We start from the raw sequence: 136,342 nt of genomic DNA on the forward strand, positions 1-136,342 counted from the left end.
ATATTTTAGTTTTTGATTTTTAATTATAAAAGTATCGTGATGAATTACTAACATCACATATTTTATGCATATTATTGTGTAATATTATTACGTTTAGCAAATAAAAATAGTGAAATTTTTGATACAATAAAGGTAAGTTTCCTATAAAATTTAATTCACTCATAACATATTTGCATAGGACTCCGTATTTTTTGTCCGGTAGATTCAATCTAATTTGTTTTGGTCAGAGATTCAATATTACAAAGATACTAAAAATTCGAAGATGGACAATTGTCATGTCCACGAAACGTATAATTAGGGTTGTAAAATCAATTAATAGTTTGTGGGAATACAGAGGCTCTCTAAGTCTGTAACTTCTAAAGTTCTAATTAACTTGAGTTTTCTAAAAATCATATAAATAAACTTCTTTATTGAAAAAACGACACAAGAAGGATGTAACATATTTTTCCCTATCGTAGAAGGATGTAACATGTTCTTCCCTATCGTATGAAAATAAGCAAGATGCTCCTATCAATCTATCATGCATTTATTGTGAAGCGATCCTATGTAGTTATATATACACTCCTGATTCTTTCGATATCTATTATTTAAAATATTACTAATCGAAAGACAGTTGATCATATAAAAAAACTAGAAAGATGTAAAATACTCGCCGACAAAATGAAATATAACATTTCAAGCGACGAACGTGTATGCACCCAAATTAAAATCTTATAAAGCTTGAACATAAACCAAATATAATCTTATTTTTCTTCTAATAAACGTGAAAATAAAACGTAATACTGACATGAAAACGTGTTCACCCTCCATAATCCGAAGCAAGATCGGTTAATACCACATGAACTAGACTATACAGACCGGTTCAGGTCAAGACTCAAGCACCAGGGGCCGCATCTTTAGCCCTACCATGGAAATATCCACCATACTCTCTAGCGTAATCTTTGACGTGAGAGGCCGTGTCATAGATCCGACTACGTGCATAATCCATCTGATCCGATCCAACCGGATGCATGCCCCGGTAATAACGGTACGTCCACGACCCCAAGGCCAACGTTCCAACAAGAAATCCAGCTACCGATAAGAACACACCAACAACGACAAAAACAGGAAGCCAGATCGGGCTCGAGATGATGATTAACGGAAAAAACACTATGAAGCCTATGGCTGATGCGGTGACGGCTATGCCGAGAAGGAAAAGGAGGGTTCCAACAGAGACGAAGAGACCGATGTAACTAAAGAGCTCTGAGGAGGTTGGTGAATGAGATCGGAGAAGGTAGAGAAGCGAAGCGTATGGGCTGTTGCTATCGGTGGTGCCACCCCCACCGTAAATGGGGAGATATTGAGCATCGCCGCTTGAAAATGTTTCCGCCATTTGTAGAGAGTGATTATTGCTTTTGTGTGGGTGACAAGAGAACAAAAAGAGGAAAAGGTAAAACATATGGAGGACAAATTTAGCTTTGAGGTGGCATTCATGCAAGGTTTGCAAACACGTGGAGATTGTGTCTTTGTTTTTAGTTGTCGTAGATCAAAATTTTGGTTTAGATGTGGCTTAGTATTGGTTTGTTTGGCTCGGTTTATTTGCCACAACAAGAACAACAATGTAAAAGACATATAGGATAAAGAGACATATTTTCATTTAATTTTTATTATATGTAAACATAATTATATTTTTGTAGTAGTATTATTTGTAAAAGTAATTTACCGTTGTTTATGAAATTTTTTATTGATAAATATATTTAGTAAGTGTATTGTTACATAATAATTTTGTTTTAAACGTGAAATTTTGTATTAACAAATAATTTTATTAGAATTATATATGATTGACTAAAAGCAAATATATGATAATATTGATTAACATTTTTATACAAATAAGTTTTTGAAGTTATCTTTACTAATCATTGATGGAGTTGAATTAGTTTATGATATTTAAATGTAATTTTCTTATACTATAAATATATTTATAATATTAAAGTATAATAAAAGACATGTTAAATATTTGGAAGGATTTAAAAATGTTAGTAATGGATCCGGATCTATTCGAATGGTTATTGCCTGACTCCAAACTTTTAGAATAAATGTTTTGGACCATGTATATCCATAGAATTTCAAATATGTTTCGGGTTGGATAAAATGCCAAAGACTAGAGCAAACCATGCGTACGAATCCCACAAAATCTGATATTCCCCAACAACTTCACGTCGTGTTGTTTTCACATATTATCTTATTGATTCAAACAAAAGTAAAATACCAAGTCAAACATATACCCGTTAAGTATCCCTCAAGATGTGGACAAGACTAACCAGACGTCGAAGTCTCTCACTCTTTTTAAACTCAAAACCTCACAGCATTCACAAGCAATAACAACAGAGCTCCCTTGATATCAATCCAAAAAATAAAAACAAATGAGTTCCTCAAAGAAGATCACTCTCGTTGTCATTCTTGTTTCGATTTATATGTTTTCATGTGTTTCAAGCACTGAGTTTGAAGTCGGAGGAGAAGATGGTTGGATGGTACCACAATCTAAGACTCACGGAGATATGTTTAACCATTGGGCTTCACACAACCGGTTTAAAGTTGGCGACACTGTCCGTAAGTGTTTTCTTTCTCTATATGCAGTTTTCATCTTTACATGTATATATGAACTTTTTTTTTGTTGGGATTCTTGATTTTTTGTGAAGGTTTCAACTACACGAAAGACTCAGTGTTAGTGGTGTCAGAAGAAGAGTATAAGAAATGCAAGGCGACTAAACCTCAACTCTATTCGAACAACGAAGACACGGTTTTTAAACTAGACCGTCCTGGTTTGTTTTACTTCATTAGTGGTATCTCCGGCCACTGTGAAAAGGGTCAGAAGATGATCATTAAAGTCATGGAGACTGAGTCTTCACCAGACTCTCCTCCTCCTTCCTCTTCTTCCTCGTCTTCATCTCCATCTCTCCCGACTTCAACTCACAAGAAGAGCAGTGCGTTTAAAACCTCAATCCAGTGCAGCAGTTCTGGCTTTCTTGCCATTGCAGTTCTTGTTGTTTCGATTTTTGGTTTGGCTTAGTCACGGTTGAGCATTTGTTTCATTCATCATTAGGCTGCATCGTTCTTACTTCTTGAGTTGTGACTTTCCAAATAAATACATTGACCGGTCTTGGTTTCAATCAACATGTTTCATTTCTTGTAGCCTTAATTATTTTGTTCTTTTACATTTTCTTATATTTCAACTTCTTATTTTTTGGGCAAATCCCCTATCATTTCTAAGTTTTTATTGACATTTAAAAAAATTCTCAAAATAGTATATACTCCCTCTGTTCCTTATAGATCAATTTTTTAGAAAAAAAATTTGATTTAAAAAAGATACATTTTTTACATTTTCAAGACATTAATTAATGAAAAATTATACTTTTCAAAAAATACAATTGTGTTTAATAAAATTTCATTGGTTAAAAGTTATTGGGAATAATTAATTAAGAAAAACAATGTATTGGAAAATACAATTTTAAATGTTTTTTTAATAAAAGTAAAAAAACTATAACATGAATCTTTTAGGCAAAAAAAAAGAAAATTAATCAATAAAAATGTTAAATCACTCTACATCCTAAACTCTAAGGAGGGCTTATTGAACTGATAATTTGGGAGGATTTCGTCAAATACAAAATTCAAAGGATTTTTATAAAAACTCGGGATTTAAACAAAATTTTAGGAGGTGGTTAAAATGGATTTAGGAGTTTCAGATATGAATAACTTTAAATTTCTTTTATAAATTAACCACAGAAAATCTGGAAACAAACATTTCTATCACGAGTAAACAAAAACTTTAAATATCTTAAGAGACTCATCATCACACTGAATAATACTGCAACATATGAATCATCATCAGATCAAGTAAACAAAATTTTGTTAAAAGAACATAACTGAACCATGTTAAGTGTATATCTAGTAGTGGGTCCAGGAACCGACATGGTGAAAACGTCTGCGACTAGCGTTTATTGACAGTGGTCGGGAATGATGATAGTCAGTGGTGATAGCACAGCTTTATGGGATCACATAGGGTAATAGAACTACATCTAGTCGCATTCGTAATTTTTGACGGATGATAAGATGAAGAGGATGAAATCCCTTTTTTATTTTTGTGAAATACCATCTCATTAGGTGGTATTTGCTCTAACTGAATTTTGACTACAAAATTTTTTTCAGATAATCCAAAATAATTCTTGATAAATATTATTTATGAAATTTCAATTTTCCAATAAGGGGTGATTTAATGGGATTTATACAAATGATAAGTTCAATAACTATGGATTTGTAAAAGGTTTTATAAATACTAAATCCAATAAGGTAAGATTTGCCAAAAACCAGAATTCTTCCAAATACCTAATTCAATAAACCCCTCTAAATCCTAATATACCCTAAATTTTGATTACTCAACTCAAATCTATAAATATAAATTTTTCTTTTTATCCTTCAATAAATATTATTTTAGAAAATTTCGTCAGTGTACTAATTTTTGAACAAAAACTTGGTGATTTTAAGAGTATTTCTTAGTTTTTTTCTTATATAATAAAAAAAAAGAGCTGCCATAGATTAACCAAATAATTCTTATAACAACCCAAAGATCTGAAGTATTACAAGAAACGCAGTAACGTTACTCTTTAGACAAAACTTGGTGGTAACTAGTAAAACAAAAAGGCAGGTCGAGAACACATCATGCCTCTTTAGGTGTGGACTTGCCTTTGCCATAGGGACTGTAAGGAGAGAAGCCATTGCGGCCTTGCTGATTCCTCGCCTTCCTCACCTTACCAGCTCCGCTTTCTATGTTCAGATGCACTTTTGGCGGCGAAGAGAAGCAGAACGATAGAGCAACCGCCTGTGAACATCCCATTACAAAAAAATATGAAAACCCTTATCATCTTCTAACCTTGCAAGAACCATATAGTTTATTTGTGTGTGAACATTACCTGAAGATCAAGTCGGTGAACATTGAAGATGTCTTTCAAAGAATGCGAGTTGTATGCTGCGATGTAAGCCCGGTACGCTTCCTTGGCTATCTTGTTCAGATTATAGTCGTTGGCAACATACTTCTCCTGCAGGACAAGAGCAATAAACGATGCTCTTATCACAACGCATCCAATTTACAAATGGGAAGTTATTCACACACAAAAAAGACTGAATCAGAACTATTACCAGAGCAGACCGAACATTCAAAAGCTTCTTCTCATTGAACTCAAGCTCTTTCACAGGTACTTTTGCAGCCTGCATGTTAAGAGTACCAACCATTAAAACAAGTTCAAGAACAGTTCAAGAAAAAAAATCCAGAAACTATTCAAACCTTGAGGTAACGAATAAACTGAAGCTCTTCAGGGATCAAGACAAGCAATGCCTTTCCCTTTGCTCCTTCTCCACGGGCTGTTCGACCAACCCTATGGATATACTCCTGAAAAACAGCATCACCAACCAACAATCTAAGGACTAAGATGCACACAAAACAGACATAATGGGATATAGAGAAACCAAACCAAAGTACTTCTCATACCGTTGGCTTGTCTGGAGGATCATACTGTATAATCCAATCCTACATTTAACAAGATCCAGCACAATCTTATTTCATTAAACTATTTGAGTATATAAGAGCGTTAATAATCAATGCTAGAAGAATACGTACCACGGAAGGAATGTCGAGACCACGAGCAGCAACATCAGTACACAGCAAGATACCTTTCTCTGCTTTCATAAAGTCGAAAAAGGTTTTAGTTCTTCGGTTCTGATCCAGCCCTCCATGGATGTCACAGCTCTCGACGTTGATGAGTTTCATGATCTCGGCGTGGAACTGAACCGACTTGCACGTCGAGAAGAAGACCATTATTTTCTTGTTTAGGTTCTTTTTCAAGAAAGAGATTAGAAGGAGAAGCCTTTTCTCGCTCGGAACAACACAGTAGCCTTGCTCCAATCCTTCATTCGTCACCTAAGAGTTTTGGAAACTTAATTAAGTAAAATCTCCATGGCATGCTTCTTAAGATTTTCATTATAAGTGTGTTTCTTTTGATTCATACCTTGCGTCTACCATCATCGACATCAACAAGAACAGGAGACGTCAATGACACCCGGGCAAGATCTTGAACCTGCAATGATTCACCAATCAGTAAGCATAATTAAATAACAGCAAGTAAACTAATAGTGACAATATAGCAGCTAAAGAATAGTACCTTGGAGGTTTGGGTGGCAGAGAATAGTGCGGTTTGCCTAGTCTGCAGAAACATAGTAAGAGCTTTAATCAGAACAAAATCTAAACCATAGTAAAGCCAAACGCTCTGGCACATGATTTGCAATGCTATTTCTCCAGATGGTTTCAGCTGAAGGGAATAGCAATACCATAGCATGTTGCTTTAAAAGGAATCTTTCATACTGGAAGGTTTGAAGGCACAAAGAGATAATTTACCTTCGGTAAAATCTTTAGAATCTTGTTCATATCTTCCTCAAAATTTTCTTCCAGTATCCTATCAGCTTCATCGATCACAAGGCACTGCAATTTGATGGAACAAATATAAAGATTAAATATCCAGTATTAGTCATATAACTATAAGTACAGGTACAACCCAAGCTAAAAATATATATAATTATAAACCAAAGATTCTGTCGTTTTCCCTCTTTTATCCTATCACAAAGGCCGCGGAATGAAGACAGCAATAAGCTTCTGTCTATAGTTCACCTACGGCTCTTCAACTATAATTGTTTGTCCATGTGGATCAACAGTAATAGTATTCTAACTTCTACTTATCAAAAAGAAGACTTGCCAATTAGAAGAATGAAAAGGAGAGTACCTTGAGGTGTTTATATATGAAACCCTTTGTATGTTGAAGATGGTCAAGAAGACGCCCAGGAGTTGCAATCAGCAAATTAGAACCATTCGCAATACGTTGTGCTTCTGTCCTTCTGTTATTGCCACCAATAACCATGCTGACCGTCAGCGAATGGTGCTTCAGTAGCTCCTCCGCCACATTTTTTGTCTGAAAATATCAAAAACAGTACAATGAGTCATCTACATCAAAGATGAGAACAAGACAGGTTTGTTCTACACGGCGCACTGCAACAATTACAAGACTCATCTACTCACGATGACAGTATGGTAGATAAAGAAGGCATTTTACCTGGATAGCAAGTTCTCTAGTGGGGCAAATAACGATGACACCAGTCCCATTACGAGGAGAGAAACGCTCTTTAAAGAGCAGCTCCACAGACGGTATGAGGAAAGCAAGGGTTTTACCGGAACCAGTCCTGGCAGCACCAAGAACATCTTTCCCTTCCAAAAGGGGAGGAATAGACCCAGCTTGAATCTAAATGATAGCAAATGATTAAGACATTGTTTTGCAAATCATGTCTAAACATCAAAAACAAGGTTCAAGATGTTTACGTACTTGAGTCATGTGCTCAAAGCCCATCGTCTTGATAGCTTCAAAAGTCTGCTCAGATAACTCCAAGGATTCAAAAGTCTCATTAGTCATTATCCCTTTCCCAACAACAACCATCTTCTTCTCTTCATCTAGTTCTTCTTCTTCCTTTGCTTCCACCTCTTCCTCGGTTTTGTCTTCTTCCTGAGACTTCACTTTCTTAACCTTCTTTTCTTTCTTGTTTGGGATTTCATCTGCGTTCTCCTCTACCAAGTGTGTTTCTTCTTCTTTCGTCTTCTGAAGTTCACTCTTTTTCCCACGGTTACGCTTTCTTATCCTCTTCTTCATCTCATCACTGGACTTCTTCTCCAGCTCAACCATGTCTGAGCTCCAAATCCCAATCAACCAACTCTCTGCAGCAAATTTAGATTCTAAAAAAACCGTGAATTTAGATTCTAAAAATCGAAGCCTTAGGATTGTAAACCAAACCAAGGTGGGTGAAGATTGTAATAGCTCGTGTATTACAATAGAACAGGAAAAGTTTGTACTTACATGTAGAAACGAAAGCACTCCAAGGATTCGCCAGCTAAGAGAAACTTTAGAGAGATATCAGAGTGACAAGGCGGCGCAGAGACAAGACAAGGTTTAGGGTTTAAACGAGTCTTGTAATAACTTGTAACAAGTTCTGTTTTGGGCTGTATTAGAATAATGATTTTTAATCCGGTATAATATTATAAAGAATTCATAATATAAGGACTAAAAAAGAAACTAAAATATTGGGAGGGCCTTTAAATGCAAAAGTAAATTTCATTTTCTTCGCCGCTGTGATCATCAGACGTCTTCTCCTTCTCCCTTTGATTCCGATCAAAATTTCACGGTGGGTGTCTGCCGTCGCTAACGGTGCCATTCGTTAACGGTAGATTGCTCTATAGAGTTATATAGAGAGAAGGAATTTGAGTTTCTCATTTTCATCGGTGGATGTAAAGATGGTCAACCCTAAACGCATGTGAAGAATCTGATGCCTTGTATCGATCTTCAAGCAATCTCGGATTGATAAAACTGAGATCTCAGTGGAAAGGCCGTAGCTTTAAGGGAGGAGGAGCTGATGGTTCTGATCTGCGAATCAACAACGTTGAACCTAGCCTATGATTAGAGATTTCGAATATTCTCTTGCGCCTTGGGTTTCTTCTATAAAGAGCAGATTTTGAGTTTGTGATTCTCAGCTTTTGCTAATCTTCTGATCGATCTCTGAGGAAGCCATGGAAGAATCTTCCCAGGTTAGTGCATTCTCTTCAAGATCTCAACTTCTGATGCCTGAGGGTGTGGATACATTCTTGAAACTAGTTTTACTACCCGTTTAGGAGATCAAGATGCTCATAGTTTTGCTTTGGAATTAGCTTATGAATGTCAGGAGAATCTTGTAAACTAGTTTCAGAGTATATATAATTGGAAAATATAGGACAAAGAGTTCAGACTTCATCCAAAATGGCATTATATATGTGATGCAAATCCTTCATATCTGAGCTAAGGGACTAGCTTCAATAATGGGATCAATATTTAGTAGAGATATGTTCAGGTAACATTATAGAGTTTAGGCAATCATGGAGCTGGGATGTCTTGGTAGTAGTTCTAGTGTTTGTGTGTGTTTACACGTTTGATACGCTAGTTACTGCATCTGCTACTGATGTTTAGGTGACCATTGCATAGTGGGACTGTTCTCTTGCGTAGGTTTTAAAGAGCGAAGTGAGAAATAGCGTTAGGCACTGAAAATATAACTGTTTCTTTGTTTTTTTCTCCAGGGTAGTTTTGTTACGACCATAAACGAAGAGTATGAAACAATTTGCTGGGGCTGTGGACTAAACCTTGTTCTTCCCTCATACGCACCTGTTTTTAAGTGTGGCTGGTGTGGTGCAATCACCAATCAGAATCCAGTCAGACTTGAAACCAGAAACTTCGGGTTGAGACGTTTCCGCGACCGGTGTTTTGTTGTTATTCTTGCTGTCTTTATGCTCTTTGTCATATGTAAGTTCCTCCTCTAAGTAGTCCAAAAGGACAACATAAGTTTTAGAAATGATATACTCATTTTGGAAAGGAACTGCAGGTGGTGGGATTTGGGCAGCCTTTCCGGTCGTGTTTTCGATCAGCTTGGCTTGTGGGATTTTCCATTCCGTTGCAGCAGTGTCTCTGGCGATATCAACACTATCAACATTCATCCTTGTTGCTTTTAAGTGCGCCGGGAAACCAATAGATATTGTTTATGGAACCCACCCTGGAGTAGGGAGCGGCGCACTTAACAACTACACCTTTTGTCACCACTGCTCCAAACCAAAGTCGCCTAGAACCCATCACTGTCGCACCTGTGGCATGTGTGTCCTCGACATGGATCATCACTGCCCCTTTGTAAGTCTCCTTGCTTCACATAGAGTACTTGGTTACTAAACTTGTTTACCTATACCTTAAGATGTGCTCTAAGGCTAATGACTCTCTCATTATTTGCAGATTGGTAACTGTGTTGGTGCGGGCAATCACAAAAACTTCATCGCCTTCCTTATCTCAGCGGTCATAAGCACAATCTACGCTGCGGTTATGTGTGTATACACCTTGATTCATATCCTGCCACCTCTGGAAAACCAAGCAGCGTATGCATCCGACATGGCACATGCTAATAGTTTGTCTGTTCTGAGAGTGGTGAAGAACATCACGCTTGCTTACATAGCCAACGCTATCTTCGTCTCTGTACGAGGCCTTGTTCTAGTATACCTCTTTGTGGCGAGTTTTTCAGTGGCGATTGGGCTGAGTGTTTTGCTGTGGCAACAGCTTAGCTATATCTATGAAGGCAAGACTTACTTGAGCCATTTGAGTTCTCAGGGAAGCGAGGAAGATGGTGAAAAGAGCTGTGGGAATCTTTTAAAGTTTTTTGGATGTCCGCCTTTGATTGAAAGGTACTTGCCGACTATAAGGAACTTGAGGAAGAGACATAAGACATGAGAAGAGAATGGTGAGCGCAAGATGTTCCCCCTCCTGCAACATTTGGAGCTTGTTTTTGGTCATTATACATTAATCAGACTTGGAGCTAACAGGTAATGAAGATGAGCAAAGTTTGTATCTCGTTTGTGAAAACTCATGTTCATAGAAGATGGTTGGTACATTTTGTTTCAAGATTGTAAAATTTTGCTTCCCTGACATGCCTTGAATTCAATAATAACAGTATCCGTGGAGTCTTTGGGAAAAGTGTTTTCTTTCATCTATTTAGTTTTATTGATCCAAAGAAGTATGAACAAAGGGGATAACAAACAAATCAACATTGTCACAACTAGATTAGATCTCTGAGATTTGATCTAACTTTCCATATCACTATGTCGAGAAAGAGAAGTGGAAGATTCTGAATGCAAGGGCATCTGCAATGCTTGTGTAAGATGTAGTATGGCCTGTCCATTTCCAAGAAACTTTGCTATAGTTGCTGAGATGTTGCTGATCTGATCGATTTAAGAAATATTATTTTTGGAGTGGAAAATGGAATAATACATTGGAGTAAAACCTTACTCCATTTTGGTGTTGCACCATTTTGGAGTAAAAAATGAGATAATACATTGGAGATGCTCTAAGTTGGGAACTTGAGAATGATGTATATATTGTTCAGTTTATGTTTTCAATTATATTATAAGTCTACATATATATAATCTATATTTTATGTATAAATACTTTGATTTTTGCTAATACTTTTAATATTTTGTATACAATTTGTGGAATCTGAAAAGTGTATGTTTAAATGAAAATATTTTACTATTCTTACTACATATGTTTAAAACTAAAACCATACATATCAAAATTTCATCTATCAAAATTTTATACATAATAAAATTTGTATTAAATAATAAAAATATAACATTAAATATGGTGAATTCTTTGTTTTTAGACAATTCTCTTAAATATCTATTTTTAAGTTTTTGTCACCAAAATAATCTAATAAAAAAAGACTAAAATAACCTTTTTAATTTTGAAATTTTTAGTTTTTATTTTCTAAAATTTGAAACTTCATCCTCAAAACCTAACTCATTTTTTAATTGAAAGCTAATTTTGTAAAAGTAAACTAAAAAGACAAGGAAATTTTCTTGTTTTTTTTCTTAATTATTTTATTATATAGAAAACAAAATCAAAATATGTTCAACTGAGAGAACACGACAAGTTTGATTAGTTAATTACATTCGAACCAGACCTTATCTTCGCAAACTCAAACCTCTCCTCCTTGCCGGCGACGCTTCTCTACTGATAAATCATCAGCATCATCTCAATTCTCTTTATCTTTGCCCTCTCCGTCAATGTCGATTCCCTTGCCCCTCACTTCTTACTCGCCAATCTCAACTTCTTCTTCTTCTATTTCCCGAACCTCTTTCGTCCCTCTCACCCTTCGCCATCGTAATCTCTTCTCCGATCAAAATGCCAGCAGGCGTGTATTTATCACCTGCTCTTCTTCTTTGTCCTCCAACAATGGCTCAACTCCAGAGCCCATGAATGGGAGGTAGTATTAGTCTTAAGCTGTTAACCTTTATGCTCACCAGGTGTTTGTGGAAATTCCTCAATGATGACACTTTTGGCTATAGGGTTTAGGATTTGGCTAAAACATATTGCAAACTTCTATTTTGTTGCTGGGTTGAAGTAAATCTTAACACTTTTGGCTGCTCTTGTTAAATTGTTGTGCCATCATCTGTAATTTTCAGTGGGTTAAACGGCCAGTCATCGTTTCCTGGAATGCCTTCGTTCGATGGAGCATCTAACCCACCACTTAAATGGAGAAGGGTTTTGCTTAAAGTCAGTGGTGAAGCTCTTGCTGGAGACGAGCAACAGAATATTGACCCAAAGGTTTTTGTGGTTGCAATAAACCTCCTTGTTTATGCTTTCTTTTCCAGAAGCCTGATCCAGTTTCTCACTGATTTAACTAGGTTACTATGTCCATTGCGAGAGAAGTTGCAGCAGTGACTCGGCTTGGCATTGAGGTTATTCTCCAACATTTTTTATTCTTCTTGTGATGGGTTTCTGTAACCATGGATTTAGCGTTTCTTTGTGGTTAGGTATTAAGCTTTGAGCTCTTTCCTAGACAAGTTGATTGACAAAATGCAATTTTAGTAGGTGAAGAAGTTACAAACTGTGTTGAAATCTAAATAGTTTCACTTCAAATTTACAAGAGTTATGAGCTTAAAGTCATAAGACAGAGAGATCTATGCTTTAAACATACGTTAAGGATGATGATGAGTCCCCTAAGCTCTGTATTGATCTTCTTACGATTTTACAACAGGTTGCGATTGTTGTTGGAGGAGGAAACATCTTTCGTGGATCCACCTGGGCTGGCTGCAGTGGCCTTGATCGCTCCTCTGCTGATTACATCGGGTATCAAATCCATTCTTGACTTCTTGTGCCACACGAGCTTCTCTATCACAATCTTCTTGTTCCTCTTACTATCTGTCTTTTTTGGTCTCATTGGTTCATCTATAATCTGACAGGATGATGGCAACTGTGATGAATGCAATATTTCTCCAAGCGACAATGGAGAGCATCGGCATCCCAACACGTGTTCAAACCGCTTTCCGAATGTCTGAAGTCGCAGAGCCTTACATTAGAAGACGAGCAATTAGACATCTAGAGAAAGGCAGGGTTGTGATATTCGCAGCCGGAACAGGCAACCCGTTCTTCACAACTGATACTGCAGCAGCTCTTCGCTGTGCTGAGAGTAAGTTTAAAAAAAAAAAGATAGCTTCTGTGTTAAAGTTTCCTCCAATTATTTTATTAAACGCTTTTTTCCCACAGTTAACGCAGAAGTAGTACTAAAAGCAACGAACGTTGATGGAGTCTTTGACGATGATCCTAAAAGAAACCCAAACGCTCGCCTCCACGAATCACTAACGTACCAAGAAGTAACCTCAAAGGATCTCTCTGTGATGGATATGACTGCTATCACTTTATGCCAAGAAAACAACATCCCAGGTTTGCTTTTTCAAAACACACTCTCTCAAAACTTACATATGATCATCTAAAATGCCAACAAGAATGTTTCTTTTGGTCACAGTTGTGGTTTTCAATCTGTCTGAGCCTGGAAACATTGCGAAAGCAATCAAAGGAGAAAGAGTTGGCACATTGATTGGAGGAACTTGGAACTCTATTGTTACTGCCACATGAAGAATCTTCTTCCTTAATATGGTAACTTAGGTCAGGAGAATCTTACAACTCCTATATATATATAGCTTGCAGAAACCTCTTTACTTCCTAGGAACGTTATCTGTCTGAAAAGTTTTGGAAGTTAAATGAGATGTTATATAATATATAGTTTACATTACAAATACACAAAACTCATTTAAAACCCCTGGACTAATTTTTGGATAATGTCAAGTTAATAAAATTACATAAAATGTAAAAAAAAAAAACTAATAATCTATTCTCTAAGGATCCCAAATGTGACTGAAGAAATCAGCAAAAGTTGGTGACGCAGACGCTGCCAAACTAGCATAACCAGGGCTCATTAATCCTGCCGGCGAAAATAATCCCGGCGGTAACGCCGGCGAGAACAACCCACCTAGGTGAAACATCGGAGAGAAAATTCCGGCAGGAACGGTCGGTAACATAGCCGGAGACGGCGAGAGTATTCCCGGCGCATAGCCACTTAACTCAGCTGCTTCTTCCATAGCCGTCGAGATTTCCACCGGTTCCTTTCCTCCTCTCGGGCTAGCATTCTCCGTCGCGGCCAGTCTCGCCGCCGGTGACACATCTCCGTCGTTTCTTGATTCGAGGAAGACCTCGGAGGAGATCCCGGTGAGACGCTGGACGACGTTCATGAAATCGGAGGTTGTGGTGTGCACGACTTTCGGCGAGACGGCGTAGATAACCACCGGCTCTCGAGGAGCGTACGGTTGAGCTTGGTCGCGGTGATGCTGAGGAGGTGGAGCAGGGTGCCTGGGAGGTTTCTTGATTTTGTGAGAGTCTTTGTTGACGCTTAGAGGTGAAGGACGAGGGCCACAGATCTGAAGCTGACGTTTTGGAGTCTGTTGATCGGAAGGATTACCGCCGGCGAAGTGCTCCCACGGATCCATTAAAAGCTTGGGGAGAGCTTCTCTCGTTCACTACTTTTTGTTGCAAGGATCCAACTTGTTTCTTCTCTGTGTTTGGTCTGAGAAATTGAATGGATGTTTTGACGACGAGTATATTGACCAAAACATCAACACACAAAGTTATTTTTGTTTTCTGAGACCGATTAGTTTGACTTTCAAAATGTTGACTTTTTGTTTCCATCGTCTGGACGTTTATAAGCACATGCTCAATTTAGGAAATTTAAAATTTGTCAAAAATATGTTATAGCTAAAAATGTGTGATTCTCTACTTAGATTCTTAGAATATGCAAAATAATCATAATGTTCAATCATTAATTTATTTTCAGGAATACAATGAAAGAAAATAATTTGTGTATTGTATTGTATAGACACCATTCTTATCTCAAATGAATAAAAGTCTGTGTATAAAGTATAAACTATAAACACATACTTTTAACCTGTCGGAAATTTCTTACCATGTTTGATTGGGTTATTTTGTAAACACGTAATTGTTGTGATTGGTCAATTTTGGTGACTTTTTGTTGTTTCTTCTCAAACGAAAAATCCGGTTATTGTTGATCCAAAAATTAGTAAATCCGGTTCTTCGATTCAACTTGGAAGCCATTTAGAAATGGGTCTAAAGCCCGAATATTGCATCCAGTTAAGCCCAACCGAATAGTTAATTGTTAATCCAGATCAATCCATGATTTAGTTGGGCTTTATCCTCCTTCTAACAAAAAAAAAACTTTGCCAATCGAATGTTGAAGGAAGTACCATTTCAAGCATACGATATCTATTAACCATTTTACTGTTAGATATCTGAACACATACGATACACATTAGCAAAACTGATCACACTAGCAAAAACAATTCTCATGATTTACAATATTTACGTTCAAAATAGTGTATAACATTTATAAAAATCAAAACGGCGTAATATGAGTGGTGTTCGTCTCGTAAGCAGACAAAACAGAAGCAGATGTATTCACCTTCAAAACCTTTATCAAATCCTTCGCCATCTGTCTCACCACCGGCGAGCAGCTGCTCTGAATCACCACTAAAAGCTTCGTCACGCCGTTACATCTCACCACCGTCTCCTTCGCCCTCTTATCCTCCCTGAACACGTAGCACAAACACCACAAAATCGTCACGGCGTGCTCCGTCGCAGTCGCCGAAACTTTCAACAGCTTCCTCACCACTCCTTCCAGGCACCTCCATCCGTCTCCGCCGCAAATCTCCGACCTACCTTCTCGGTTTGACGACAGTGTCTCCAACAGTTTCAGCGACTTCTCCGTCACGGCGACGCTCGTTGTCTCCGTGAGGAGAATGTCTTTGATCTTCGTGATCGTTTTCTCAGCTACTAGCTTCGATCTCACTCGTTTCGAGGCTGAGATCGTGATTAAAAATGATAAACTCGCTTCCATCAAGGAAGGATCCGTCTCGGAGCTGATTGATTTGATCAGCTCCGGTACGATCCCCTCACGTTCTGAGATGATCTCTTTCGACTTCTGGTCAAACGAGATCATCTCCAAGACCCTAACGGACTCGATTTTCGTCTCCAGATTCCCGCGCCGAATCGCTAGGAGAAGCGCCGTTAAGCAACCGCCAACGTCCGTTAACATCAGCTTCGATAAACGTTCACGATCTCTCTCCTTCCCTCCCTTGATGATAGTATCCAAAATCATAATAGCCAGAAGGCCTAGCTTGATCTTCGCCGTGGCGCGCGTGCCGCCGTCCACGGCGGCGATGATGTGGACCAGCATTGGCGCGAAATCCTTTCTCTTCCAGAGAAACTCTCTGTTCGCCTCAGAGTCTTTCGCGAACCGAACGATTCTCGAGAGATTCTCCAGACGTATCTCGTCGTCTTTCTCGAGAGACAGCCTCCTCAACGACTCAGTCACTTCCTCCACCGTTAAAATCCCTCGAGGCGGAGAGACACCGGCGCGGCGGCCGACGGAATCGGACCAGGCTTTGATAAGCCGTTGAAGAGTGAGGTTAGGGACGAAATCTTTTGTCCGGAGAATCTGCATAGTGGCGGGACACGTGTTGTTGCCACCGTCGAGCCACCTCTGGATACTTGCACGGTCGTAGGTAACGCCCGTGCAGAGACTAACGGGAGATCTCATCACGTCGAGAGATATAGGACACCGGAACAAGCTAGGCACCGTAATGTACGTCTCTGTTTCATCTCTCCCCATTGGTTTAGAGACAAAGGATGATGATGGTATTGGTAAGTGAAAGGTGTGGAAGGAAGTGAGGAGAGGTGGTTTTAAAGACAGAGTCAAACGCACGCTTGCGTCACCGTTTTGAACTTAAAAACATACTCTTTCGTAATATTCAAAGACATGACAGTTTCATATATATAAATCTTGATATACTATAGTAGAGTGTATATAAAACGTTAACGAGGTGGAAAATTCAACTGACAAGTAAGCCATCTATAGTATTTTATTTAATACGAAATAATTGAGATGTTCAGCTAATTTCTTTGGTATTGGGTCAAAAACTCAAAGTTTGTCTTGCTCGGTCAAATGTTGTTGTAACCGGTGGTAGATCAGCGTTTTGATGGGAGCATTGACCAACGGTGCGACTTTTACACACGTGTGAGTTAGGAGGCCAGAAGTGTGTGGATGGATAATAGTGGGTCCTATATTTGTGCATGAGGGCCTGGTCTGGTCTGAACTTGTCAAGAGAACGATGCACATGGACTTGGTCCATATCTGTCTTCTTCTTATTACATCCATTTTTATGAAATTAAAAGAGTATTTATCAGACACCAAACAATCATTACAAAGCATTGTGTTAACGAAGAGCAGAGCAATGTGAAAGATGACACTGGTGGCCATGGCGAATAATATACTTAATTTGTGTTAATGATATCAATTAACAAATTGTGTTGTGGCTTCCACTGCGGATAATAGAAAAATATGGTTTTATTATTCGAGCGAAAGTGTTTGATGCCGGGAGAAAAGCAAAAGCGTATTTTTTTTGTGGGTTGTGTCATCTTCTGGTCAATATAATGTTTGTTAGATCATTTAACGTGAGCAACAACGTATATAAATTAGAAAAGTATTCGAATATCCATAACACTATAGTTGTCTAGTATAGTATATGGTTAGACTGTCTAATGAAGCTGTATAATTGACTAGCAAATTAGAAGATATATAACTATTGATTACTCTTTTTATATTTGTAAGATTGATTATTTTTTAAAGAATTTTATACATAATAAAAAACAATCAATAATTGTCAAGTAAGTTTAGGTCCTTTTGTTTAGGGTGCATTTTTCTTTAATGTTTGTTTATTAGCTCTCCCTTAATCTTGATCCACTTTTTTTTTTATCAAAATCTTGATCGACATTTGTTTTTTTTGGCATGGATAACTAATCGATGATCTATATAATTTCTTACTTTCAAAGAAGGGTGACCGAAAATTGCCTAAGGGTATCTTCAATCTCACTCTATTTTTCACTGTAAAATAGAGTTTAGAGTAAAAATACTCCAATGGTACTCTATTTTCTATTCTATAATAGAGTAAAAAATGGGTTTACTCTATCTATAGAGTAAGTTGTTTTTTTGTTTGTTCATCACTCTATTTTCCACTATAAAATAGAGTACCATTGGAGTATATCACAACTCTATTATAAAGTTTCTCTATTTTAAAGTAAAAAATAGAGTGAACCATTGGAGATGGTTTAATAGAGAAATCTAAGTTAGGTGCTGCTTACGAAGGTGCTGCTTACGAGTCATTTACTTTTAGTAATTTGTGTGAATAAGTTTCCCGTAGCTAGGTCAAATTTTGATTAAACTTAATTAGCATAAATAAACAGAGAATATCACGAGTAATAGTCGTTTAAAAGAGCGTAAGATTTACCAAACTTTTACTAGAACTCGACAGAGTACCGGTACCCTTTGAAAGTATAGCATGTCCGTGTTTTTATAATTATGAATGGTAGTCAAGTACAGTATCATTTGATTTAGAAAAAAAATTATCGGTTTAATTATTCTAGAATCGTTATAGTACCAGACGAATGAATTGAGTATATTCTAACTCGTGAGCATATAATTAAACTTGATAATTTGCGTATTTAGGGTAAAGTTGTACCGAATGAAAGTTAAAATATAATGATGCGAATGTGCATCATTGTCTACAATTAGCAATTATGGCAGATCGGTAAAAATCTGCGCCAATTTCTATGATCTCAGCTTTAATAAATTAACTTAGTAATCATCTCCTTCATTTCATGATTTTCATCCATTATTGTTCTTGGTAGACAATGATTTTCGTTTGCCCTTATATGCAAGGAACCTTCATTTTTTTTTTCTCTTTGCAAAATTTGCAAATAAATGTACTCGGGGAATGGGTTTCTCGTTAATTAAATTGTATTGCTATAGAAATCTACAATGGCGAAATGGGTAAAAAAGCAATCACTTCATTCCTCAAAAATAATACTCCTTCCATTTTAAATATTTGACGTTTGAGAATTTTTTTTGGTTACACGACTTTTCAATTTTTTTATGGAAAGTTTATTAATAGTTAAATATTAATGTTCTATGAATATTGAATAATGATATTATATTTTATTTTGGTCAAAGAACAATGATATTATATATTCTGTTTTATTATTTGATTGAACTGTGGTTATATTTTTAAAACGACATATATTAAAAATTAAGTAAATAGTATTTTTTACTCGTATTAAAAGTTACATTAACTATGTATAATAAATGCATTATTTTGTTATCAAAGTTCAAAAGTAATATAATAAACTTAATTAATCTTCTTAAAGATTAAAATTTATTACGATTAAGTAATTTAAAAATTAGTTTAAAATAAAAATTCTATTTTTGTTAAACAAAATTTTCCAAAACTTGGTTCTTTGTGTAACAGAGATAATATATTTTGCGGAAATCACAACATATTGCAAAGATGAACACATATTGATCTCCGTAATTCTGAATGTATATGTGATTTGATCTGCTTTATCCAGATCAATGATTTTAATATTTGATTTGCTTCGTCACTATATCATATATCGTAGCATATGAAATTTTAACCACATATTTTCTCCATAAAAAAAATTATATTTCATAAATTCAAAAATTTCAAAAAGGTAAAATACATAAACTAAGAAAGAAAGTGTAAAACAATAACATTGATTCAGAAAAATAAATGTGATTGTTTAAATAAAATCTAGTAACTAAACAATTAATTTCGGGGGATAAATTTTTTTAAAACTTGGAAATATAAAATCATTACATAATATATATATATAATTATTTATATATGCATATATAGATTAGATCGAGTGGATATCCACTTTTTAACTTTTTGACAGTTTTTGTGAGTGATTCATTTTTAAATATATTAATTATTAGTATTTACTTTATTACTTAGTATAATTATAGATATTCACCTTTTGTTGCTAATATCTAGCATATGTAACCAACTCGTCAAATGCAAAACACAATTCTGCATGAAACGTATTCAAAACTAGTTCTCCATAAATTGATTGTCCAAATAGTTCAAAATAAATACTGGGTCCAAGACAGAGGGATGCAGAAGAATCGAGTTCCAAAAGTGTGCGGTTGAGTTTCATTATTCAAAGGGGTAGAGGCAACTATTTTGCATCACATGCAAAATATAATCATATGCATTGTCATGTACGTGTTCGAAGTCAACCTCAGATCAAATTTCTAGAATTTTGTAGCAAACTTTGTCAGATCTGACCAGGTTTTTTTTTCACTCATATTCGGCACTAGGCTGTATTGTTATGTTACACACTTTACTAAGTATATAGATTAGCCATGTATAAAATTGTGCTAATGTTGTAGGACATTCATATCATTCAGAGGCTGCCAGGAGTATGGGCAACTAGTTTCCATCACATGAAAAGAAAAACATCAGATCCCAATTCTTAGTGAGTTCTGTGACAGAATTTTTGTAGCGAAACAATATATCAGATCTGACGACCAGCTTTTCTTCTTCAACTCACGTTCGGCACTAGGCAGAATTTTTATGTTACACATTCTACTAAGTATATAGATTAGTCATGGATAAAATTTGGCTAACATTGTAGGACACTAATATTATAAATTTTAATAGAATGAAGGTAATAAATTTCTAATGATGAGTATATTCACACGCTACGGGTAATTAAGGAAGATGATGAGGATGAGATGAGGAACCGTAAAGTAACATATATAATGTATAATGATAACTCATTCGCGTGCGATTACATATAATTCCATAACAAGTTATTTTTGCTTATGTTATGGAATAAAGATCATCCTTTTGTTCCTTAATATACGGGAAATCTTTTGATCACAGTTATATGTAATCAAGAGAAGTAAAATCTATGATTGAAAATGTCGCACGTACATACACATTTTCTTTAGTATACACATTTTCTTTGAGTAACGTGTCGCTATACATATGTAATGCAGTATTATTGGTAAATATTTACTGGATACTATTAACATTGTAACATTTTTGGTTGATATATAACCAAAATTATGATCTTATACTTTGGGTCTATATCCAATTTTTTTTTTTTTTTTGAAACAGGGTCTATATCCAATTTGACTAATCTTTTCTAAACATAAAAACAAATCTCCGAGTTTCATAATTTGTTTGGATGGGATACTCTTTCTTTACATCATCAGATCAGTACACGGGTTTGAACTATATTAATTATATTGTTTATTTGACGTTTTAGTTGGAAAACCAACGTTAGTTATCGATAACTATAGAGTAAAAAGCATCACTGTATATGCGTTAAGTTCATCCCACATAGTCTGATTTGTGCTTACTAAAACAAAACATGTCAAACCACTGTATTGATAAGTTCAATTTTCTTAAAATTTTATCAATACGCATGAAAAGAATAAGAACTCTAGTAGGCAGTTATGTGTCTTAAATGTTAAGTTTATATTAGAGACAAAATCGCCACATCGGATGTTAGAAGATATCCTAAATAATATGTAAGATAAATTATACTCTATATTTATCACTAATTAGTTTTAAGTTTGGAATTCATCTAATTTAACTGTTTATACGTGTATATATATATATATATATACATACAAGTTTTTGTGTTACTGAATCACAAACTCATGTTTATTCTTCAGGAAACTTTTTTAGTAAAGTGATATAAGTATCCATAATGGGTACTTGAAAAGTTACATTTGATGACTGAAAAACATGGCAATTATGTTTTTTCTTATCAAAGCAGGCAATTATGTCATAATTCCCACCGTTTTATCTTTTTGTAATAAATAATCTGATATCGAATCAGCATGAAATTTGGCAATAGATGTGGAACTATATACTCCAGTTAAATGGATAACCGATATGTTTGTGTAAGATTCGAGTCTGTAGAGAGATCGATCTATGCTCTAGCAATATCTCAATAAAACACTCTATTCGAATGCTGCTGCTGTTGAAAAAATCGAAGTCCACCAAAAGAAAAACTTGTCACCATGTTGAAATCTTTTATCATATTTCTACTGGAAACGAGATTTGATATACTATGAGCATTGATCCGGTTTGAGTTGGTATTCATCTATGCCCATAAAGAGATCTATTATAGTGTGCTGCCAAATAACTTGCTATATTATAAATGGTTGGCTCATTTGTACAAAGCGTTGGCTCATCAGACTCTACAAGTGGCACTAACCATATAAAATAACATTAATTAATTAAATATAAAATCTAAAGACAGAACAAATTCTGAGAATATAATAAAAAGGACAGAAGAACTTGTTTCCACTTTGTATCTTCTTAACCTTAACTTTGGGGACTAGGGACCCAAAAACCTTTCTTTATTGACCATCCATATTGCTATTATACACTTTTAATTCTCTGTCCATTTATATGTTTCAATGCATAAACACTTGTCTGCAAAACTATTGTGTGATCATATAAGTACGCATTGGATAGGCATAGGAGTGTAGGACAGTACGTCTGTTGTATATAATTAATTTCTGATACATTTTTCACGTAACATTAAATTTACAAAATCCGAGAGACAAATGACATCATGAAGTTGGTGAGAAGAAGTACGTATACTAATTTTAGTATGTTAACATACGGTGATACGGTTTTCAAAATACTGGATGGAAGCAAATCATTTTACCTTTTTTCTCTGTGGAGATATTAGAAGTGGTAAATTTGTAACAAATACACTAGCAGAGATTGTGGGAAAAATATTTGTAATGAATTCTTAAGTAACATAAAAAAATAAAAAATTGTTTCATAGTGAAATTTAATGAAATACAAAGTAAACACATGCCTACAAAAATACTAATATTCTCGTCTTTTCGTTTTAATACTACCTGTTTCCTTATAGTCTGTTTCTCATGCCCCCCGGGCCACCTGACACTGCATGTATATAAAAGAATAAATTCCAAATCTATGATTTTCTATTATATAAAAAGGGATTCATTTTCCACGCAAAAGAGAAACATTTTTTTTATAAAAAAAAAATGTATTTACACAAGTGATTGTTCAGTTCATGATTAAATAAATAAAATGCAATAAATTAATGTTCAGTTCCCTTTACCTTTATTTAGTTTGTTGGCCATTATAATTGTTTCCAGCCAAAGAGAGACCTATTCAAAAGGGGTTGCTTTCAAAAGCTCATCTCTCTCTGAATCTACTGACCTCATTACTACTTGCCATCTTTTACTTCATCGAAAATCCTCAACGAAAACCCACTTCCCCAAAACTGAAACAAACAAAAAACACACCTATTGATCTCTTCCTCTGATTCAGACTTGAAACCTAGAAATGGTTCCTACATATCCACATTATTGGAGAAAAAGATCATCAGTAAACCCGCAAGCTCTTCTTCCTCTGATGATCATCTGCTTCTTCTTCATTCTCCACTGCGACGCTTCGAGAGCCTCGTCGCCATCAAGCGTTTTCTATAGAAATCCCAATAATGATCACAACAAACACACTATGAAAAGAGGCCATTTCTTAGGGTTCTTGCCAAGACACTTCCCTGTTCCAGCTTCTGGTCCTTCACGAAAACACAACGACATTGGTCTACAAGCCTTGTTGTCTCCATGATCTCTCTTCTCTGTCTCTCTAGAGTACTTTATATAATATAATGTAATGCATGCACTCATACACAAGATAACAGTAGAAGACCATTCATCGATCTCTGATGTTTGCTTTGACATGTACGTAGGGTTTCAGATGTTTGACCTCTTCTAATTGTTCCTCAGATCTTTTTTGTTATTTTTTGGTTTATGTAAACCTCTTTGGTTGAGTGTAGAAGTGAAAGATAATGTGAGTTACTATTTTTCTTTTGTATTTGTAATTAAAAGTTTACTAGATGAGATATTAGATGCAACAATCTCGTTACTTCATTGCGTAATTGACATCGTTAGTATTTTTTACCTAATTAATTGATTTATGAATTTCTGATAAAATCAAAGATGCGTTTCGTAAATTTTAATTGGTAAAAAATGGGAAATCATGGTATTTTGAAAAAAGAAAGGCCAACAACTTCATTACCATCTAGAGAACACCGTGGGTCATCTCTTTTACTCGTTCAACCAATGAGCTATGAAAAGGAGAAAACATATTTTTTGAAAAAAGCAAAAGAAGAAGAAGAAAAATAATATTTCTTAATTCTTATTTTTATTGGATGAAGAATATACTATATTATAATTATATAGTGAGACAATAGGCAGTTCATGAATAGGATAGTCCAAGAAATCACGCAAAGGTTGGTTTATCAGCGTAAATCGTAAAAATAATAATAGCCTTCGTCAAGTAGAGTGTCCAGTAACCCAACCCGCCACGCCCGGACTGATTTGACACTCGTTTACGTTTTCTTTATTGATCGATTTTTTTTTAAATACTAGTTTTGTCTTTTTTTTTTGAATGAAAAATACTAGTTTTTGTCAACTTTAAAATACTATCAGTAGTTGCTCAAAAAATACAATCAGTTTAACCAAAATTCATAAAAAGAATCATAATTCATTTGCTTGACAAGCATATATTAAAAAAAGAAAAATTATATTTGCTTAAGAGAATATGAGATTTTTTTGGTCAAAAGAAAATACGAGATTTAAAGAAAGATTAAGTACGTATAAACAACTAATTTTTATAACGATTATTCTAATTAAAAAGTCATATAAATTTTCACATATATAAATGCATGTACATTCCACTTTGAGTTGTTTATTACTGTTCAATGGAAAAGATGATTAAATAGAATATATCAGAATTGAAAAAGACCAACCTACACTAGACAGAGAAGCCGAAAGATGTGCCACCAAAAGACATAGAAAGAGCTAGCTCACCAAAACTATATAAGTTAATCTAGATAACGAGTTTTTATTGTTTTCCTTTTGAATACTTTACGATCTTCATATCTAATATCTTCCCTAGACATTTACATATATCAATATTTAAGTAAGTTCGAAATTATGTAAAATGATGACTCGTCAAATCTCCTATATATTAATTGAGAAGCATTTGAAAAGATGTAACCTCAATTTTGTATTAATTAAAAAAGACTCTTTGCTTATGTGGCACATCTAAATGCCTTCTAAATCTATTTTCTAAGAATTCTAGAGCACCTAATATAAAGTATAGTTCAATCTAAAATTGTCCCGTTTTTCCATAATTATATAACACTATAGAACATTATATTAACATAAAATATAAGAAGTATATATTCTTTCCTTAAATAAAAGCTACGGAATTACCTAATATGATTTACATATATAATGCAATTAATGATTATGAATAATAAAGATTTGATAACAATTTTTGCATCCTTCTTCATTTTTGTTTAATTTTATATTATTTAAAAAATTAAACAATCACATTAACCATATAATAAAAATAAATAGATTTTTTCTTATATCTTATATTTTGAGGAAACATTATATGTTATATTTTTTTTAAACGGCTTTAAAGTACAAAAATGGGGACACCTTATATGTTATATTTTTCTTATATGTTAGATTCTTTCTTATATGTTATATTTTGAATTTTTTAAAACGACTTTAAATTACAAAAATGTAAGTTTTTCTTAAGTATATGATTAAAAACATTAAAATGACTTGTATCAATTCGATGGTTAGTCTGAAAGCTTTTAAAACCATATGGAAGATAAAAGTCAAAATAATTCAACTGTGGAAACAATACTGTTCACTTTTTTCAAGAATGTGTTCGATGAAAAAAATAAGGTTTTTATGTCATAATTTGTTTAATGTCCACTAAAGAACATTATATTAACCTAAAATATAAGAAGTGTGTATTCTTTGCTTAAATAAAAGCTACGAAAACCTAATATGATTTACATATATATGATAATTAATTATTATGAATAATAAAGATTTGATAACAATTTTTGCATTCTTCTTCACTTTTGTTTTATTTTATATTATTAAAAAAATAATCACATTAACCATATAATAAAAAATAAATTTTTTCTTATATGTTATATTTTTGATTTTTTAAAATGACTTTAAATTACAAAAATGAGGAAACTTTATATGTTATATATATTTTTTAAAAACAACTTTTAAAATGCAAAAATGATGACACCTTATATGTTATATTTTTCTTATATGTTAGACTTTTTCTTATATGTTATATTTTGAATTTTTTAAAATGACTTTAAATTACAAAAATGTAAATTTCCTTAAGTATATGACTAAAAATATAAAAATGACATGTATCAATTCGATGGTTGATATGAAAGCTTTCAAAACCATATAGAAGATAAAAGTCAAAATAATTCAACTGTGGAAACAATACTGTTCATTTTTTTCAAGAATGTGTTCGATGAAAAAAATAAGGTTTTTATGTCATAATTTGTTTAATGTCCAATCCGATCAGCCCTTGATAAATTAATTATAATTTTGTTCCATAATTTTTAATAAAAATTGATCCGATAATAAATTATATAATAACAACAAAAAATATTGTATATGTATAAATAAAATGATCAAATATATAAATTATCGATAATATCTATATATATAAAGAAATGTTCGCCTCTCTCCCGTGAAGCCACGTCATCAATTCGTGCGTTCTGGGAGTGACACGTGTCCCATTTTATATTTAGGGCCAAAATAAATAAATGCAGTTAAAGGTAATTGAACTCAGCACCTCTAGCACTGGTAATTTCTCTTAGAACCACTAGGCTAAAGTCACTTTTTATAAATATGTGGCCGCGAAAATACTTATTATCGTGTCAGCTGGAAACCCATGCTTCTTCTGTTTGTGGCCAGGGCCGACACTGAACTGACGTCAAAATGAAGATCGTGAAGTTAAAAACTTTGCTCCAAACAGTTTTGCAATATTTCCAACCTTTATAACTTGATGCATATAATATATATCAAAATACATTTGTTGTACACGCTTTTATTAGTTTTGCTTTTAAAAGAAGGATTTACACTTATAAATGTTTTGTGCCAGTGAAGTAATGGTTGAAAAATCTCTATACATATGTCATTTTAAAATAACACTCAACTTCTATATATAGTCAATACATATGTACATGTTATATTCTAGACTAAATATTTTCTCTTTTAAAAATATAGAAAACAATTTTTTTAGTCTACAAGCAAATGTTGTACAACAAGTATGCATTATACAAAATAATATATATTTAAAATCCATACACAAAAAAAATAAAAGTTGTTATAGGCCTCTTTCTGACACATGCACACTCCACTATGAATAAAAATTAAAAAAAACAGTATTGTCATCAAACTTTATCACAAATCCACATTTGTACATCTATAATTATGAGTTAGACAATTAGTTAATTTGATACAATACCAAAGCAAGAATAATCGAAAAACAACTATAGCACCGCATACTAATAAGTAAGACATAACAGATAACCAAATTCTTGAATCTTAAAATAAATTTCAACTCGAACATTTAGTGAATATCAAATTAACTAATATCCCGCCCGTAGGGCGGGCCGACCCTAGTATACAAATAAACTTGCGCAGATCTTATCCTAGTTGGAAGAGTAATGGCGAACATGCATGATTCGTACGATATGATGGTACGTATAATGGCCGTAAAGAATGATTTAATTAATATCCGTTAATTCCGCGATCGATTCTTAAATTACAAATACACGTATGTAATGTACCTTCTTAATTGTTCATTATTATATCACTTTAGTACTTTTTCCGTTCATTAGTTGATGTTTTACTTCAATGCACATATATTAAAAAAATTATTTTTTAATCAAAAATATGATTGAATTACAATTTAAAAATAATTAATTTAATTATAAATATAAATAATAAAAATTTAATTGGTTATGCAATTTTTAATAAAATTAAAATTACATAGATTTGTACAAACATCATATATTATAAAACAACAAAACTTCTCTAAAACATCAAGTATACTGAAACATAAAGAGTATTTACTAAGCAATATTCACCGCATGTTACTTAACTTTACTATATTTAATCAAATAACACATATTTAATCTGCTTTCTAATTTATCAAAAGTTATACACTCATGAGTGGCTGTTCCATCTTGATTAACCGAACCTATCCAAAGAGAAAAAAGGTTAATCATACTTTAAGTTGATCAAAATAATTGTACTTGTTCTACAATTGAAAAGCTCAAAACTAGACCATAAATAACGCATTCCAATGGGCATTTCTAAGTGAATCTGTTATATAAAAGAAAGAAAATTTAGAGAGAAGGAGAAGACCTTAAAAACTTATGAGAGATCCATATAACATTTGTCCACACATGATTAGTTAATTGTTTCATAACTTAAAATCAAAATTATACAATTAAATATTTTAAATATATTCATATTATATAAAAGTTCATTCTTTAACATCTCAACCCTAAAATGCTCTTATCTATTTTGAAAAAAAAATTATAACAAGCCATTGCAGCTTAGGATATCTTTAATTCCACTCTATTTTTTTACTCTAAAATACAGTTTGGAGTAAAAATATTCCGATTGTATTCTATTTTTCACACTCTAATAGAGTAAAAAGTGAATTTATTATACATTGTTCATTGATATTATTTGTTTGTCACTATATTTTTCAATATATATTTTATTCTAAAATAGAATATTATTAGAATATAACTTAATTCTATTATAGAGTTATTCATAAATAAAATGGAACTATTAGAGATGGTCTTAGACCGAGAACCTACTGCAATTTGCTAACCGTTGCTAGCATGGTCGAAACCTTTTTGATCTTGTGTGATAAAGCAAGACTACTCTTTTTTCTTTTGATCAACAAAGTAAGACTACTCTACGTAACTACGTTGCAGTTTTGTTCCTCTATTAGCTCATGTTCTCTGTAAGCAACTTCAAAATCGCCACACACTATATTGGTTTCACATATCTCTTGTTATTTATTTGGGTTATGGCAAAAAGTGTTCTTGAGTTCAACACCATGAGCTTTTAAGGCCTTCTTGATTAGGCCTTACGTCAAGTTTCTATTGGGCCGTGGGCCTCGTATCTTGGAAAAAAGCCCTTAGGGTTCCTTCGTCTCTCTCTCTCTCTATTTAATTCTCATTTTGCGCCGCCTCAACAGCTTCTGCGTCACCCCCGAAGGCCTCACTTCCTATTACCCCGGCGATCTGCGACTCTTCCCGGCGTCAGAAAAATGGTTGCGGCGAAGAAGACGAAGAAGTCCCATGAGGGAATCAACAGCAGACTAGCTCTTGTCATGAAGAGTGGAAAGTACACTCTCGGCTACAAATCTGTTCTCAAATCCCTTCGCAGCTCCAAAGGTAAACACTTTATTCACCAATTCGATTGATTTGTTGTTCTTAGATAATTGCTAAGATGGATGTTTTGGAAATGTTGTGTGTTTAGGTAAGTTGATTTTGATCTCTAGCAACTGCCCTCCGTTGAGGAGATCAGAGATTGAGTACTACGCTATGCTTGCTAAGGTCGGTGTTCATCACTACAATGGCAACAATGTCGATTTGGGTACTGCTTGTGGAAAGTACTTCCGTGTTTCTTGCCTCAGCATTGTTGATCCTGGTGATTCCGACATCATCAAGTCACTTCCTGGAGACCAGTGATTTTGATTTGTTCTGATGTTGCTATGTTTTGTCTGCTTTATGCAATGTGTTCTTGGAAAGACATAGTGTTTGGTTTCTTAAACTCCTACTTATGGTTAATTACATTTTCGTCCTCTATTGATGGATCTAATTGCATGAATGGAACTTTTTTTAGGTTAGCTTTTGGTTTGCTTGATCCGTAATGCTCAAGACTTGTTTTCATTTCTTCTTCATCCCAAAAACTTTAAAAATAAATAAATATAAAACGAAAATGAAAGTGGTCATGGTTGAGTGTTGTTTGGTTGTTCTGCTTCTTGATTTGAGCTCACGTCTTCTTAATTAATGGCATCGACTAGTTTTAGTCTCGTCTAATCTTGCTCCTGCTGAATATAACTGTTTAATGGATTATCAATAGTTATATGTTTGATAAATCAGTTTTAACTTCTACAAATAAAGAAAAATATAACGAAGCTTGACATTTTTTCTAACATCATCCTTGTGGTTCATAACATCCGAACCATATATCAAAAATCTTTAAACACAACAATTAAGAAACAACTAGACGCAGAGAAGAAACTCTACACTTTCAGGGAGCCAAGTGTTTTCTTGGCGTTCAAGAAACAAATTAAATCTGTAACGGAAAAGCATCAATGACGTCTTTGTTGTGTTCTTTGTCTAACTCAAACAACCTGTTCTGTCTTCTTCTGAGACAACCTTTTCCTTGTCTCCATTATTGCTTCTTCTCTTCTCCTCTCTATCTCTTTCATCTCTTCCCGATACTTCGCTTCTATCTCCTCCAGTTCCTCTCTCAACCTCTCTTCATTCTCCAACCTCACCGGATCAACTGCCTCCTCTGCTTCCTCTTGATTGCCGCTCCCGTCTTCCCCTTTAACACCATCCACACACTGCTTATATTCTTCCTCCGACCTTCGACAATCAGAGTTCCACGAGTGTCGAACCGATTCACAAGCGTCATGAAAAGCAGCACTCTCCTCTTGTCTATGTGCATTCTGATGACTTCTTGAGCTCTGATTCAGTTGCGAATGAATGAGATGATCGACAGTAACATCAGTTTTCCATGTTGGTATCATGTTGACAAGGAGAATATCAATTAGCTCGGCTATAAACGTGACGTTCTGGTCAGTTAACTCAAGCTGCTCAACCATCTCACTCGACACCTTTGAAGCAGTGTCACCTTCTTGATAGAACAAGAAATGAATGTTCCTCACTCTTCCTGCAACAACAGACCATAAACATTATGCTAAATCTCTTAAATAACATCCAAAAGATAAAAATCTCTAAAATAGCACAAATTAAGAGATAAAATGACTAAATTAGTCCAAACCTTTATCCTAACCCCACTCCACCCCATAAATACCAAACCCAAACCCAAATATAAAATATTTTTAAAACTTTTAACTAATGCTATTTTGGGAATTTTCTTCTGCTATTTTTTAACAAAAAAAAATGTTTGGGTGCTATCATAGGGTATTTCTCTAAACACATTAATTAATATCATAATGCATAAAAGTAACTGAAGCTGATCCTTACCATTCTCATCTACTATTCGTAGAATCAACGAGACAGAGTGTTCATCATTTTCTTCACCCTTGAGTACAAAGAAGTTCCCTCTCTTCGCACGTCTAACCTCAATACACCTAGAACCCGAGTTGTCGCTAAACGTAACAATAGGCAGGTTGTTGTCTTCATCAAGATCAATAGACATGGATCTACTACACCGTGTTGTAGGAGGGCCTTCAGACATAAGACAACGCTCTCCAAACGCGCCTTCTTTAGGCATTACAATGTCAGGAAGAGGCAAAGGGTTGTTCATCGTTAAACCATTCACTTGAAGGAAAGGATCCAAGAGAAGCTCCTTTGCTGATAACCTCTCTGATGCAGGAAGTAAGCATGTCTCAATGAACTGCTTGACTTCAGGGTCTTGGACCCTAGAGAGCGAAGCAGGTTTTATTCCCTTGAAAACCAACAAGAACCAAGATTAGGTTAAGATCTTGTTCAATGAACTTAATGGCTTTTGTAGTTAAAACTCACCGATGAGACCTTCTTGTATATCTGAGCAGAGTTTTTGCATTCACAGTATGGGTATTCAAATGTCACCATCTCCAACATACACATCCCAAATGAATAGATATCAGCTAGCACGGTGTAGTCCTCATCGTAAAGCTCAGGTGCCATGAACTCTGGGGTTCCTGCTTGGTAACATAAACACTTCAATGTTTTTGTTAAAAGCAGAAAATGAGCAATGTGAAGAAAACTATACCAATGACACTTTTGGCGTTAGCTTGCTCCATGACAGTGGCTAGACCAAGATCACCTATCTTCACTTCTCCATGGTTTCCATTGATAAAGATGTTATCACATTTGAGATCCCTGTGGATAATGGGTGGCACTTGAGTGTGAAGATATCTCAAACCCATTAGTATCTGTCTCGCCCAACACTTGACCGCCTTCATGTTCACCTTTCGGTGTTTCTTGCGGTAACTACAACCAAAAGAAAACATTAAAGAGAAGACTTGGGTGGTTGAGAGAGGAAGGGAGATACATAGATAGATACATACTTTCTGAGACTCCCTGAAGTGAAAAGCTCAGTTATGATGTTAACTGTCTTGTTCTTATCATCAATCCATGAGTTATAGAACCTAATGATATTACTGTGCTTCAATGATTTCAAAAGACGCACTTCAGAGTACAGCCTCTCCAAAGAGTTTGGTGATTGCAGAACATCATCTATTCGTACTTGGTTCCACGCTACTTCAATCCCATCTACTTCATCGAAGGCCTTGTATCTGATTTCTTCTGAGTTGAGGTTACAAACCGAGAAACGATGCAAGAACATAGACAAAACATGATATGAGTATCTTAAAGGAGCTTCTGATTACAAAGAAACAAGAAAAAGGATACACAGTCTTGAATGCGCCTTTTCCGATAACCTCTTTATACTGAAAGATGGATAACAAGATAAAGATAAATTACCATATACTATTATTCAAACCTTACACATGAAAACGTAAAACAAGACAGAGAGATGTGGATCTTAGTTAATCGATCTATGTTTGGTTTTATAGAATACAAACATTTGAAAGGTAAAAGAACAGCTTTCTAGGGATGTTCCTCATACCCGTATATATCGATTTGTTGGATCAACTTCGAGCACTTCGGGGTCAGGAGGCTCTTGAAGAACCGCACCATCCTCTGAACCATCCATACTTTCCTACACCTTATAAAGTTTCCACCTGCAAAGCTTACAGCATAACGCAAACAATCCCAAAAACACAAATAAGCTTTACAGAACTCCTTGGATTCTTTGCTATGAAATGAATATTCACAGACAACAAAATTTCATCCACACGCTAAGACAACCTCAGAATCTGTTTTAAACTTCTCATCCTTTTAACTACTCAGATTAACAAAGAAAAGAACAATAATCAACTTTAGACGTCAAGATTTAGGATCGTAACATGGTTTTCATGAAACCAATTCAATATCTTTCCTCCCAGATTTTATTCAATCATATAGTCACATCCAAGATAGGCATACACAATTACCATGAATCATTCTAAGAATGTAAAAAGAAAAACCCACATGAGCAAATAGAGAGAGAGAGAGACATATGTCCCATTCACGCCCATGCTTACAAACCATACGATGTAAATATTTGTATCGCAAAGAAAAAGCAGAGTTATATGATTCTAAGCCTCGAAGTTACCTAAGAGGAGGATGAAGGCTTTTGTTCTTGTCTGAGAAAATTCGCCAACGTGAGACGAAAACAGAGGAGAGAACAACAATGCGGGGAAACCCTAATTGAGAAAACCGATGGACGAAGAAGATGGAGCGACCAGAGGCAAAAAAATAGAACAACAACAAGTGTTTTGTTCATGTTTATCACCAACGATCACCTCTATTTTTAATAATTAAAATAAAAATAACGAAAAATCAAGTTCTAAAAACAGAGACACGCTCTGCCCATGCAAAGATGACGTGTCAATACAAGTGGCGTTTATCAGCCAATAACCACAAGACAAAGATGAAGGACACTCTCTCTGGTCCGAGAGTAAACGACTTCTTGCTTCTCCTCATCGCCTTAAGCCTAAGATATCGTCTTCTTCGTCCGTCGAGGATTCATCATACAAGCTCCTACTATTAGTAACTCTGCTAGACTCGTCCTGACGATCTTCCATTTCAGATGCTCCGATCTTGATGTCGCGGTGTTTAACGAGGAGCCAGCGCAGGAGTTTGTCTTCCTTGTTGAGGTAGTGAAGCTCCTTGTTCATGTTTGGTGTTGCCATCATTGTTATCTGCATCAATTGTCCCTGCGCCATTCACCCACACATAACTATGTTATTATATATATACACACTGAAAGATCCAAGGGACAAAATGCTACCAAGCAAACCCATGTTGGTTCTGTATATCTTTGTGACTAGTGTTAGCTCAAAGAGGTGAATCAAGAATCCTTGTGACTAATTTGAATAAACTAATTCAAAATTCAAAACTGTGCTGCTTCGATAATTCAACTCAAAGGCTCAAAAGCTAGTTTCTTTAACAATAGGAATCGATCAGAAAGATGCTAAAGCAAAGCTTTTACCAAAAGGCCAACCTAATCAAAACAAACTCTACGGACTCGACTAATCACCGATTCAACAAGGCAAAAATTGAATCAATTCTCATTGGTACCTGATAGTGTCTGCCGTCGAGCTTTCTAATGCCGTAACCCAATTCGACCTTGCCGAAGGATTTGACCTCCGTGAGTACTCCATTTCTGCTGTACACGTGTTTCCCTATGCGCGCAACGAGCTCGATCAGACCTTCCTTCCGTATGATCGGCTTGAACAGAAGCATACAGTCGTACAGAGGCATTTCGAGATCTTCCTCTTCTTCCTTCCGACTAGAGAGTGAATTACAGAGAAGAAAAAAAGATCAGATTTGGAATTTTTACATTAGGGTTTTAGACTTCTCAGTTCGCCTAAAAACGACGCCGTTCTCTGTTTTTTTTTTGTTTCGTCCTTCTTGTGTAATCGTCTATCATATGGTTATGCAACTTAGTCTACGTGACATGCAAAATATTTCCCTTGATGCACCAAGTAGTCAAGTACTGGAGAGATGAATCTATATCTCATATCTCTCTCATCAGTCACTCATTTGAATAATCAAAGAGGCAAATAAAATTTGAGACAAGCAGGGTTAGAAAGCTAATTAAGTATCCCACTTGTGTTTTCTTAGGGAGTGCTCTATCCATGTCCACAACCACATATTTGATATTTCAGTTGTATCTATCTCCAAGTCTCTGTCTAGAATTGAATATTCAACATATCATATGTACACACTAAAGCCTCTTTTTTAGTTAGAAAAATATGAATACTCACTCTAAGATTACTATGTTGATTAAGAGGTATATTTATTTACATATGATCATTCTGATCTTGACATTTATAAGATTTAAATAGTTAAATATTAATGATCAATACATATATTTTTGATTATTTTTTAAAATAAATGATATATGCATATTAAATTTTGGAGTGGAAATGAATTCAATCAAAGTTGATAAAGCTTCTAAATATGATTATCAGTCAAAGTTGGTGAAGCTTCTAACTTCCTAATACCGCAAATGAATTATTGTATCAAATATCGATTTTCATATTATTATTTTGGATCAAATATCGATTTTCTTATATTTCAATCATGTTATGGATGGTGATAATCGAATATACGTTCGACATATCAATAGGACCGATGACTCTCTGGAGGTTGGAGAATTAAGTTTGAGTTTACATAACTACATAAAACATGAAATGAAAACATTCATTAAAAGCAACTAAACATGGCACCATAGATTAAGGTTAGGGAAGATTGTGACGACGCAAAAGACAAAACCAAAATCCAGACGATAACGTTTGTGGAGTAGAATCGAAAAGGGGCTATAGAGCAGATTACATCTGTTTTGTTTCCTTGGCTTTTTGGAAAACGAATAAATATTAATACAGCTTGAGCTAAATAATTTAGCTAAAGTTTCAAATATATGCAGACAAGTTTATCGTTTAGATCTTGGAAAATCATTACACTATCAAAAAACGATTTTGCATATATTACCTGTAAAGAGTAAAGAGATATTTTTAACAAAAAAAAGAGTAAAGAGATATGAAATAAAAAGAACAATTGTCTAAACAACCAACATATATCTATCTTTTTATCGTCCACTATATAGTAATTTCACTGACCTTTACTCGCAATCATTTCCAAATCAGGAAATTTACTCAAGAAAGTAAAATATGACAAGAAAAATAAATAAACTTTCTATTATTTACAAAGTATTTTGTATTTTGATATTTTAAATAAATAAAGAGAATTATGAAGCGACATAACACATGGAAAGAGAAGCACAATAATTCAGAGAATTTATAAAAGCAACAAAACCCAACACTTCCTTACAACTTTCCACACCATCATAATAGAGATACAACAACTTCTCTTGATTAATGCAAGAATTATATAATAATAGATATCAATTGTTGTATTTCTAAAACTAAATGATTGTCCCTACAAAAGCATTTTGTAATTGGAAAAGATATGGATGGAGGCACAATCTGTACACATGGGGACTCATGAAAAAAGGATAAGCTCTTTCTGGGTCCCAAAGTCCTCATCTCATTTCAAGAGATAGAGAAGGAACTTTCCATAACCAACAATTAATTATCTCTAAAATATATAATTCCTGTAGTCCTCCACTATCTAAGTATCATTAAAGCTATATATAAACAACAATTTCAATCATTCAAGGGAATAAAACAGCATAAGAGAAACCAGAGCAAAAGAAAAAAGATCTAGTAATGATGTCTTCTGATTACTCACCTTCTTCATCTCACCAAGAACATTTCATCAACAGCTTCCTCTCAAGAAAATTGCTTCAGCAACTTCCTTTTCATCACAACATACAGCAACAACAACAAGCTCAAGGACAAGACAAGAGCAACTTGAGCGGCAACATTCTCCTGCTTCTCTCTATCCTTGTCTGCGGTATCATCTGCTCACTAGGGTTGCATTACATAATCCGTTGCGCCTTTAGACGTTCCTCGAGTTTCCTGATCTCTGATCCCATCTCAATCCCGTCCACACCACGAGGCTCAGCAGCAGCAAACAAAGGCATCAAGAAGAAAGTTCTCAAGATGTTCCCGGTATTGACTTACTCACCTGAGATGAACTTGTCAGGGGTCGGCGAAGAGTGTGTTATTTGCTTGTCTGATTTTGTAGCTGGAGAACAGATACGGCTACTTCCTAAGTGCAACCATGGGTTCCACGTTCGTTGTATCGACAAGTGGCTTACGCAACAGATGACTTGTCCGAAATGTAGACACTGTCTGGTTGATACATGTCAAAAGATCTTAGGAGACTGTGACGAAGCTGATGAAGTTGCAGAAACAACAACGGAGAGTATAGATGTTATAATTGCTCCTACAGAACCTGAAGAAAGAGTCAACAGCTAGAGAGTATGTGCCAATAAACAACTAGATTTTCAAGATTTTAGTTCTTCCACATGATTGGAACACAGTTTATGTCCCTAGCCAGTAGGATTCCAAAATCAAACACAATGGAGCTTTTGTTTGTTTTTCTTTTTGCCTCAATGCTCAAAATGTACAGAGAATATATCTTAAGCTTTCCATGGCATCATAACTTCATCAGACTTTTCTGTGTTATATGACTATTTACAAATAGCAATACTCACATCCAAGGCTAATAATATAAACCGTCATCTCGGAGGAAGTTTGATAAACACTTTCCATAGAATTCCTCTTCATTTTCATATCACAAAACACAGAAGACGACTAAGTAACCACTACTTTTGAAGGTCTGAAAAGAAATGGTTTCAATGAAGCTCAGAGAGACCAAGGTATTGCATGAAGAAGGCAAATCAAAGACTACAATGATGCCACATAGATCTGCTCTAATCTGTTACAAACTTTTCCACAGTAACATCATCTATAGGTCCAAAACCGACCCATTGTAAGCATTGTGGGTAAGAAGTATATTAAGGAACTAATGATAAGGAAATCAGCAGCTCTATGTGTCTGAAAAGTTATATGGACTCAAGACATAATAAGGTAAAACAAATACACCCAAGTGAGTGGGTAATAAATAGTCAAACATAAAAGCTACCTTGAGTAATACTTGTAATATATCAATCAAGGCACACATGGTATGAGACCATAATTGAAAGCTCCAATTAAACAATGTGCTAGCAGTGTTACAAACTTTATAAGATGAACCTAGCATAAGGATTAACGAGAAACTGATAAATAGTTCACTCAATGTGTATAGTGTTCAATTAATCTATCACTAGCCTAAGGAGTGAAACTGTGTAGGGGGCAGAACCATCTACAAGACACAAAGGAGATCCAATGGTAGCTGTGAAAAAGAAAGTTATAAATAGTAACATAGAGCTTTAAGCAAAGCCTCCTAGCTGGACCAAAAACTTCAATCATAAGCTTTTCAACTTCTTGGAGTATAATTGATATTAGAGGTTCAATACAGATAATCCAGAAACATGTAAATAAAAAATGGAAAAACTCTGTCGACATCCTGATGCTCTTTCTTTAATCCAATTTCACATCTTGATGCTCTTTCTTTACTCCACTTTAATAATCACGAAGTACAAAGACTATCAAATCAAGAATGTCAACCTACGCATGCACGAATATCACATGGTACCCCAAGTAACATAAAGCAATAAAGGCAAAGTTAATCACTTTCAAGAAGGGATAACAAAATACCACTATCTGTTCGTACCAGCTACATGGAACCTCGTAGTGGCATAAACAAAAGAAGAAGACACATCATTTTCAGATAGCCTTGTATAGTCTTTATGTAATTTTCAGAGTGGGACTGGTGCCAAAGGATATATATCTCCCCTGCCTTGCATCAATTCGGAATACATAAAAATCCACCCCTAATCAATGCATTATTTGGATCTAAATATAATTAGTATAGATGGATGTCATTGCATAATTTAGTTGGCATCAAACATAAGATATACTAAGACGGAATAGAGAGAGAGATCAGTGACATGAGCCAAGACCCAAGAGGTTTATTATCTCAGTGCTGTCTCAAAGATTAGGGAAAGTTCACGGCTGCTCTAGCTAAAGAACATGTGTCCCCGTGAGCAACTCTTTAGGGATTTGATTTTCCAAATTTACTGCCACATGGTTTCCAGAGACAAATTAGAGACTGAACCTAGACAAATCAATAAATGGTATGAAAGGCCCACGCATCTTCAATAAGAAGTCACACTAAGATTATAAAAACTCAGTGGAGAATCCATATAAGATGCGACTAAAACATAAAAATAAAACGAAGCACTAAAGGACTTTGTTAATTTCCCCAGCATATTCCAATAACCATAATTCAGAAAAAAATCAGTTTGCAATTATATATCAGAAAGTATATGAAACCTGTACGTTTTCATTATATATAGAACCTAGAAAAAACCTAGAAGATCTATCTATTACTTCAACCACCTACCACGTCAACGCCCCCGTTTGTTACCAGTGGCGGATCTAGAATATATTTTTATCCTGGACAAAGATGAAAACTATTAGCAAAAATTAATATGTGAGCAGAGGCATGACTAAATTTTTTAAAGAAATTATACTGAATTTGAAAATTTCATCATGGGCAACTGCCCCTCCCTTACTTCATATGGGCTTTGATGCAAATGTTGTCATGGTCCTATAAGTCCTCTTATGCGCACTAGTTTGCTCACTTGCACTACATTCTATTCTAAGATGTCTGCTGAAGTAGTTCAATTTGTTATCATTCGAAGCTAGTGATGAGCTTGCAGTTCGCTTGGCCAATAGTCAACCACCATAGAGTCTAAATTATAATGTGATCTGAGCATGAAAACCACCATACAGTCAAAATCAGACGATAAAAAATCAAGTGGTTTTTAATATTGAACTAATCGTAGAAAAATATAACGGTAGATAAATTCACAACCATTGTTAGTGTTGACAACCATTGAAAGAACTAAAACTACTGCTTCAGACCTTGCTCCAGAGGCCCATGGTTTTCAAAACCTAACTAAACAGAGACATGGACATATAGGATCGGAAAAAGAATATCACAGACACATAAGCCGACATCCATCCCTCCCTTCTTGTGAAGATCGAGTTGAAACTCTCGAAGATCATATCTTGGGGCCAACAGATTTCAGTAGTCTTGGACTCTTGTGCGACTGGACCAGTAGTTGCCAGGTCGTTTTGAGCCTATTAATAAAGCCCAATAAAACAATACTAATCATCATTTATTGCAGACAAAAAAAATACTAATTTGGTTTTATGGATTTGTTTCATATTTTCTGAATTGTCAAGTTTTGATCCCTGAAATAATTCACTAATTTCTCTTCAAATAATAATTCACCAACTTTAATAATTGGACGATGTCATTCATTTTTTAATAGTACATCAGACCTCAAAACAGAGAAAAATCAGTTTATCTATTTAATTCTGGCATCATCTCTAGTTTGTTTGTTTGTTTGTTTACACCATAATTTCTTGTTCAATTATTTATTTATATTTTAATGTTTATGTTTTGTTAATAAACTAATAATTGTATAAATTAGCAAAACAAATTTTATATTACATTATTGGACGATGGATGCTTCATGCTCGTATCCTTTTCTTTCAAAAACTTTATTCTTAGCACACTTACAAATTCAGGCTACTGTCTAACAATGTGAATATAAAGTATAATATCAACGAGAACAATATATTGATAGAGTAAAACTGGAACTTCATGGTTGAAAAAAAACTTTATACAAAAAATCTCTACTATTTTTGATGAAGTTGCTAGCTATGATCCATTTGATTTTTATTACATGTAGGGCTTAAATCATATGAATTTAGAGGTAACAAATCCATAATTTCAAAAAAGCAAAAAAGCTTTATGGGTGGATTGTGGTGTGCCACTACTAGTAAAGTTGAGAGGGAGAAAAAGCTAGATCTCTAGGATCAATTAATTACATTCTAAATCCAGGAAAAATAACCTTAATTGACTTTTCTCTAACAAAAAGACATGAACGTGGCCTGCCATATATATGGAACTTTATAATATAAAACTTGAACATGGCCTGCCTCATATAATAAATACTGAGAATCAAATGTAATCATACTAGTAGCGATGAAAATCAGAAGTAGTTTCGTAATGATGGACACAACGTTTTCGTAGGTGCCAGCTTAACCTTCCCACATTCTTTTCCCAATTCGATTGTACTCGGCACGTGCGATTCAAGTTGATCAAAAAGTTGACTTTTAATTTTCATCTCTTAACTAAAAATAAGAGTATGAATCATAGTTGTTCTTATTTTTTGGGTTGAACATGATCAGGTTTGTAGCGTCATTGCTAATATTTTAACTTGCTATTTCCCAAGATGATTTGATATTTATAACTATCATATACTCGGCTTGTAACCTAGCCAACTAGGTGGGGTTCAATACATGTACTCGGTTTCTCCTTTCGTAGCCTAACTAGGTGGTCACCATTCACCACTTTTATTAAATCAAATCCATAATTTTGAAGTGCATGTGCTTAAATCTATTCCAGGATATGAAAGCTAAGAACGACTGAAAGCCCATGCACGTTCATGTAAGAGAGTTTTGAGTTAGAAGTACATGGCACAAGAAAATGGCTAGACTCAATGTAATGGTGTCTCAACTCAACATATACCTATATTGTATAAGTTATATACCAAACATCATGTTATACAAAATAGCAATATTAATCCACAACTACTTTGACGACTTAGTAGCCACTATTTAATACATTAATCACGAATACGATGGAATATTAATAATAATCGACATAACACATAATCATGAAAATCACATTCATTCACGGTCTGATCTATTACTTATTCCTACTTTAAATGATTCAACACGATTCTAATCCTAATAGAAAATGACATTAATAAAGTCGAATTTTGTGAAAATCTAAATTGAACAAGCCAACCACGACCATCGTTGCCTCTATTGACTCGGTTAAGTTAATAGTATTAAAAAAAATGGAGCTGTCATTTTACGCTGAGCCGATCACAGACAAAGCCATCTCAGCAAAAACAAATTAGGCTTTAATTAATCCAACGGCTGATATTATTAATTAATTTAAAAAGGGGGAATTAAACAGTAAAGGCTGTCTGACAGCCAGGTCACGTTATCTTTTCCTGTGGTCGATATGATTCGTCTCTGTCGATTATTATTATTATTATTTGAAAGGCGGAAAAGAAAGATAAAGCCGCCTATATAAATTCAACTCATTTCTCCTTCTTCGAATCGTCTCGTCGTCCTCACAGTTTCATCGGCCGTTGACTATCTCCGGCGAGAAGAGAGAGAGAGATCGGAATCGTATCGATTTCTTGTTTCTTCTTCGAATCTTTCTCGTCCAAGGTAAAGAAAACTTTGTATGTTTTGGATCTATACGTTGTTATGAGCCTCGTAGAGATCTGGAATTGATTAGATTTGGATCTACGAGCTACTAATTCGGAGAATCAAGTTCAGTTGACCGATCATCGTTAGCTCGATTAGTGATCTTGGATTGGATCTCAATAGGGGGATAGAGAGATCCGTATTCAGATTCACTGTTTTGTGGAAATGATTGTTAGAATAGAGATCTGAACTGTTAAGGGTTTAGATGAAGCTTGAGCAGTAGAATCTAAACATGAACCGTCACGTTATGTGTTATTTTGAAGTTGCAATATTATCTTATCGATTTGGGGATTTTGTAGCCTCTCATACATTCAATATAGAAAGCTATTCTCAGAGATATATTTCTATTTAATTGATTTGTAAATCTTTAACTGAAATTTACTTATTTATATATCTGATATTTTAGTTAATGTTAGGATATTTTAACTTTTTTTTTTGTATTTTTAGCAAATACTTTTCTCCAAATCTACTTAAATCAAATTAATTAATTAATCCACCTGATTTAAATTAGGATTTATAAATTATGATATCAATAGCACTGAATTTCGTTTGGATTTATTTTTATTTGATTTGATCTAATTTTATTTAACAGTATCCAACTCTTTTTATATTTTTGCAGCTTATAAAAAATGGCTGAGGCTGATGATATTCAACCCATCGTCTGTGACAATGGTACCGGAATGGTCAAGGTTAGTTACTTGTCTCTCTTTACTCTCTTTATCAGATCTTTGGAATGCTCTCTTTTGATGGCTTCATGATCTGTGTGTACAGGCTGGTTTCGCTGGTGATGATGCTCCCAGGGCTGTTTTCCCTAGTGTTGTTGGTAGGCCAAGGCATCATGGTGTCATGGTTGGGATGAACCAGAAGGACGCCTACGTGGGTGACGAAGCACAGTCCAAGAGAGGTATTCTCACCTTGAAGTACCCTATCGAGCATGGTGTTGTGAGCAACTGGGACGACATGGAGAAGATCTGGCATCACACTTTCTACAACGAGCTCCGTATTGCTCCTGAAGAGCACCCGGTTCTTCTTACCGAGGCTCCTCTTAACCCAAAGGCCAACAGAGAGAAGATGACCCAGATCATGTTCGAGACCTTCAACTCTCCAGCTATGTATGTCGCTATCCAAGCTGTTCTCTCCCTCTACGCCAGTGGTCGTACTACTGGTATTGTGCTGGATTCTGGTGATGGTGTGTCCCACACTGTGCCAATCTACGAGGGTTTCTCTCTTCCACACGCCATCCTCCGTCTCGACCTTGCTGGTCGTGACCTCACTGATTACCTCATGAAGATCCTCACCGAGAGAGGTTACATGTTCACCACGACAGCAGAGCGGGAAATTGTAAGAGACATCAAGGAGAAGCTTTCGTTCGTTGCTGTCGACTATGAGCAGGAGATGGAGACTTCCAAATCCAGCTCCTCCATCGAGAAGAACTACGAGCTACCCGACGGGCAAGTGATCACCATCGGTGCCGAGAGATTCAGGTGCCCAGAGGTCCTGTTCCAGCCTTCGTTCGTGGGAATGGAAGCTGCTGGAATCCACGAGACGACTTACAACTCGATCATGAAGTGTGACGTGGATATCAGGAAGGACTTGTACGGTAACATTGTGCTCAGTGGTGGAACAACTATGTTCTCGGGGATTGCAGACCGTATGAGCAAAGAGATCACAGCACTTGCGCCAAGCAGCATGAAGATTAAGGTCGTTGCTCCTCCCGAGAGGAAGTACAGTGTCTGGATCGGTGGTTCCATTCTTGCTTCCCTCAGCACATTCCAGCAGGTAGATTTTTTAGATTTTTTTTCTCATTTTTTAATTTTGTAAATTTGATCAATGGCTGATTGTTTTATATGTTTGTTTGTCATCAGATGTGGATCTCAAAGGCTGAGTATGATGAGGCAGGTCCAGGGATTGTTCACAGGAAATGTTTCTAAGCTCTTAAGGGAAAGGCTACAAGCTGGGTATTATGAATGGGATCAAAGTTTCTTTTTTTTTTTGTTTCTATTTGCTTCTCCATTTGTTTGTTTCATTTGCTTTCTTTTTTTGTTATCGTTTCTATACACTTGTGTGTGACAAAACTCTCTGGGTTTTACTTTACGTCTGCGTTTCAAGAAACAGCTTTCGTTTTGCGTTTTAGTCCCATTGTTTTGTAGCTCTGAGTGGTGCCTCTATTTTTCTGTAATTTCTTTTTCAAAAACTGGGAAGAAGAAGCTTGATATACTCTTTGCATTTGTTAATATACGTATTGTATTGAGATATGATTTTATTGATTTGCCTTTAAAAGATCAAAAGGTGGACACTTTTGAATCTGGGGTTGTTCACATCAAATGTCTCACTTGTGGAATCTGAAGTTAGAAACGATGAGCAGATACATTTTAGCATTAATAATCAGTTAAATCACAATCAAAAGTTTTAATTTTTTCTCCACAAAACAGAAACATACAGACACAAACACAAATGTAGCCAACGGTCAGAATCTGACATAAAACAAGAGTTGTAAAACAATGTCACAGGAAACAGAACACAAGAACACAGCGAAGTTGATTTGTTTTGAAACTAACAGCTAAATCAAAGCTCTCGGCTAGGAATTGTTTTGTTGTTTTTGTTAGCTCCTCCACTTCCTCCTCCTGTATGAATCTCCTCACTGCTCGAGGAAGACGGGTCAAGCCCGTACTCACTCGTGTTCCCATACTCACTGGTTGCACCGTACTCATGGCTATCCATCGCCACTTTCCTGAACTTCCTCATATCCGCACTGTAAGTGCTCGAGTCATAGTCCGAGCTCGAACCCCTCCCTAAGCTCTGCCCAGGTTTCACTTCGTTTAGATCCTCCAGCGATGCATCTCCCTCCAGGGCCCGCACAATCTGTTTAGAATCATTGAGCAACTCATTACATTTGCTTTGGAGTGGGCCCATTAGTGATATAGTTCATTTTTATGTAAAGACTTACTTGGCTCATCTTAGGCCTGCGTCTAGCTGAGTGTCTGACGGCTGCAGCGGCACAAGCCACCATTCGTGCCATCTCATAAGGCTCGTATTGGCCCTCGAGCCGTGGATCAACTAGTTCACTGTAGTCTCCATCTTGAGCTGCGTTTAAGCATAAGGGTCTTGCCTGTGTAACAAAGTAACAAAGTTTTTATTAGATCATTCATTAGGATACAAAGGTTATAACATATTATATGTGGTACTGACCCAGTCGACCAAGCTGTCTTCCATTTCACCAGTGAGATCAACAGGTCTGCGTCCGGTTATGAGCTCAAGAAGCATCACTCCAAAGGAGAAAACATCTGATCTGTCTGTTAGTTTCCCGCTTGACGCATACTCTGGAGCCAAGTACCTGATTCAGAATAGAAGATTCTTGATTAGAAATCAAGAACAGCTTTCATCAGTTAGTTTCACGTTTCTTTATTACCCGAAAGTTCCCATGATACGAGTGGACACATGTGTAACGTTGTCCTGAGATAGCTTCGCTAACCCAAAATCTGCAACCTAAAGATTTAAAACACCAGTTATAAATAAAGAATCTGAAGGCATTGTGATTTAAAATTACAAGCAAACGTACCTTGGCTTCAAAGGATTCATCAAGAAGAATGTTTGAAGCTTTGATGTCTCTATGAATGATTTTTGGATGACCTGGTTACAAAAGTTTGATCACATCTCTAGTTAAACCTCAATAGGATCTAATAATTTTTTATTATTTTTTTTCGTTTTGACTTACAATCTTCATGTAAGTAAGCAAGTCCTTTAGCTGATCCCAAAGCAATCCTGAGCCTTGTAGGCCAGTCAAGAACATTACCACTTTTACCATGTAGATGAAACTCAAGTGTGTCATTAGGCAAGAACTCATAAACCAATAACATCTTCTGTCCTTCCGCAATACAATAACCAACAAGAGACACAAGAAACCGATGGTGAACTCGACTAATGATGTCCACCTCAGCTTGAAACTCTCGCTCTCCTTGTCCGCTTCCTGCTTTAAGACTCTTCACAGCGATCTCTTTCCCATTGGGAAGTATCCCCTTGTGAACGTACCCGAACCCGCCTTGCCCTAACAGTCTCGCTTGAGAGAAGTTTTGAGTAGCTGCAGCTAGCTCGTCGTAGGTGAATGTGCTCTGGTTGAAACCTAGAGCCACTGAAGGGTGAGGCGGTGGTAGAGCCGGACCGTATGGACCTGAGTAGATTTCGCTGCTGTTTCCGTTGTTTACACCGCCTGAAACTGGCTGTGGTGGTGGTGGCGGCGGTGAATTCATCCAGTTATTGTTGCTGTTTAATCCAGGGTGTTGATGAGACAAGTTCATAACGTGCTCGCTTTGGTTATTGTAATGTTGTTGCTGTTGTTGGTATTGATCACCTATAAACAAAGCAGAGACTTTTAAACCTTGTTTCTTGGGTGACAAGTAATGGAGTTTTCACAAAATGTAAAAATATTTAGAAACATCTGCTTGGTCAAGAGATTATGAAACTCCAAAACTTTTGAAATGTGGTTTGAAGGTAAGAAGATTTGATTGAGTTAGGTTATTAATTCAGTTATCTTGACACACAAGAAATGGCTCTAAGACATAAACTAGGTTAGGGTTAGGTTTAAGATTGATGACTTGGTGTTTGACCATTTATCTTTTACCTTTGCATGTGGCTAAACCATTGCTTGCGTAGTATGGCATTTGTTTAACCTTGTTTCTTGGATTACAAGAACATCTAGTGGGGTTTTCCACAAATATACAAAATATTCAAAAATCAAAGGCTTGGTCAAAAGATTATGAAACTCCTAAACTTTGAAATGTGGTTGAAGGTAAGAAGATTTCATTGTGTTATGTTATTAATTCAGTTATCTTGGCACACAAGAAATGGTTCTAAAATGGAACCTAGGCTAGGCTTAGGGTTAGGGGTAAGGTTTGTGACTTGGTGTTTGACCATTTATGGTTTTTACCTTTGCCTGTGGCGTAACCATTGCTTGCGTAGTACGGCATTGGGTTCTTCTTTTTCTTCTTGCGACAGCAACAGACGCAGAACAAGATCATAACAAGAAGCAACAACCCAGCACCAGCCGCAATTCCTATGATAGCACCCGTGTTCGGTGCATCGCCACCACCGCTTGATCTAGGCGGAGCCAGGGATCTCGGTGGGGAAGGAGAGTTACGGTCGGAGTTTCTTGAAGGAGGAGCAGGCGAATGATTGTTGCTTCCTCCGCTGTTGTTTCCGTTGTTATTATTCCCATTGTTGTTATTACCATTGTTGCCATTATTGCTGTTATTTCCATTGTTTCCATTATTGTTGTTATTACCATTGTTGTTGTTATCATTGTTTCCACCATTGTTTGTGTTGCCATTGTTGTTGTTGTCATTGTTTCCACCATTGTTGTTATTACCATTGTTGTTGTTGTCATTGTTTCCACCATTGTTATTACCATTGTTGTTGTTATCATTGTTTCCACCATTGTTATTGTTGTTGTTGTTGTTGTTTTCTTGTTGTGGCGAAGGTGGAGGTTGTGAGTCTGAAGAAGGAGGTGGAGGAGAGGATGAGGAATTATCTGGCGGAGGAGGAGCTGGTGGTGAAGATGAAGGAGAGGAGGAGGAGGAGGAGGAGTCAGGAGACGGAGGAGATTGCTGTTGGGTGTTGTCGGGGGAGGAAGGAGATGGAGGCGTAGGAGACGGCGGTGAATTCTCCGGGGACTGCCCCTCCGCCATAATCTCTTTTGGGTGTTTTTTTTCTTCTTCTTCTTTTATTTATTCTCCTGAAGCTCTCTCTTAAGAAAACCTCTTAAGAGAGATGGGTTCAAAACCTCCTTTCCAAGTTCTATTTTTAAGAATGCTGTCATTTTTTTTGGTTCTGAATTGCTGATTTCTTCTTTTGTAGGGGCTATATTTGGTTATTAACACAGCCATATGCTTGCTCAGAAAAAATAAAAAAATACAGCCATGCAAATTATGCAACCTTCAACTAAATTTGAAAGAAAAAGAAAAATTACAGTGAAGAAGTCATGTGATTAAACATAAAATGATTGTTTACCAAAGAAGGAACACATAGATAAATCAGTGAATAACACGTGAAAACACAAGGGAACTTTTTACAAAAAAGGGGAAAAATATTAAAAACAGAAGAGACATATATGCTCTCGTTGAGAGTCGAACTCAAGACCTCCCGCTTACTAAACGGGTGCTCTAACCAACTGAGCTACGAGAGCTTTTTGATGATAAGAATCATACTATATATAACAACACAGATATTGAAAATAAGAGGAACATATCTAGGATATTCTGTTTTTATACAAAATAATAAAATAATAGTTGCCTGAGGAATTACAATACAGATCAGGAACAGCTTCAGGGAGGGCACAAAGCGAAGAAAACACCAGGAGATCGATCGTAGAATCTCTCCGTTGATCATTTAATCTACTTGCGATACAGATGCCTTCCCGTAGACGCACTCTCCTCAAAGTCATCATCCTCGGCGACAGCGGGTTTAGCTATCTCCAAAGACACTCTCTTTTTTAAATATTTTTATTTGTTCTAAACTGGTGATTTCGGATTCGCGATTTAATCAGTATTATATTCCTTTCTTCCGGTTTAGATATGATCGGTTCATCTCTTAGTTTGGCTGCTGAGTATGGAGGTTTAGTCTCAAAATCGTAGACTCTAGCTACTTGACTTTACTTCAACACGATCTTTTGTCTATAGATTGTTTATCAGTTTACTATTACGTTTCATTTTGTCTCATCAACATGTAGTTTCCAAACTCTTGTGATCCCAGGCTTGCTTTGCATCTGATTTGACTACATGAAACTTGGTGTCTTGTTATGTTTATTTGAGTGTGAAACCAACTTGGACTCTTTCTGACTTGTGGTATTTTTCAGGGTGGGGAAAACCTCTTTGATGAACCAGTATCCTACTTTTGTCTGAAATAAAATAAGAATTAAGTCAAATTAGTTTTGCTTTTGTTTTGCGTTAACATGATGATAACTTTTTAGATATGTTAATAAAAAGTTCAGCAACCAGTACAAGGCCACCATTGGAGCTGACTTCTTGACTAAGGAAGTCCAGTTTGAAGATCGTCTTTTCACTTTACAGGTTCTTACTAGTCGCTCTCTATCAGTGAACTACTTCTTTTGTCAACAGAGTGGTGCTGTATTTATATTCAGTAGAGAGTTTATGACTATTAGATGAGAGACTAGCTTAGAAAACGCTAATTTGACTAAAGAAGGATAGCTCTAAGTTGTCCCAAGTCTTGTGTCTCACTCCACAGTCGCCAAGCTTTCACATTTGTTGGAGCTCTACCTTCTTTGCTTGAACAAAGCTCACTTGTTTCTATCTTTTTTTTTTATCAATGTGTGGGTTATTATTACAGATATGGGATACAGCTGGACAGGAAAGGTTCCAGAGCCTTGGTGTAGCTTTCTACCGAGGTGCTGATTGCTGTGTGCTTGTATATGATGTCAACTCCATGAAATCATTTGAAAACCTCAACACCTGGCGAGAAGAGTTTCTCATCCAGGTTCCAAAACCTCAACCTTGTTCTCACCCCTCATAATAGGCAAAGCATTAACTCAGAGTTTAACTGTCCCTTTACAGGCTAGTCCATCGGATCCCGAGAATTTTCCCTTTGTTCTTATCGGAAACAAGGTCGACGTGGACGGTGGAAACAGCAGAGTGGTATGTATGATAAGCCTACTTAATTTTCCATTGAGATGTAATGTAACATTAACTTCCACACATTGATGACACACAGGTTTCAGAGAAGAAGGCTAAAGCTTGGTGTGCTTCAAAGGGAAACATTCCCTACTTTGAGACCTCTGCTAAGGAAGGCACCAATGTGGAAGAAGCTTTCCAGTGCATTGCCAAGAATGCTCTGAAGACCGGAGAAGAGGAAGAGCTGTAAGTTTTCAAAACAGTTCCATACATGTTTCAAAATCACGAGTTTGGTCTCAGACGTTCTCTCTTTTGTCCTCTTTAGGTACTTGCCAGACACAATCGACGTTGGGACAAGCAATCAACCGAGATCTTCAGGGTGTGAATGCTAAAATGGGTTTGTCTCTCTCCGAGAAGATTGCTTTTGAGTTCAACAATGTGTTTTGGTGTCTCCTCTCATTCCCTCTCTTCACCAGCTATCTGTAAAGTTTATTACATGCTGTAAATTTGTTCTTTTGTGTGAAAAAAAGAACCCTTCAAATCCATGGACTACTTGTTCAGTGTTCCTTCTTTTTCATTATATAAAAACTTATTTTAAATATGTGTTTGTTTTAAAATTAAACTATTTCACATTTTCTAAGCAACTTTATATTTATTTGATATTTGCATAATTAATTTCAGTTTATAATGTTTTTTATAATTGTTTGAATTATATCTAATTTGTGTATTAAACAATATTTTCAATTCTTTTATCTAAGAAAAATTGATATCATAAAACATGAGTAACTCTTTGTGGTTTATAAAGAAAACATATTATTTCATTCAAGTAACATATCGGATCAAATTTATACATCTTTTGTATGCCATATTCCCATAAATCCTATTAAAAAAAGCCTCACTGCTTGTTTAATCCAATCTCAACCTCAGGATTCGAACTGGAGTTCTTGTTGTTACTCTTGGAGTCTCTCCACCTAAACCCACTAAAAAGCTCATCCATATCCTCAAGCATCCTCCCTTGCGTCTCCGGCAAGAAAGTATAGAAAAACACCCAAGCCACCGTCGCAATCCCACCGAACAAATAAAACGCTCCTCCGGTGGTCATCCCTTTCGACATCGGCAAAAACGTCATCGAGATCACACCGCTCGTCACCCTGTTCACCACCACACCCATACTTGACCCCTGCGACCTCAGCCGCAACGGGAATATCTCCGAGCTGTAAACCCACGTGATAGGCCCAGCTCCTATAGAAAACGTGGCCACGTAAGTCATCACCGTCGCGATGCTCAACACCACGGCCCACATCACTTTCTTATCCGACTGGTCTATAACCGTCAGAGAGGTCCCTAAAACCGCTAAAGACAGCACCATCCCTCCAACACTAGTTAGAAGCAACGGTCGTCTTCCGACACGGTCTAGTAAGAAAGTAGCAACTAATATGAACGATGTTTTTACGATTCCTACCGCTACGGTCGCGAGAAGCTGCTCGTGATCCGTTTCGAGCCCCGCGGTTTTGAAGATCCTCGGCGAGAAGAGAACCACCGCGTCGATGCCGGAAGCCTGCTGGAAGAAATGGATCCCGATGGCGGCGATCATGACGCGGCGCACGGCGGGCGTGGGGCGGAGGAGGAGCTCTTTCCACACTCCTTCCCCGTGGCTGTTCCTCCTCGAGACCTGGACAACGTCGTCGTGGCAGTCGGCGGGGATCCCGGCGGCTTCTTTGATGTCTTCGAGGCGGAGGGAGGCTTCGGCGGGAGAGTCGGAGGTTTTGTCGAGGACGCGTTTGGCTTCGCCGAGGCGGCCTTGCATGACGAGCCACCGCGGTGACTCGGGCATGGCGAGGACGCCGATGGCGAGGACGACGGAAGGTATGGCGCCGATGCCGAGCATGAATCGCCAGCCGAGCTTGAGAGGGAACTTTGAGAAGGCGAGGTTTGATACGTAGCCGAGCATTATTCCCGCGTTGATGAAGACCTGTACACGTCAGCAAAACCATTCCGTCACGTCAGATATTATTGTCTTTTTTATAAATTAATTAAATTTGTCATAATCTCTTTTGAAAACATGGACCAAACCTACCAAACTATCTATATTTTGGCCTAAACGTTATAAAGATGATGAACGAAAGTCAACGATTTGTTGATAATGATGTTTGTTTTTAATATTTTTTTACAAAAAACTACTTTTGGTCGACTACTGAAAAATACATTTGACATTATGCTCTGAATTTTTGTTTACTAGTAAATTAAAATGATTTTTTCTGCTACGTAACGTAAATTTTAGACCAGAATTAAAAACTAAAACATGCACCAAACCTACCAAAATAACTATATTTTGGTTAAATCGTTATATATGTGTTTATATTTTGTTACAAAAACCACTAAATGTAAAAGATATATACTAAGATCAAAAATATATTTAACAACTCTTTTCTGAATTTATTTACAGGTATCATTGTAAAAATGATTTTTATGCTAAAGTAACATACTTCTAGAAAAAAAAACAAAAAAAATAAGGAGTTTTGTTTTTTTTTTCTAATTGTTCATGGCCTAGAATCATTTTCAAACAAAAAAAATATAGGTCATTAGATCCTATATAATAAGGCCATTTCTAATTGTTATCATAAAAAATTACAGGAAATTACTCACTCCAATGAATCTGATTAATTTTATTAGGCGTTAGGCTTCCAGAAAATTAATCTTCATTTAGCAACTTGAGAAATTTTTAATATTAATTTCATTATATATATATATACCTCAGGGAAAGAGGTGAGGAAGCCCCGAGAAGACGCCGGAGAGACTTCGGCGGTATAGACAGGTGCGATCATGAGGGCGTAACCAACCCCTATACCAGCGACAAACCTCCCGAACATGAGAAAAGCGTAGTTTGGGGCGAACCCCATGAGGAGTGCTCCGGCGAAGAATATAGCTCCGGCCAACACGATTGTGTAACGCCGACCAATCCAGTCAGATGTTCTACCAGCGGCGCAAGATCCAAGGAGTGAATAAATGTTAAGGATTCCGGCGAGAATACCGATTTGAAGATCACTAATCTTCAAATCTCTCTTGATATAAATCATTGCTCCACTCATGACTCCAATATCTATAAATTACAAAAAAGAAAATATGATTATCAACTGCACAAACGAGATGATACGACATGATTACACATCTAGACAAAAGTGATGTTTGTAACTATACGAATCAGATGTCAACATCCATACACCATTTATGTTGCCAACAACATTGACATCATTTTGATTAGTTAAGAATGTGTGTCAGAACATAAAGGATGTAGTGTTTGTATGATTAGCATTGGATTTTTCAGTTTTTTTTTTGCGTTGACCGGGAAAAGAGGCTAAACAGAAAACTAACCATAACCAAGGAGGATGGAAGTCATGGAAGCTAAGATTGCACACGCGAATGCGTACTTGTTCCTCTTTGGTTTAGCCTGCGGACCTAACTCCGGTACATGTTTTGTTGCCGGTGCTGGCGAAGGGACTGCTTGGTTTTCCGGCGTGAAACCTGTCATTTAGAATGTGGAGGGTGAGAGAGACAGTTGTGGGGACTGAGTATACTAACAACTTGTGGCAAGAGCTATGTCTTAAATAGACGTTTTGTATTAAGACGAGTCTCTTGGAAAGGGCAAAATTGTCCGATACAATGGGAACACTGCCTGCCCAAAGTTACATGCATCACATTGGCATCTTTCGTTAGAGACAAAACATAAATATCAATAGAGGGGAACGGCAACTAATGATACATCAGTTTCCTTTTAATATGTAACTAGGGCCGGCGTCCGCGCTGCGCGCGGATTACATGTTTAATAAAAATCAGGTGAATTAAAATTGTGTGTTTTTTGTTTCTGAAATGATAAGTTAAGTTTTGTTTTTTTATACAGGGGAGAAGTTCGAAACGGTGATCATTTTTTTTTAAAAAACAACTGTAAGTATGAATAATAAATAGTTTTGAGGAATTCGATATTTGAATGAGAAAATAATCTTTGTGTGTGACAATTTAATTGATGTAGGAAGTGGTAACGTAAATGTTTTAAAAGTTGACTGGTGGTGTTTGCTATGAGGCTTAGGATAGCAGTTTATTCCTCTTTTGGAAGCGTTGAATGATATCAATTTCGTTGTTAAAGTAGAAGCGCGTTCCAGGTGTTGCTGTGAGTGATAGTTTTTCTGAAAAAGGCAAATATTTGTTAGCATTTAGTTTTTTGTAAAGTTTATGTTTAGTTTATTACCTTCATGTATCCGTGGAATGATACTTGTGATGATTACGACTTGTTTTTTCCTTGTTGATATGCGATTTAACTCTCTGAAATTAGATGCCTCCTTGTCCCATAAAGTTAGACGTACCAATTTCGATCTACAAATAATTATTGTATTAGATTTTGTTTAGTTGTAAACCAATTATTACTTAATAAAAAGTTTGTACCTGTCTAAACGTAATCCAATGATGATTTTTGAATCTGTGTAGTGGTTATATAAATCACTTCCTTGGATGAGGCAAATGCGGCCAACAACATCTGTAGGAATAATTTGGTTGTTTGGAAAAAAATTAGGATTTATTTTTGTGTGAGAGAGTTTTTGTTTTTTTTTTACCTGGTAGGAAGTTGGTTTCACTTGCTAAGCTGATCAACTGGGTGTAGCGTTGTGGCCGGAATATGTATGAAGGAATCGGTGCAATGTTTTCTTGAATCAGTGTAATAGTTGTTGTTTCTTTGATATTGATTATGTATGGTTGATCGGTAAGCCTGTAACGTTGGTTATTGGGGAGGAGATTAAAATATCTAATGTGATAAATTTTTCCTTCTTCGAAGCGTTGGTACATTGTGTCAGACGTAGAAATAGGTACCTTCCCCTCCATTTTTTGTTCCTGTTTAGTGGTTAGAAGCAATCATTTGAAATATAGTTGGAATAATTAAAAATATGAATTTTAGACAAACCTGGATGTCAAGACATATGAAAGTTGTCCCTAGGAAAGCATCTTTATTTTTGTGATTTGTGATGGGCCAGACCCTAAGGATCCTAACGATTATTGGATGAGGTTCGAGGGTGTTGTCCTAATTGCTTTGATCTTGTGGTGCATGTGCTACATAGATAAGAATGAGAATTAGTATTTTTTTGGCAATTTTGTTTAAATTTTTTTTTTTGAAGTGAACATAGTTAGTGTGTGTTTTTTTTAAGTATTGTCATGGTTTTTTTTAAAGTTTAAGTAGGCCGGGCCATAATTATAGGTGGTAGTAGTAAATTTGTTGGGTGGGTTTGATAGTAGAATTTAGTTTTTTATAGAAATTTACAGGGACTGTGTGTGAAATGAGGGGGTTTTGTTATCTTGGGCGTACTATTTTAAGATCAAAGGGAACTTAGGCGGTTTGCACATTGTTATAGAAAACAGTTGAAATAAAAAATTGTCTGAAATAATAGAAAATGCAAAAGAAAATAGTTTGAAAGTTGAAATAAGTAATGGGATGGGCTGGAAAATTTTTTAATCTGGCCCAACAGCAAAGAGACGGAGACAGCAATTTCGTGAGCGAAACCGGTTAACGGGCTGGGCTGCAATTACGATTTGTTGGTCTGGGTTACCAGTGACGTGGCAGAATGAATGGCTGAGAATATTTTGCCTATGTGGCATCCTTTATAACATCTAAAATTAGTAGCTTTTATATAGTGGGACTAGGGCCGGCGTCCGCGCTGCGCGCGGATTACATGTTTAATAAAAATCAGGTGAATTAAAATTGTGTGTTTTTTGGTTTCTGAAAGGATAAGTTAAGTTTTGTTTTTTTATACAGGGGAGAAGTTCGAAACGGTGATCATTTTTTTTTAAAAAACAACTGTAAGTATGAATAATAAATAGTTTTGAGGAATTCGATATTTGAATGAGAAAATAATCTTTGTGTGTGACAATTTAATTGACGTAGGAAGTGGTAACGTAAATGTTTTAAAAGTTGACTGGTGGTGTTTGCTATGAGGCTTAAGATAGCAGTTTATTCCTCTTTTGGAAGCGTTGAATGATATCAATTTCGTTGTTAAAGTAGAAGCGCGTTCCAGGTGTTGCTGTGAGTGATAGTTTTTCTGAAAAAGGCAAATATTTGTTAGCATTTAGTTTTTTGTAAAGTTTATGTTTAGTTTATTACCTTCATGTATCCGTGGAATGATACTTGTGATGATTACGACTTGTTTTTTCCTTGTTGATATGCGATTTAACTCCCTGAAATTAGATGCCTCCTTGTCCCATAAAGTTAGACGTACCAATTTCGATCTACAAATAATTATTGTATTAGATTTTGTTTAGTTGTAAACCAATTATTACTTAATAAAAAGTTTGTACCTGTCTAAACGTAATCCAATGATGATTTTTGAATCTGTGTAGTGGTTATATAAATCACTTCCTTGGATGAGGCAAATGCGGCCAACAACATCTGTAGGAATAATTTGGTTGTTTGGAAAAAAATTAGGATTTATTTTTGTGTGAGAGAGTTTTTGTTTTTTTTTTACCTGGTAGGAAGTTGGTTTCACTTGCTAAGCTGATCAACTGGGTGTAGCGTTGTGGCCGGAATATGTATGAAGGAATCGGTGCAATGTTTTCTTGAATCAGTGTAATAGTTGTTGTTTCTTTGATATTGATTATGTATGGTTGATCGGTAAGCCTGTAACGTTGGTTATTGGGGAGGAGATTAAAATATCTAATGTGATAAATTTTCCCTTCTTCGAAGCGTTGGTACATTGTGTCAGACGTAGAAATAGGTACCTTCCCCTCTATTTTTTGTTCCTGTTTAGTGGTTAGAAGCAATCATTTGAAATATAGTTGGAATAATTAAAAATATGAATTTTAGACAAACCTGGATGTCAAGACATATGAAAGTTGTCCCTAGGAAAGCATCTTTATTTTTGTGATTTGTGATGGGCCAGACCCTAAGGATCCTAACGATTATTGGATGAGGTTCGAGAGTGTTGTCCTAATTGCTTTGATCTTGTGGTGCATGTGCTACATAGATAAGAATGAGAATTAGTATTTTTTTGGCAATTTTGTTTAAATTTTTTTTTTTGAAGTGAACATAGTTAGGGTGTGTTTTTTTTAAGTATTGTCATGGTTTTTTTTAAAGTTTAAGTAGGCCGGGCCATAATTATAGGTGGTAGTAGTAAATTTGTTGGGTGGGTTTGATAGTAGAATTTAGTTTTTTATAGAAATTTACAGGGACTGTGTGTGAAATGAGGGGGTTTTGTTATCTTGGGCGTACTATTTTAAGATCAAAGGGAACTTAGGCGGTTTGCACATTGTTATAGAAAACAGTTGAAATAAAAAATTGTCTGAAATAATAGAAAATGCAAAAGAAAATAGTTTGACAGTTGAAATAAGTAATGGGATGGGCTGGAAAATTTTTTAATCTGGCCCAACAGCAAAGAGACGGAGACAGCAATTTCGTGAGCGAAACCGGTTAACGGGCTGGGCTGCAATTACGATTTGTTGGTCTGGGTTATCAGTGACGTGGCAGAATGAATGGCTGAGAATATTTTGCCTATGTGGCATCCTTTATAACATCCAAAATTAGTAGCTTTTATATAGTGGGATTATTCAGTACAATTTTATATTGACCTTGTTTGGATTTACTCTACCAACAATGACGACCACATTGAAACGTATCGGAGGGCATAAAGGTAATCTCGTAAAAGGATACTTGTTGTCCATGTGAGCTTGTTGATCTTGAGGATTGAACTATTGAACACATAAAAGACGGTTCAAATAGTGTTATTTATTTCAATTTAAAACCCTTTCCCCTCTGTAACCTACTGGTCTAAATAAATAAATGAAAAACAACCAGCGGGCAGCTAATATATTTATGCGATATGGGGTAAGATAAGATACACCAATAGCCGCAGTTTACACAGTTTACAGATTCGGATCGATGGCACTGGATATAATCTCTAGCCAAGAAATCTGTATTAGCTTCCTATTTTCCTTTATATATAATCGTAGTGCTTATTTTGCTTTTAGATCGATGTTTTCTGTGTATGTTGATTTTGTTTGTAGATTGATGTTTTCTGTCTGTGTAACCTAGAGATTGATGTTTATTCCGGTGAACCGGATTTGTACTGTTCAGATCCCCATTTATGAGTTGATTCAATTTAATAGAAATTATTTTTAAAAATCGTAGTGTTTATTCTGCGTATGGCGTACCTTGCTTTGAGGTTGAGACAGGGCTTATCCAACAATCCTACTATATAAAAGAGACTAAATTGGAGTTCTCTAAACACTGCCATATGGTCACAAATATTCCTAGCCAATTAAATTGCCATATCATCAAGGACTCGTCTTGAAAAAAAAATTAAGTTAGCTGCCCAGCCCATTTAAACCATTACATAGCCCAATATGTTAATATGATAAGAGACGGTTCAGGTTATATCCCTTTATCGATCCCGTGTCTCTGAAAATCACTCATCCTCCCTAACCCTAAGCGCCGTCTCAGACCCTTTGTCGATTCTCTTCCTCTCCCCCACCTTCCTAAACGCTCCCAGTTAATCTCCTTTATCAAGCGTACAAAGAATCTTCGTAACTGTCTTCAGATGCTGCTGTTGCGCAATGCCTTCGACGCTCTTCGCCTCGGTCGATCGTCGCAGTTCGTTATCGCTCGGCTTCTCCGTTTTTGGGACTCGGAAAGTATGAAGAACATGGTGAATTCATAGAATCACTCTACTTATCCTTGATGAGAAGGTATTGTAACACGAAGCATCTTATTTTATTTTTTATCTTAATTTTGTTTTCGAATAGCCCCAATGATTTAAATCGTCTAACTGTATCTGTTTGCCATGCTGCATAAAGTAAGATATGTAGCTTGAAATTTGAGGGAATGTTTTAGTATTACAGGACCTCCTATAGTCTCAAAGAGACTGATGTGGCTGTATTGGAATCTTGACCCATAAGGTGATGATTACTCTTTACGCACAGGTTTGTTTCAATTTTTGGGTTGGTTACGCATATTTGCCTTTGTGTAAGGTTGCGAATTTCTTCTAAATATTATTTTCTTATTGTTAACAGATGGTGATACCATGCATAGTTTGATCAAACTCCGTTTAGGTTTTCTTTAGGGAAACAAATGAAGGTAAAAAGCCAAGAGCAGAAACTAGCTGTGCCGGAACCAGCATTGATCAAGGACCTTGATTCAAGGTGTGTTAACACGAAACTCATAAAACTGAATTGGAATCAAGTAGCATTTATTTTGTACATATTAATTCACTTAGGTGCTGTAAATGGTTTTATTGTAGGAAGAGAGAATATCCTTTTTGAGCAATGGCTCGATTGATCAAGGAGAAACAGTGTTTTTCTAAAGCAATGGGTACTGAAAACCTCCCCTTAAGTTGCATTAAAGAAGCCATCATCATTGATGAAAGGTGTTGTGTTTTGCTTTAAAAGAGTCACATTTCTGTTCGAACAACATATCCAAGATTTAGTTGTACGCAAGTGTTGGTTATTTTTCTCTTTTAAAAAAACTCTAGGTTATAGTCTCTCTTTAAGCGCATTCTCTAAAGCATTTTTGATTTGTTGACTGTCAGCAGGAAAGAGCCTGCTATATTGATGACGATTGTGATCACAGAGAAAGACACAAAGAAATTTGAGCTTGGATTCAGCAGGTGGTGGTAGCCAACAAGATGATACAATCGTTGAGAGATGTAACCCATTGAGAGGAGAGATATAAGAAGCTCATGATTTGGTTTAAAAGATGAGATATAAGAAGCTCGTGATTTGGTTTAACAGATGACATATATAAGAGTTGAGGTTAAGTAGAAATGTTAACCTTTGTGTTACGGTCATTTGTTTGTCTTTTTCTGTCTCTGCAATACAAACAGCTTTTACTCTGTTGTTTTTCCTTTTGGTTTCAGTTTGAAGCAAAAGCTATGAATCTGTCATTTGTGTCATCTGAGATTAGACTTTTTGTTTGTAATTGATTATTGTTTCTTTGGCAGCAAACAAAGCCTTGGATTTTAAAGCTTCTCTTTGCAATTAAAAAGAAAGGTAAAAACCTGTTTAAACAAAAGTAAAGCCAAACATTGGCTAAGGTTGCTCTGTACTTGCCAAAGCCTGTTTTTAGCCATGGTCAATTATATGTGGCACTCTCAAGAGTGACCACACCAAAAGGACTAAATATTTTAGACATTACAACACCAAAAGGACTAAAGATATGGTAGCTTGGCAAACACCATCGCTAATATCGTCTACAGTGAAGTTTTCAATGGCTTGCCACAAACAACAGATATGTCACACGACCTTCACTTCTCTGTTCAACAAAACTATATACAATAAGCATTGTCTCAAACATTTAGCTCCCAGTTGACTTTCCTTATTGCAGGTTTAGAAGAATACCATGAGATTCCCGAATAATTCCTTACCTCAATTCAAAATTCCTAACCAGGCAAATCAAATTTTGCAACAGGAAGGGGCCTTCTCAGACGGTCGTCTCAAGCTCGAAGAGAACAAAGCTTTTCTATTTCAACACAAAACATGGCCCAATTTCTGAAAAAAATAATGGACTTAGATTTTATTTATTTCAACGTTAAACCTATATGGCCCAACTAAATATTGCATAAAATTGTGTTATCCTAAACCAAAAAAATATATTTTGGTGGTCCTTTTGCCAATGCATCTGATATATGATTTTTTCTACTTGACGATTTTGTAAAACAAGCAAAGCAATTTTATATGGCCCACCACTTCATATTCTGGACCACAACAACTATATTGTAAAAGAAGTTATGATCATTTATCAATTTTACCAAGCTAAGACGATCACGTTAAATACTATCCAAGCAAAACCTCTAAAATATAATAGTTGTGCTACAGAAATTCGTGCAAGTGCTCCAGCCTCTAATGCAGAAGATACTATCACCAAATACGAACTGCCCCAAAAGATAGCATCACCATTGGAATTACAAACCATCAATCCTGCATTGACGATATCCTCCACAACATTTCCTACAACATTTTAAAAGTATTATAACACATCTAATTATCAACAACTCCGCGCTTGCGCGGGGACTCCGCCCCTAGTGAGACTAATGAGAGTACTTCCACTTTCGTTTATGAGGGCGAAAGGACACTCATATACGCATGTAAATTACTTTTTATCTAAAACAAAGATAAAAGTGTAACGCATGTTCTTTTGCTAAACTGAAAATATCAAATTAATGATTGAAGGTGTTACAAGAGCAAGACCTTCGTTTTATGTAACGCATGTTCTCTTGTTCGAATCCTTTTGAAGCTTTCTGGGATGACTATTCACGTACGTGTGCATGTTTTTCACGTATAAAACCAAAAAAAAAACCTACGTAACGAAATATTTATGCGTAATTTGGAATTCTAACTAAAGTAAGTTGATTAATTAAAAAAAAAGTTGATTAGTTAATGACTTTTATGCATAATATGGGATTCTGATAAAATTTATGTGTTTTATTATTATATATTTGATTAAAATGTGTTCATTGTTGAAGTGTAGTATTAAGTATTATTCTCTTTGTTTCTCAAATAGTGTCACCTTAGCATTTTTTTTTTGTAATACAAACAATGATTTTTTAGAATTTCAATGCATTTTATATTTACTTTCAACTGGATATTAATTGTAAAATGTATTGATTTAATAATAAATTTATTTATCTTAAATAATATTGGTTAAACATATATAATTTATCTCTTAAATAAAAATAAATACCTTTTAATCATTATTTTAATATCTGTGAAAAATTACAAAAAATGCGTAAGTGGCACTTTTTAATGAAGCGGAAGGATTATAAACTAAGCTAAGGTTCGTCAAAGAAAAAATAACAATGTTCCTTAGAGAAGCCGGGTCAACACACACAACAGTCCAAGACCACATGTCTTGATTCTTCAAGATGATAAGAGGTAAATTAATCACTAACAACAATACTAGAAGATTCCTGCAATTTTTTGTGTTATTGTATTCATATATGATATTTATGGATATACTTGCAAGAAACCATTAATCGAGAAGTCGTTGGCTTACGATAGCAATCGCTGTTATGAAGACTATATGAATTTTCAAAACATATCTTGCTTGTACTTGTAGACTCTTTTAGTCAAATTACAGCAACAAAAATCAAGTACTATCAAATATATGTCATCTCCTTGATCTGTCAGACACCCGTTTAATATATTTCTAGATTTTCAGCCTCCAGGAGCGTTTTGGTTGTGGTTAATTAAAGATCTCTTAATTAAACCCGTTGATCTTTGTCATATGAAAATCCGTCTCTAGCCTTTCCATGGTACTAAAAGTATGGTTCAGTAGCTCCCACAAAAATAATAAATTCTTGCTGTATACTTTAGGTGTAAGATATATCGCACACATACATTACTCGTGGCAATATTAATTCTTATGGACTGTCGAGATGTTTTGTTAAAGAAGATGGGTGAAAATAAAATAATTGCATTTACAGACTTAAGATGCCAAACATCGGGTTTTTAACTTTCTATACTATATTTAGCTAAAAGCTTTCTCTTGTCCACATTGCTACTGTTATTCTTCTTTTTAACAAAGGGTTTACAACTATTTCTTTTTTTTCTGTACTAATTGTTTCTCATTGTGATACTTATAACATGTATATGTATCATATCCTTAGATAAAGAAATATGGGAAACATCTTTATATAACAATATGAAATTATGAACATACATCTTTTATTTAACGAAAAAACAACGTATGTTTTCAATATTATACCTTATTTTAGTGTCTGTGTGTTTTGCCAAAAAGACTAATTAATAGTCGATGATATTACCTCAACATATCAATGTTAGAAAAAGGACCAATAATTGAAGCAGCAAATGGTGAAGTGGGCCAAGTTTTAGCAGTAAAGGCAGCCATCATATGTGACCATAACATTACGCAGCTCGGCAATTTGGACTCTCATATGATATGATTTGACTTCCACTTTCTCATTTCCTAGGTGATTTTACACACATTTATGTTCGTGCAATCAGAAATGTTTTTTTTTTTGAACATTACAATCAGAAATGTTAACTATTTGAACTCTCGAGAGCCTATATTCATACTCGTAAACAAACTTTTTAGAATAGCTATTTCCAAAAGAATCTTAAAAGGCGAAGTAGGGAAGATAAATACTTTTGTGTGTGCAACTTATAATTAATGCATCACAAAGACATCATATATCTTATGATCTTATCTATCATTAAATGCCTGTTGTAAACTAATAAAATAATGTGTCCTTATTAGAAATTCGTTGACTTTTAAGTTGACACCCAAGAGTAGTATAGACATATCTATGCAGTTGAATTGGACCATGACGCAATAAGACAATATTTATTTGTTTATAAACTAGGCTAGAAATTACTTTCTTTTTGTCAAGAAATAATCAACTACTTAGCGAAGATACTATTACATGTCCAGCGTATAACAGGGAATATCTACATATATATATATGAAAGAAGAGATTAAAATGAGCTGCAATAAAAGGAGCTAAGCAGTGGTCACGATCTCTTATTCTCATTTAGATTTATGTTAATATTAGTTACTGATCAATTGAGTGTAGACTTCTGTAGGTATGGTTTTCAAGCCTCGTGCGGAGTGTCCACAATCTTCTACAAAAGTCCACCGAGCGCTTTTGAATTTCTTTGCTTCTTTTTATTTATTTGAAAAGTATGTATATTTATTACATTTTGAATATACCAAATCTCTTTTGTCCAACAAAAAAATATACCATATCTCTTATGATGATGAGACAACAAAATATAATTGTTAGATAAAGGAACGCCAATTCTGTATTAACCATATCAGAAAGTATATGCTTGCTGAATATATATAGAGAAGCAAAACAGCCAGTAATACATATATTAATTATATTAATTGTGTATTCAGATTGAAAGATATGAGCTATATAAATTATATGAATTCCCCAGCTGTATCTATACGTGAATGCAATTTTCTGACAGCTTAGATGATCTGAAACCAGCAATAATATAATTCAAATAGTAACAAGTTAACAACGCATAATATCTTACAAATTTGCAATTAAGTTGTTTCATTATGGTTATGGTAGTCAAGATCTCAAGAAATTATATACTCGTTCTTTTTCTTTTCTTTTTGTCGTCAAGAAAGTATATATACTCGTAAATTAGGGAAAACGACCTATTTCCACACCAGAAGTTTCATATAGTAACAGTTCCACACGATCTTTCAACCTCGTTTTAATTGCACATATATAGAAGCTGTACAACCTATTTCTCCACAATGTCAAAGTTCAAAATCCGAACCCACATGAACGTACAATTAGCTGATTAAAATCGGTTTACTGGTTTTTGAGTTTAAGCCTAACCAATAGAAAACCTAATTAAACCTAAGAAAACCCGTTTACGACCCTATTTGTTTATTATAAACCGTAATTTAACTAACCCAGTTTTTATTAACCAGAAAAAATCCAATTCTGTTCATCTCTCTCAAGTGAACCCTAGGCAAGACTGAAGCTTTGAATCAATTTCGTGGACTGTTCTTTCTGCCTGATCGGTTATGTCAGGTGAGTTTGTCGTCTCATCTTCTTCCTTTTCGAGTTTCCATTATAATTACTCTCTGTTTTGAACTGAATCAATTTTGCTTACTCTTTGTTTCACCAGCTGAAGGAGAGAGCTTATGGGTTCATTTTTAGGGTTCGTATAATTGGGGGATTTTAAAATTGGATTCCAACCGGATTAAAATAGGATCTCTGGTCGGGTTATTTTATGTCTTTCGGTTTGGTTACTTCTTATGAACCACTAAATTGATGAATAACCGAAGCCATGTGGGTTCGGGTTTTGAACTTTGACATTGTGGAGAAATAGGTTGTACAACTTCTATATATGTGCAATTAAGACGAGGTTAAAAAATCGTGTGGAACTGTTACTATATGAAACTTCTGGTGTGGAAATACGTCGTTTTCCCCGTAAATTATGGTATACTTTTATATTTTGTATATTTTGACTTGAAATAATAAAAGGAGAAACTGTTAGACGTTTAATAAAGCAAATGGTGTCACGTCGACATCGACAACTAATCACAACATTCAGACGATTCGTTGGGCCACGACATAAATCAAAACAAAATAAATGTTACAATCACTTTGAACATAGACTCATAGTGTAACTCTTTGTGATTTATATCGACTTCAAATATAATCAATAGTGTAATTGTGTAAGACACCACAGAGACTTTTTTCCGCCGTTTTTGTTCTGTTTCATATAATATTTTTTTGTACGAAGAGTTTAATGGTTTCTATTGGACGAAGAGTCGCTATGTTAGTCTAAGGTAGATAACTAGATATCAATTTATTTTCAATGTAAAATCACTAATTCCATGTATGGTTAGTTGACGTAGATCTCTAACTCCTACATAAAATAACCATATTTGCATGACTAGTCGAGCCAAAACACTTCTCTTGTTTAAAAGAAAATCTATACTGATTTTACATATAAATTATAAATATATGAAGATCTAAATGCAACGAGAACATATATTTGTATACGAACTATTTTTCTTTAAAAGTTATATATGCGAAGTTCCTTTTGTCCAAATCAATATTATCATTACATAAGCAGGCATTTGCAATGTGATGTACGTGGAAAGTTACTAAACTAGATATGGTTAGATTCGTGGACCGGTTAAAGTTAGTTGTGGTTTTGTTTAATATATGTGTAGAAAAGCACATTTAAGGTTGTTATATATACCTAGTTACAAAAAAAGGGGTTATTAATATACCTTTTCTGGCGAGATTCGACATGACCCCAATCAGGTAATCATGTGTATGCATTCGATGCTCATCATTGTGAACAATTGTAATCTAAGTGGCTACATATCATTTATAATTTGATGATCCATATTGTCTATAAACTGTTACCGATTAAAGTGGCAGCCGATAGGTTTCAGGACTATTGTACACTGCTTACCAAAATATGTTTCACTTGAACAAGTAATCTGAGATATACACAGGCCCTGTTCGTTTGTACATCTGGAAGATGCATCCAGATGGTCCATCTAGATGTCTTATCCAGATGCTCCATCTGGGTGTTGTTCGTTTCTTCATTTCATTCATGCATCCAAATGAATCATCTGAATGCAACTATGTTCGTTTGCTTGTCATTTTTTAACTTTCATCTGCATCTAGGTGGACTTGTTAATAAAATGACTAAAATATAATTTTTTACGTTTCGGCGGAAAAATTGCATTTTTACGGTTTTGGCCGAAAATATTTTTGCGGTTTTTGAGAAAATATGTGTTTTTCGCAAAAAAAGTGCATTTTTATGGTTTTTGGCGGAAAATACGTTTTATGGGTTTGGCGGAAAGTACGTTTTTTGCGGTTTGGACGGAAAAAGTGTGTTTTGAAGGGAAAAGTATTTTGCATGAAAAGTTTTTTTTCACGATTTTGGCGGGAAAATATATTTTTTCCAGTTTTGGCGGGAAAATACATTTTTCCAGTTTTGGCGGGAAAATACATTTTTCCGGTTTTGGCGGGAAATACATTTTTCCGGTTTTGGCGGGAAAATATATTTTTCCGGTTTTGGCGGGAAATGCGCTTTTCCGGTTTTGGCGGGAAAATGCGTTTTTCCGGTTTTGGCGAGAAAAATACGATTTTCCGGTTTTGGCGGGAAAATGTGTTTTCCGGTTTTGGCGGGAAATGCGTTTTTCCGGTTTTGGCGGTAAAATTTCATTTTCCGGTTTTGGCGGTAAAATACATTTTTCCAGTTTTGGGGGAAAAATGCGTTTTTCCGGTTTTAGCGGGAAAATACATTTTTTTCGGTTTTGGCGGGAAAATACATTTTCTTGTTTTGGCGGGAAAATACGTTTTCTGATTTTAGCGGGAAAATACATTTTTCCGGTTTTGGCGGGAAAATGCATTTTTCCGGTTTCGGTGGGAAAATTATGTTTTCTGGTTTTGTCGGGAAACTTCTGTTTTCCAGTTTTGGCGGGAAAATTGTATTTTTCGGTTTTGGCGAGAAAATGCGTTTTTTTGTTTTGGCGAGAAAATGCGTTGTATCCGGTTTTGGCGGGAAAATGCTTTTTTTTTTTGCGGTTTTGGCCGGAAAATGCTTTTGGAGTTTTGGCGGGAATAGGGGTGGGCGTTCGGGTACCCGTTCGGGTTCGGGTCGGGTATTTCGGATTTTCGGGTATTTCGGTATAGAGGTGTAGAACCCGTTCGGGTATTTCTGTACTTCGGGTCGGGTTCGGATATTTTTAGTTCGGATTCGGTTATTTCGGATCGGGTTCGGATATTTAGATTTTGAAAAAAAAAATTAAAATTTTCATTTCTCAAGTTTCTTGTATTTAAAAGTATAACTTTAAGTTAACTAATTTTTTGTTTTTCATAGATTGAATGGTTAATAGATTTGGACATAATATTTTAAAACTAAAAAGACACTAATTTAGTTATTTTTTTAAAAAAATTTGGTTGTAACTTTTTGTTAATTTTTGAAATAAAAAACTTGACATGCATTTTAAGTGTGTAGCAAATCCTTTTTTCCGTAATTGTATGTATATCATATGAACTTAAATTATGTGTAGTATCAATATAAATATTTTATATAAAATGAGAGATGTAAACTAGAAATATAAGGTTAATTATACATATGTTCGGTTATCTTCGGATATCCATTCGGGTTCGGGTATTACCCGTTCGGGTTCGGGTATCCAATCTCTCCTTATTCAATACCCGTTCGGGTATTTTGCTACTTCGGTTCGGGTTTCGGTTCGGGTTTTTCGGATCGGGTTCGGGTGCCACTTCGGATATCGGGTAAAGTGCCCACCCCTAGGCGGAAATATGTGTTTTTTGGGTTTTGGTCGAAAAGTGTGGTTTTACTGGTTTAGCCGAAAAATGTGTTTTAATGAAAATGTGTGTTTTATGTTTTTTTGCGGAAAAATGCATCTTGCGGTTTTGGCGGGAAAGTGTGTTTTTCCGTTTTGCGAGAAAATACATTTTTTGGTTATAGCGGAAAAATGTATATGCAAAAAAAATAGAATTTACGGTTTGAAAATAATATTTTGATTTTAAAAGGTCATTTTTGTCATTTATTATTTTGGACTGAACTAGATGTATCTGCATCCAGATGCACCATCAAGACTCACCTTCATTTGGGTGAGAATTTGAGATGAGTTTTTAAAAATTCAGCTGGGTGATCCATCTGGATGTAGCATTATAATGCACTAAACGAACATCAATTTGCATCTTCACCCAGATGGATCACCTAGGTGAGCAAACGAACAGGGCCACAAACGTTTTTTATAAAGCACAGTTACTGATGGATTTGTAAGATTGATTGATTTAGTGTTTTATTGAACTTTTTTTTTTTTTTTTTGAACTTGAACTTGAACTTGCACGTGAGTTTATAGCCAAGGATACCAAAATTCCTGATTTTTTGGTCATGGTTAGCATCCTTGGTGCATGTTCTTTACAAGCTTTTATGGAACCAGTGAAGGAGATTGATATATGGTGTTTTTGACATTTTGTCTATAAATTTTCTAATTAGTTTTCAAGTTTTTATCGAGTCTCCGTACTTCTTTTCGTGTCATTATAGGTTTGGAGTTACATATGAAATAACTAAAATCATCTGGAACAAAAGAGTAAAAAAAAACTCGAATTGAAGATTTTCACGAGCGGAGCAACCTTGCAGGTTGTTCTCAAGCGTGCTGAGCAACCCAAATACATGCTCATGCGGCAGAGATTTTTAAGGAAGTTTCCAAATATTTCATAATTTTACTTAGGGTTTCCTACTATTTTTTTTAGGCCGCCACAAACCTGCAAATATACATTTTCTCATTATTTATCATACTACGCTAGTTTTTGGAGAAGAGACCAGACCCTAGAGTTCTATTGTTGCGATTTCATACTTTGTAAAGGGAGAAGGATCTCTCTCTCGCCTTAGAGAAGAACCCCCTAGACCCTATCTTTTTTTTTTATAATTGCAGTGATGTATTATTCAGTTTCAATCTCTGTGTTTTCTTGCTTTATGGCTGAGTAGTCAACTTGCTTAGTCTAGGGTGCTGGGATGTTAGATCCGTGGGCTAAACATGAATAAGTTATAAATCAATTGTCTTCATTCAGTGCAACACTTACTGCTTGTGTTAAACTGGCCATTTAGCATCTAATCACATGTTTAATCTATTCATCAAAAGTGTTTTACGTTGCTAGACATTGAATGAATGAGAACTTCTCGAATTGGTTTATGTTGTTGTTGTTCTTCTGTTTTATGTTTTTGAGAAATTCTGATGGTTCTCATTCATTCAACTTGCTATGACAGGTATTCTCTTGGAAGGTTTTGCTTTGTGTCTTGATTTTTTTCATGAGTCCAGTGTTCTCGTCGAGATATCTGGGTTTGGTCGATATGACGGGATGTGGATGTGAACTTATGATGGTTCAATACCATGAACATTGTCTAAGAAAGATGGACAACGGCTTTTGTAACCATCATAAACTCCAAAAATAGTTGTAATTAAAAGAGTTTTCTTAAATCAGTGATGCAAACCAACAAAAGCTTTAAAGAAACTGCATCAAGTGAGCAACTCAGTTCTTGCAAGCAGGAAACGAAACCTTTTGTCCTGGGGGAGCAACATGTTCAGCTGCAAATTTCTTTCTCCTTTCGCATTTAGATACTCTACATTGAAGTTACATGCTTTAACTAAAAGGGTTTCTAAACAAGGAACCTTAATTATCTTCACGGAACACATTGGTTCTATTAATCTTCTCAAAGAGAACATGCTACAAGGTGATCCAAGAGCCAAAAAAAGAAGGAAACACATTAACGGCTATGATGTTGATATTCAGGAGTTCCTATCAATTAATTTAACATTCTTTCAAAAAAAGAAGATAGGAACCCCCTGAATATCAACATCATAAAACCTGTTGAAACCAACCCATCATACATGTTATACCTCTTACCACACTCTCATCAGAGACAATTAATAGAGGTTGGTATGTTTTCTTCACTCTTTTACTCTTTGTAACTTTCTTTTCCAACTTGTGACACCTTCAAATAATCTATTTACCTTCCTTTGCTATGTTCTCAGTGTTACCATAATCACCATCCGAGATCATATGGTTACAACATCATCAAAAAATTTCTTTGCACAACAATATACTTCACCTGCAGTTACCTGAACGATCTAAAGAATCTGAGATAACATAATATGTATATTAATCAACAAAAAAATGTAAAAGATGTCTAGAATTTAATAGAAAAAAAACTTGAAGAAGCTGAGAAATCCTAAATGGGTTCCATGATAACTTCCATATTTAGTGAGTAATTAGTAAATATATAGACTAAAAAGGTAAAATATAGGCAAGAAAAGCTATGTTACAACAAAAAAAAAAAAAAAAAAAGGCAAGAAAAGCTAAATCGGATATGAAACCGAAACCAGAAATTTCCGGTTTAATTCGGTTTAGTTCAGTTTAAGGGGAACAAATATTATAAGAGATTAAGAAGATCCCTTTCCTTCCTCCTCCCGCAAGTCACTTTGGAGTCGTTTAGTCTCTCTCTCTCTATCTGCTGCTCCTTCTCAGAATCATGATGGATATCGATTTCAACGAGTACAAGCTCAGATGCGAGCTTCGTGGCCACGACGACGATGTAAGATCTCTCTCTCTATAATCCTCTTCCCTCCTCTACTGTATGTATCTCGTTTTCGTGATCGATTCTTTTCCGAGAGTGTTCAGCTCCGTGATTCCACCTTCCTAGGAATTTTCTAAGATCATCCACTTGAATGTGATTTTGCGTTAGGTTTTAGCTTCAATTTTGTGTTCCGATTTGATAATTAGCGTGAGCCTTTACTTTGATTAGCTACTGGGTATTGTAATTGATGATTGAAAAAACTGTAATTGTGATTCGCAGGTCCGTGGCATTTGTGTGTGCACTGATGAGAACATAGCTACCTCATCGAGGGATAGAACCATAAGGGTGTGGTCACTTGGTTCTGATGATAAGCGAAAGTTTTCAGCTTCCAAGATTCTATTGGGTCATACAAGCTTCGTTGGGCCGCTTGCGTCGATCCCGCCGAGTGAGGAGTATCCTGAAGGCAGGCTCGTCTCAGGGAGCATGGATACTTCCGTTTTGGTTTGGAACTTGGTGAATGGAGAGGTTGTTCAGTCATTGAAGGGTCATAAGATGCAAGTCACTGGTGTTACTCTTGATGATGACGACATTGTTTCATCTTCAGTTGATCAGTAAGGCTATGATACTTTTGAACTTTTCAGTCATTGAAATCCTGTGGTTTTCCTTTGCTGTTGATAATATGCTACTCTTGACGGTAGTTCTAAGGGTGTTATGAGTGAATTGTGTGCGTTATTGCTGTTGATATAATACATGATTATAGAGATTTATCACATATTGAGTTTCTCTCTACTGTTTGTGTAGTGTAACTTAAGTTCTCATTGGATTATTTTCTTATCTTGCTCTAAAGAACTCTGAAGCGATGGAGAAACGGCCAGCTTGTTGAATCTTGGGAGGCGCACCAGTCGCCTGTCCAGGCAGTCCTAAAGCTCCCGTCTGGTGAGCTGATTTCAGGTTCAAGCGACACAACACTCAAACTATGGAAGGGAAAAACAAGTCTACGCACTTTTACCGGGCATGCAGGTGATTTTAGCTGTGGTTTCGTTTCTCTCTAATTTCTTTCATTATGAGAAGCTGCAGTGAGCTTTCTTATCTTATGAAATGCCAAGACCCGGATCTTGTCAGGGATTTTTTTCATTGGAGAAACTAATGTCACTTCTGGGTTTTGCAAATGCAGATACGGTTAGAGGGTTAGCCGTGATGCCTGATTTAGGATTTCTTTCAGCATCACATGATGGGTAAGTTCTTTGCTTTATTTCATGCCATTTTCTCAGTTAATCATGCTCATCGATGACGTCATCCTCTGTTCTTAATCAGATTTTTGTTTGTTTATCAAAACAGTTCCATCAGGTTGTGGGCTCAAAGTGGCGAAGTTCTTTTGGAGATGATTGGGCACACCTCCATTGTTTACTCAGTTGACGCACATGCATCTGGCCTTATTGTTAGTGGGAGCGAAGATCGACATGCCAAGATATGGAAAGGTAATGATGGTTTTCCTTTGTCGTCTTTCCTTTTTATCTGAAGTCATGTTTCTTATAGATTGATAAGTTCTTCTTACTTATTGTTTTTGTTTGGTACAGATGGAGTCTGCGTTCAGAGTCTGGAACACCCCGGCTGTGTCTGGGATGCCAAGTTCTTGGAGAGTGGAGACATTGTGACTGCATGTTCAGATGGTGTGGCTCGCGTCTGGACAGTACGCGATGGCATGATTGCTGATCAAATGGAGATCGATGCCTTTGATTCCCTAATTTCTCAGTATAAATTGAGCAGGTAATCCGATCATTAAAATTATGTGTCCATAGAATGTGTTTTTCCTGACAGTGTAATGATTTTGTGTCTTGTATGTTCTTAATCTCAGGAAAAAAGTTGGGGGAATGAAACTTGACGAGCTTCCGGGGCTTGATGCTCTGACGTTACCAGGTACCACTAAGGATCCAAATTTTGTATTCTAAACTCTTAATCATCCGGTAGAAAGCTGCAAGTGTCTGGCTATGATCATTCTTGTAACATCTTCCACTCTTTAATGTATTCTATCAGGTACCAGTGATGGTCAGACAAAAGTCGTAAGGGAGGGAGACAATGGTGTTGCTTACGCATGGAATATGAGCGAACAGAGATGGGACAAAGTAAGTCAACGCTGTGACCGTTTATAGCTTTTTTCTTGATCTTTTTAGTTTGTTGACTGCATGCCATTTTTGCTCTTGACTTGAATGCTGCTTTGTTATTAACTAATTTTCAGATTGGTGAGGTTGTTGATGGCCCAGATGGTGTGGGTGACCGTCCTATCCTCGATGGAGCCCAGTATGATTTTGGTTAGGTTTTAAACTTATTATGGAAACTACAGAATCATTTGATATCGAAGTGAACAAAATTTTTAGCCGGTATTTTCTTCTTCTTCTAGTTTTCGATGTTGACATTGGTGATGGGGAACCTATCCGGAAGCTTCCTTACAATAGATCAGGTACCGAAACTGTGTTGCTGACCTTGTCTTGATTCCAAAATGCAACTACAAGCAAGTGCCTCAATTTATTTATACCCAAAATGGTTTCTTGTTTGGCAGACAATCCTTATGATGCAGCTGACAAGTGGCTTCTAAAAGAGAATCTTCCCGTCGCATATCGGCAGCAGATTGTTGATTTTATATTACAGAACTCTGGGCAGAAAGACTTCAGTTTTAATCCATCTTTTCGTGATCCCTTCACGGGCGGTAAAATTTCTAATTTTTCAGTAAAATATTTGGTCTGAGATTTTGTTTGCAGGTTTTATTGTAATTTTTATGGTCTGCCTTCTTTGTGGAACAGCAAATGCTTATGTGCCTGGGCAACCATCTCATGCAGCTGGTATGAATTCATTGTCTGAGACTCTGATTAATTTTTTTCACATAATGCTTAAAGGATCTCAGGTTTTTATAGTATTCGTCCTTTTTGATCATACACTTTGACCCTTTTCTGCTGCAGCAACACCGGCAAAACCTTTATACAAGCACATTCCTAAAGTACGCTAGTTTTCTTCTTCTTTATTCATGTCTGGTGTTTTTAGCTACTGATCCTTGTTTCTTCCATTGTTTACTCCAGAGAGGCGTGCTAGTTTTTGATGTTGCTCAATATGACGGGATCCTGAAAAAGATGACAGAGTTTAACAATACTCTACGATCTGACCCAGTAAGCTCTCATTACTATTCTACTAATTTCTGGCACACGACCACAGCTGCACCAAGAACGATTCAGTGATTATTTGACTTATACTGGTGTTGGTAATTTGTGTGTTTTGAAAAAAAATTTCCCCTCTTTTGAAGGCAAATACTGACAAGTCCATGACAGAAGCCGAAGTATCCAGAGTGGGCGCAATCGTTAAAATACTCAAGGACACATCACATTACCACGCTACAAATTTTGCGGACATGGATATCGCGTTGCTTTTGAAAGTGATACAAGCATGGCCACCTGCGATGATGTTTCCCGGTAAGTATTCTCTTCTCAGTCAATTATTCAAAGATAACTGTTTAGTACGTATTTAGCTTTCAGTTGTAGCCATATAGCTAAAAGTCAGTTGATTCTCTGATATACTTAAACAGCAAACTTAAATGAGATATGTTTTGGTTAAAATGAATAGTATTCTTGGTTTTCCATGTGTTTTTCTTGATGCTTCTTGCAGGCCACAAATCATTTTACCGTTTTGCTAGCCACTCTATTTTGTGACAATCATTGGTTTATAGCTCTTATGCTTATGGTTTTTGAAAATGCAGCTATTGATTTAGTCAGGATGCTTGTTTTGCATCCACATGGAGCAAGTCTACTGATTAAGCATGTGGAAAACAACAATGGTAATCATCTTACCTAAAGCTATGGTTTATCAACGTATATTAAAGGTATCTGCACACGTTTTTTATTAACTTATATATATCTGTAAAATAAATTCAATCAGATCTGCTTCTGGATGTTATAAAGAAGGTCACAGAAGATTCGGCTCTTCCTGCAAATCTTCTAACAACTGTTCGTGTCCTTGTTAATCTATTCAAGAATCCTTCATTTCATCACTGGCTACAGAGGCATCATAGTCAAGTAAGTACTATTTCGTTTCTATTCGTTTTATATCATAATTTAAATCTTTGATAATCTCCATGAACCAGCAGCTATTGGTTTCTCTGTCTAGTATTCGTGTTTGAGCTGCGTCTGTGAATGCTTAGAAATGAAGTTTGTAATTGCATTTTACTGTAGTGCTTATAGATTCGTGTTTGTGTGTGTGTTGATGATAATTTGAAGAAGTGGTTTCTCGGGTACTCACCCTTTAGTATGTGATGTCGTTCGATGCAGATTCTTGATGCCTTCTCAAACTGTTATTCATCCCCAAATAAGAATCTGGAGTTGGCATATTCGACGTTGCTTCTCAAGTAAGATACTTTTGCGCTATGATCTATAATATTCAAGATACTTTTGCGCTATGATCTATAATACTCACGGTTTGACACATAACATCAACACCATGATCTATGGTGTTTTCGCAGTTACGCAGTGCTATTAATAGAGAAGAAAGATGAAGAAGGCCAAGCTCAAGTCCTTTCAGCAGCATTGCAGGTAGGGTCTAAATTTGGTCATATCTCACAATGGTGCTTGTATCCCATCCATATCTCATCAATGAACTAAATCTCATCTGTTGTAGTAAAATCTGAGAGAACCAATGTACCAAAAAGTTGAACCAAATAATGTAATTATTTATCTTTGTGCTGATATCTCACATGAAACTTTAAACAGATTGCAGAAGAGGAAGGTGCAGATGTTGATTCCAAGTTCCGGAGTTTGGTAGCAATCGGCTCGCTGGTTAGTTCTCAAAGCACTAGAGTTCTATGCTTGTTGGTTACATAATTGGTTTCTTACCAGTGTATGTGGGTTCTGTAATGACAGATGCTCGAAGGCCTGGTGAAGAAGATATCTATAGATTTTGAGGTGGAGAGCATTGCAAAATCAGCAAAGTCATCTAAGGAAGCTAAGATTGTGGAAGTTGGTGCTGATATCGATCTACTAATTCGCCAGCCTTAAGAACAGGAGTCTTCTGAGCTTAGGATTTTTCTGTGATTTGTATTTGCTTTTACTTGAAACGTTTCTAGCAGAGCTTCCGATTTCTGAATACATATTTGAATATTAGCAGATATGAAAAAGTGACTCTGCTCTTGTGGCTTCCATTTGAAGTAGAATTTGTGATAACCCCCACATCACGTTCTAGTAATCCTTTTTTAACATCCACATTGTGCATCATACTTTTATAGCAACTTAGATCTAATTATAGATAATATCTACTGCCATTTAAGTGCTCAACTTCATAAAATATGTAATTGGAGCTGAAGTCATTAATTCCCTTCCCGGTGACAGAACCTCTTTACTAAACTAAACATACAATATATTTTACGGAGATAACAACAAGGCGGAGGAGTAAGAGTGTGTTACAGGAGGAGAAATAAAAAATTTGGAAAGTTGAAAACATACCTTGTTTTAATTACACTTTACCACTGAAACTTATACAATAATGAGCAAATAGTCTTTTACATATTTAAGCTCTGATGATGTTGGGAATATTGTGCAGAGCTTCTTTTAATCATTGCAGCAATTTCTGCCTTTGGCAGGAGGTGAACGGCTGACTTTTACGCTGATCTTGTTTTCCTTGTGAATGTGAATTTTTCCAACTTCTTCATTGACTTGCAACACATTCAAAACTAATTAAACTCCACATATATTACACATAATTATATTTGGATGAAGCAAAAGACTTACGAAGTTTCTGGTTTCTGAGAAATGGAAGGATTGCCGAATCGGACGATGCGATACATAAAAGTAAAAGTGAAGCTATTAATAGAATGAACTTGAGACTCATTGTTTTTGCCCTATGTATCTTCTGTCTAGCCAACGCATAAATAAATAAATAGTTGTTAGTGTAAGACTGTTAGGTAGAGATCATATCAGTGTCGTTCTCACCATAGTGGTGGTGATTTGTATAAGTCAATGCATTTTTAATTGAGCGGATATTGGCTTTTTAATCTTAATTTCTTCTCCTTATACTTGCATTAGAAGAAAAAATATACCATGGATAGGTACCTTTAGGTAGGTGTCTTGGAATTATCTCCAACGTTAATCATCAATTTCGGTAAAACAAGATTTTAAAAATAATTCTTTGTTATACAGTCGACACTCTAGTCATTTTTCTCTTTTATTTTCTTTTACAGAGAAATTATTATTCGAAGCAATACGAAAAAGGCTGAAGAAGTGAGCATACACACAATTTTCATCTAATATAAAGTGTTAGGACAAAGAACAAGGTTAAAAAGCCAACATCCGGTCATTAAAAAGCATTGACTCATACCCTGGAGCTAAATTTAGGTCTCTTGAAATTATCTCCAACGTTAATGATCAATTACAGTGAAACAATATAAAAGAACTCATTGATGTACACTCGATAGTCTAATTGTATACACCCATGTTTTATATTTGTTTCATAATATAAGTAGTTTTAGAAAGAAAAAAATTGTTTCACAGTATAAGTAACTTTAACATTTCAATGCAACTTTTAAATTTATTGAATATTATGTGACCAATTAAATTATATAGACCTTTTATAATTGGTTAAAATTACATATTAAATGATAATTGTTTTTAAATAACCACTTTTAAAATTATTTTTCCTTATTTTTCTCTTTTATTTCTTTTACGGGGACATCTTCTGAAGTAATATGAAAAAATAGCTGAAGAAGTATACACAAGCACACACAATGAGAGTACAAGACATGACGATACACCTAGCCAGGGGTTATGTAAATTGACCGAACAAAAGTGTACAAACTTCATCGCAACTCGTGAGATTATAGTGGGTGAAAAATAACATGAAAACCTAAGGCGATCAAGACAAGCTAACTTGCTGCAGAGAATCTGGTGAATCTCTCTCACCAGGTGATTGAGGATCAGTTTTGAAGATGGAGGAATATAATCGAATGTTTCTCTCCTTCCGCAACTACTATATATTGATCGAAGTGAAAGATCATTACATGTCATAACATTTAACTTACATCTATTAAATGTTGATTGGGTGTTTTTTCCCCGCTGCTTTCGCCTTGCTAACAACAAGTACTATAGAAATATGCACCAAACAGTTCAATGTAGCGCGTGAAAATACATCCAAATGCGCATAGATGAGGATATATTTTATTCAGAGGGACTCCATTCAAGCGAATTGAATGTATCTTTTTGTATTATTCTGCTCATTTTGAACTATAAAATGTTAAAAAGAAGAATAATAAAAAATTTGTAAACCGGTCTACTTAAACACCACGCGAACCATAGACGGCCGCTCACATGCTGTTTTCGCCTTGCTAACAACATCGGCGTGTGGATCCTGACTTACTAGGGGGTGCTTCTATCATCACTGCAGGATAAATTGAGGCTAATAAGTAAAACTAAAATGGAAAATATGGAGCAAATCAGATTACAAAATTTTGCAGGATTTCTTACAAACTTTGCGGATTTGGTCTGGCTGAGTTGGAGCTGCATAAGACGAAACCACGAAAGAGAGAACCAGGAACAAAGCAATCAGACTCACTTTTCTCTTCATTTTCTTCTATCTCTATGTTTGTGTTGTAGATAAAGAATTATGTTGTGTGTATTTATACCAGTTAGGCAGTTACAATTATTATTATTTTAAAACGTGATGACACAAATCTCGCTATTCGCTTAAAATGAAGCTACGTAGAATCTTTTTGCTTGTCCAACTCATCAAGCATGTAAAGAATGTTGGTACTAAGAGCATGCACAGCAAGAGGAAGAGAAAAAGTATAGGAGATGAAGAATCGATTATTTATAAAGAATGTTGGTACAAAGATGAGAGACTTAAGTGGTTACTGATATGTGGACTTTTGAAATTGCCAAGCAATCATGGTTGGAAAGCATCTCACCACACTTTAATTACTTTGTGACTACGAAGATATAGGTTTATCCGACGGCCTATTTGAATATCTATAGTGAGTGTTCATCTGTGAATCACATCGTCGCACCATGATTTTAGGGATTAGTCTGAACTTCTCCATGAGCCTAGAGTATCCCAAAAACAAAAAGATGAGAGAAACTTTTTTTCATTATGTGTATTAATAAGTGTTCCAACTCTGTTATTGTTTAACTATTATTTATTTAATTTTGTTATATTATTATTATGTGTTAATTTATGATGCTCTAAGGTTACAAAAAATCAACCTGCTTGTCCATATAATTACGTATCGTAATGGTCCAAAGTCACGTAATTCCAAAATGCCGATGAATATATCTAAGACTAATTAACCTAATAATTATCAGCACAAAAATTGAATCATGACTGAATTAATATTGTTTGAAATGCATAGCACGTGGAAAGAAACAAAATGCCCGTATTCGTCTGGAGACTCTAAACTGGAATTGTCCGATTGGTATGGCTATAGGGTTTTTATTCGAATATATTTCTTATCACTGAAAATATATTAACATCTTTGAACGATACATGATGTAAGGCATTTGAGGAATAAAAAGATAGCAAAAAGTTCTTCCAATGTATACTTTTGTTCTTCCAATATATACTAAATCACATGCAACATAAATATATGTCTGAAGTAAAAAACTTTAAACAAGTTTTAGATCATCAGACATGACTACTGGAAGACTCATGTATTTGTGCCTGTAACTACAATGCTTCAACGATAAATTTTGTGCGGAACGCACTGTGAAATCATGACAATCATGATTGTGAAAGTTGAGACTGATGTCGATCTTCTAACTCGTCAGCATAAAAGAGAGACTTGTGATTAAGAAAAGCATATGTATTGTGCTATGAACACTACACAAGGTAAATAACATGTCATTTATGAGTGATAGAATAATCTTTTATGTCAAAAAAGGAAAAAACAAACAAGGCAGTACACCTAACTATCATGGTGAGGGGTTATGAAAGTTACCCGAACGGAAGTGTAAGAAAGGTATCTTGATCGTGACTCCTGAAGTTGTAGTCTTGTAGTGGGTGACAAATAGCATGAAGAGATAAGATACCTTCGGTGATCATGAGATCGCGAGCTTGCTGCAAAGAATCTGGTGAATCTCTCTCTAAGCAAGTGAGAATATGTTTCGGAGATGGAGGGATATAATCGAATGTTTCTCTCCTTCCACAACTACTGTGCATACAATGAAATTCCATTTCATATTTATTCGTAGAGTATATATCACACATAATGAAACAACACCTTACAAATAAATCACTAGTTAATAGATCATTACATGTCATAACTTAGAAATGATTAGGTTTCTTCCGCTGCTTTCGCCTTGTTAACAATAAGTACTACAGAAATATGCACCACATATATTGGACATTATTGTATTCATAGGGAATCTATTCAAGCGAAATTTAGATGTATCTTTTTGTGTTGTCTTTTTAATTTTTAACTATAAAATAAAATATGTTTGTAAACTGGTCCACTAAACCACCACGAATCACAGCCGACCTCTTTCATGCTGTTTCTCCCGCTGCTTTCGCCTTGCTAACAACATTGGCGGGCAGGTCTTGACTTACTAGGGGGTGTTCCTATAATCACTGTAGGATATATTGACGCTAATTAGTAAACCAAAATGAAAAATATGGAGCAGATCAGATGATAAATTTTGCGGGACTACTTACAAAGTTTGCGGATTTGGTATGATTGAGTTGAAACTGCATAAGATGAAATCAGGGAAGAGAGAACCAGAAACAAAGCAATCAACCACAAATTTCTCTTCATTTTCTTCTACCTTTGTGTTTGTGTTGTAGATGAAGAGTTATGTGTGTGTATTTATACCAGTTTATAATTTTATTTCTTTTAAACGTGAGGTTTACAGTGAAGCAGCGTATAGAGGACCATATCTACATATTATATGACCTGAAGAAGAGTCTTCGACGTAGACAAATAGGTTAGTTTTTTACAACGCGTGAACATATTGCGTGTCACAATTAACTTAAGGTGGGCATTATTAAACTCCTTAGTTCCATGATTTCGTAAATCTTTCCAAAATCCAACTGTAGAGGTCCCAAAAGAACAAAGATTTAGGAGAAAGAAAAATAAAACTTAAGGAAATGGCGAATGGTGAAGTGATCACTAATCTATCAGACAAATCACGTTATTCGCATAAAATGAAGCAATTAAAAGAAACACAACTACAGAAACCCAACGTCATTTTTTTCTTGTCCAGTTCAACCTGCATGTAAGGCTAAAAAAGCTGGGTCGAACCTGCATGTCCACGTCATTACTTATTATATATGGACTTATCAGCCGATGATTTTCAAAGTCACGTATTTTGAATATAGTTAGCGGTGAATAAAATACTAATAACCTAATAATTTTCAGCACAAGTAATTGAATCATGACTGAATTGATATTGTTTGAAATGCATAGCACGTGGAAAGAAAACTCTAAATTTGAAAAGTTGGGCAAAATATCCGTAAATTTTGATTCATTTTAATTCGAACCGTAAAAACGAATCGAATCACAAACACTAATTTTTCAGGAACGGATATCCGATCCGATCCGTTAATTACATATATTTAAATAGTTTTATATATAACTTATATAATTATTATATTTTCTACATATGTTTCACAATATTTTATTTATTAAATTTCTTATATTAGCTATTAGAATTTTGAAAAATAAATATTTTTTATTTTGTAATAAAATATTAGTATTTCACATTATTTTGGATTTTTAATTTATTTTTAATTTTTATTTTATATGTACATATCGAATCGGATATCCAGATTAAAAATATAAATTTTCCCAAAATATGGAATATCGAATATTCAGATGGACACTGTTCAAATCGAATCAAATAATTTATTATTTGGACGAAACGAATTGGATCACGAACACCTACAAAAACCGGAATATCCAATACGTGTCCACCCCTAATTTGAAGTGTCTGATTGGTATTTGGTTATTCCTTCTTTCCTCGAATATACTTAAATCATTTCTTCAGGAAATGGTGACATTTAAGTAGATGTCTAAATTAAAAACTTTAAACAACTTTTAGATCATGAGTCATGAGACATGACTAGTGAAGACTCAAGTGTTGGTGTCTGTAACTACAATGCTTGAATGTCTCGTGAAGAAAATACCGAGAGATTTTTATGCGGAAAGCATTGTGAAACCAGGACCATCCTTTAAAGAAGCAATAATATTCTGGAAGTCAGGGCTGATGTCTATGTTCTGACTCGTCAGCATTCTTGAAAGAGAGACTTGTGGTCGCGCCCTATACTATATTTGATAAATTTATTATAGCTTTAGCAAACAGATGTTTCTCTTTACAGTTTCAAACGATTTGTATTTCCTTATACTTGAAACCCATGGCAAAGTTTCCTAGCAGGGCTTCAGATTAAATTTTTTTTTTTACGCTGATTGTATTAAATCTCTGAAAGAGTATAAACCCTCCAAATAGACAACACACACCTGGAGACAACAGTTGAGAACTGCCACTGCTTACAAACAGACGCAGCATGGGGAACAGATACAGGACTTGCAGGTCTTGGGTGGACCGTCCACAAGAACTCAGAGCGTTCAGAATTTGGTGCACACTGCTACTACGTGGCGTCTCCTCTGGTAGCGAAGGCACTAGCCATGCGCGAAGCAGTCCAGAAATGTCGAGAGTTGGGGATCCAACGCCTCCGATGTGAAACAGACTCAGTGTTGCTTGTCAAAGCAATTACCTCAAGGAAACCAAGTCCAGAACTTTATGGCATTATTTCTGACATTGTTGCCTTAATCTCAGAGTTTGAATTGATTCAGTTCAGGTGGATCCCATGGGAGAAAAACAAAGCTGCCGATGCTTTGGCTAAGAAAGCTTTGCGCCTTGAAACTATTGTATTGAACTCAACCCTTAGGGGTCTTTATAGTTTGAATGAATGAATGTGTTTCAAAAAAAAAAAAAAGACAACACACACCTCAAAACAGAGAATTGGGAGGGGGAAAAACAGAATGCAGTTACAATAAAAGTAAAGAGAACGATAAACACCAATAGCCTATTGGCAATAGGTGCCCCATGCAGCCAAAACAAAAACCGCGAAGCGGAAGAACCAACAAGAGGCATGGGTCTCTGACTCAAGGAGGTGGAGCTTCATTTCTGATAGAATCTAGCCAAGAGGATCCTCCCGTAGCAAAATACGATTGGTACAAGTGATCCTTTGTGAGACTCACATCAGAGGGAAACTAAAGAGAGACTACTCTGTTTTCATGGTTTCCACTTGGAATAGAATTTGTGATCACCCCCACATTAACATTCTACTAAGAGAAACCCTAACGCTCATTTACGACGCAGCCCCCAAAAAAGCAGCTTATGCTTCATTTTCTTCATATACATGAGATTGCACTAGTCTTTGAAATAGCCAAGAAAAATGTACCTAAGAACCAAGTCACATGTTCATAAGTTAAGTTCACTTTTCCCTCATTACTTCTTTCAAGATCCAGAGCTACGTGCTTGCGACCGAAAGAGAAGAAAAGTTTACTTGCGTGAAATAAATGTAAATTTAATAGTATTATTTCTGATGGCAATAAAGGTGCAATAAAAACGGGTCAGTAGTACTTGGCTTGGCCAATCTATACGATCAAACACAATGACTCCAGAATTTATTGCTCAACTACTTTCTTTTTAGTCCTAGAGATATTTCTTACATTATTGTTCATGAAAATTATTTGTTTTGCACCCAAACACACGGGTGTGTTTAAGTGATGTTCGGTTAAGGATTCTGGTCTGGTGATCTCATGGTTTTAGAAACTTGTTATCATTTCCTATGGGCTATCGCTAGCGCTGGCCAAGGGACTTCCACCATCCACCATTTATGTTACAGACTTACAGTCTATACAAAACTGCAAATATATCTATCGATCATTAGTTTCTTCTTTCTCAGCATCACTAAAGTTTATGTTCAGGATGTGATTTGATCAGTCCATTATATTTTGAAGATGTATAATATGAATGGAAGGGATTGTAAATTATTTATTCATCTAATAAAATATACAAACTCTAAAACGGGTATGTTCTTTACTCGTATGTTTTTCTAAGTATATTTTACCTTTTTTGTGCTTGATTTGCGTTTGTTTGTTATGTGTCTGTGATGTTTTAAGAAGGTATTAAAACGCGAAGGACTGTACTTTTCACCTTACTATTTGGGTGAAACTAGCTCTAAAGCTTACTAAAGTTGATATGAATCTGCAAATCTAACTGCTGAGGATAAATTGATTGTCTTCTACTAAAGCATTCTCCATATTTTCTCCTAATAATGAAATTGTACTTGTGAAGTCTGTCACACAGTACTAGATTTGCTGATGAAAACCCCAGAAAAATGTCTATATCTGATTAAAACTTTCTCAAGTGTTCATACACTTCTCATTGTATCATACTTGTACTACAACAACCTCTGTCTGACAATGTGAGCTGGAAGAACAGTCTTAAAACATGGACATATCCGGAGGAGCTCCATACATACTCTTCCACGAATACGGTATCTGCCATTTCCCACCTTCTTCCCCTGCAGAGAGGAAAATTCATAGTGAGTTTCTGAGATGTTAATACACTTGAAAACAAGGACCATTTTTGTTTACCATGGAACTTGTCAGGAGTTAAACCAGTAAGCTTAGATGCAGCCTCTGCTAGAAGGAATGCATCAGGAATGTTGTCTCCTTCAGAACAGTAACATAGCAGGCATGTCACCTTCAAGCCTCTTGCCTAACCCCGAGCAGACCATCTAAGTGTTTAGATTGAATCGGCAGATGGATAGATTATTGACTATATAAGGCATTGATTTTACCTTAAAAGCTGAGAAAAGAGCTGCAAATGGCAAGCTGGGGTAATAGTCTATGTCTTCAAGCTCATCTTCTGCAGGGAAAGTCAGCTCTTCTTTAGAGTTCTCCTCAAAGACAGAGCTAAGATACTTCCAACATCTTCCTTCTGAATCATACTCATTCAATCTCCCAAATCCTAGCCTCTCACAGTGATCATCTCTTCCATTAGCTTCAGCATTAGACAGATAATACACCTGTGGGCCTCTAAAGTAATTGCCAAGGAGGAGAACACAACTTAACTTGTAAAGACGTTTCTCTTAGTAATGAAATAGCAAAAGTCCATTTAATTACACGACAAGTAAAAGAGGCGTTATTAGTTACCGAGACATATCCAAGTTATGATGCAGCCTTTGGAAGTCCAAACTCGAAAGCACAATCACATGCTTCTTGCCACTCGAAGCAGCAAAATCTGCTATGTTCTCAGCAAATTTAATCATCATTCCCTGTTTTTTAAATCAACATTATAAATTTTAGAATGTCTCACTAACTGTGAAAACCTCAAGCGAACTGGCTGTTCCATAGATCCAACACAAGAAGCTATGAAAGGTAAAAGGAAATGTAATACCTTTGCAACAGGAGACCGTTGCAGAGCAAGAGTAGTAGCAGTTGAAGATGACTCATAAACTGAAAACACATACAAAAGGTAAGGATAAATGGCTGATTCAACAAAACAACTCCCCTAATTACATCTGAATGAAAAATCTTTAATGAAGCAAATGGTGTGAGGAAACGAACCCTCAAGAGGAAGAGCTATTTCGCCACAAGGAAGAGGTCCATAAGCGTCGTTGCCAACGCAAGGAAGCAGATAAGGATCATCGAGATAACCAACTCTGTCTGCACCAGTAGATGACACTAGAAGATCAACAGCGAGCTGCCCTACGTTCCCAATTGATAATGCAGGCTGGTGTGAAAACCAAAACCCATTAACTTTGTCTCATGAGAAAAGGTCAATGTGTAATCTAACAAAGGTTCCCTGGTCCCTAAGCATGTTTAAAGTTTCTAACTTTCATTAGAGCTGCTGCTACTTGTCATCAACTAAAAAGCCTTGATTCTCATGAAAGCTACAGTTTTTTTCGGTTTCAAGACGGAAATATCCAAAGGGGAGAGGTCGAACTCGGAAAAACAAAGGAAAGGAATCAGCTTTACGAGAATCAAAGTGGAGCATTCTTCGTTCACTCGCTTTCCTTCTTCAACTACAAACTCCATCGCTCCAACACACACAGAATCTCTCTGTTTCAGTAGTGAGCAAAGTTCTTTGAGCCAGGGACTGCTTTTGGGCCGATAGATTTATGGGCTTAGAATACTCCTTAACGTGAAAAGGCCCAAATATTAATGTTTTTTTGCCTTGTTATAAACTCAGGTTCATACCTAATAGTGCATGCGTGGCATCATAAATGAGAAGAAAAACGATCTCCTCAGAATCTTCTTTGTCGAACGGCATGTATTAAGTGTTGTCATTGTATCATAATCTGAACTAATTGAGTTATAAAAGTTATAAAGAAATCAGTGTTAAGTTTAGTGAATCATAAAAGAAAAAACTTTGTTCAATCAAATGGGTTACCTAAAATATAGAAAGATAGCCAACACCAAAAACGTGTAATCATCTATGATTATCAGCAATATAAAATGATAGAAAACCTTTTTATTCATTATGAAGTGATTGATTAGACAATTATTGTTTGAAACAAAATCATTGACAAATTAAAGATAATAATTTAAATATGGATGAGTTAATCATTTAAAATGACATGCAAAGACTTTATGATGCTGGCTGCTTCTTTGGTTGGGTACTCTCTGTTCCTTTATCACACTCTTCTCTGTATAGTTGTATGCATGAAAATCATGATGGATGAAACTAAAATTATCCACCCTATCGGGTGATGGCAAAATAATCAACATTAACATCATCAACAGAATATTACAACAGACTGAACACTTTTTCTAAAAAAATTAATTATAATATATTTAGGCAATCTAAAATAAAGAAAATAAGCATGCATGTGTTAAAATTTGACCACTGTGGAAACTAAAAAGAAGATTATTGAAAACGCAAATAACTTAAATAAGTGAATGACACACATACGTCAAGGACTGGTGGACCAAGCAGGCCATATTCAAATGATACATAAAATCTTATCCTCTAATTGAAAACTCTTACTTTTGTTCTATGGACTATTTCTTAGTGTCTTCGTCATATATATGTCCATTAGTTAAATGTAATTTACAGCTCGAACTAAAATCTCAACGAAGAATCATTTTTTAGTAAAGTAGTTACGTTTTCAAGATCACACATGTCCTTGCGAGAGTCTTCCATGTGTATTTGTTGTGTCCCAAAAAATCTTGATTTCGTTAGCTTTAAAGAAAATATCGGGTAGTGTTTTCTCTTCGTCAAACAAGGTCAAATGTGTAGCAGGATCTTATTACAATGTTCAGAAGCAAACATAGATTACATTTTATAATGACATTTAAATGAGTAAATCAATAGCAACGGTATATGATACAAATAATTAATGATTTTAGACGAGAATATCATTTCTCTTTCTCGAGACGCTTACATAAAAATCTCACCTAACATATACACTGAATCACTGATACTAGTTTTCATATATACATGGACATGGTGATGTCACTTGTAAGTTTGATGCATAATTCATATCGTAATACGTGTACAGTTTTAGCTAAAACTATCGTGTATGTATTTTGTTTTCTGACTCAACCTTTTGAGTTTTTTTTTTAAATATATTTTTTAGGAATCTGACTGATGGAAAAATATCAAGCAAACTTGGACAATCAAAACTGATAAAGTAATGTTACGTAGCTCCGATATTATGGGGATTTGCATTTTAGTAAACCATGCATAGGCTTATTCGTAATCCCAAGTCCCAACCATACCTTTTGAGGCACCGGTTTGTCATTTGTGATAACCAAAAATTCAATAAACTATTGAATGTGGACCATCTATATTCTCGTAATAAGAATTTTAAGTTCAAAATTGTTTTCATCATAGTTAATTAATTATAACGAAATTACAACTACTGCTGCTGCAAATCATTTTTGAAATAATTTTCTTTATAGAAGGCAAACCATGCAGAGCATTTTGGACCAAAGAAATTACCTTTACAAAAAGCTAATCAACGAAACTAAAAAGAATTCGTTTTTCTTATTTAGTTATGGATGAGTCTTGGATAATATATTCGTAATAACTTTGCATTTATATAAATATATATTTGGAATAGTTAGGTGTAATTAATACTCGGTATTTCTTGAAAAGATTGCCCAAAAAGCCATAGTTAGGAATGAGAAATATATTTTTATCGTAAAAATGAAACACAGCAGATCACCACTGCAAAAGTCAGCGTAGACGTTTTCTACGTTTCAAAACCTACCATGTATATATATAAATCACATATCTTAAAGATACATTGAACATTATAGTACGCGTCGTTGTTGGTATTAATTACATTTCATCTACATCTTCAAGAAACTAGAAGCATATACGCAAAGATTTGATATTACATAGTAAAACCAAATTGTGTAACAAGCTTATTTCAATCTCCCAGATCTAATATGTAATATCAAATCTCTGTCCCGTACCCACGTCGTATTTTTAGTTCATGATGTAATGAGAGCTGGATGTATCAATATATCATACATCTATATTTTTTAATTAACGTGTAAATCATACAATATTTTTGTTTAGATGTGTCTATCTACATTTAAATTCATTAAACCACATAAGTACGTACTTTGTTTAATTATATCTTCTTATATATATATATATATACATACACATATATAAAGCTCAGTTTCTATTCGGACCTCACATCGACTAGGATCAGTTAGCCATCCAAAAAGAAGAAGAAAATTCTCTGTATATAATTTCACAACTACTTACTGGTTAACAAAAATACTGTTTCCTTGTCCATTGGTATGGCTGTGCTATGTGGAATTTCCAAAGATATAATGACGTTTGTATAATATTGATAAGTGTTATTATTATATACGGTGGGGAAATTATAGAATCCTTAGCATTTCTGTATTTGGTATATATGGGGCTTGTACGTTTGCCATATTTGTGACGGCATGCGTACGTACCATACATGTTTAAGACAAGGATTTGATATTTTTGGAAATGTTTATATTAGACAGCGATTGATCATATAATAATTCAAACTTATCACATGATAATACATGCATGTCGTGTCAAACGAACGGCGTGCAAAGTGCAAACTAATGAGAAAAAAAGAAGTTAATCTGTCTGATTAAAACGGTGGTTTAGTCTAGGTTACTGAAAGTGACATTTGCACTCTGAATCATACAAGCACGATCAAGCAATCTTAGTTTAGATGAAAAATATATAAAGGAGTTTCTTAGGATTAGAGTCAGTCATAACAAAAAATAGCAGTAAAAAATGCAATAATACTGTTAGAAATAGCAAAAATGCAATAATACTGTTAGAAAATAGCAAATATTTGAAAGCCTTTTATTAAAACAAAAAGCAAATATGCATTTAACATATGTATAAAAGGACCTAGAAAATAGCCAACCATGCATGTTATAACAATGTGTTATGAATTTATGGAACAAACATCAAATTTATTGGTTAGCTTAGACATGGTAACATTTTCTTGGTGATCATAGCCATGGTAACATGTTTTTCAAAATCGTAATTATATTCTGGTCATATCTTTGAGCCTTGATTATTCAACGTAATCATCTTGATACAAACTTGTCGTAATGATATCGTAACAATAACGTCTTGCAGACTCGTTCGTGGACCATTTATAAGTACCATATTTGCGTGAATGTGAAAGGCTTGGGGATTCGATGGGCCCCATACTGATAAACGTCTTACAATCTCAAACGCCGTCGTTCTATAGTTCGAGTGCATGACCATTGACAGTTACCATTTTTCAAATACTAATCAATGGAAAAAGGGGAGCGCCGAGGATATTATATTTTTTTATGAAACCCTAAAAATGTCAAAACTGTTAGCTGTCAAGAATCGTTTTCAAATTTAATTAGGGGTTGACAATGAGGATCGGAGCGGATCAGTTATACTGTCACGTGAAATTTACTTGAAATGTCACGATTTCCATTTATTTTTACCGTTGTGGCCTTGTGGGATTATCACGTCCAGTTCAAGATAGACTGGGTTATATTCTTTTCACTCACTTTCTTCCCATAAGTTTGATTCGTAAGTATTATATCTAGCTACTTGCATAATTTAACACTATAAAATTGATGATTTCCTTTACATTATACATTACCAAGTAAATCCTATATCTTAAAAAGTTTATCAGGTCATGATAACAAAGATTTTTATTTTACATCAAGCAAACGGGACGGCTATAAATTATGATAAGCCACATGTGTTTGATCTCTATAAGTATATGTCGTCTCTCTAAATTGAATAATTATACGAACTTATATGTTATAGAAGATTCCCATATTCCCGAAAGAAAGATATCCAAAGATGTACTCTAGTCTCTAGATAGAAAATGTCTTCTTCTTTAAGGCGATGAAAGTTAATCAAGACGAATGGACCTAGTATGAATAAATAGAGAGACATATCGGTTCGGTACAATAGTTGTAAAACTAAAAACACACAAAAACAAAAGACTAATTGGCCTTGCTTTTTGTATGGTGTTTTCTTTTGTGCCGTTTGCAACTTGCTAGTTAATTCGTATACAAGTAGACAAATCTTGACAAAGAAAACATGAGAATTAAACTTCTTTCCTTCATGGAAAATCAGAAAAGTCAAACATCTGGAAGAAAACCTTTTTTTTCTCACATGTCCAAATTAAATTAAAACATACTACTATAAACCATTTAATAAAAATCAATACCGCTAGGAGAATAGTACTGTTACAATGTTATACGAAATGTGAGAAGATGATCAGCCGCCAACACAGCCACACACGCGTTATCTTCTTAATTTCTATTACTATGAATTATCCAACCAACTTCTTGGAAAAACCTGTAATCTATGTACGGACGCATCTCAAGTACAATCATTTTCATATTACTCAACCAGTATATAACATGCATTGCGTTTAACTTCGTAGATTTTTCTGTTGTTGTTAATGATGAGCTAGAGATTTCTTTTTAATACAAATTTTATTATTTCATAATAGTAAATGGTTTTCTAGTATCTTAAAGCCTTAAAAGGTTCATATTAGAGTGGAGAGATTAGGGTTCGAGTACTATTATTGCAATATCGTTTATGCTTGGCTTATATTGTAAATGGTGATATAGTATATATAGTATCGCGACTTTGGTATGATCTGAAAGCCTCCGATTATTAAAAATGATAACAAGATATTCGTACACCTCAAAAAAAAAAATATTCGTACACCTCAGTTTCCGTTGACTTCACCATCTATGAATTTAAAAGGTTAAATAAAAATCGATGTAACTAAGTTTCAAACGATCGAGGTCTCTCATCTGATACCTTATTAGATGATAAAATGTGAAATGTATAATATGTTGATTAGTATTCATATCACTTATAACTAACTGTACATTACTTTAATTTATAACTAGACTTTTTGATCCGACCTTTTATTATATAAATGTATAACTTTTTTTCTACGCTCAATGATTATGCTATTACAACTATGAAAAATATTACAGATCTCTTATAAGTCTTTTCTCTTTTAATTCGCATAATTCCGCTTTTTCCGGGAATTGAAACCCAGAACTCTTGATATTGAAACATTAATGAACACTTTGTCAATCCACTGGACGAAAGGGGCTTCCACTATAAATGTATAACTTTAATATATTATAAATTTATAATTATAAAATAGCATATATTTTTTTATAATTTTTTTTAATTAACATTAGATTATTAATTACAAAATTAATCAATGCATTAATTCAAAACAATATTTAAAATTTTTGTAAGATTTTGTTTGATATTTTCTCAATAGATTTTGTTATAATTAAAATTTAAAATTAAAATTTAAACAAAATTGTACTTATCTTTAAAAGAGAAGATATAAATTTAAACTAAACAAAATTGTAATATTAACATTACCACTCAACCAGTTTATACATAATGTAAGAACATTTTCAATTCATATGCTATTTTGGATCTAAATGCTATATTATAGAAGAAATATATTCTTATCCTAGATGAGATAGTGTTATTTTTTCTATATTAAAAAGAACATTGATATATATATAGAGCATTTAAAATTCAGATCTATATTTTCATTCAAAATAAAAAATCTAATAATATAAACAAATTTTACTCCAATATATTTTTCTATAATAGATAAATGTTATTTATTATTATATATAAGAAATATTTTTAACTATACTCACATGTATATATATATATATATATATATATATCTATTACAATAAAATAGATTTTTCTCCCTTCTCATTGTGCCACATCAACAAGTAGCATAAGACAAATTTGAACACATCATCTAAATATATATATATATATATACATATAGAAACACTAGAGCAGATTTATTTCTGTTTTAGAAAATCTGATTTTAAAAGAAAAAAATATCAAAACATATTGTAAATAGTCTAATGAGTTAAATTTTTTTGGAAACTGTCCATTATTATTCAATTAACAAAACAAATACTTTCATTAAAGCCATACAAAGTGTTGATTTTTAACCAAAAATAATCAATATAAAAATGCTAATTAATTAGTCTTATATTCATTTCTCATCACGGTCTCATATTGTGAAAATTGGCGTTCCCTGCAATGTATGTGACGGTCACGTCTCCAGTATTAAAGCCACGTGTCGGTTACCCACGGTCGTCCGTTCACCAACTTTAACTCCTTCGTCTTCTCTATATATAACCCAACACATCTTCCTCTTTACTCTTTAATTCAATAAATCTCACCAAATCTTCTCTCTTAATATGGTAAAAGCTAATGAAACCAGTGGAAGTCATCACCGGAGACTCACTTTCGCCGACTTCTTAAACTCCGATCCGGACGCCGGCAAAGAAGAGCATAACCATGGTGACCATCCTAGTAGTAGCAGCAACAACAACAAGGATGTAAATAGTCACCAACAACGTCAAAGCAATGCTTCAACCACGAGCGGTGACTCATCTCCCAACCAAGTTTTATCCCCATGGAACCAGACTTACTCACCGTACCACACCGACACAACAACGACTCCTACTATGTCTCCGTCTCCGTGGAACCAGACTTACTCTCCGTATTACAAGTCCCCTTGGATCTACCAGACACAAAACATAGATGATGTTTCGGACAACGGACTAATCGGTACGATCGTGAGACAAGAAGGTCACGTCTACTCGTTGGCTGCTTCTGGGAATCTTCTATTCACAGGATCCGATTCGAAGAACATTCGGGTGTGGAAAGATCTAAAAGACTTCACCGGTTTTAAATCAACAAGCGGGTTGGTTAAAACGATAGTGATAACCGGAGATAACCGGATTTTCACCGGTCATCAAGACGGTAAAATCCGGGTTTGGAGAGGGTCGAAGAAAGGATACACCCGAATCGGAAGCTTACCGACTCTGAAAGAGTTTTTGACAAAGTCGGTGAATCCAAAGAACTACGTCGAGGTGCGTCGCCGGAGAAACGTTCTGAATATACGTCACTACGACGCCGTTTCGTGTCTAAGCTTGAACGAAGAACTCGGTTTACTCTATTCCGGTTCGTGGGACAAGACTCTCAAAGTCTGGAGACTCTCCGACTCTAAATGTCTAGAATCGATCCAGGCTCACGACGACGCGATCAACACCGTCGCCACTGGATTCGACGGTTTGCTCTTCACCGGATCCGCCGACGGAGCTTTGAAAGTGTGGAAACGTGAGCTGCAAGGGAAAGGAACGAAGCATTTTCTTGTTAACGTGTTGATGAAGCAAGAGAACGCTGTGACTGCGTTGGCGGTTAATTTAACGGCGTCTGTTGTTTACTGTGGTTCTTCTGATGGCTCCGTTAATTTCTGGGAAGGACAGAAGTATCTTTCTCACGGTGGGACTCTCCGTGGCCACCGTACGGCGGTGCTATGTCTCGCCGCCGCTGGGAGTCTGGTGCTGAGCGGTGGAGCGGATAATAATATTTGTGTGTGGAGGAGGAACGGTGATGGGACGCATTCGTATCTCTCGGTGTTGATGGACCACGTGGGACCTGTTAAGTGTTTGACGGCGGTGGAAGAGACAGAGGACGAAGATGATGGAAGATGGATAGTGTATAGTGGAAGCTTGGATAAATCGGTGAAGGTGTGGCGCGTGAAGGAGACTGTGTCTCCGGTGATTGGTTAGATGCTTCGGGGAGGAGGAGAAATTACGTGCCGTCCTAGCGCGTGGGGTGTGACTATGGAAAAAGGGAATGTTGTTCCGCGAGACATGTGATTATTTGCCTTTGTGGTCAAGACAAGTTTTATGGCCGGCAAAAAGAAGCAGATCATACGACCAATAAGTGAAAGCCATGTCATGAAAGTATCTAAAAGGTTCGGAAAGTACATCTATTTTATTCAGTGTTCTTTGTAAATTGTAACTGACATAATTTGATTTACGTTTAAAAGAAACAAAAAGGGGAAATGGTTCGGCTATGTTCAGAAAAAGGAAAATTATTTCATTGTATTAAATCATTTTGTTTATATTTTATATGAAATTCGTTCAAAATGCAGCGTTGGTAATTTCAATATTGATATTCTAAAACATAAAATTGTAATTTTTCGTTGATTCGTTTTTTTTGTTGAACAACTGTTTTTTTTTTGAGAAAATCAAATTTACGACATATGTTGAACGTCTGTTATTCTGTCAGAGTTCTCTTTATGAATAAGATGTAGCTGTTGAATGAGAGAATATTTTATTGGTATCTTCGTGAATTTACAAACAAGCAATATTCAGTTTTCTCAACTAAAAAGTAAAAACATAACAACGAGGTAATGTATATTTATATTATGATTATAGTATACAATTTCTTCATAGATGACTGTAACAAAATCTATGGTAGGTCACTACTATTACCTTTCCGGGAGTTATCACTTTAAAAAATAGCTATGCTGCTTTGCTAAAGGCAAGGGTCACATGCCCTGCTAATCCAGAGGTATAGTTTTGCTAAAGCCCTACTTCCCCTCTACTGCTTCTGTTCTTCCTGCCTATGCTGCTGCTTTGTCTGTCTCTATTTCTGCCCTTTTACTTCTTCGTCAAGGGACAAATTTTCACTTCCAGGTCTTGCATAAACTGTTAAGATTTCAAAGGTTCTAGTGGAAGAAGAACAAACGAAAAAATCAGCCAAACTTAAACTGATCTTTAACATGTAGTGTAGTGGGAAAATAACAGTTTCTCACTTTACCAGTATTCAGTTAATTTGTAGGTATGGCAGTCAATCAAGCTATTGTCCGTTCTCATCTAACAACTAGATTCTCAACATTCCACAACTAAAATTTATGTGATGGACTAGATTACATGGACAACATTCCACGACATTCAGCCAAGCTAATGAATGACCATACACTTATATCAAATGACAAGCCTAATCTCGCTGCATTTGGAAAGCCCAAGAAAATCCTTGGACACATCAAAAGCGAAAACGAAAATTAACTACTACACTTACATTGCACGACTCGTATTTTTTTTTTTTGTTATTTTAAACTGATTTTGTAGATTATTTAAATCTGAGCTGAAGATTTTAAAAGTACGTATTTACTATGGTAGGTGATTTGTTAGTCCAATTTGTTGAAAAGAAGGTCACTGGAGAATTAGATGTAATATTTTATTGCTGTCTTAATGGGTGTAAAAAGTCTCTCTTTCGTTGGGTTTAAGTTTGATACAAATCTATGTACACGCATAAGCTATACTTATGCACGTAGCACATTGACATAAGTACACACCCTTTTATTTCTAATAATTTTCCAAATAGCATGAAAAGCTAATAAATCTTGTTCTACCAATGTTATCAATCATTTCAAAAATTCTTAAATTGTATAATATTTATAATTCAGTTAACAAGTATACCTCAATTTTAACTTTTAGCAGATATAGATTCCGGTTTGTAGAAAAAATGTTAAATTAATCATATATATTGACTAACATGTAATATAGTGAACTTTCTGATATTTCTAAATTTTCTATTCATAAGAGTTTGTTCTAAAACTTTAGGATAAAAACTAGTGAGAGTCACAATTTACAAACAAACACCGTGAGGTTAATTATTCTTTACCAACATAGTTAACCAAAGCCCCACTAGGTTCTTGTTCGTTTGACTTTATTTATTAAGAATGATTAAGCCCATATCTTGACTGTTTTAATTTTAAAATTGTCATGTGGTGTCTTAATCATCATCTCCCTTTACATTTTCATAATTCATAATATTCTTTGAGACTTAGGAATCTATATGGTCCGTTGATCATATAAAATATAATAGATTTTAAAATGATGCTTACACTCACGCACGCACTCAGCATCTAGGCTCCTAGCTCCAACTAGGACTAGTATATCCGTTAAAATAATGCTAAATTATAGGTTTCGCATTGTGGGTAGATAGATATTAGGCACTGAATAATCCGCTGAAACTGTCGAGATTATTCACTTGCTTAAAAGTGTTATAGTTATATCTTTGGATCCTGCACCAAGGATTCACGTGCAAGTTCAAGCACACAATCAGGTTGCTGTAGTTTGAGATATCCCAAGAACATTGCAGTCCACACCACTAGATTCTTCTCAGATAAAGAATCAAATAACCTACTCGCTTCCACCATCTTTCCCTGAGATGAGTTACACACAATTTTATCAAAAAAATCTTTGGATCCTGCAATAGTGTATTTAGTTAGAAAAAAAAACTAGACATTATGTAATGTCCATATGACTCTTCATTCCTCTGCATATTGTAATTATTAAACAAAATTATCGGACTATCCCAATTAAATTGCCCACTTTAGATATGGTTCGACTTTTAGGCCTTCGAACTTCAGAAATAGGTTATCAAGTGGATCTGTTTATTGCTAAGAAGCAGTTAACTGCATCCGACCTTAGCTCAGTTGGTAGAGCGGAAGACTGTAGTAGTTGCAGATAATCTTTAGGTCGCTGGTTCGATTCCGGCAGGTCGGAGTAATTTTTCAAAAATAAATTGAACAATCTTTTGGGCTTTGAGAAATAAAGCTATGTTTTTGTCAACAGCCAGCCCATGTCTTTTGCCTTTGTATTGGTACTATCTTGGATTAGAGATCTAAAAGGGATAATAAAACTGATAAAATGTTCTCAAGACAGGCAGCAGAGAATCCAATATATGACATTTTGTTGCGTCTTTTATAAACAGAGGATACTAACAAGATTTGTGAAGCTACAAGGGTCTACACTCTCCGAGGTTGTTACATTGGAGACTCCTATGGGATTCAGGCGTTCAATAAAGATTAAACGGATCATTGAAGAGATTTGGTTCCAGGAAGGTTGGAGTGAGTTTGCAGAGGCTCATTCATTAGTGAAGGCCAAATTCGCTTCTTCGAATACAAAGGAAACTCGAGTTACCGTGTAAATGATATTCAATGTTTCCGCGTGTGAGAACGAGGTTACAGACGAAGGTTTTCTTGGTACTCAAGGTACAAGGGGAAATGATCAATATGTTAATGGTGGTGATTCAGAGTACAACCTTAAGAAGAGACCACGAGACGACGAGTTTTGAGAAGAGTATAAACTGCATTTGACTAAACCAAAAACTTGAATTGCACAATAATCAGTTCTTTGATTCTGACCTGTAACAAGATACTTCTAAACAAAAAACTGTAACCAGGTCTTGTGTTGATTCTTCTTTCTTTCATCTCATTCCTCAGCTTTTCTACCTCTACACTTCAACCATCTCTTCACCCATTAGTCTCTCTATAAATTTGCATACACTTCTCAACAACATGATAGTGAAAAAAAAAATCGAAGCTCATACAAAAGCAAAGAGATAGTGAAAAAAAAAAATGAAAGAGTCAATAAAAAACAACAAACCCATCTTCATCATATCATCTTTCTTGGGGCGCAAGAAGATTAGGTATTTACAAACTTATTAACCCTAACTTCTACTCCAAACAATTTTAGTTTCACTCCGAGGAGGTTTAACATATCCACACCAACAAAAAAAAAAAAGAGACTAACCAAATAACACATAGATAGAATTAAAATCAAGACACCCTACACGAAGTTGCACCTTGAGATTCCTCACTACTTATCCACCAGTCACACCATAGTATCTCTGTATCAGACATACTCGTTGACTCGATAGGCCGTCACTTTCAAAACGAAATCTCTGGTTCTCAGCAGCTCAAACACGCAGACATCACCTTCTCCTAGGTTATTCTCCACAGTGAACTCATACCAACCTTGACTGAACTTAGCTCTCCCTGCTTTGTATAGGCATCTCACAGGCCATTGTTTCTCCCCTAGCTGGACCTTGATGAATCCCGAGATCCCACTTAAGTACTTCTCAGCAAAACCAGAAGGCAAATACTGTTTAAATACACACACAAAAAAAAAAGAAACCTTCTTTAGAGACCACTGTAATGATCTTGACTTGAGTTAGTTCTGAGATTGTTTCTTATTATTACCATGATGCAACCTCTGTATAGATAAGACGGTCTCAGAACAACTCTGAAGAAAGGGTTTGTTGGCTCAAACGTTTTGGCTGCATTAACAGCCCTCTCTCTCTCTTCAGCATTCACTGTTCTCTTTCTCGCAGAAGCACTCTCGTAGAACTTTGAACGGCTCTCTGGGTCATCATCTCTCGGTGCAGATGAGTTTACTTCCTCTAGAATGGACCAACATCAAAAAGAATCACTACTAAACAATAGTCTGAAGAATCTAAAAACAAGAGGAAAAATGCTTCACCAGGATGATCAGCATTCTTCTTCTTCCTCCCTCTCTTTTTAGGAACTTTTGAGGTTTGTGTTGGTGTTGCCTCTTCAGGTTTAACAGGTCCAGTGAAGAAGCTCTGGATGGCTGAAGCGGTTGTGTGCAGAGTCTCAGCATCTTCATCTTCAAGGTCTTCAAACAAACGGGGACGTTTGAAGTGGTTGTTGTGTGATGCAGAGTCCATGAGACCGGTGGAATGGTAGTTAATCTCGGACTGTGGTAAGTTGTAAATGCACACGCTGAAGGCAGAGTTGCCTTCGTATCTAAAGATCAAAAGGTAACCAATGCGGATGGAGTAACGGTCAACAAACTCTTGCCAACCATCTTGAAACCAAATCTTGTTGTTGTTGTCAGCTTTCCTTAGTCCTACACGCCAAACGTGACCATCAGGTACTGTGAGGGCAACTGCAACCGATAGCTCGTCCTTGAATCTACTCACAAACTTATCTGGAACTCTCTGCACAAACCATACCAAAATGAAAAATAAAGATCCACGAGATACATTCCAAACTTTCCTGTTTCAGTTTCCTATTAGTAACCTGCAACAATGTTCATTTTATTTTTGTAAAGATTTACTTATGTGACTTCTATGATCGTATCAAATAAATGAGACATGCTTGTAACCTTTAGGTGAACATAGAAGCCTAAAAAAAAAAAAATTTATTCCACAAACTTATATGATAAACTGGAGAACCACATAGTATCTTAGTTTTTCATAATAATCCACAATTTTTCATGTGTGAATCTGCACAAGTGATAGCTAATCACTGTATCATCTACTGTGAATATAAAGTAGATAACAAAAGCATCAAATGTACATTTGTTTTTTTTTTCTACACAAAAACATTTTTTTTAATCTTAAAGGAGAAAATTACTACTTAACTTTCAGAGTTTCATTCACAAGTCACAATAATCAATAAGGATTAAGGAATCTTAAAAGCTTAGACCTCATGAGTTCAAAATAGAAAGTAAACAAAACAGAGAAACCACAAACAGATCTCAACTTTTTCTGACAGAACCGTACAATCTTATCATCATCAGAAAGTCAACTGACTCTTGAAACACATTCCCAAAAACTACACTCAGTTTTTTTTGCTGTTAATCAAAATACAACCTTTGACCTGACATATCTACAGAAAATCAACTCAATTCAACTCAAGAAGTCTAAGAAGAGTGACAATATGAAGAATTAAAAACGCATATTCCTGCAAACTCGAGACAAGATTCCAACTTCGAAAACTCTCTAAGCTACCATTAAAAAAATCAGAACGTTGAAACTCATATCTAAAGAATGAGATTTTGGGATACAGAGGAGGAAGAGCAGGGAGAGTTACTAGACGCTTTTCTTGGATAGTGGATGAGAAAATCAACTTGTGGAAGAAAGGGCGTGGCATGTTCAGAGCAAACAGTGACCAAGTAAGAGACCAAAGTCAGATCATGAAACGACGCCGGAGAATACGCAACAGAGACAGAGGAGGCCTTTCAGATCTGAAGGAGTTTTGTATAAAGGCTTTGGTTATGGTCAAAGGGGGTGTTTACAACAACACTCTTTTTCTTTTACACTTGGCCTGAGTGACCCAACCAAACCAAAAGAAAAAAGAATTGTAAAATAAAAATGCTATTAAAAAAAAAGAAAAGCAACTTGTGATTTGTGTAGCTCGAGCGAGTTGAGTCTGTGTGTTTCTCCTTTCACTCGGTGAGTCGAATCAGTTGTTCACTCGTGTGCCCCCACCTACTCCCCTTTTTCGACCATCTTTTTGCTCTGATTTTTTTTTTGTTAGTATAATATTTGCTTCTTTTTAGAATGAAAAAAATACTAATATTTGTTTCTTTTTTGCTTTTCAATTAATTCGTTTCTTTTCGTGTCAAAATATCAAAATATACTTATAATCGCAGATTATATTATTACATTTTGGACCAAAAAAAATAATATTACTTTATGAATAACATTTTGATATTCTATTAAACATTTGCAAATAAATTTTATTCAGAAAAAAATATCATTTAAAAACAGAATGCACTGTTAACTATTAGGCAAATGACACAAACAGGTCGAGAGAGGAATAATGGTGTTATAAAATCAGAAAATAATAGTAGTGTGTTGACTCTATCTTTGTTTTCTTGATTTTTAATGATGAATATGACGATGAAGGTTTTGATTTTTGATTATAGTACTGTAAAAACATTATAATGTTAAGCTATAGATTTTTAAAAGGTCTAGTTTGACGCATTATCGAAGAATATGGCCTTTTTATTCTAACTAGATATTTTCACCGCGCTACGCGCGGATTTTGTCTTTTGAATTTATGTTTTAAGTAAATTTTATACATTTTAGAATATTTATTTTCTTAAACTTATAAAAATATTTTTCTTAAGTATGTGCGACGAAAAAGAGTTGAAATATTATAATATGCATTGTCTTCCAAGCAACTTTACATTTTAAAAAATAGTATTTTAAAAATTGGATCTAAACAAAACGAATTTTCTAAAATAACTTTCAAAAGATCTATTTAGGCATTCAGAAATATAGTTTCTTAAAAAGTGCCAAACTACCGCATACAGATTATATGAACATTAAAATATGTTTATTAACATTGTTTTACCTGCTATCCGAAATATACCGGGCTGACTTTTAATTATGTATAGATAATTAACTAAAAAATTGGTTGTTTTTAAGAAATGTGCTTATGGTTCAATTTTTGGTACATTGCTTGCTTATTTGATCTAATAAAAAGGATAAAAACCAACTTCAGATATATATATACAGTAAAAATTCTATAAATTAATAATATTGGTATTTTGGTATTTTATTAATTTATATAGTTATTAATTTACAAAAAGGGTATATATGTACCCTAGGGTTAACTAATCTAGACTTAGGGTTTAGAAGTTTTATTAAAGGGAAAAATGTACCATAGGGTTAACTAATCTAGACTTAGGGTTTGGAAGTAAGGGGTAGGGTTTTGGGGATAGAGTTTCAAATTTTAAGAAATAAAAAATAAATATTAAAATTTTCAAAATAAAAAGGGGCTATTTTTGTCTTTTTTTCTTGAAATCTATTTTTGTGACAAAAACTTAAAAAGAGCTATTTGAGAGAATTGCCCTAGATTTTTCTATTTAAGGATATATTTTTTATAAAATAAAAATATTTTATTTTAGTGTATATACACATTAATTAACTTTTTGAAATTTGACACTCATATTAGTTTTATTATATTATTGGTGTATATAAAATATGTCTCATAGAATGCAGTTTTAGATATAATTTTATTGAACCTCATAATATATTAAGTGTTAAAAAATATAAAGATAATTCAATTATGAATGTAAAACAAACAATATAATGGTTGGTTTATACTTATATATAAAATGTATGTACAAAAGTTTCTTATTTATAGGGAATTATAATATTTTTTATTAATTCTGGTGGAAAACAAACCTATGTACTTTAAAATTCATAAACAATTGAAAGAGAAGAACAATGGTTCTTTTCGGTATAATTTTCTTGACGCTTTTCTTTTTAGTTGTAGGTGAAATGTTTTGCTTCAGCTCTTGTATGTAAGTTCACGATTATGTTTTTTTGTGTTGTCAAAGTAAAATGTAAAATTTGATGATGAAGCCAGTAACAGTTTCTCTGTAAATTTGAATCAGTTTATTATATTGCATTACTTTTAAAAATATGTGTTTATTTTTCTTTAATATATCTTAAGATAATGCTTGTGATGTCACAACTTTATTTTCCGACTACATATTCTTTGGACTGCGATATTTAATTGTCCCATAGAGATTACTTAACAACTTGATCTACAATATACATTTAAATAAAACGGGATGGTGGTTTGAAATAATTTTCTGTTTTTAATTGAGTAATCAGATTGCTTTGATTTCATAAAACAATACTAAAACCATAACCCAATTTTGGTATATTGATATACTTTTAGTGATGGGTTTGTTCTAGTTATAAGATTGGCAATCACACGGTAACAACCAATCCATTTATCTTATTGCCAATACTCTTGTTGAAATCAAACGAACATATATATCACCTTTGCAAGACCAACAAACTGCCCACTTGCATTCACCTGCAGATAAATTAATCAACAGAAAATTACCTGATGCAAATATATAAGAACATTGCATGAAGTCTCTTCATACTGACCGAGAACAGAGATACACATGACATTCTTGGGAATTTTCTTGGTCTTCATAGTATGCAGCATTCAACTTCTGGTTGCCATACTTTATCATGTTCTGGAGATCATTCATACTGGTCGTATAACTTAATCTCAAAGACTCTCGCTTTTGCGAGTGTCTCAGGGAAATTATCCAGGAGATCTACCACTGTAATGTCTTTTCGCCGCATCGATCATAGTTAACAGTTTTCTTTTATAATCTTTGGCGGTCTCACGTTATAAATCAGAAGGTTGATCAAGGTTCACACTATTCCTTAGACCATTTAAAAGCAGAAAGCTTATAAACCCTCACCGAAAATCTAATATATCCTCTAAACTAACAAAAAAACTCAGCTCATCAAAACTAACCTTCTGAAACATTTTTCCTCAAGTCATCATGAGTACCGTGAAAGAAATGGTTGTAATAATCTGTAGTAGTTCTTTACTTCCCAAATGTTGCAATGAATCTACAAATCTGATCGAAACCCATTGTGAGGACGTGAGGACAGATTTTTTACATGTAGAATTTACTACCTTCTCACAATAAACACCACAGAGCCCCCAAACTACAATGAAAGAAGACGTAAAACACTTTCAAAACTTTAAATTTTTTATCTTTATATATAGAAGATATGTTATATCCCAAGATTTGCACTCAGATGCCTCGGGCTTGGGAAAATCACAGAAATGGTTGGGGTAAAAGAGTCTCAGTGAGGCATTTCCGTACTGGTTTTGTCGACCATTCGTATATTGTATTGTTCGTAGACTCTTCTTCTGTTATCTGACCACCACTATTACGTTTGTTTCTCACTATTCGGCTGTCATAAAATAGGACAGTCAGCAAAACTACAGCTGATGTTTTTCTAGGGGAAATATAATATGGTTGTACCTGAAACAGACACGTTTGAGGTCGGTAACACCACTGGCTAAGGCTGTAAGAATGATGTAGACGTCAGGCGCATCTTTCTCAACCCATTCATTCTTGTTATGTGCTTCAGTCGATGCTTCTCCATTTCCAAGTACATGTGTAATGGTCCAATTAGAAAACATTATGGTATTTACACCATTTTGCTCGCGTTCCCATTTGGTTGGTTTAAGATTATAAAGGTCAACGCGGCCTGGACTGAACCAAATGAATCAAGGGACCGAGGAGACTTCACAGTTCGAGCTGATCGAACAGGTAATATTTCAGCCATGTATTTCACCTGCATAATTTCAGTGATGCTGATAACGGAGTCATAAGAAATCACTCGTACTCGCATAAAGCATATTACTAATTTTGAGCTTTGAAATTACTTATGCGGTAAGAGATATGATAACCTTTTTTTTTGTTGCCGCACATCTGTTCGTTTCTTCGCTAGAGATTGTAAACGCCTCTTTGAGCTGCTTGGCTGTTTTTCCAGCTCAGCTTCTTGGAACTGGGCCTTTCTTGTAAGACTGGTAAGAAAAAGCCAGCACCTGCAATAAGATTTTAGTGAAATAAATTATCAAGCTTATTCCTCTGCATGATCTCTGTAGTGGATGATTTTTTTTAGGATGGGATTCCAAAACAGACAGAATCAGAATCCTTTGCTCTGTTGTTCAAGTTGATCAAAGCAGAGACTGATCTTAACAGCGATTAATATAAGCTGGCTGGTCCATTCTTCTCATGGCTTCAAAGTAATAACCATCCACACAAAGTATGTTTTTGTACTCATCGTCCCCTAAATTCACCTTCCCATGGTTTACATACAACTGCATCATCACTATCATAATTAATGAAAACCATATCGTGTGAAGAGCTAGTAATGAAAAAAAAACAAAACGTTATATGATTCTTTACCGTGTTTAGAAGTCATTCTTTTCCAATAACATGTGTTCTTTTCCGTTCATTATCAAGAACTGCTACCATTTTGGGATATCTCCAAGGTAAGTCCGGTCCATCTGAAATAAAAATAACATTCTGATATGCGTTAACCAACGATACTTGTTTGTCACTATCAATGATTACATCCATACCTCAGATTTAAAGGTTATTGATGTCGCCTTGTTCTGTTAAAAGCTCCTTTTTGCTGAGGTTCTCCAAGTGCTCAAATGTTTCTAACCCTTCAATCGTTGAATGATTCATCAAACACAGAATATTTTGCTGATGATATATATTTTATAAAGAGTACAAATTACCTTATATCTGAGACAGCGAGGTAAGTATGATATGCAAATAAGAATCTGAAGGGTTTGCCATTGATGTTTCTAAAGAAATCAATGTTGAGTGGCCATCTATAGCAAGTGAAACCCAGAACTCAAAAAAGAAACACACACATAAAATTCAGAATCTATAAAGATAAAGAACATAAAAGGATGATGATGGTTTTACTTTTACCTGTCAAACCATTGCTTTAAGTCCTCTTCTGATGGTTTGAGATGAAGATCAACTAATGATGATTTTATGAACTCATGGAGGTAAATTGTCATCGATTACCCAGATTTTTTCCCTTGCAAACCCATGTTGATCCAGTGATCCACAATCTACAAAAAAGACATACACACAAACAACTCAATTACAATGTTCATGCGAAAAGATACAATATGAGAGAACTTACTTAAAATTACATGAGGATATCAAATCTGAATCCCTCCACGCATTGATTTTGGGGTTTGAAACCAATAAGATCATAATCTAGAAATCTAATAGTGAGAGAAAGTGAGAATCTAATTTGGTCATTGTTCAATTTTATATATAAATCAATCATTAATAATCGGAAAAGCTAAAAGTGTCATAACGCTTGGTAAATTAACTAATGGAAGTAAATGTGGGAGAAACAGCTACGGAGGATTTACAGGGAAGAAGTTGAGAAGATGAATATTAAAGGGAAAAATTGATTTGAGGAAGAAAACGAAAAGAGAGATCGCAAAATAAAAAGAATTTTTTTTGTTATTTGTCAATTTGATAGGTTGTTATTTGACATGGCAATTTGATAGGTTGTGAATTTTTTGCTGAGGTGGATAGGCCGAGAGCTCTAGTTAAAAAACTTTTAGTATTGTAAGATACATTTGTACTAATAGATACGCTACTAGCTATATCATTATAACAAATATAAATTCAATTACAATGTTCATTATTAAGTCCAATTATAATACCTATAAATTTAGGTTTATCATGTATAAATCTAGTGATGCCATGTATAAATCCAGGCTGCATTATGTATAGATTCGGCTGGAGATTCTTAAAAGCGGCCCTTCTGCATGCCACTTCGCTTGGTATCACCCACATCTGGCTTAGTCTAACCGCAGAGCTCTATGTAACTCTTTCCGACATCGCCTCTCTCGCCTCTTCTTCTTTTACTTCATGTCGTTTTAGTTGCAAAGACCTGTCTTTGTAATGAGCTCCCTGGACCTTAAACTTTATCCCTCTGCTTTATTTTAATCAAATCATCTTTTGCACAAAAAAAAAGTGCTTCTTTATTTATAATATATTTCAACTACATATTGATATAGAAGTAAAACATGCGTCATGTTCATTGACATTCTTAGAAAATGTTGTGCTAATAAACATAGTAAGATTACTTAAGCGGCCTTGAAGCGATCAATCTGGATGCTCTCAGTTTGGAGCTTCTTGTAATCACTTCTGTTTCTCGCAGCAAAGAACTTGCCCCAATTGTACTTTTTGTAACAAGGCGGGTTGTCTTCGCTTATAAGCTCCTTCAATGGCTCAATGTTGGTATCATGGGATGGGAAAAGGAAGAATGGCATTGAGAATCTCTCTTTGCTTGAATTCACTACCACTCTATGTTCTGCACTCCAATACTTGTCATTTGTCCATACCTACTCCACACAACAAATATTATATGACCAAGTTACACTAGACCCCAAAATATTTCGAGTTTATCTATATACACATAGACCCCTAAATTGTTAAATTTTTTTTTATTAAATTGATTAAGTCCTCTAAAATGTCAGGGTCAGCCATTCAATATAACATTCAAAGTTGATGTCTTTTACCTGCATGCAGTTGCCAATGTTAATGATGAAAGCATCAGGGTTCGGTTTCACAGAGAACCATTGTCCATCTGATCTACGGCTCACTTGTAACCCACCCACACTATCTTGTGCCAAGACGGTTATAACTCCTGCGTCTGCGTGGCGTCCAACGCCTAATGCTAGCTCCGGGTTCGGGCAAGGAGGGTAATGGTTAAACCGCAAAAAGCTTGTTTGGTCCTTGAAGTAACCTGTTAACCGATCACCGGGTAGACCCAAGCTAATGGAGATAAGTTCCAAAAGCTTGAAAGCTAACTTCTCAACTTCTCTTGCATATTCTTGGCACACCTCTCTACCAAACATGATTAGTATTAATAAATGGATCCTAATTAGGCCCAATGGGCCTTAATTAAAGCCTTGTTTTAAAGCGTGTTTTAGAGGATCACCTGAAGTCGGAAGGGTTTTGAGGCCACGGGTTAGTCAGCTTCCTGAGCTCGGTATCTTCCGGCTCTGTAGTCGCCGGAACCGTCGTCGAGTCCTGCAAAAAGAAATCGAAAATCTCTTTCCAGTCTCTAACGTTTTTGGTATGTTCTCCGTCGTGATAACCCATAGGGTTCACTTCATCTCTTTTCACTCTTCTCTTCTCCTCCAACGTTAGACTGAAAAACTCGGCCACCGTCTTCTCCACCCTACGCATTAAGTCCAACGACAAACCATGGTTGATCACCTGGAAAAAGCCCCATCTCATGCATGCTTCTGCAATCTCTGTCGCTAGCGCTGTCTTGTCGCAGTTTGGGTCTTGGAGGGAGGAGAGGTCGATGGTCGGGATCTCCTTGGAGAGAATGTGGTCATCGGAGTGTTTGAGATGAGTTTTGGGTCTGTGTTCTGGAGCTTGGATAAAAGCTTCGTCGAGTACTCCCATGGTGGTTTTTTTGTCGGTGATTCTTATGTTTATCTTTTAAGGCTTTGGAAGATATCCGATGATTCTTGTGGTGCATGCGGTTGGGTTTGTTTTATAGGAAGATGTCTGTCACGTGTAACAAAACGCTTTTATTGGTATGATGAATGTAGACACGTTTCTGTGAACAATTAACTTTTTTTTTCACATTTGGTTAATTAGGAATTACAGTCATGCCAGTTGTTGAAAGACGACCAAAATAAGCCAAAGATGTATGTAGACGGAGGATATTCATAAAGTTCATCAGCGTTTAATATAGACTATAGATGCCCCTTCTAGAAAAAAAAAATTAACCATTTTTTATTTTTGCAAACAACCATTACAAAAGGAGAGGAGGATTAGTTCACGAGAAAATAGCTCTGAATCTAGACGGAATTTTGGAAGGGTGGAGGATGTGATATACGCAAGTCAAATCTTATTGGATACTTGGATCTCGATCCGAAGTCTTATATATTTGCAAAAAACAAAAGAAAATTATGACATGATTTTAAAGAACATATCAGATATTGTTTCCGACATAAACTCAGTCTCTCACATATTATTACATTAAGGGCTTGCATCATAGCTTTGGTAATAAAAAGTAGACGCATAGAACATACTCTTATTAAGGATGTGACTGGTTTGTTACATTCCCAAACGCAAGTTTTACGGTTGATAACGCTTGACAGCATTTCGAAAAAATCATACAAACCTCTACAAATCACTTCAAATCACTCCGAACCTCTTAAAATCAAAAGCTGGTTCCAGTTAGTGTTTGCAGTTGCGAGCGGTTGTGGATGGATAAATAAATATAAATTGTTTTTCAAAAATATTTAAAAATTTTAAAATTAAAATTTTAAAATAGAAGTACGATAAATAAAAATATATACATATTTTATATATTATTTTAAATTCACAAACAGTACATAATTTGTTTTATAAAAACTTTAAACTAACTAACTATTCATTAGAATTTTTAAAAATTAATATACATACATATTTTTTTTTAAAGTTTAATAGAAATCTTCAAAAAAAATTATAACTTTCAACTAATTTGAAAAATTATTTAAACAAACATAATACTATTATTAACCATATTATATTGATATTATTATATTTTATTACAATAATATGTTTTCATAGTTTCATAATGTTATAATATGTTAATATTGGTAATTTATTATTAAACCAGTGCAATATCTAATTATAATCAACCAGTCACAAATATCCCGCAAACGTAACAATTTTCAAACATTGTGCCAGTCATACAAAACACTTAACAACACTTGAAAACACAACCACCCGCATCCACACACTCCCGCATCCGCAACCGCAACCACTGCATTTGAACCAACCGGACCCTAAATTATAAGGTTTTCAGGACTCACTCTTCTAATGGCTTCACTTCCACATCATGTGAAGGCATCAAGAAGAATGCTATTGGGTATCTTTCTCTTGGTGTACCAAGAATCCCCACCACTCTATGTTCTACATTCCAATACTTATCATTTATGATTCATCCATACCTAGTAGTATAGATATAGTCGTTATAATTAGATACTGCATGTGTATATCTTAGAAAAATGAGAAGTAATATCTAGAATTTCACCTCCATTTGTAATCCTCCAACTTTGTCTTGAGCCAATAGACCGTGGGCATGGTGGATAACGATTTATCCTTAAGAAAACTCATTTGATCTTTAAAGTAATCATGGAATGAGTTCTAAAAGCCTGTATGCTAGCTTTTCAGCGTGTCTTACGTACTCGTCACATGCCTCCCTAAAACTAAATAAGAAAAAAGAGATTAACTTGCATAGTTGAAAATAAATTCTTTTACCGAATTGCTTGTATGCTATGTCCTACATGTAAGTTGTAACTTGTAATATTAATGCAGCCTTGGAAGATAGCGTTCACGTGCATCCAGTAGAGTTGTGTACTTGTGTAAAGTGATAAGATTCTGTTCATATTGGTTAACTTAGTTTTTTCTTTGTAACAAACACTTATATTAAACACACTAACCAAAGTTAGGTGGAGTCATAATGGCAAGTTCAACAGCCAAGCATTGTTTAGCTAAATTATCAGCATACCTGTTACTCTCACGAGAAATCCAGGACCAAGAAAAACACTCAAAAGAGGAAACAGCAGAGATGATATCTGTAATTACTCCAAACACTCTTCAGTAAAAGAAGAGCCCAAATTGATTGCTTTAACTAGTTGCGCCAAGTCAGATTCGCATCTGGTATTGGGAGGCCAAGATTCCCGCTCTTAAAAATTTCCTCACGAAGCGCCAAAGCTTCAGCCGCAAGAAGGGATGTCACATGTCGATAAAGAGCAGAGAAAGAGGATATTCTGTTTTGGTTTTCAATTGTCCAACCAAGCCCCACCGTATGGTGACTCTCATTTCACAAAATATCGATTTAACAAGGACATAGTTAAAACCGATATGTTTGGAATGAGAGTAAATGGAGACTGATGATTGCATACATGCTATAGATACTTATTCTATTTATTGTTTTCATAGGATAAGTAGAGAAAAAAATTTAGGAATAATTAAGAAGAAAGATAAAGTGATTCGGCTACAGAAAATTGGTAATGTAAATATATGTTGTGAGACTGATGATTGCATACTATGCTTTTTTTTTGGATCACAGCTTCTTTTCATTAACTTCAACTTGGTTGATTACAAATGCTAGAAAATATTATCTATCCTCTTTAATTGAAAACATAAACTACAACAACATAAAATGAAAAGGACAGATCTTCAAAAAAAGATGACAGCGAAATCAAGATGTTGTTTGAATGCGTCGATGTAGCCTTTACAACATGCTTGGACAGCAGAAAGATAGTCACTTTGAATTGTGGCGTTGACGTTGATTAATATAAATACATTAATCAAGATATTTAAAATATTTTAGAAATATTCACTCTGCATCACTTTTAACAGGTTGGAGAGTAAAACATGAGTCATGTTCATTGACATTATTAGGAAATGTTGTGCTACTAAACATAGTGAGATTACTTAAGCGGCCTTGAAGCGATCAATCTGGATGCTCTCAGTTTGGAGCTTCTTGTAATCACTTCTGTTTCTCGCAGCAAAGAACTTGCCCCAATTGTACTTTTTGTAACAAGGCGGGCTGTCTTCGCTTATAAGCTCTTTCAATGGCTCAATGTTGGTATCATGGGATGGGAAAAGGAAGAATGGCATTGAGAATCTCTCTTTGCTTGAATTCACTACCACTCTATGTTCTGCACTCCAATACTTGTCATTTGTCCATACCTACTCCACACAACAAATATTATGACCAAGTTACATTAGACCCCAAAAAATTTCGAGTTAATATATATAAACATAGACCCCTAAATTGTTAAAAAAAAAAAACTATTAAATTGATTTAAGTCCTCTAAAATGTCAGGGTCAGCCCTTCAATATAACATTCAAAGTTGATGTCTTTTACCTGCATGCAGTTGCCAATGTTAATGATGAAAGCATCAGGGTTCGGTTTGACAGAGAACCATTGTCCATCTGATCTACGGCTCACTTGTAACCCACCCACACTATCTTGTGCCAAGACGGTTATAACTCCTGCGTCTGCGTGGCGTCCAACGCCTAATGCTAGCTCCGGGTTCGGGCAAGGAGGGTAATGGTTAAACCGCAAAAAGCTTGTTTGGTCCTTGAAGTAACCTGTTAACCGATCACCGGGTAGACCCAAGCTAATGGAGATAAGTTCCAAAAGCTTGAAAGCTAACTTCTCAACTTCTCTTGCATATTCTTGGCACACCTCTCTACCAAACATGATTAGTATTAATAAATGGATCCTAATTAGGCCCAATGGGCCTTAATTAAAGCCTTGTTTTAAAGCGTGTTTTAGAGGATCACCTGAAGTCGGAAGGGTTTTGAGGCCACGGGTTAGTCAGCTTCCTGAGCTCGGTATCTTCCGGCTCTGTAGTCGCCGGAACCGTCGTCGAGTCCTGCAAAAAGAAATCGAAAATCTCTTTCCAGTCTCTAACGTTTTTGGTATGTTCTCCGTCGTGATAACCCATAGGGTTCACTTCATCTCTTTTCACTCTTCTCTTCTCCTCCAACGTTAGACTGAAAAACTCGGCCACCGTCTTCTCCACCCTACGCATTAAGTCCAACGACAAACCATGGTTGATCACCTGGAAAAAGCCCCATCTCATGCATGCTTCTGCAATCTCTGTCGCTAGCGCTGTCTTGTCGCAGTTTGGGTCTTGGAGGGAGGAGAGGTCGATGGTCGGGATCTCCTTGGAGAGAATGTGGTCATCGGAGTGTTTGAGATGAGTTTTGGGTCTGTGTTCTGGAGCTTGGATAAAAGCTTCGTCGAGTACTCCCATGGTGGTTTTTTTGTCGGTGATTCTTATGTTTATCTTTTAAGGCTTTGGAAGATATCTGATGATTCTTGTGGTGCATGCGGTTGGGTTTGTTTTATAGGTAAATGCAACGTGTAACTTCGTGTGTATCGAAAACAAAACGCTTTTATTGGTATGATGAATGTAGACACGTTTCTGTGGACAGTGAACTTTTTATCACATTAGGTTAATTAGGAATTACCGTCATGCCAGCTGTTGAAAGAGGACCAAAATAAGCCAATAGATGTATGTAGACGGAGTATATTCATAAAGTTCATCAGCGTTTTATATTAGACTATAGATGCCCCTTCTAGAAAAAAAATAATTATTTTTTATTTATTTTGCAACAAAATTTCAACCATTACAAAAGGAGGACGATCAATTCACGAGAAAATTTATCAAAAAAAAAAAAAAATCACGAGAAAATAGCTCTGAATCTAGACAGAATCTTGGAAGGGTGGAGAATGTGATATACATAAGTCAAATCTTATTGGATACTTGGATTTCGATCCGAAGTCTTATATTGCAAAAATAAATAGAATCGTCCCAATAAACTCACATACTATTACATTAAGGGCTTACATCATTGCTTTGGTAATAAAAAGTAGACAAATAGTACAGTACATACTCTTAAGTTATACAACTTTGAAGTCATCGATTTGGATGTTTTGGATCGGATTTCAAGTTTTTAACAATCGCTTCTGTTTCTCCTGACATAAAACTTTCCCCATTATTGTATCCTTTGTATCGTGGAGGGTTTTCACTTTTCAGGACTCACTCAATTCTAATGGCTTCCACTTCCACAGCATCTGAAGGCATCAAGTAGAATGCTATTGAGTATCTATCTCTTGTTGTGTTCGCCAATCACCACCACTCTATGTTCTACACTCCAATACTTATTATATATTCATGATTCATCCATACCTAGTAGTATAGAGATAGTCGTTATAATTAGATATTGCATGTGTATCTTAGAAAATGAGAAGTAATATCAAGAATTACACCTCCATTGTCGTCTTCCAACTTGTTTTGAGCCCATTGACCGTGGGTATGGTGGATAACGATTTATCCTTAAGAAAACTCATTCGATCTTTTAAGTAATCATGGAAACGCTACTTTGGTAAGCATAATTAAGCGTAATGAAATAAAAGCATGAATACTAGCTTTTAAGCGGTGTCACTGTCCTACATACTCTTCACATGACATGCCTCCCTAAAATTAAATAAGAAAAAGAGATTAGCTTACATTGAAAATAAAATAAAAGTTTTTTACCGAATTGGTTGTATATATGCTATGTCCTACATGTAAGTTGTAATTAATGGCAGCCTTGGAAGATAGTGTTCACGAGCAGCGTGCCTCCAATAGAGTTGTGTAAAGTGATATAAGGTTCTGATCATATTGGTTTCAAACTCAAGTTTTTATTTTATTGTTTTTCATAGAATAAGTAAAGAAACAAATATTCACGAATAAAAAAAATTAAGTAATTCGGCTACAGAAAAATTGGTAATGTATACATGTGAGACAATTGCAGTATGCTATAGAACAGCATTAACAATAATATGATAAATTAATTTTAATGCAGTTCAATATTTATAGAAAAGACCATATTTGTGGTCAAATAATTAGATAATGGATATATATATGACCATCATAATTAACCAAGAGATTAAACATAATTACCCAATTTTAATTCCACAAAGTTTAACATAATTAATTATAACATTGGTCATATACACTACTAATATAGCGGGGTTTCATTTAAACTGGAATATTTGAAATCTTAAATTTATTTCGCATGTTAATTATAAAAAATAAAAAAAATTAACTCTTAATTTTTATTAATCAAATCATAAATTAAATACTATATTAAATATAAATACTTATTTATATTAAATATATAATAAAACTAGATAAATAAAATAAAATAACAAAAGTAACTATCTTAAATTTAGAATATTTCAAATATTTATTATATGTGCATCATTCTCTTCTCTTCATATATGTAAATTCTTCACCATAAAATATACTGTTACTTTGTGTCAAGTTATTTTTTGTTTGCCAACAAAAAATTTCAGCACGTGTCATTTAATTTTTTTTTTTGCAAGTTCCAATTTTATTCAAAATAAACCATTGGATTACAAAGGAAGAAAGCCAAAAGCTCTATTTACAGGTAATCTAAGCTACCAAAACTTAACAACCTAAAATAAGAAAAGTCAAGAGGCGAGAACCGAAATCTCTCCATGACCTAACGTTTGAGCCCGAGCTAGAGGATCCAACCTTAGCCGAATGATTTGCTTTATCTATGCAAAAATGGCCTCGGGTGGTCGAGCTACATCTGTATGGATTCTAGAGTTTATTTCCTTCCAAATGAGTTGGAGACAAGCCTGATGAAGTAATCTCACAATCAACTTCACATTTTTATCTCTTGATGGATTTCTCAACCATTTTAACCCATCTTCGAACAAGAGTGGAGGTACTAACTGCCCTCTAGTAGTGAAGAAAGACCACACCTGTCTACTGAAAGCGCAGTCAAAAAACAAATGTTGACTATCTTCATTATGATCAACACACAATATACATCCTATCTCTTACTGCCACCCAAGATAAGAAAGCATGCTTCGGAATACGCTCTGAGAAACAGATCATTTTGTGCCAAAAAAACTTCAAACCTACAAGGAAATAAAGTCTTCCAAGTCTTCCAAATCTCACTAGTGGAGAATGTCTCTGAACCATTCTGACCATTAGTAACCCAAATATATATATCATCAACCTCTGAGCTCAAAATTGGTTGTGCATCAGACATGCTATCTATGAGAAAGGTGATGATCGGATTCCTAATTCTACTCTTCTCAAAGCACCACCCTTCACTTGTTAAAGCATCTGCCACCACTGCGTTGATACTTAGTCCAATAACAGGTGGTCCTCTCTCACCTACCAATTCTATAAGAGGACCAAATCCATCCAGAAACTCGTTGTAATCCCCGAGCCATATTTAATTACATCCTTCCATTTTTTGCACTTCAGGCCAAAATTTAATAAAGATTCCATATATATGGCGTTGCTAACAAACATAGCATGGTTTGTTGATCTTGCCATGTTAGTCTGATCTCCGGGTTGGAGAAGACTCACTTTCAAATTCTTTAATTAATTTTTTTCTTCTTCACTTCCATATGTAAAATTTTCAACATAAAATATAAGGCTTACTTGTGAAATAACCATAAAGAAAAAAGGAAAATTAGTTTTGTAGAAAGATAAGAAAAGAAAAGAGAGGAGAGTGTGTGAAATTGGTTAGTTAGTTAATTTTGGGTTTTTGTTTGGTTATTAGATACAAATTCCCCAAAATATGTCTGTCAAGTTTTTGTGTTTGCCAACAAACAATTTCATCACGTGTCATATTTAATTACCTACTTCCATTTTTTCACTTCGCGCCAAAATTGGATAAAGGTTCCATATGGTGTTGCTAACAAGTAACAACACAGCATGACCTGTTGATCTTGCCACGTTGGCCTGATCTTCGATAAGTCGTTCCCCATTTTCACCATCATATATTAATATGGCATAAGCTGGACTAAAAGCCCGTAAAATTAGAGTTTTAGGTACCAAACTAATAAATACTTAATTGCACCAGAATTAATAAAATCCATTGTAGGCCGGTGATTGTCTTCCTTCCCTTTGTTACCAGAGATATTAGGTTTGAAGTTTTCTTCCATTTTTGTATGTGATATAATTATAACATATTTTCTTTTCTTTTTTGAGAATAACTACAAAAGATTTACTCATTCAAATATACATAGGATTTCGTATCTTTTAGCAACCCTTTGATTTTTTTATCACCTTTTATATTATGATAAATAAACATCTCTATAATAATATTTGAAACGTCAGTTTTTTACGTGTCGCGCTAACGTTAATTTTGTTGACAGATAATTATCAATGTACCCGTAATGAATTAAAATTTTTACATTTAAATACTATTATTGATTTTTTTATTTAGTTTTCTTTTTTGAAATTAACATATATAATAAAAAGGAAAAAAATATAAAGTTTAAAAGACGAATTTAAAAAAGAAAATATATGTATATATAAAATATGATTTCATTAAAAAGGAAATTTTACAAAATAGTAATATTCCATTTAAAACATATTTTTAAATAATATAAAATATACTTCTAAGTAATAAAATACTTTCTTATATCTCTATTTTCTTAGTTGGATATATATATTTGTATACAATGTGACTTCGTAAAAACAAAGTTCACACATATAATCTTGATATTAAAAAAAGATATATTATTTATTTTAAAACAAAATTTTAAACAATCCAAAAAAATATTTTCAAAGTAATAGAAATATTTTTTTTATATATCTATCTATTTCTTAGACGATTACATAAAATAATAACATAAACTGATATATGTTTAACTGACTAAAAATAGTTTATAAGTAGCATTACTGAAATGTTGTATATATTTACATATATTTAGTTGACTATATTATCTTTCAATTACAGCAAAAAAATCTATAAATCATATTTTACTTATATAATATGATTCTAAAACACAATCACAAATTTTTTTTATACTGTTTATTTTTAAGAGATAAGAACAACTAAAAATAAATTTTAACAATAAACATCTATTGATCAAATAATTATAAAATATTTTAAAATAGCATAACACTATATACTTTAACGAGGTAGATATATTATATTATTAAAAATTTACATTAAGCATATAATAAAAATTTAGACTTTTTCTTACAGGTTATATTTTGAATTTATTAAAATGACTAAAATACATGCACATTTAAGCGAAAATAAAACTAATTTGATTTGACTTAGTTATAATAAAAAAAATTATACTTCAATTTGAATTTGAAAGAATATATGTAACTCAATATACTCACAACATGAGTGACTCGATTAATCTAAGTTACATCTAAAATCATACATTTAACTACAATAAGAAGAAATAATTTTATAATAACATTTTACTTATTTTGATGATTACTCAAAATATATTAAGAAATGAAAATATAAATATTAACCAACTGTTTCAATGTAGTTATTTTGTAAAATTTATATATGCATGAAACTTCAAAATATTATCGTTATATTAATTTATGTAATTTGAAATCATACACTTTAGTTTAGTTTTTATTTCATTCTGGACACAATATATCTTAAGTTATACGTATTCTTCCTCAACTATATTTACATATCTAAGACAACAACCAACATAAATGCAAAAAGTAAAATTAAGATTTTTTTAGATATTTAGAGGGTACCCATATTTAGAATAAAATGTATTATAGCTGAATTCAGAGAAATAAATACAATCTAACATACCCAAATAATAACTAAATCGACTGTAAAAATAAAAAAACGGACTAGAAAAATACATATCTAATATTTTATGTCTAACTAAAATAATATAATATTATTAATATAAATTATAATTATAATTACAAATTATAAATTAATTTAAATTTAAAAGTAAATATCAACCAATTATTACAGTATATTTATTTTATAAATATTATGTCCGTGTATGAGGACGGAAAAGTCATATAGTATTGTATTAAATGATATATTACTAGTCAGTAGATAAATAATGTAATTAAACAAAAAATGTTTCTCCTCAGCTTCTTCCTTTTTGTTTCTTTCAACGAACTTTTATATTTATTTTGAATGATGAATTGCTTATTATCCACTGTTTTATTCTGATTGATCTTTTTGGAATAGTCTTCTGTAACTTTTTATAAATCTGTTAGAAACTTTTGAAATTTAAAAGCTTTAAACTATAATAGGGTTTTTCTGAAACTCTATGAACACTATAATAGGGTTCTAATATTTTCTGAAATTCTATAAAAATAAATTAAAAATTGACCAAGTGGAAATGCAAATAAAATGAAAAAAAAAATCTGACAAGATGAACTACAAATAATGTTTTATATTTTATTTCTTTGGAAACAACTTAAATTTTAATAATATTTGGTACTATATTGATTTTGTAGTTAAAATATAAAATTTATTTATAATTAATGGGTAATATTTTTTTTTTGAGAAAGAAGGGTAGTAAATTTTTAGTCCCGTTAGGCGCGGAACAACTCCGGACCAGCACTGACTCTAGACTGCCATGAATTTTCTAAACTCCTCAAAACAAATATGAAACAAATAGATATGAATCCAGAAAATAACATGTACCTTTATGGAATATGTTTGCAAATAGAATCAAACTTTGGTTAAGGAATCAAAGTGTCCCTCTCATACCAAGTTATAACCATAACTATTTTTTTATTATTCAAATCATGAGCTAAATATAATATTAAGCTCTGAAACTTATTTATAATAAATTATAAAATTATAGATAAACACTGGAATAATAAAAAAAATTATCTTAACAATAATAAATTAGACAATCAAAATATTATTCAAATATTATTTTCTGCATTATACACCTAACAATAAAAAAATATATAAAATATTGCCTATGTGTGTTTTATATTTTAAATATTTAAAGTAAGAGTTCTTATTTAAAAACATATTTACTAAATATATATCATTTTATCCCAAATTATAGTAAACATATATCTTTTGATGACATACATAAGTGTAATTTCAAATAAACCCAAAATACTTAATCTATACTATTATTTGCGAAGTAAATTTTTGGAATTGAACTCTCACGTTAAAAGTTAGAATGATTAATATTGTTTATGCCTTTAATGAATAAAATGTATGACTAAATTAAAAATAAAAGCAAACTTTTAATTTATTTGATTAGATAACTGATTAAAATTAATAATAGTAAGAATTATTCAAAATATGAAAATATAATTAAAAAAAAAAGATAATTTCTGTATATATATTGTATTGTTATCTGAAAAAGTATTTAAGTAAAAAGTTAAAAACATGAATTATATAACTAAATATTAATCAAATAAAATTCTTAATTATATAATTAAAATAGAATATTAAATTATCCAAAATCAAAAAATATAATTAAAAATATATATTTTCTATATATATATATATTGTATTGTTATCTGAAAAAAATATTTTAGTAAAAAGTTAAAAAACATAAATTATATAATTAAATATTAATCAAACAAAAAATTTGAATTATATAATTAAAACTATAATATTAAATTATTTAAGATTTATTTTAGTATAATGAATATAATGTACAAAAAACTTTTCAAAAATTATGAAAATGTTTAAGTCCGCATAGCGGACAAAACACCTATGACCTAGTATATAATATTTCCATTGAACAATAAGTGATATTCTAAAAATATATAATAAATGTACACAATATTGTAAGTGTACAATATATTAACTCATAAAAATACAAAACATATATATATATATATATTAACTATTAAGGATCACTATTAATTTAAAGATTTTTTTATAGTTGTCTAAATCAATTTTTGAAATAAAATATATAATACAAAAATAAATTACAATATTTTATGAAAAACATGTATAAGAGCAGAAATAATTTATAATATGTGTAGTATAATTATAGCACGTGTCATATTTAGTGTTAAGTGCTCGTGATCCTGATTCTAATCATCTAAGCAGGATTCAGATTGCATCTCACATAATGACAAATTCATTAAAGTAAACAAGTTCACCTGATTTCAGAGGGATATCGAGCCCACTTCTTGTAAACAACTTTTAAACCATCGTCTTCATGTTCTGTTGAAGAAGGAATAACCACTGGATCTTTGAAATAAACATTAAACAATTCTCACTAATATCTAACGTGGATATATTATATCAAGTTTTATGTTTTTGACATAAATACACAGAGCTAAGTAGATGAAGTGCAATTAAATAAACTAAACAGATCATCTAATAAATTGATAACGAGACCAGACATTAACGGAGAAGCAAAAGACAGAAAAGAGGTATGAGCAAACTGTCTCCGCTCCACCCGTTACACCTGTTTAACCCACTCCTCATATAGAGAAATGTGACAGGTTGGGCACATCTCCTCCAGAGTGGCGATTGTCGAACAAACCTGAAGACCAAACGCCAAACTAACAAATTATCACTTGCGTCGGACCCAGTCCACTTCCACTTCCAAAGAGCTGAGGGATCTTTGTTCCAGTCTCTAACATTCTTAGTGTGTTCTCCATCATAATACCCTACCGGGTTCACCTCGTCTCTCTTCACCTTTATCTTCTCTTTGATAGGAAAATCAAATAACGTTTTCACAGTCTCCTCTGTACGCTTCTTTGTGTCGCAAGGCACATCATGATGATCACCTAAAAAAATCTCTATTTTTCTCATGCATCACCGATCTCCGAGATCACATTTTGGACATCTTCGGGTCATCTAGATGCAAGAAATTGATCATAGGTACTTGTTCGGGTATGTCAGGGATGAAATTGGTATATGATAAAGTGGTTATAATAAAGTTTGCTTATGGAAAACCAAATCAACGATTAAAATCAATGTGACGTTGACTTATAAATTAACGACTAGGAATATAGAAAGTTAATTCTTTTAATTTCTCCATTAACTTTTGATTTCTAAGTTGACAAATGAAAGATGTTTTGTAGATATAAACTAATGAAAACAATTATTGATAGATTACTGTAGAAAGTGAAAAAAAACAAACTTTGAGGTCAAAACACAAATACAGTGTAAAGATAAACAAATATAGATTAAAAAAACATAAAGAATGTGATGAATTTACACTATTGACACAGAATTACAATATTGGTTATAAATCATTTTGGAAATTTCACAAACTCATCTACTTACATTAATACTGGTTAAATTTTCAAATTTTTTTTTGTTTGTTTCAGATTTGATTAGTTGGAAAAATTTAAACCAAAATGAAAAATATTTAAAATTGTTGGTTTAGTAACCAGGAAACATTGGTGGTGGTGGCGATGCGTATTGGAATCCTATATTTGGTGGAAGGATGAAATCATCATCACCAGCATCATTATTTTTTGGTGGTGTTGATGTTGTAACTGGTGGTTTTACTTCTTGTGTTGATGGTGATGGTGCTTCGATTTGTTCTTCTGAAGGAACTGGAGATATATCTGGTTGGGAAAGTGGAGTTGGAGTATGATTCGGCTGGGAGATTGGTGTCGGAGCAGGAGCTGAATTGAGCACTGGTGATTGATCATATTCTGATGGTGCTTCTACGGTCTTAGAGTTTGGAGTTGGAGCTTGAACCGGTGATGAATCTTCTTCAATTTCTGTTGAAGGTGTTGGAGCGGGTGACGATTTGAACACTGGTGAATGATCTGATTCTGATGGTGCTTCAACGGTCTCAGAGTCCGGAGTGGGAGCTTGAACTGGTGATGAATGTTCTTCTATTTCTGATGAAGGTGTTGGAGCTGGTGATGATTTGAACACTGGTGAATGATCTGATTCTGATGGTGCTTCGACGGTCTCAGAGTCTGGAGTTGGAGCTTGAACTGGCGATGATTCTTCTTCTATTTTTAATGAAGGTGCTGGAGCGGGTGACGATTTGAACACTGGTGAATGATCTGATTCTGATGGTGCTTCGATGGTTTTAGAGTATGGAGTTGGAGCTTGAACCGGCGATGATTCTTCTTCTATTTCTGATGAAGGTGCTGGAGCGGGTGACAATTTGAACACTGGTGAATGATCTGATTCTGATGGTGCTTCAACAGTTTCAGAGTCTGGAGTTGGAGCTTGAACTGGCGATGACTCTTCTTTCACTTCTGATGAAGGTGTTGGAGAATTTATCATTGGAGATGTTGCCGGTGGTAAAGGCGTTGCTGGTTCTGGTGGCGGTGAAAAAGCTGGAGGAGGAGAATTTATCGGTGATGAAGGTGGTGGAATGTAGACTGGAGGAGGCGGAGAATGAACTGGAGGTGGTGGAGAATACATCGGAGGTGGTGGAGAGTGAACTGGTGGTGGTGGCGGAGAGTGGACTGGTGGAGGAGGTGGAGGAGAGTAGATAGGTGCAGGTGGTGGTGGAGAGAAAACTGGTGGGGGTGGTGGTGGTGAATGGACCGGTGGGGGAGGAGAATGGACTGGTGGTGGTGGAGAGTGAACTGGTGGTGGTGGTGAATGGACTGGTGGGGGAGGAGAGTGGACTGGTGGGGGAGGAGAATGAACTGGTGGGGGAGGAGAGAGAACTGGTGGTGGTGGAGGAGGAGAGTATACCGGAGGTGGTGGGGGATAAACTGGTGGTGGAGGAGGTGAAAATACAGGAGGCGGTGGGGAATGAACTGGTGGTGGTGGAGGAGAATGGACTGGAGGAGGAGGGGAAAATACAAGAGGTGGTGGTGGGGAGTGTACTGGTGATGATTGTGGCGTTTCTTCTGTTGACGGTGGTTGAGGACGACGTTTTTTTATCGGAGATGCATCATAAGGATCGTCTGTGACAGGTGGTTCCATTGGCGGCGACCTAATTTTTGGTGTTTCTGTTTTTGGTGATTGTTCATGCTTAGGTGGCTCTTCAGGTTTTGTCATATCTGGTTCAGGAGATTCTTCTTGTTTTGGTGGTTGTTTCTTAGGTGACTCTTGTTTTGGTGACTCATGCTTAGGCTTTGGCTGTTCTGGTTTCGGTGAATCGTGTTTTGGTGTTTCTGGTTTAGGTTCTTTTGGTTTAGAAGGTTCTGTCTCAGGTTCTGGACTAGGTTGTTGTGGTTTGGGAGATTCTTTTGGATTTGGTTTAGATGGTTCTTCTAATTTTGGTGTATTCGGTTTATGCTCTGGTGTTTTTGGTGGATTAGGTGTTGGATTTGAGCCTCCGCCACCACCGGCACACTTGTCCTTGCTGCAATCCACAGGACGACTAACCACTGGTAAACATTCTTTAGCCGACTTTTGTTGTGGTCTGTTTTGTAAGCAATTGCTTGTATCATCAAATTGTTTATCTTGACTTGTCCCAGGAACACAACTTTGCGCTTCTCCATTGAAGAAGTTATAAGAAAATGTAAAATTTGACAACTTTGGCAGCTTGCAAATATTGTCTGTAACAAATCCAGTGAGCTTATTGTATGAGAAATCCATTTGTTCCACATTATCTAAGAGTGACAAGCTTGACGGTAAACTTCCAACAAACCCATTCTTGCTCGCATCAAACACAGTCACATTGTTCAACGATCCAATCTCGTTAGGGAAACAACCGCTCAAGTTATTCCCTATAAACATAATCTCGTTGAGATTCTTCATCTTACCAATGGTTTTTGGGATGCAACCGCTGAATTTATTATGCGCAAAGGTCACGACGGAAGCAGTCGATTTACCGATTGTCTCAGGGATGATTGACTCGAATCTATTGTTGTTCAAGAAAATAGCATCGAGATCCTTATCAAAGATCTCTGGAGGAAGTTTCCCTTCAAAATCGTTGTATCTCACGTCAAGGAACTTCAAAGATGGCCAAGAGAGTGCAACTATCGGAAACGGACCAACAAAACGATTGTTGCTCACATCGAATTCATACATTAATGTCAGTTTTGACAAGCTTTTTGGGATAATACCGCAGAATCTGTTGGAATTAATATGAAACAAGGCGACATCGGTCAACAGACCTAGTTCATGAGGCAAATATCCAGCTATATCTGCATGGTTCATATCAATGCCCGCCACAACCATCATGTTTGGATCATCAAGTGCTGGCGCGCAGAACACACCTTTATAAGAACACACGTTTGTACCAACCCAGTTAGATGATGTGTTGAAGGGATCAGAGTATATTGCCTTTTTCCAAGCTTGAAGGGCAATGTAAGCCCTCTTGAGTCGGTTGTTAGCAAATTTGAGGTCTGCATCGACTTCATATTCTATATCATCGAGAAGATTGTCATTCTCCGGTAAAGTTAAAAGTTGACGTTTTGTGAGAAATGAAGCTTCTTCATCGGTGAGAGCGGTTGTAGAATGTATGATAGTGAAAATGATAAAAAAGAATAGGAGAAGGAAGCAGCCATAAAGCTTCTCCATTGTTCTTCGATTCATGGTGATGAAAAACCTTGGAGATGGCTCATTGACTTGCTTAATAAATGAATGTTGTGGAGATAAAGCCTATAATGAAAGAAAGGCAAACAGAAACCACCAATTTTGTTTTCTATTTTTAGCAAAAATAAAATTATACAGGCTAATGTTTTCAAGGATGCAAAAATAGCAAACTATTGTAGCTAATATAGAACTTGATGACAACGTCTTTAGAAGTTTTATTTGTTTTACCACATTTGAAATCTGAACGATCGAGACTTTTACAGACTGGAAAAAAAAGGGTAAAAACTCTTTCTTATTGTTGTGGACATGGCGTTTGCGTTTTGAATTCTTAGAGACGTTAAAAATATATAAGAATATTGTTTCTTAGATGCTGATACTGTAGTCTATTAGTATTTATTCATCATCAAATAAAACATCAAAAGCCGTTCACATATATATATACGAACTAGTAGTAAAGTCTTCATAACTAAAAGAAAATTTCCAAGGATCAAATTTAACAAGGCCATCACAACATGGCCTACCTCACTTCGTTATCACAAGTCTTCACTACTGTTCCATTTGTCAACTTGTTATCTAGCTCTACTATCTAATTGTTTTGTAGAGGCAAGACTCGTTCATCACAACCTCCCAGTAACTTGAAAAAAAATGGAGAGCAAAATAAACAGACACTTGACCCTAATTCCTGTTATCTTGGTCAGCCTATACTATTGTCTTGTCTCCGCCACACCACAACATGGTGGAGACCATTTTGTGCTGGTTCATGGGGGCGGTCATGGGGCTTGGTGTTAGTGTAAACTCATACCAATATTGAAATCTCAAGGCCATAACGTAACAGCGGTCGACTTAGCGGCATCCGGGATCGATCTACGTCGGGCTGAGTCTCTAAGGTCGTTTGCGCAGTATATTGGGCCGTTGATGAGTCTAATGGAAACTCTAAGTGAGGATGAGAAGGTGATTCTGGTGGCACATAGTTTAGGAGGGCTGGCTATTTCCAAGGCCATGGAGATATTCCATGATAAGATTCATATGGCTATTTTCGTCACTGCCCTAATGCCTAGCCTGGCCTTTAATTTCACCATTCTTTCGCAAGGGGTATGGTATGCTACTTAATTAAATAATTTCCGCTTTTAGAGTAAGATTGTTTGGTTCAAACTTAATAATCCTTGTTTAACACTTGTGTTTATATTTTTCTTCAACAATTCTAAACATTTTTGTAAAGTTGGCGAGGTGGCAAGCTCTACAACTGGACTCGAAGTTTATATTTGGAGATGGGCCTGATAAACCTCCTGCAATTTTCAATTGAGGCTAACTTTTTATTCCCTTAACTATGTATGATCTCCTAAAGAGTTAAACAAACACAAAACTTATCAATAATTTTTTTTTTGGTCAACAAACTTATCAATAATTATTTCATTCTTTTTAAACCTCGCTTGAGTAAAGTAAAGGCTGTTGCAGTGGCAAAATCAGCCCTTTCATGCTGAACTCATCCTCCATGATTGGAATGTAGAACCCTCTTTGATATTATGAATGAATGAATGTGTTTGACCAAAAAAAAGAACCATAATTTCTTTAGATCTGGAATCAGTTTTAGAAATTATGATGTAAATAGTAACACTTTATATCATGAAAATTTTGAATCGGAATACAAGAAAACAAACCGATCACACTAGAGCCGGTCCTATAAAGTTGAAGGCTACAAGCCAAAACAAAAAATGTGGCCGATGTGAGGAAGGGGTGATTCGAACCCACGCTAGAAGTGTGAGACAGCAGCCATGTAAACCACTATAACAACATAGATTTTTGTGAAAAATGTGGCCGATATTTTACTTATTCGGAGTCGGCCGGAAGCCCATGCTTCCTTTGCTTTGGGCCAGGGCCGCCTCTACACACTACCCCATCAACACTGTCATTCTCATTTTTGTAACACTTATATTTGAGGACGTGGAACTGGCGGAATTATTGGTTCGGCCACAACGATTATTCAGCAACGAAAATATATATACTAGTCTTGTGCTCACGCCAGAGCGATTCGGGTCGGTAAATCGGATCTTTGTACTGTCCGATAAAGACAGGACATTGGTGAAAGAGTTTCAGCTCTGGATGATCAAAAACAACCCTCCTAACCACGTGGAGCATATCCAGGATTCTGATCATATGGTCATGATTTCTAAGCCAGATCTCGGTGACTATCTTTTATCTTTGGCTAAAAAGTTCGCTTGAAAAATTATGACATTTCGATTCATCATTTTTTGTTTTGATCAATGATCCTTATGGTTATCAATATTGCCTGCATATTTATACTTTTGTAACATCACTCTGCAATATTTATACTTTTGTAACATCACTCTGCAATTTGTTTGACTTTTCAAAATTAGCAACTCCAACTAAAATTTTCATAAAACTAACCAAACCTAAGTTGACCACTTTAATTAGCATGCCATTATGGATTATGACTAGGTTAAAATCTAACGTATCAAAATTTAATACCGATAATAATTCTCTGTTTTATTTCGGAAAATCTTGATGAAACCAATGATTTTTTTTTTAAATGTTGTAAATTAACTTCACCAACTTATTAATAAGATGGACTTAAGCATGGGTTACATATTTCATCTGAGACCTGAATTCGTGTCATATACTCACGATTCAAACCCAGTTTTAAACTTTGGGGCATGCTTTTTTTATTATGAAGATTTATTTTTGAAAAAGAAAGTCAATGATAGACTAACAATACTGAAAGGCTTATTGCATATTATATGATAACGAGTATATAGTTTTGTAACTGCATTTTTTTTCAAAGTTGTGCTAAATGTGTACTAGCTTCAAAAGATCTTAAATATAAAAGGTATTAGTACCCCCAAATTGTATTCATCTGTAACTCTCAATGATTCTCTTAATTAACTTATACATAAATCAACAACTTCCAAAACGCCACATGGCACGAGAGCTACTAACTTTAAAGAGGCCAAAACCAAAAAAAAAACTCATCACATGAATCCAACGAGAGGAATGGGAACGTTAGCGTAACTGTTCCGGCGACCGTCATGAACTACCGGAAGCGCCGGCTGAGGCTTACGGAAAGCTTCTTCTAATGATTCAGCCACGGCGGCGACAAAAACGACTGCCATCTTCACTAATTCGATGCAAAACTCCAGCTTTTGAGACACCATACTGTGTTTAATTTGTAGGAGAAAAATAAAAATGTATGATTCGGTTCTTTGGTTTGGTTTTTTGCGCTTTTGAGGTATGTATTCCTTCACTCTATTTTTTCCGCGTCTTGAGAACTCTTGCCTTTGTGAGGTCTTACTTGTAAAAGCGGAGTTATATTTATACACATTCACGTCGAGGCATACAATTATTCGTATGCATTATGATAAATATAATAATTGGTCGACTGATTTGCCACTTGGCGATTGTTTCTCTAACAACATTTCTCAGAAGATGCTTTATTGTACTTTGGTTTATCCGAAGAGCCAATATTCGTTGGGGGCATTTCTTTTACTTACATGTGTAAGTATATGTCTAACGTTGTTACTAACGCTTTAGTGGCGTATATATATATATATATATATATATATATATATATTGTAGAAATGTGCAAGCAAGTATGGTTTCTTTTACTTATCCTAGATACGAGCATGCAAAGAAGGGTTGTACTACAACTTGTACATTAAGTGTAACTTTTTCTAAATTGTAAAATAAGATTATATCTTCTTTTTTCTATAAACTTCATCATGTGCTGAACCAATAGTTCATTCCTCCTTCATATTCTTTATCTCCTTTTTTTTTTCTTATAATGGAGAATTTGTTCCTCATGTTTTTATCCATCACTTTGATCAGCAAACACACTGGCGAGGGAGCCTCCTCATGTCTTCCTTTGTTTCTCTCTCTCCAAATAGTGTGTACTGCTGTTTGAAGAACATATCTTACAGTGAACAGCTTGATCTTCCCCTGAGAGTGATCCAAAGCCAATTTGATTATGCCTCTCCAGATCGAAATGTATTGACTACCCATAACTCCCTTAATCAAAGTCTCCCATAGCTGAGAGGAGTATGGACATTCAAAGAATAAATGAGTCAATGTCTCATGCGAATTTTGGCGAAGCATACAAGCTGTATTAACACTGCCGCTCCATTTACTCATTCTTTCACCAGTTGGGAGCCTTTCATGCATTGCAGTCTATAGAACAAAGGAGAATTTTGGTGTTGCATGCTTAAACCAAACCATCTTATGCCAGTAGCAACTTTGATGTTTCACTCTTATAACTTGCCAAGTCTTCTTTGCTGAGAAAGAGTTTCTATAGACTCCTATTCCATTTTGATCACGAATTAAAATATATATAATAGCTAAAAATCAGGATATTCATCAACCATAATTATCTCAGCTAATTGGGTAAGGGTCTGATTGGTACGAATTTTCGCTTTAAATTGTTGCTTTAGATGGTTGGCTGTAGAGATTTTGATAGTTAAAACTGTTAGTATTATTTTAAATATTAAAAAAGTAAAATTAATAATCAAAATCATAAAAGTAAATAATATTAAAAATCATTTATTATATATATAAAATTATGCCAATAATAATAATAAAAACATATATGAAACCCAAGTTATATAATATGGATCTCAAAATAACAAGAAGAAAATAACAATGATTAATTTATCAAATTTATAATAAAATTAATATAAAGTAGAATAAGTATTTTAGTTATTGTGGGATAGAGAAAAAAAAAAATTTGCAATAAAATATAGGAAATCTATTTTGTTTGCAAAGCCACGTGAATGAAGATGTAGACATTTTTTTGAAAAGAAGAGAGAAAAACATAAAAGGCTTTGAAAACTTTAGAACCCTTAAAATTAGGAAAAATCTAATTGGTGAAAAATAGACTTTAAAAACTTTAGATTTGAGTCAAAACTTTTAAAGCAAAACCCCAATCGGAGCCTAAATCTAAAATCAGAGAGCTTTTTTGATAATTAACTTTTCCAGAAGTCAGTTTGCAAAGAAAAAAAAACTATTCGAGAAGTCTATAACTTGGGAAGTGATGACGGAAAATATTTACTTTAACTTTAACTTTTATCTATATATAGCCTTTAAAATATCAATCATATTCAATTTCTAAAAGTAGAGCAAAAAATAGCTGTAAAACCCCTAATTCTAAAACAAATCATTTATAGGCTGCAAGAAAAATGTACAGTTACATCAGATAGATCTATAACAAAATTTATACAGCCAAATTTTTATAGTACAAAATTTAAAGTTATATTCCAACCAATGGTCATGGTTTACGATTTCTATAAAGAGATAGTTTAAATGGTCCATGTTCACGTATATATATTTCTCAACAAAAAACATGCTCATGTATATAATCCACGTGAAAACATATATCAGTTACATAGTTATGCTATTACTTAATAGCATACGGGATTTCTTGAGTATGGATCAGGATGAAAATTTTGCATCACTAGGACACGAGGACATGAAGACAATTTGATGTTGTTTTCTATAGGAAATTTAATGAATATTTTGATTAACCTGCGTGAATAATATTTCAAATTTGTTTTCTTAACATATGCATACAAAAAAAAAAACATGCAAAACTTCGTATGTTTCCCCTCGGTAGTGCAAGGCTGACTAAGATCGTGTTTAGTATATACATACATACACATCACATGATGTAATTTGTTACTTTATTATGAGGAATCAAATGGTTCTGATTAGAAAAGATCAAAAAGTGTTTGAATATAAAGTGCATCTAGCTATTTCTTTATCCTCGAATGATTGGTAGTTTTTTATTACATAAAGTGGAATCTGGATAAGTCATTAAGTTTGAGATATTTGCAAATAACAACATGATTGCTGCCAAAACAATATGATCGTCCTAATTTATATTCAAATCTCATCCAAACCTACTTTAATACAAACTTATCAAATGGAAGAAAACTAACTATAATCCAAACTAATGAAAACGAATAGTTTTATTTCACTGTGCCAAGCTTTTACAGACCTAGCTAATACAATCCATAACTAAACCTTTAAAAAGTAGGGGTTTCAAATACCAAAACAAAGATCGGGGTGAGTAAGTAACTGCCATTTACTTAATGGGATTGAAATGAAAATCAATAGAATAGTCTGATGGGATGTAGCACCAAACTCAAATGATGCATACATGAGAAAAAAATATTTAAGAAGATTGTTGCTACTTGCTAGGAGTATCTAAAATATTGTTTCACAAACTTAAAGCTTCAAGCTTAATTAACTAAACAAATCACCAAAATTAGCAAACCATATGTTCTAAGAGCCCATGAGACACATGCCACTTGTTTTCGTGGTAGTTATTGGAGTTCACCCTAGATTTATCTTTCAAGATCAAATATTATATTGTGTCAGTGGTGATTATTTTTAAAGGATTGTACCTACGAAAAGTATAAAACATTTATAAAGTAACCATTAGAAGTGCAGGGAGTTGCTAAAAAAAGACAGTGTATGGATTCTAGGGAATCCCATTTGCAGATTCTAATACCAACATGATGACTGGATCAACAAAAGTGAAAAATCACTTAAAGTTTTCGATTTTGTTTGATTTAGTTGTTGCTTTGGTGGATGTGGGCGTCAAATTGTTCGCGTGTAACAAGTACAACATATGAAATGAACAGAAATTTGGTGTATGCTTAATTAAATCGAATTTAGAATATATTGTTAAGTAATCATATCCTTTCTCTCTAGGCCAGCCTCCGTTAAATTAAGTTTTTTTTTAAACCGGCGGTCACCGACGTGGTGTTCCAAAACCACGATGTCCGTCACGTTTATACTTCCATTTGGTTTTCGTTCTTAACATTCAAATAAAGAGGTCGTTTGGTAACATGTTCATGTATACATTTATCAAAAACAAAAACATGTTTGGGTATATATATAATCCACGTTAATATATACCTATATGTATTTCTGTTATGAATTAGTGAAATATATAATTTATATGCTTATGCGCTACTGCTAACATAAGGGGTTGGTTGAATATGGACCAGGATATGAAAATTCTGCACCAATAGGACACGATGACATGAAGACAGTTTGATGTTGTTTCTGATTTAAACTTTTATAAATATTCAGATTAGCTTGCATGGTTAAAACTTACAAACTTCGTATGTTCTTCTTGTCACTGTAAAGGCTTACTAAGATCTTGTTTAATAAATACACACGTATCCATCACATGATGTATGTTGATACTTTATTATGAGGAATCAAAAGCTTCTCGTTACAAAAGATCAAAAAGTGCTGATTATAAAGTGCATATGATAATGATTAATAGTTACTTATTTATTCTCGAATTATTGGTAGTTGTTTATTACATAAGTGGAATCTGTATGTATGTTATTAAGTTTGCGATATTTACAAAAAAACCATGGGTTATTGCTCCCTACAACAATATGTTCGCCCTAATTCATATTCAAAACTAATACAAAATCAAATTATATTAAGCTCACCCAAATGGAAGAAAACTATAATACAAACTAATGGAAATCATGAGTTTTATTTCACCGTGCCCAAGTTTTCACAAACCTAGCTAAGACAATCCATAATTAAACCTTGAAAAAGCAAAGTGACCCGAAAATAAGAGAATTAGGGTTTTAAATAACAAATCAAAGATCTAAGTGATTAAGTAATTCCACTTAATTCGTAGAATTGAAATGATATCAATAGAGTAGTCGATGGGATCGACGTATATATAGCACCATTGGTCAGAAAAAAAACTATAAGTGAAGATTGTTGCAATTTGCAAGGAGTATCTAAACTATTGTTTCTTAACTAACTAAGTTGACTTATGGATCATGAGAAGATTAAAAATCAAAATTTATCTTATGAAAAACACTTTGCTTTAAATTTCCCAAAAAAAAACTAGATGAAACCTATTTCTGTAAATATATGTAAATTTAAATTGAAAGGAAATTAATTTCACCAATCTATTCATTATATGAATTTGAACATTGTTACATATTTCAAATTTTTAACTGAGACCTGAATTCGTGTAAAGAACATGGTTACTCAAACTTATGCTTAGTAGCTTCACAGGTTCTTAAAGAAAGTTAAACCGATTAGTACTTAATTTTTTTATAAAAGTCGACGTTTTTATTCATCTGTAACTCTTCATGATTCTTCCGGTTAAACTTATACACAAATCAACAACTTCCAAAACGCCACATGGCACGAGAGCTACTAACTTTAACGAGGCAAAAACCAAAAAAAAAAAAAAAACTCATCACATGAATCCAACGAGAGGAATGGGAACGTTGGCGTAACTGTTCCGGCGACCGTCATGAACTGCCGGAAGCGGCGGATGAGGCTTACGGAAAGCTTCTTCTACTGATTCAGCCACGGTGGCGACAAGAACGACTGCCATCTTCACTAATTCGATGCAAAACTCCAGCTTCTGAGACACCATACTGTGTTTAATTTGTAGGAGAAAAATAAAAATATACTCTTCTTCGGTTTGTGTTTTGCGCTTTTGAGGTATGTGTTTCTTTCCCTCTATATGTTTTCCGCGTCTCGAGAACTCTTGTCTTTGTGAGGTCTTACTTGTAAAAGCCGAGTTGTATTTATACACATTCACGTCGAGCATACAATGGATTATAAATGACTTAATAGTTGGTTAATTGATATGCCACATGGCGTTTGTTTTGTTAGCAACTTTTCTCTGAAGATGATTTGTTGTACTTTCGTTTATCTGAAGAGCCAATATTCTTTGGGGGCATTACATGTGTAAACATACGTCAAACGTTGTTACTAACACAATAATTGCATAGGAGTGTCTATATACATATATTGTATATTATATTTATGCAAATATGTTTTTGTATATTTATCCTAGATACGATAGCATACAAAGAAAAATCGCTACAAGTGAATATAGGAATAGATAGATATCCAAATTAGATAACGAATTTTAAAAATATATAATAGCTAAAACCAGGATAATCATCAACGATAATTAGCTAAACTAATCCCTAGAATCTAAAATTAGAGAGCTTTTCCTACAACTAAATTTTCATGAAGTCTGCAAATAATTTGCTGTGTAGTTTAAAACTCAGATAAAGAAATCGTTTAATATAACATTTTCATGTATATATTTCTGAAAAATAACATGTTCATAATTATGTACATAATCCACATGAAAATACATGTTAGTATTGATGTTATATAATACTCCGTTATATAATTGATACACGTTATATATAATAACAGACGCGTTGGTTGAATATGGATGAGGATGAAAAGTTCTGCACCAATAGAACACGAGTACATCAAGACAATTTGATGTTGTTTTTGTATGAAACTTTTACGAATATTCTGATTAACTTTCATGGATAAAATACTTGCAAAACTTCGTATGTTCCCCCTGGCAGTGTAATGCTGACTAAGATATTTTTTAATATATACATGTGTATACATCACATGATGTAAGTTGATACTTCATATGAGGAATCAAAAGGTTCTCATATACAAAAGATCATAAAGCGCAAATGATAATGATTATTAGTTTTTTTTTGTTTATTCTCGGATGCTTGGTAGTTGTTTATTACATAAAGTGGATATGTATGTCATTAAGTTTGCGATATTACAAATAATAACGTTGCATATTTGCTAAAATAATATGATCTTCCTTATTCAAATCAAATCTAATCTAAAATCAAATTGAATCAAACTTATCCAAAAGGAGGAAGACTGAAATCCAAAATAATGAAAACGATTTCACTGTGCCCCAGTTTCACAAACCTAGCAAAATAAATCCCTAACCACACCTTTAAAAGGCAAAGACGCAGAATGACCTGAAAATAAGAAAATTAGGGGGTTTAAAGAACAAATCAAAGATCGATGATTAAGTAATTCCACTTAATTCGTGGGATCGAAATGAAAATCAATATAGTCGATGGGACGTAGCACCATACTCAAAAGATGCATAAATGAGAAAAGTTATCATAGAATATTGTTGCTTATTGCAAGTTGCAAGTTGCAAGGAGTACCTAAACTATTGTTTGTTAAACTTTAAGCATCAAGCTTAATTAAACAAAGCACCAAAATTATCTAACCATATTCTAAGAGTCAACAAGACACATGCCACATGTTTCATCCTAGTCGTTCAAGTTCCTCCTACTTTTATCTTTTAAGATCAAACTTTATATTGTTGCCAGCTAGTGGCGATTTTAAGAAAAGTAGAAAATGTTTTAGAAGTAACCAATAGTCAGTGTAGTGAATCTCATTTCCAGATTCTAATACAGTAATACCTATAACGTACGTGATGACTGCATCAAGAAAAGTGGAAACTCACTTTTCGTTTTATATTTTGTTTGTTTAGTTGTTGGTTTAGTGGATAAGAGCGTCAAATTATTCGTGTGTAACAAAGAACAACACGCACTTAGTTTGTTCTGAAGTTACCATAAAGACAGATGGACAGAATTTTGGTGTATGTTTAATAAATTTATAATATATTGTATAATTAATTCAAAACGTTCTATGAAATTTAATTAGTCTTACTCTCATATTTTTGAATTTTGAACCATACGAATCAAAATGAAAAGAAAATTAGCTGGTATACTTTTTCTGAAAAAGCAAAATTTAAGTAGGTAAAAAACCTTTTGAAATCCATTGGTACTCTATTTAGATGACTATCCAGTCAGTTTATGAATTCGATCCAGCCAACATATATAGCTAATTTAGTCAAAATATTTATGAAATGTTTTATTGAAAGACACGCACAAGTGAATATAACCTTGACCACACGAAGTTTGTTTAGCAACTTGGATATGATATAATGCGGAATACGTGTTATATTGCATGCAACATGGAATTGGATTTCATATTCAAATGACTCTAAAGTCTCATATATACAATAAAAAATATGGATTACGGAAACGTAAGAAAATCTTGTGATGCATGATGACCTTTAACGACCACATCTTCCTTTTTGATTATTTTGCTATTCCACAATCTTATCCACTTATTTCCCTTAATATATGAGCTTTCAAAACTTTAAACTAATCAAGATCATAAAGTAAAAACTGATGACGATCATAATTATGTTTTAGCTTTTGTTCTGTTCCACTTCAAACCAAGTTGACCAATTATATATTTTTAGGTATATAATAAATTTCAAATGCAAATATGCAGTTTAAAAACAATAGGTATTTAGTAACCAATATTGAAGAGGCTAGTTGTGAATACCACAAAAAGTCTTAAGTAGGTGAATGTTTTCTGTCATTACTGCAAGGAGTTAACTCAAAATACTTCTAACAGAAACCACAAAAAGATGGATGCCACAAAAACAATATTGAATCCAAATGGCTAAGTGAATGATCATCAACCTTTCATCAGCCATATGGATTGGGATTATCAATTAGTTATTATCTGAAAGAGATTAACTTTGTTGTGTGTTTATGTGTTAGGCCAGTAAAGGCCAAGAAAGGAGGTGGTGGTGGAATAACCAAAGTATGTCAGCTTTCTCCACAACTTGACAAGTTTATTGGAACATCTCAGATAGCTCGAACTGAGGTAATCGTCATCTAGTTCCTGTAGAGTGGTCTTTCAGATATGGTTTGGGGCTTATATTAAAATAGAAAGGTTTGCAAGACCCAAAGGATGGAAGGAAGATACTATGTGACGAGTTCGCTGCATTCCTTGTAAAGTGCATTAGCATGTTGTTACAAATGAACAAGGCATTGTCCAAGCACATTTGGTCCCTTAGCTGATGGAGGAGATGGTTCTTTCCTTTTCATAGAAAGTTGTACATTCAAAATTTATAGGATTTTCAATCTTAGACCTAAGTCTCGATCCTAATTCGAAGCTACCTCTCCAACTATTTAAGGCAAATCAGAAATAGTAAACACTCTAGCGTAAACAGAGTCTTTCTTTTAGTTTTGAAAACACAAACTTTACAATCTTTTAAATCTTCAACGGCTCGTTGCTCTCTCTCCTCATGTAAGTCTGATCAGGCTTATCAAAATCATGTTTAATTTTGTTGAATTCTAGTAGTCAACCGCTCCGTTTAATACACTGATTTTATGTCAGGGAAACTAATTTTTTTTATCTCAGGGTGTGTAAGTGTAACCGGTGAAAAGGGGACAAACGAAGAAGTGGAAGACGATTATGAAGAAGAAAGTGAATACGAAATTAGGAGTTTGCGAAAACGCAAGAAGAAAAAGTTAGTTTTATCAATCTCTCTCAGTTCTTTGTATTGTCCAGCTAGTTATCGCCACCTTGATGCATTTACTGTGGTGACAGCATTAGCCAGGACAGAGGTACATGGCTCACCTGAGTGAATCAGCTTCTCTTCGTCCTGTAACTCAAGTTCTGAACCTAACTCTCAGAGGTACTTATATAAGTTTCGGAACCGATGGTTTTGAGTGTAATGTTCCTACATTCTATGGGAGCCAGGTAAGCTTTTTAAACCGTATTATAATTTGTTGCTTGGCTCTGGTCTAGGAGAATCCGTTGGCTCTAGCTCTCCAAAAAATGGAAAGAAAAAAAATGGAAACAGACGGAGGTAACAAAGCTATTTGAATTTCAGTGTGTCTGTTTTTCATCAAGGCATAAACAAATCATTCGGCCAGACACAGAGAGTGATGAACTAGACGAGAATGATAAAAAGCCAAAGAAGGAAGGTTGTGTTCTTCTTACTCCAGATCCTCTTCCACCTTCGGATGCTCTTGTCAAGTTCTTCGGTGATGGTGAAAGTTCGTTGTCGAGGTTAGTACAGAGATTGTGGGAGTACATAAAACAGAATGAACTTCAGGTGTGCCATTTGCTCTCTACACTGGTTTATTTTTAAGTACTGCTTCCTTTTTGCTTCTTTACAACCTTTTTCACTACTTAGGATCCTTCTGACATATCGGTCTCAGAACTCATCACCAGCCACTTCATCAAGACCAAACACTGACTTTCAACTTTCATAAAACGCTTTGACATAGATTAAAACTCAGTTTTCCTAAAAAGGTGTGTTTGTGTTGAGATTGAACCTTTGATTAAATACTACAAAAGAAGAATAAGAAGAGTAGCTTAGAA

At 34.8% G+C, this 136,342-nt stretch overlaps 29 protein-coding genes, 3 long non-coding RNA genes, 2 other non-coding genes and 3 pseudogenes across 37 annotated transcripts; 14 read left to right on the top strand and 23 right to left on the bottom strand.

Moving 5' to 3' along the window:
• Positions 1–693: 693 nt before the first annotated feature.
• On the bottom strand, positions 694–1,418 carry LOC106444109 (oleosin G). Its single transcript, XM_013885627.3, has one exon. It carries the CDS (start codon positions 1,370–1,372, stop codon positions 875–877), a length of 498 nt encoding a protein of 165 aa, XP_013741081.1. The 5' UTR covers positions 1,373–1,418; the 3' UTR covers positions 694–874.
• Positions 1,419–2,295: 877 nt separating this feature from the next.
• LOC106444108 (early nodulin-like protein 1) lies at positions 2,296–3,223 on the top strand. The gene is made up of 2 exons (XM_013885626.3): positions 2,296–2,589; positions 2,679–3,223. Exons 1-2 carry the CDS (start codon positions 2,403–2,405, stop codon positions 3,047–3,049), a joined length of 558 nt encoding a protein of 185 aa, XP_013741080.1. The 5' UTR covers positions 2,296–2,402; the 3' UTR covers positions 3,050–3,223.
• A 1,345-nt stretch (positions 3,224–4,568) lies between these two features.
• LOC106439550 (DEAD-box ATP-dependent RNA helicase 51) lies at positions 4,569–8,111 on the bottom strand. Of its 2 annotated transcripts, none has more exons than XM_013881026.3 (13): positions 7,926–8,111; positions 7,401–7,786; positions 7,134–7,319; positions 6,807–6,992; positions 6,425–6,508; positions 6,192–6,233; positions 6,039–6,107; positions 5,651–5,950; positions 5,522–5,560; positions 5,318–5,422; positions 5,173–5,241; positions 4,947–5,072; positions 4,569–4,855 (listed from the first exon to the last, which is right to left on the bottom strand). In XM_013881026.3, exons 2-13 carry the CDS (start codon positions 7,752–7,754, stop codon positions 4,694–4,696), a joined length of 1,722 nt encoding a protein of 573 aa, XP_013736480.1. In that variant the 5' UTR covers positions 7,755–7,786; positions 7,926–8,111; the 3' UTR covers positions 4,569–4,693. The 2 variants fall into 2 exon arrangements, with proteins under 2 accessions (XP_013736480.1, XP_013736479.1); XM_013881025.3 differs by having other exon boundaries at positions 7,401–7,804; positions 7,926–8,055.
• An 88-nt stretch (positions 8,112–8,199) lies between these two features.
• LOC106439549 (protein S-acyltransferase 11-like) lies at positions 8,200–10,621 on the top strand. Its single transcript, XM_013881024.3, has 4 exons — positions 8,200–8,650; positions 9,173–9,395; positions 9,475–9,773; positions 9,873–10,621. The coding sequence occupies exons 1-4, from the start codon at positions 8,633–8,635 to the stop codon at positions 10,359–10,361; spliced, it is 1,029 nt and encodes a 342-aa protein (XP_013736478.1). The 5' UTR covers positions 8,200–8,632; the 3' UTR covers positions 10,362–10,621.
• A 923-nt stretch (positions 10,622–11,544) lies between these two features.
• On the top strand, positions 11,545–13,687 carry LOC106439547 (uridylate kinase-like). The gene is made up of 7 exons (XM_013881021.3): positions 11,545–11,892; positions 12,092–12,233; positions 12,314–12,367; positions 12,667–12,758; positions 12,872–13,098; positions 13,176–13,352; positions 13,435–13,687. The coding sequence occupies exons 1-7, from the start codon at positions 11,693–11,695 to the stop codon at positions 13,542–13,544; spliced, it is 1,002 nt and encodes a 333-aa protein (XP_013736475.1). The 5' UTR covers positions 11,545–11,692; the 3' UTR covers positions 13,545–13,687.
• On the bottom strand, positions 13,662–14,452 carry LOC106439548 (protein MKS1-like). The gene has a single exon (XM_013881022.3). The coding sequence runs from the start codon at positions 14,450–14,452 to the stop codon at positions 13,805–13,807; it is 648 nt and encodes a 215-aa protein (XP_013736476.1). The 3' UTR covers positions 13,662–13,804.
• A 773-nt stretch (positions 14,453–15,225) lies between these two features.
• Positions 15,226–16,980, bottom strand: LOC106444107 (U-box domain-containing protein 29-like). The gene has a single exon (XM_013885625.3). The coding sequence runs from the start codon at positions 16,645–16,647 to the stop codon at positions 15,373–15,375; it is 1,275 nt and encodes a 424-aa protein (XP_013741079.1). The 5' UTR covers positions 16,648–16,980; the 3' UTR covers positions 15,226–15,372.
• Positions 16,981–19,610: 2,630 nt separating this feature from the next.
• Positions 19,611–23,826, top strand: LOC111214642 (protein IDA-LIKE 4-like). The gene has a single exon (XM_048776499.1). It carries the CDS (start codon positions 23,240–23,242, stop codon positions 23,522–23,524), a length of 285 nt encoding a protein of 94 aa, XP_048632456.1. The 5' UTR covers positions 19,611–23,239; the 3' UTR covers positions 23,525–23,826.
• Positions 23,827–28,977: 5,151 nt separating this feature from the next.
• On the top strand, positions 28,978–29,633 carry LOC106375223 (putative 60S ribosomal protein L30-1). The gene is made up of 2 exons (XM_013815083.3): positions 28,978–29,219; positions 29,305–29,633. Exons 1-2 carry the CDS (start codon positions 29,093–29,095, stop codon positions 29,514–29,516), a joined length of 339 nt encoding a protein of 112 aa, XP_013670537.1. The 5' UTR covers positions 28,978–29,092; the 3' UTR covers positions 29,517–29,633.
• Positions 29,634–29,896: 263 nt separating this feature from the next.
• On the bottom strand, positions 29,897–33,436 carry LOC106439540 (annotated as a pseudogene).
• BNAA03G34930D lies at positions 33,367–34,733 on the bottom strand. Its single transcript, XM_013881019.3, has 2 exons — positions 34,191–34,733; positions 33,367–33,826 (listed from the first exon to the last, which is right to left on the bottom strand). The coding sequence occupies exons 1-2, from the start codon at positions 34,371–34,373 to the stop codon at positions 33,590–33,592; spliced, it is 420 nt and encodes a 139-aa protein (XP_013736473.1). The 5' UTR covers positions 34,374–34,733; the 3' UTR covers positions 33,367–33,589.
• Positions 34,734–36,205: 1,472 nt separating this feature from the next.
• LOC106439541 (RING-H2 finger protein ATL77-like) lies at positions 36,206–37,194 on the top strand. Its single transcript, XM_013881017.3, has one exon. It carries the CDS (start codon positions 36,344–36,346, stop codon positions 36,995–36,997), a length of 654 nt encoding a protein of 217 aa, XP_013736471.1. The 5' UTR covers positions 36,206–36,343; the 3' UTR covers positions 36,998–37,194.
• A 4,551-nt stretch (positions 37,195–41,745) lies between these two features.
• On the top strand, positions 41,746–44,244 carry LOC106439539 (actin-2). The gene is made up of 4 exons (XM_013881014.3): positions 41,746–41,947; positions 42,606–42,675; positions 42,758–43,765; positions 43,852–44,244. Exons 2-4 carry the CDS (start codon positions 42,616–42,618, stop codon positions 43,915–43,917), a joined length of 1,134 nt encoding a protein of 377 aa, XP_013736468.1. The 5' UTR covers positions 41,746–41,947; positions 42,606–42,615; the 3' UTR covers positions 43,918–44,244.
• On the bottom strand, positions 44,088–47,779 carry LOC106439538 (putative proline-rich receptor-like protein kinase PERK6). Its single transcript, XM_013881012.3, has 7 exons — positions 46,911–47,779; positions 45,702–46,334; positions 45,546–45,616; positions 45,396–45,472; positions 45,176–45,320; positions 44,934–45,095; positions 44,088–44,848 (listed from the first exon to the last, which is right to left on the bottom strand). Exons 1-7 carry the CDS (start codon positions 47,665–47,667, stop codon positions 44,552–44,554), a joined length of 2,142 nt encoding a protein of 713 aa, XP_013736466.1. The 5' UTR covers positions 47,668–47,779; the 3' UTR covers positions 44,088–44,551.
• A 311-nt stretch (positions 47,780–48,090) lies between these two features.
• On the bottom strand, positions 48,091–48,164 carry TRNAT-AGU. The gene has a single exon. It is a non-coding gene; the product is annotated as a tRNA-Thr (tRNA).
• A 48-nt stretch (positions 48,165–48,212) lies between these two features.
• Positions 48,213–50,206, top strand: LOC106439537 (ras-related protein RABG3f). The gene is made up of 7 exons (XM_013881011.3): positions 48,213–48,440; positions 48,834–48,860; positions 48,948–49,047; positions 49,325–49,471; positions 49,549–49,629; positions 49,706–49,851; positions 49,931–50,206. The coding sequence occupies exons 1-7, from the start codon at positions 48,388–48,390 to the stop codon at positions 49,995–49,997; spliced, it is 621 nt and encodes a 206-aa protein (XP_013736465.1). The 5' UTR covers positions 48,213–48,387; the 3' UTR covers positions 49,998–50,206.
• A 195-nt stretch (positions 50,207–50,401) lies between these two features.
• LOC106439536 (polyol transporter 5) lies at positions 50,402–53,256 on the bottom strand. The gene is made up of 3 exons (XM_022716454.2): positions 52,978–53,256; positions 52,359–52,705; positions 50,402–51,577 (listed from the first exon to the last, which is right to left on the bottom strand). The coding sequence occupies exons 1-3, from the start codon at positions 53,132–53,134 to the stop codon at positions 50,501–50,503; spliced, it is 1,581 nt and encodes a 526-aa protein (XP_022572175.2). The 5' UTR covers positions 53,135–53,256; the 3' UTR covers positions 50,402–50,500.
• A 139-nt stretch (positions 53,257–53,395) lies between these two features.
• On the top strand, positions 53,396–53,906 carry LOC125607015. The gene is made up of 2 exons (XR_007338263.1): positions 53,396–53,439; positions 53,504–53,906. It is a non-coding gene; the product is annotated as an uncharacterized LOC125607015 (long non-coding RNA).
• Positions 53,474–54,474, bottom strand: LOC106424183. The gene is made up of 4 exons (XM_048776502.1): positions 54,210–54,474; positions 54,043–54,133; positions 53,849–53,973; positions 53,474–53,786 (listed from the first exon to the last, which is right to left on the bottom strand). Exons 1-4 carry the CDS (start codon positions 54,472–54,474, stop codon positions 53,686–53,688), a joined length of 582 nt encoding a protein of 193 aa, XP_048632459.1. The 3' UTR covers positions 53,474–53,685.
• Positions 54,475–55,060: 586 nt separating this feature from the next.
• LOC125607013 lies at positions 55,061–56,334 on the bottom strand. The gene is made up of 4 exons (XM_048776503.1): positions 56,106–56,334; positions 55,939–56,029; positions 55,745–55,869; positions 55,061–55,682 (listed from the first exon to the last, which is right to left on the bottom strand). Exons 1-4 carry the CDS (start codon positions 56,332–56,334, stop codon positions 55,582–55,584), a joined length of 546 nt encoding a protein of 181 aa, XP_048632460.1. The 3' UTR covers positions 55,061–55,581.
• A 1,617-nt stretch (positions 56,335–57,951) lies between these two features.
• On the top strand, positions 57,952–59,593 carry LOC125607014. 3 transcript variants are annotated; one of them, XR_007338262.1, is made up of 5 exons: positions 57,952–58,320; positions 58,474–58,554; positions 58,645–58,773; positions 58,872–58,997; positions 59,160–59,593. It is a non-coding gene; the product is annotated as an uncharacterized LOC125607014 (long non-coding RNA). The 3 variants fall into 3 exon arrangements; XR_007338261.1 differs by having other exon boundaries at positions 57,953–58,320; positions 58,466–58,554; positions 59,163–59,593; XR_007338260.1 differs by having other exon boundaries at positions 57,953–58,320; positions 59,163–59,593.
• Positions 59,594–70,039: 10,446 nt separating this feature from the next.
• On the top strand, positions 70,040–75,434 carry LOC106439535 (phospholipase A-2-activating protein). The gene is made up of 21 exons (XM_013881009.3): positions 70,040–70,215; positions 70,477–70,808; positions 71,045–71,217; positions 71,372–71,432; positions 71,536–71,675; positions 71,775–71,964; positions 72,053–72,114; positions 72,232–72,320; positions 72,434–72,506; positions 72,596–72,655; positions 72,755–72,901; positions 72,996–73,034; positions 73,152–73,189; positions 73,269–73,355; positions 73,490–73,655; positions 73,940–74,017; positions 74,119–74,255; positions 74,508–74,584; positions 74,699–74,768; positions 74,946–75,011; positions 75,096–75,434. Exons 1-21 carry the CDS (start codon positions 70,153–70,155, stop codon positions 75,228–75,230), a joined length of 2,283 nt encoding a protein of 760 aa, XP_013736463.1. The 5' UTR covers positions 70,040–70,152; the 3' UTR covers positions 75,231–75,434.
• On the bottom strand, positions 75,258–76,082 carry LOC106444105. The gene is made up of 2 exons (XM_013885623.3): positions 75,960–76,082; positions 75,258–75,883 (listed from the first exon to the last, which is right to left on the bottom strand). Exons 1-2 carry the CDS (start codon positions 76,057–76,059, stop codon positions 75,780–75,782), a joined length of 204 nt encoding a protein of 67 aa, XP_013741077.1. The 5' UTR covers positions 76,060–76,082; the 3' UTR covers positions 75,258–75,779.
• Positions 76,083–77,661: 1,579 nt separating this feature from the next.
• LOC111214436 lies at positions 77,662–77,825 on the bottom strand. Its single transcript, XM_022717298.2, has one exon. The coding sequence runs from the start codon at positions 77,785–77,787 to the stop codon at positions 77,662–77,664; it is 126 nt and encodes a 41-aa protein (XP_022573019.2). The 5' UTR covers positions 77,788–77,825.
• A 1,548-nt stretch (positions 77,826–79,373) lies between these two features.
• Positions 79,374–79,966, bottom strand: LOC106444104. The gene is made up of 2 exons (XM_022716453.2): positions 79,867–79,966; positions 79,374–79,782 (listed from the first exon to the last, which is right to left on the bottom strand). Exons 1-2 carry the CDS (start codon positions 79,964–79,966, stop codon positions 79,730–79,732), a joined length of 153 nt encoding a protein of 50 aa, XP_022572174.2. The 3' UTR covers positions 79,374–79,729.
• A 3,574-nt stretch (positions 79,967–83,540) lies between these two features.
• Positions 83,541–85,297, bottom strand: LOC106444103 (proteasome assembly chaperone 2). Its single transcript, XM_013885622.3, has 7 exons — positions 85,202–85,297; positions 84,791–84,956; positions 84,621–84,679; positions 84,377–84,498; positions 84,022–84,259; positions 83,816–83,939; positions 83,541–83,742 (listed from the first exon to the last, which is right to left on the bottom strand). Exons 1-7 carry the CDS (start codon positions 85,259–85,261, stop codon positions 83,663–83,665), a joined length of 849 nt encoding a protein of 282 aa, XP_013741076.1. The 5' UTR covers positions 85,262–85,297; the 3' UTR covers positions 83,541–83,662.
• A 6,357-nt stretch (positions 85,298–91,654) lies between these two features.
• LOC106439534 (protein JINGUBANG) lies at positions 91,655–93,694 on the top strand. Its single transcript, XM_013881008.3, has one exon. The coding sequence runs from the start codon at positions 91,952–91,954 to the stop codon at positions 93,329–93,331; it is 1,380 nt and encodes a 459-aa protein (XP_013736462.1). The 5' UTR covers positions 91,655–91,951; the 3' UTR covers positions 93,332–93,694.
• A 2,345-nt stretch (positions 93,695–96,039) lies between these two features.
• TRNAY-GUA lies at positions 96,040–96,124 on the top strand. Its single transcript is given in 2 exon segments — positions 96,040–96,076; positions 96,089–96,124. It is a non-coding gene; the product is annotated as a tRNA-Tyr (tRNA).
• An 867-nt stretch (positions 96,125–96,991) lies between these two features.
• Positions 96,992–99,694, bottom strand: LOC106439533 (B3 domain-containing transcription factor VRN1). Its single transcript, XM_013881007.3, has 4 exons — positions 99,241–99,694; positions 97,883–98,363; positions 97,603–97,802; positions 96,992–97,504 (listed from the first exon to the last, which is right to left on the bottom strand). Exons 1-4 carry the CDS (start codon positions 99,298–99,300, stop codon positions 97,256–97,258), a joined length of 990 nt encoding a protein of 329 aa, XP_013736461.1. The 5' UTR covers positions 99,301–99,694; the 3' UTR covers positions 96,992–97,255.
• Positions 99,695–101,636: 1,942 nt separating this feature from the next.
• Positions 101,637–105,009, bottom strand: LOC106425128. The gene is made up of 5 exons (XR_007338264.1): positions 104,239–105,009; positions 104,077–104,163; positions 103,901–104,001; positions 102,968–103,812; positions 101,637–102,896 (listed from the first exon to the last, which is right to left on the bottom strand). It is a non-coding gene; the product is annotated as an uncharacterized LOC106425128 (long non-coding RNA).
• Positions 105,010–105,491: 482 nt separating this feature from the next.
• Positions 105,492–107,022, bottom strand: LOC106439532 (protein DMR6-LIKE OXYGENASE 1). The gene is made up of 3 exons (XM_013881004.3): positions 106,479–107,022; positions 106,057–106,384; positions 105,492–105,879 (listed from the first exon to the last, which is right to left on the bottom strand). The coding sequence occupies exons 1-3, from the start codon at positions 106,952–106,954 to the stop codon at positions 105,622–105,624; spliced, it is 1,062 nt and encodes a 353-aa protein (XP_013736458.1). The 5' UTR covers positions 106,955–107,022; the 3' UTR covers positions 105,492–105,621.
• A 2,789-nt stretch (positions 107,023–109,811) lies between these two features.
• On the bottom strand, positions 109,812–111,389 carry LOC125575283 (protein DMR6-LIKE OXYGENASE 1-like). Its single transcript, XM_013881006.3, has 3 exons — positions 110,846–111,389; positions 110,424–110,751; positions 109,812–110,245 (listed from the first exon to the last, which is right to left on the bottom strand). Exons 1-3 carry the CDS (start codon positions 111,319–111,321, stop codon positions 109,988–109,990), a joined length of 1,062 nt encoding a protein of 353 aa, XP_013736460.2. The 5' UTR covers positions 111,322–111,389; the 3' UTR covers positions 109,812–109,987.
• Positions 111,390–111,971: 582 nt separating this feature from the next.
• Positions 111,972–120,107, bottom strand: LOC106442279 (annotated as a pseudogene).
• On the bottom strand, positions 119,955–123,336 carry LOC111214149 (pollen-specific leucine-rich repeat extensin-like protein 1). Its single transcript, XM_022716451.2, has one exon. The coding sequence runs from the start codon at positions 123,293–123,295 to the stop codon at positions 120,215–120,217; it is 3,081 nt and encodes a 1,026-aa protein (XP_022572172.1). The 5' UTR covers positions 123,296–123,336; the 3' UTR covers positions 119,955–120,214.
• Positions 123,337–123,500: 164 nt separating this feature from the next.
• On the top strand, positions 123,501–125,639 carry LOC106442278 (annotated as a pseudogene).
• Positions 125,640–126,112: 473 nt separating this feature from the next.
• On the bottom strand, positions 126,113–126,465 carry BNAANNG40180D. The gene has a single exon (XM_013885618.3). The coding sequence runs from the start codon at positions 126,463–126,465 to the stop codon at positions 126,283–126,285; it is 183 nt and encodes a 60-aa protein (XP_013741072.1). The 3' UTR covers positions 126,113–126,282.
• On the bottom strand, positions 126,113–132,126 carry BNAA03G35060D. Its single transcript, XM_048776504.1, has one exon. It carries the CDS (start codon positions 131,904–131,906, stop codon positions 131,547–131,549), a length of 360 nt encoding a protein of 119 aa, XP_048632461.1. The 5' UTR covers positions 131,907–132,126; the 3' UTR covers positions 126,113–131,546.
• Between the last annotated feature and the right edge of the window lie 4,216 nt (positions 132,127–136,342).

This window comes from Brassica napus, chromosome A3 (assembly GCF_020379485.1).
Source record: "Brassica napus cultivar Da-Ae chromosome A3, Da-Ae, whole genome shotgun sequence".
In the NCBI taxonomy this organism is placed as follows: Eukaryota; Viridiplantae; Streptophyta; class Magnoliopsida; order Brassicales; family Brassicaceae; genus Brassica; species Brassica napus.

Coding starts and splice junctions, on each gene's coding strand:
- LOC106444109 (XM_013885627.3), bottom strand. CDS start 1,372: ATGGCGGAAACATTTTCAAGCGGCGATGCTCAATATCTCCCCATTTAC.
- LOC106444108 (XM_013885626.3), top strand. CDS start 2,403: ATGAGTTCCTCAAAGAAGATCACTCTCGTTGTCATTCTTGTTTCGATT. Junction 2,590..2,678: donor TAAAGTTGGCGACACTGTCC/GTAAGTGTTTTC, acceptor TTTTTTGTGAAG/GTTTCAACTACACGAAAGAC.
- LOC106439550 (XM_013881026.3), bottom strand. CDS start 7,754: ATGGTTGAGCTGGAGAAGAAGTCCAGTGATGAGATGAAGAAGAGGATA. Junction 6,993..7,133: donor CTAGAGAACTTGCTATCCAG/GTAAAATGCCTT, acceptor TGATATTTTCAG/ACAAAAAATGTGGCGGAGGA. Junction 5,423..5,521: donor ATCCTCCAGACAAGCCAACG/GTATGAGAAGTA, acceptor GCTGTTTTTCAG/GAGTATATCCATAGGGTTGG.
- LOC106439549 (XM_013881024.3), top strand. Junction 9,396..9,474: donor CTTTATGCTCTTTGTCATAT/GTAAGTTCCTCC, acceptor AAGGAACTGCAG/GTGGTGGGATTTGGGCAGCC. Junction 9,774..9,872: donor TGGATCATCACTGCCCCTTT/GTAAGTCTCCTT, acceptor CATTATTTGCAG/ATTGGTAACTGTGTTGGTGC.
- LOC106439547 (XM_013881021.3), top strand. CDS start 11,693: ATGTCGATTCCCTTGCCCCTCACTTCTTACTCGCCAATCTCAACTTCT. Junction 11,893..12,091: donor CCAGAGCCCATGAATGGGAG/GTAGTATTAGTC, acceptor TGTAATTTTCAG/TGGGTTAAACGGCCAGTCAT. Junction 12,759..12,871: donor TCCTCTGCTGATTACATCGG/GTATCAAATCCA, acceptor ATAATCTGACAG/GATGATGGCAACTGTGATGA.
- LOC106439548 (XM_013881022.3), bottom strand. CDS start 14,452: ATGGATCCGTGGGAGCACTTCGCCGGCGGTAATCCTTCCGATCAACAG.
- LOC106444107 (XM_013885625.3), bottom strand. CDS start 16,647: ATGGGGAGAGATGAAACAGAGACGTACATTACGGTGCCTAGCTTGTTC.
- LOC111214642 (XM_048776499.1), top strand. CDS start 23,240: ATGGTTCCTACATATCCACATTATTGGAGAAAAAGATCATCAGTAAAC.
- LOC106375223 (XM_013815083.3), top strand. CDS start 29,093: ATGGTTGCGGCGAAGAAGACGAAGAAGTCCCATGAGGGAATCAACAGC. Junction 29,220..29,304: donor ATCCCTTCGCAGCTCCAAAG/GTAAACACTTTA, acceptor TTGTGTGTTTAG/GTAAGTTGATTTTGATCTCT.
- BNAA03G34930D (XM_013881019.3), bottom strand. CDS start 34,373: ATGCCTCTGTACGACTGTATGCTTCTGTTCAAGCCGATCATACGGAAG. Junction 33,827..34,190: donor TCGACGGCAGACACTATCAG/GTACCAATGAGA, acceptor TGAATGGCGCAG/GGACAATTGATGCAGATAAC.
- LOC106439541 (XM_013881017.3), top strand. CDS start 36,344: ATGATGTCTTCTGATTACTCACCTTCTTCATCTCACCAAGAACATTTC.
- LOC106439539 (XM_013881014.3), top strand. CDS start 42,616: ATGGCTGAGGCTGATGATATTCAACCCATCGTCTGTGACAATGGTACC. Junction 42,676..42,757: donor ATGGTACCGGAATGGTCAAG/GTTAGTTACTTG, acceptor CTGTGTGTACAG/GCTGGTTTCGCTGGTGATGA. Junction 43,766..43,851: donor CCCTCAGCACATTCCAGCAG/GTAGATTTTTTA, acceptor GTTTGTCATCAG/ATGTGGATCTCAAAGGCTGA.
- LOC106439538 (XM_013881012.3), bottom strand. CDS start 47,667: ATGGCGGAGGGGCAGTCCCCGGAGAATTCACCGCCGTCTCCTACGCCT. Junction 45,096..45,175: donor AAGACAGCTTGGTCGACTGG/GTCAGTACCACA, acceptor TTTGTTACACAG/GCAAGACCCTTATGCTTAAA. Junction 44,849..44,933: donor GCAGGCCTAAGATGAGCCAA/GTAAGTCTTTAC, acceptor GATTCTAAACAG/ATTGTGCGGGCCCTGGAGGG.
- LOC106439537 (XM_013881011.3), top strand. CDS start 48,388: ATGCCTTCCCGTAGACGCACTCTCCTCAAAGTCATCATCCTCGGCGAC. Junction 48,441..48,833: donor ATCATCCTCGGCGACAGCGG/GTTTAGCTATCT, acceptor GGTATTTTTCAG/GGTGGGGAAAACCTCTTTGA. Junction 48,861..48,947: donor AAAACCTCTTTGATGAACCA/GTATCCTACTTT, acceptor ATAACTTTTTAG/ATATGTTAATAAAAAGTTCA.
- LOC106439536 (XM_022716454.2), bottom strand. CDS start 53,134: ATGACAGGTTTCACGCCGGAAAACCAAGCAGTCCCTTCGCCAGCACCG. Junction 52,706..52,977: donor TTCCATCCTCCTTGGTTATG/GTTAGTTTTCTG, acceptor TGTAATTTATAG/ATATTGGAGTCATGAGTGGA. Junction 51,578..52,358: donor TCCTCACCTCTTTCCCTGAG/GTATATATATAT, acceptor TGACGTGTACAG/GTCTTCATCAACGCGGGAAT.
- LOC106424183 (XM_048776502.1), bottom strand. CDS start 54,474: ATGGAGGGGAAGGTACCTATTTCTACGTCTGACACAATGTACCAACGC. Junction 54,134..54,209: donor TGAAACCAACTTCCTACCAG/GTAAAAAAAAAA, acceptor TTATTCCTACAG/ATGTTGTTGGCCGCATTTGC. Junction 53,787..53,848: donor CATTCCACGGATACATGAAG/GTAATAAACTAA, acceptor TGCCTTTTTCAG/AAAAACTATCACTCACAGCA.
- LOC125607013 (XM_048776503.1), bottom strand. CDS start 56,334: ATGTACCAACGCTTCGAAGAAGGGAAAATTTATCACATTAGATATTTT. Junction 55,870..55,938: donor ATTGGATTACGTTTAGACAG/GTACAAACTTTT, acceptor AATTATTTGTAG/ATCGAAATTGGTACGTCTAA. Junction 55,683..55,744: donor CATTCCACGGATACATGAAG/GTAATAAACTAA, acceptor TGCCTTTTTCAG/AAAAACTATCACTCACAGCA.
- LOC106439535 (XM_013881009.3), top strand. CDS start 70,153: ATGATGGATATCGATTTCAACGAGTACAAGCTCAGATGCGAGCTTCGT. Junction 73,656..73,939: donor ACCTGCGATGATGTTTCCCG/GTAAGTATTCTC, acceptor TTGAAAATGCAG/CTATTGATTTAGTCAGGATG. Junction 74,585..74,698: donor TATTCGACGTTGCTTCTCAA/GTAAGATACTTT, acceptor GTGTTTTCGCAG/TTACGCAGTGCTATTAATAG.
- LOC106444105 (XM_013885623.3), bottom strand. CDS start 76,059: ATGAGTCTCAAGTTCATTCTATTAATAGCTTCACTTTTACTTTTATGT. Junction 75,884..75,959: donor TCTCAGAAACCAGAAACTTC/GTAAGTCTTTTG, acceptor ATGTGTTGCAAG/TCAATGAAGAAGTTGGAAAA.
- LOC111214436 (XM_022717298.2), bottom strand. CDS start 77,787: ATGAAGAGAAAAGTGAGTCTGATTGCTTTGTTCCTGGTTCTCTCTTTC.
- LOC106444104 (XM_022716453.2), bottom strand. CDS start 79,966: ATGAAGAGAAATTTGTGGTTGATTGCTTTGTTTCTGGTTCTCTCTTCC. Junction 79,783..79,866: donor ATACCAAATCCGCAAACTTT/GTAAGTAGTCCC, acceptor TATATCCTACAG/TGATTATAGGAACACCCCCT.
- LOC106444103 (XM_013885622.3), bottom strand. CDS start 85,261: ATGGAGTTTGTAGTTGAAGAAGGAAAGCGAGTGAACGAAGAATGCTCC. Junction 84,680..84,790: donor AATAGCTCTTCCTCTTGAGG/GTTCGTTTCCTC, acceptor ATGTGTTTTCAG/TTTATGAGTCATCTTCAACT. Junction 84,499..84,620: donor AACGGTCTCCTGTTGCAAAG/GTATTACATTTC, acceptor TTTAAAAAACAG/GGAATGATGATTAAATTTGC.
- LOC106439534 (XM_013881008.3), top strand. CDS start 91,952: ATGGTAAAAGCTAATGAAACCAGTGGAAGTCATCACCGGAGACTCACT.
- LOC106439533 (XM_013881007.3), bottom strand. CDS start 99,300: ATGCCACGCCCTTTCTTCCACAAGTTGATTTTCTCATCCACTATCCAA. Junction 97,803..97,882: donor GAAGAATGCTGATCATCCTG/GTGAAGCATTTT, acceptor GGTCCATTCTAG/AGGAAGTAAACTCATCTGCA. Junction 97,505..97,602: donor TATACAGAGGTTGCATCATG/GTAATAATAAGA, acceptor GTATTTAAACAG/TATTTGCCTTCTGGTTTTGC.
- LOC106439532 (XM_013881004.3), bottom strand. CDS start 106,954: ATGGGAGTACTCGACGAAGCTTTTATCCAAGCTCCAGAACACAGACCC. Junction 106,385..106,478: donor CAAAACCCTTCCGACTTCAG/GTGATCCTCTAA, acceptor CATGTTTGGTAG/AGAGGTGTGCCAAGAATATG. Junction 105,880..106,056: donor ACATTGGCAACTGCATGCAG/GTAAAAGACATC, acceptor TGTGTGGAGTAG/GTATGGACAAATGACAAGTA.
- LOC125575283 (XM_013881006.3), bottom strand. CDS start 111,321: ATGGGAGTACTCGACGAAGCTTTTATCCAAGCTCCAGAACACAGACCC. Junction 110,752..110,845: donor CAAAACCCTTCCGACTTCAG/GTGATCCTCTAA, acceptor CATGTTTGGTAG/AGAGGTGTGCCAAGAATATG. Junction 110,246..110,423: donor ACATTGGCAACTGCATGCAG/GTAAAAGACATC, acceptor TGTGTGGAGTAG/GTATGGACAAATGACAAGTA.
- LOC111214149 (XM_022716451.2), bottom strand. CDS start 123,295: ATGAATCGAAGAACAATGGAGAAGCTTTATGGCTGCTTCCTTCTCCTA.
- BNAANNG40180D (XM_013885618.3), bottom strand. CDS start 126,465: ATGGTGTCTCAAAAGCTGGAGTTTTGCATCGAATTAGTGAAGATGGCA.
- BNAA03G35060D (XM_048776504.1), bottom strand. CDS start 131,906: ATGCTCGACGTGAATGTGTATAAATACAACTCGGCTTTTACAAGTAAG.